This window comes from Haemorhous mexicanus, chromosome 21, assembly GCF_027477595.1.
Source record: "Haemorhous mexicanus isolate bHaeMex1 chromosome 21, bHaeMex1.pri, whole genome shotgun sequence".
In the NCBI taxonomy this organism is placed as follows: Eukaryota; Metazoa; Chordata; class Aves; order Passeriformes; family Fringillidae; genus Haemorhous; species Haemorhous mexicanus.
Window position 1 is genome coordinate 5,243,765 of NC_082361.1, and position 117,257 is coordinate 5,361,021.

Consider the following 117,257-nt stretch of genomic DNA (forward strand, 5'->3'; position numbering starts at 1 on the left):
CCCTTCAGAGCTCATCTGAGCAAAGAAAGCAAACTCAGATCAAACATTTTCCCATACAGATTCTATAGATTCCACATAGATCTACAGCACACAGACCTATGGAGCACTCAGAGCCAAGGCACGGTGCTGGATGGATGAAGCTGTGCCAACAACAGGGAAGGCAGCCTGGCCTGCAATATTTAAAACATTAATGATAATAACAGTAATAATAGTAATAATAACAACAGTAATTTGTTAGTTAACCATTATTAGTGAAAAGCAAGCCTGCAAATTTATGTCACTCCACGAAAGCCCCAGGTCACCAATCTGCTTGACTTAAATCACCAAACCTTGTAACTCTTGGCCATTCCTCTGCCTTGGTTGTTCTTCCCAGAGCCCCTTGGCTTTAATCTGCTGGAGAAGCCCAGGCTCCAGCAGAGCAAAGCTGGAGCTCAGGATGCCATCCTCCTTTGCTGTGCTGTGACCGCCAGGTGTGGATTTGGGGGATTCCAGGAGTGGATTTAGGGGGTGGAGGGGCTCTCCCAGCCCAGGCTGTTGGAAGGAGAAGCTGATGACCAGGTTTCCCCCGAGCCTGCTTGGGTACCAGGGCTGGCAGCAGGAGCAGCACTTGGGGATGCAGCACAGCTCACACACGTTGGGAGTGAATGTTAATGGTGCCGAGCTCCTGGGAGAAATGATCAAATTCTTTGAATAAAGCGGGTAGGAGAGGAAGGGGAGGGGGAGGAAGGGAAAATAACTCCACAGATTAATCCTGCTGATGAAAATTAAAATTGGGCATTGGTGAACCAATCCCAAAATGAGCAGCTTTGGAGCCACAGCTCAACCTCAGCCTGGGTCAGGACTGCCTGAGCCCCTGCCTGTGCCCCCAGACCCCCCAGTGGGTTCAGCCAGGGGCTCCCTGAGTGGCCTTGGGACAGGATCAGGTCCCAAGGCTGTGAAGGGATGTGCTAACCTTGCTGTGAGCATCCCCCCTCCAACAGTGTTCATCTTCATCCCTGGCGCCTTCACTTCACCCAGCTTTACTTGTCCAGAGGGCAAGTGAGCACCCAGAATTGTGAGGTTCATTTAAATAGCAAATTTTTTTAAAAAAATAAAATTATGTGAGCTTTTAATTAATTTGCATTAACCACCTTGAGCCTTTAAAGACTTGGTTTTGTCCACTGTAGTCTCTGGTGAGGGTGGCTCCAAAGGTTCTCCTGCCCAAAAAAAAGGCAGAGACTCAGCAGTGATCACAGGACTTGGGGAGCTGCTGCTTTAAAAGAAAATAAGGTAAAAGTTTGGGAGTGGACCGTGCCATGAGCTGCAGGATACAACTCTCCCAGCCAGCAGCTTCCTCCTGCTCTGCTCCTCTTGGAGCTGGAAAACCTCCTGTGGAGCCCGGGAAGTCCTGTGGGAGGGAAGTGGCTCCAGCATTCCCAGGGTGGCTCCCGGGGACAGAGGGACTTTCCTTGGCTTGAATCACCATAGGCACATTGGCTGGAGCTGCAGAGGGCACAGGGCTCTGAGCTGGGGGGCACAGGGAAGCTTCAAAGTTCTGTGCTGGGGTTGGGGCTGCAGCAATCCCGGGGGGACACCCATGGGTGGGACTCCCCTGCAAGTCCTGCTCAGCTGCTCCCCACCTTCCCTTCTGCCTCTGCTGTGCTGCCAGCCAGCCCCTCTCCCTGGCTGTGATTTCATTTTGATCTCGGGCTGCTTCCCTCCCTCCCTCCATCCCTCCTCCCTTGCTGGCTGCTGCCAAGTCCGCAGGTTCCCGCTGTGACCTTGAGCTGCTTTCTGGAGCCGGTTGTGGGTTTCTTAAAGGAGCCATGGGGTCTCCCACCACCTCCCTCCTGCTGTCCCAGACTCCAGCCCAGCCATGCACTGGCCCCCTGGGCTTGGGGGTAACAGGGAGTGAGAGCAGGGGCCCCCCAAGGACAAAAAAATTGGGAGAGGGGGGAAGTAGCCAATTCTGTGGCTGCAGAGTCATAGGTTGGCCACACTCGCCACCAACTCCTGTGCATTCTCTGAGGTCAAACAGCCACTGGGAAGGGGGTCCTGGCCAGCAGCCCCAGCTCTGTGCACGGGGTGGAGGGGCAAAGGCCTCAGTTGAGTGTGGTACCCAGAGAAAGTGGTGGCATGGCAGGTGTGGGTGTGCTTGGGCTGGGGGTGCACCCACCCCCCTCCAGCACCAAGGAGGGTCTGTGGCCCTCCCTGGCTGTGCCGTGGCTCTTGAAGCCCCACAGGCTCCAGCTGTAGCAGGGAGAGTTTGAAAGTGAAGGTGATGCCAGCTCCTCTCCAAAGCCAAGCCACAGGGCAGACAGCTGTGGAGAGATGCTTCTGGTTTCCTTGCTGCCCATGTGTGTCTGTGCCAGCACAGTGTGACCCATGGGGAAGCTGCTGCTGGCACCCAGCAGTGGGTGCTGCACAGAAACTCCAAATCCCACGAGCATCCCTCGGCCCCAGTGAGCAGTGAGCAGTGCCTGCAGCCTCAGCAGGGCAGAAACCCCTCAAGATGCCCTCGCTCCAACTCCTAAGGCCACGTTAAACCCACCCAGCAAAATAATTCTCCAGGTTAAACCCCATGTGGGATGTGGCCCCATGGGGAGTCAAAAAGCACCTCAAAGTGCAAACAGCTCTGGTGTGGACATGCACATGGAGACTCTCCCAGGAGCAGCTCATGCCACAGAGGTTTTAAGCTGCGCTTTAGCTAATCTGGACAGGCTGAGATTCCAGCCTTGCTTGCCCAGTCCAGGCCATACTAAAAGCTCCATCAGCCAGAGAGGACCCCAATCAATAGGAGCCTTCAAGGCAAGTCATAAAACTTTGAAATTATGCAGGCAGCTCTCAGTGCTCCACAGCAAAGGCAGTCTTTAATTCATGGGGATGTTCCCCAAGAATCTGTGAGAGGGCTCTTAAATAGGGGAAAAGAACAAGGGGCTGCCCTGCTGCCACCTTCTTTGGGGTGTACAGGGCTTGGATGGGATTGGAAGGTGCTGCAGCGACAGACTCACAGCTGAGCCTTCCTCCCTGCCCCACCCAAGCACCTCATACACAACCCATTGGAGGTGCTGAAGAAATCCAGAGGTGCCTCCAGACCCCCCCTTGGAGCATCTCTCAATCCCAGGGAGATACTGAGTGTGCAGGACCCCTCTCTCCACCTCACAGACACAGGGACTGTGGGACTCTGTGGTCCTGGGGACCTCAAAACCACACAGTACCCTGTGAGCTGGGAACCAGCAACACCTTCTGCCTTGAGACTCATGGTGGCTCATGGGAAGGAGCAGGAAGGGATGTTCTCAGCCTCCTCTGCCATAGACATAGAGGGAAACTGAGGCACTGCAGGGTTGCAGAGGCAGAAGGGATAAAGGATAGTTACAGGAGAAGCTCGGTAGGATCTTTGACCTGGAACAAACCAATCACTCAGGGAATAAAAACCCAGGGGAAAAAAGGCCATAAATGTAAGAGTCACATTTGGACCACACAAAGGCACCAACAGGCCACCAAAAGTCACAACACAGCAGCCAAAGCATCCCTGGGAGCCCCTTATCCCATAAGGAGAGGAGAAATCTCACCTCTGCCACCTTCACCCAAGCTGTTGGGGCCGGTGCTCTGCACAAGGAGCCGGGTCCAGCCCGTGGGTGACAGGGACCAAAGTGCTCCGGGCTGTTGAGGCAGCACAGGAGGCTCAGCCGTTGTCCCCAGCACCGTGGGGCCAGCTCGGGAAAGCCCAAGCTCTCATCCCACCCGGCGTGGGGACACAGCCCTCAGCTCAGGCAGCGCCACAGCAGGAGGAGGAGGGAATGGAGTGGGATAAGGAAGGAGAGAAGGGAGGAGAGGGAAGAAAAGGAGAAAAATGAGTTTTCCTGCTGCCCCAGCGGTGTGGCGATTGATCGGGTGCAGGCTGGTGTGGAGCGGTGCTGAGAGCCTCATTCCCCACCGCCGGCTCACAATTATTGGAAAAAACCCGGCGCTGCTGCTGCAGTGAAATTAGTTATTGATCTCTTGTCTGGGTGACAAGCGCGGTGCTGGGGCTGCTCTCCCACCGCCCAGCCCCGCAGCTCCTCCGCCCACCCCGCCGGGGCTGAGCCCCCGCCGCTGCCCCTGGCTGGGTCCAGGAGGGGACCGGAGCTCCCAGTGCTCACCCACGCTCCAAAGCTGCTCCCCGAAGAGGTTTTGCTCTCCCCACCTCGCGCAAGGAAGGTGTCAGTGGGAGAAAAAGGATGGGACCCCCGAGTGCTGACAGCCCCCCGCCCACGCAAAGCTTCTGCCCCCCACCCGTCACCATCTCCTGTCCCCCAGGGATTGGGGTCAGGCTGTCCTGAGCCCTTTTCCATTTCCCGATAACCTGGCTATCGCGGAGGGAGATAAGGCAGAGGGAAATCAGGCAGCCAGAGAGCTTTTGTTGTCTGGAAAGGCTCAGCGCATCTCTGGCTGCAGCTGGCCGGAGAGCAGCGCCGGCTGCCCGGCCCCGCAGGGACAGGGGCACGGAGGGACTGGGCTGGGGCAAACGCTGTCTGCTCTTCCCAGGGGAACTTTCAAAGTTTCAATAACAAAAATCGGGTATTTATTTTCTTTTTTGTAATTCCTGGCGGGAGGCAGGAACAACAGGGGACGTTTCAAACAATCCTGTTTTCTTCCAAACTTAGTCACCGGAGAAACACTTTGCCCCGGGGCTAAGAAGAGGTTTGGTTTCCAGAGGGTTTGGCTGCCGAGGGTTTGTTTGGAGTCTCACCTTTGCTTAGAGTTCATCAAGGTGTTTCTTGTCACTGGCAGGGACAGGCTTGAGGCTGGCTCTCGAGTCTCCTTGATCCCTTCAAGGTTGTTTGGCTGTTCATAAGATTTTTTCCCATCAGCATTTTGCCCCAAAAAGCAGCTCCCTGAAGTGATCCCTCCCCGAGGTGTAATTAAAGTGGCTTTTGGGATGTAAATGGAAAGCCAGGTGATGGGTTCCTGAGGGCCAGAGGTCACTGTAAAACCCACATAATTTTTGCTTGGGCTTCTGTAGGGTCCCTGTGATGGGGATGGAGCCGGTGACCCTCTGCTGGAAGGTGCCACGGGTGGTGGCTCTGAACTGGCATCTGGGGGTGTCCTCAGGAGGGCATGAGCTGGTGGCACTGCCCATGCACAGAGCCTGCAGCGTGTGCTGGTGGCAGTATGACAAGAGGGGACACTGTGGGGACAGGATGGACCAGGACCTGTACCATGAGTAGAGTCCAGGGACAGGCAGAAAGTGCCAGTGATGTGACAGGCAAGAGGGACAGCAGCTGGAGGCCACTAAGGAAAGCCAGGATGGCTCATGGGATGTCCCCAAGCCCTGTGGCAGCGGGCACAGGCAGCTCTCACCTCCTGCCTGCCTCTCAACATCCCAAGCAGGCAAGACCCTGTCTGCATGTGTGTCCCCGGGGAGGCAGAGGGATCCTGGCCCCTTTCCCAGCCCCAGACAAAAGCCTGGGAACAAAAGCCTGCGGGATGCGGGAGGCATCTCCCGGCCGGGGGGTATTTGTTTAGCCAGGGGGGAGGTGAAGAGGGGAGAGGAAACTGCATTTCAAAGTGTTTCACCCTTTGAAAACCCTTCACAGCTCCCCCAGTGCCCTCTGCATGGCCCTGGTATCCCTGCGAGAGGACACCGAGTCCCCTCTGGCCACCTCCGCCGCTCTGCTGGGAAGGGAATTAGAAAGATGTGGAAAGTAAAAAAAAAAAAAAAAAAAAAGGAAATGCAGCCAGGAGGAGGGAGCAGATCGCTGCGGGAGCATTTCTCTGGCTCAGCCCCTCTCTGGGTGGGGAAGTTGGAGCCCCAGCTCCAGGGACTGACTGCTGGGCTGAGAGTGAGCTTGAGAATTCATGTGTTTCTCCCCAGTTGTCTTCATTTTGACAATTACACTGTTGGGGTTTTGGGGTGGGGATTATCCTGGGGATGGATCAAAGCCTGCACCTGGCCCCTTCCCAATCTACCAACACCCAGAGCAGAGCCCCGGGCACACAGATATCCTGGGAGGTACTGTAGGAGGTTGGCAGAAGCCACCAGCCCAAGCCCATCCCTCGCAGCCCTGCCCAGGCTTCTCCAAGAGAGTGCCACCAACACAGGGAGGGCTCTGGCCACCTACAGTCATCCTCAGGCTGCTTTTGCAGGTCCCCTCTCCATATGCATCACCCAGAGCTGGACACATCCCTGCACACACAAACCCTCAGCACCTCCAGTCCTGGCTGTGACACCAGCCTGTGCTGCAGGGACACCGCACACATCAGGTCTCAGGTTTCCTGGGGCTGTTTTGGTGTTTCACCACCCCAAAAACACCCATTTCCTCCGGGGCCAGGAAGGGAGGTGCAGCAGAAACAGCCTCTGGCATCTTCTCCTGAGATGCAACTTCCCAGTTTGCAGCTGGCCACTGTCCCAGTGAGTTCCCCTCACCCTGTCACTGCACAGGAAGGCACCGTGCGAGCGAGACAGCGCGGCCCCAAACCTCCCAAACCCCAGTAAAGGTGGGATGTGGATCCCAGCCACTCCTGCCACCCTCCAGAGCTCAGCATTCCATAGAGATGAAGTGGGAGAGAGGTGCAGACAGCAGGGCTGACCACATCCACGGGCTGTCCGGGCTCCCCGCTTCCCTCCGGCGCGCGGGCGGACGCCGAGCCCACGCCGACAGCGGCGGCTGGGCAGATGGAAAGACCAAATGATGGCTTTGCAGGGGGCCTGGGATTTGTTTGAGCCATCTCTGTCTCAGTGAGTGACTTCGAATAACGGATACACTTGAGAAAATCGCCATCTGCTCCCGGACAATTCGCAACCAGAGGAAAAGGTGAAATAAATTCAGCCACTGTATTATCCGCCCGTCCGCAGCTCCGACAGCGGGGTCAGGCTTTGTGCAGCGTCCTGAAAGTGATTTGGGAATGAGAGGATGGTTTGGGATGAGCAAAGAGCAGACAACCAGAAAAGGATGGAAGAGTTGAGGACCCAGGATGGTGCGCCCACAGCAGGGCTCTCCTGGCATCCCAGGTTTGGTGAGTTTGGCAGGAAGACAAAATCTCACCAGATTCTTTTTTTTTTTTTTTTTTCCATCCCTGAATTTTGAGTGCCTCCTGCTTCCAGCTGGGCTGGAAATACCACAAAAACAGATGCTACAATGCAGCACATTTTGTGTTTCAAACACTGGAAGAAATCAGACATGAAAAATAAATGCAGGGGTTGCAGTGGCTGGGCTGGTGATGAGGCTGAGGGCACTTGGAAGAGCCCTTGAACCCACAGCCCAGCCCATGCCAGCTCAACCACTCCAAAAATCAAACCTTTCATCCTCAGCAAAGCAAACCCACTTACAGGAGCAGATAAAAATGCCCCCTGCATCTCTGCTCAGCCATGCCTGTGAGCCCAGAACACTCTCAATGCTTAGACTGGTGCTTTTTATGCAATTAGGAGGAGATGAATCTTTGCCCCAAAGTCACAGCACTGTGCAGCAGTCCCTGTCTGAAGGGATCCCTGGTGCTTCTAGCAGAACCTCACTGGGGGAGAAAAACACTCAGTGTTTGATCTTGCAGGGGCAGGAGGAACTGGGGAAGAACAGGGCTAGATGTGACCATTTTTGGTGCCCTTTTACTTCTGGCAAGCCCAAAGTGAGGGTGCACAAGGGAGCCTGTTGCACAGATGGTGATGGGATTTCTTCTGCCTTTTTCTCCTCACTGGACTTTACCTGGGCATGAAGGTGTGTTTGGCACCTGGGGAACACCATCCAAACTGGCACTACCAGCCATTGCCTTGGCCAATGCAACCACCTCAACCCAGCCCAGCCCTCCCCAGTGGGGACACAGCCATGGGGGTTGAATGGGACAGCCTGGCTCCCCCCAGCCAGCCCCTCTTCCCAGGGGGAGGCTCCTGCCCGGCACATCCCAGACACCACACTGGACCCATGGGGCTGCCACAAGCCAGGGGCAACGAGCTGGGGAAAAACCTTCCTGAGGGGCAGGGGCTGCCAGTGCTGCGTGGGTGTGCTGGTGTGTGGGTGCAGACTGAGCCCCCCCCGATGTGTTTGCTGCCAGCACAAGAAATAAAACTCACATTTATTTGGAGCAGGCAGGAGCTGGGTGCCTCAAAGAGAGAGAAAAAGGACCGAGACCCAGCCCCAGGGGCACAGCCCTGACTGGGGTGTCACAGGGAGCCCCTGGCTGGTTGGGTCGCTGGGGGACCCTGTGCAAGGTGGTGGGGGGCACTGCAGCCACACAGGGGTCCCACCCTCTGGCACAGCATCCCTGGGCACGGCGCTCCGGTGTGTGCTTCACCTCGGCCTGGCTGCGGCTGTCACAGCGGTCCCCTCCTCACGGTGGCGACTGGGACAGGTCCCCACCTGCATTCCAAAAGGTTTCCTACCAAGAGCCACGGGCAGCTCTTGCTCGGGACGGGGAGGGAAGGCGAGTGCAGGAGCCCAGCTGGCGCCCTGAGAAACCGGAGGATGAGGAAGGGGAGGAAGCAGAGGGTGAGGAAGGAGAGGATGAGGATGGAGAGGAAGCGGAGGATGAGGAAAGGGAGGAAGCAGAGGATGAGGATGGAGAGGAAGCGGAGGATGAGGATGGAGAGGAAGCGGAGGATGAGGAAAGGGCGGAAGCAGAGGATGAGGATGGAGAGGAAGCGGAGGATGAGGATGAAGAGGAAGCGGAGGATGAGGATGAGGATGAGGATGAGGATGGGGAGGCAGGCGGGATGGCAGGGCAGACCGTGTAGCCGAGCGGCAGCGAGCGGGAGCGGGAAGGCGAGGCAGCGCGAACGAGGGAGAGGGAGCAGAAATCTGTTGCCCAGGCTGTGCGCTCCGCTGTCAGCCGGCTCTGATTAACGGGCTGCCTTCCAGCTCCGCGCCGGCTGCGTTCCTGGCAGGAGCGGAGCCCCCCGGCTTCCTGCCGTAGGAGTGGCTCGCTGAAAGGTTACATTTGCACAATGTGCCGCTGGAAAAGCGGTGCCAGAGGTTGCAGGCGGGGGAGCCGGGCGAGCGGGCGAGCAGGCAGCTCCGCTCCGCTCCGCTCTGCCTGTGTAATGGAAAAAACCCTCTGGGGACGAGCAGGAAAATATCAACTTACGCTCCCCCAGCACAGCAAAGCTGGGCCCGGCCGGCCGTGGATGGGGGAAGGAGAGCACGGGATGGGGCGCTGGTGGTGAGCACCCCCAGAGCCTCAGCGCTGCTCCGGATCAGCCCCAAGGCGGGGCAGAGCAGGGCTCTGCCCATGGCCCTGGGTGTGGGGCAGAGAACCCTTCCTTCGGGATGCTCCCAGAAACCCTTTGCACTTGCCATCATCAGGATCTCTCGTCTCTGCTGCTTGGAGGGGAAAGCTGAGGCTGTTGAGGGGAAATGTTCGAATCTGGCAAGGAAGAATCTCCTCCGATGGAGGCTCAGGCCGCGCTGCTGTGATTTATGGGGCTTGGCACAGCCACGGCCGCATCCACACACACGCACATGTCTCATCCCCAGCTTTCCCAGCCCTTCTACCTCATAACTTTTGGTCTGGGAATATTATTTTGGTGTCTGGGAAGTCCAGCTCAGATTGCTGAGCCCACCATAGCTGCTGTCTGCTCTAGAGCATACCCTGAAAAAACTCTGCTCACCTCCTCCATCATCCCTTTTGCGCCAAAACAAATTCTCCTGAGCAGCTCAGCACCCTCCAGGGCAAAGCCTTTCATGCCTCCCTGCACAAGACCTCCTTTCACCTTCTCACTTCTTCATTGCATCTCAACTTGGTCACCTTTTTGCACCACAGCCATGGAGGAGCAGTCAGGGCAGCAGGGGCAGCACCCAGCCTCACCCCAGGGTGCTGGAGCCAGCTCACTCCACTTGCAGGAGCCGACATTTCCCTTTCTGTCTCCCTTGTTTCCTTGGTTTCAAGCTTTTTCTTCCTCATTGAGCCCCTAATTTAAAAAAAAAATCTGGAGGAATCCCAAATTCAGGGCTCTCAGAGTGGGGCTGCAGCTGCCCCTGCAGGCTCTCCCTCTTTGGGTGTGGGACCCATGGTTGTGCCCTGTCTCCTTGGGTTTTGTCCCAAAGCTTTTAAAGCCCCAGACTCCAAACCCCACCAGGTGGCCCTGCTCAGCCTGGCCCAGCTGGGTCCCCACCACGCCGGGGTGTGAGTCCTCCCCCTCTGCTGTCCCCGGCTTCCCTCTGTGTTTTCATTAGGATTTGGAGATAAGCTTCCAAATAAAGGCAGTGATTTTAACCACTCTGCCTTATCAGCCAGCATCCAACAGCATTCCCCATCCACACAGCCAGGCTTGGAAGATGCTCTAGGGGAAAAGGGACCCCAAACATGCAGACCTCTCTTTCTCCCAGCCCCACAGCCTGCACTGTCCCTCTCTGGAGGGCACCAGTGGCTTTGGGAAACTCTCTCTAGTACTGGCCCCTGCTCAGGGACAGCAGTGTTAATGCAACCACACGCATGAATACAACCCAAGGACCAATTCAGCACACCTGGATTTTATTCCTGGTTGTGCCACTGGCCCAGAGATGACCTTCACCGAGTTGTTTCCCTTCCCTGTGCCTGTGTTTCTGCTTCTCTACCTCTCTCAGCCCTTCCTAAGCCCAGCAATGCTCTTCTCCAGCCCAAGGAGTCTCCATGTGAGTTCACAACTTCCCCCACAAAAAGGTGAGCAAATGGCAGCATCCCTGAGCACCCCTGGGTCCTACATCCTCCAAGTGCTCACCAGAGACCCCCCCTCACTGAGCCTCCTCCCTGCTGAGCTATCCCACTGCTCATTTTTCAGTGTGTGTGCAAAAGCCTGGATATAGGAACCAGCTGCCAGCAGCTTCCAGCTCCCAAACACTGCTCTGGGGAAAATCAGGAGCCTTGCCCTGGGGTGTCCCCTGGGATGAGGCTGAAGATGGGTCTCACTCTCTTCCTCTTAGTATTGGGGACCGTTGTGGGGGAGAATTCCTCCAAGGAGAAGCACTGGGGAGTAACGCCAGTGACGGCAACAAACTCACTCCCTTTTAGCACCCAGCTGCTTGGAGGCAACAAACCAACCCCAACACCCCAGATAAACCCTACTGTGGTTGCCCAAAGAGCCACCACACTGTAGAGGAGCCCCATTAGAGCTCAGCCCCATTAGAGACCCATTACTGGCAGCAGGAGCACTTCCACTTGGCTGGCATGGAGGAACACAAATATTGATCATTCTACCCCTCACTGGCAGGGTCTCAGTGCACTGGAGGCAGAGGCTCCCATGGGATGTGGGCAGGGAAGGCAGGAGATGCATCAGATCCTGGACACAGCATCCTGCTCACACCAAAGCCCTGCTGGGCTCCCTCCCTGCACTGCAGAAGGTGTTGGGGGCTGGCTGGGAGAGCAGCATGGGGGGCACACACCCCTTCCATCCAGGGGGAGGAGTGGGATGGTGCAGTCTGGCAGCACCCACCTCCACAGCACATCCAGCCCTGGGAGCAGGGCAGGAACCTGGGACTGGGAATAGCAGGGGAAAATATGTCCTGTGGTGAATGCCTCCAGTGCAGAGGGATCCCAGAACCCTCCCCTGCAGCCCCGTTGCCAGAGCATGCAAAGAATCCCAAAGCCAAAGCACTGCCAAGAGACTGAGCTCTTTGGGGAATTGAGCCTGGCCACAGCACTCAGCATGGTGGCTTCTGGGGACAGACATGTCACCCTGGGAGCTGCTGAGTGCTCTCACCTCCATCCTGCACATGTTGCCTTTCATGAGTCAGAGCCCATCTCGAGGATGAGGTTGTTTCCTGCCCTTTTCCCAAACAAGGTCTCCAACCATACCAAAACCCCCTGAGTCCACAGAGCCCTCGCTTGCAGACAGCAGAGATCTGTTGGATTGCATGGGGCTGGCGTTCTTCCTCCTTTCCAGCTGTTAAATTGCATTATAGACAGTTAAAAATACATCACATACTTTCCTAATGTGACTTTTCCATGGTAAGCAGCAGCACGGCTGGAGGTGAGATGCTGGAAGTCACAGGAGAGCTGCTCACTTGTGTCCATGGATGTACAAATTTGGGTCCATCCCAAATTTGGGGATTGTGTGGCCCCGTGGCAGATTTAACCTCAGCAGACTGACCCAATTTGTTCACTGTCTCTTGCCTCAGTTTCCCCACCTATGGTCTGCTCTCTGCTATAAGATCTCACATGAACTAAAACTTGACAGGGTTTGTTGGGCTTTATAGAAAACGTGTCTTCTGCCCAGGGATCAGAGGTTAATACAAGTCCAGGGCTGAGCTGGAAATGATCTGTTAATACATTGCAGCAGAAAAGCCAAATTCCTGAGCGTGGCTGGAACTGACCTCATGGGATCCCATGGAAGTGCCAGAGGGACATGGCCCGGCCGGAGCCTGCAGAGGGCAGGGGGCAGTGCCAGGGCAGCTGAGCTCAGCCTGAGGCAGAGCATTGCTGTGAGCCATGTGTGAGCTGGGATCAATCTCCCAGCAGCACAGCAAGCTCTGCTGAGGTCTGGAGTGGGTGGGAAAAAACCCCTTTGGCTTTCTGGAGCACTTGAAGAACCACCTGTGTCCCAAGGATGGGCTCCCTTGCAGCCAGAGACACCTGTGGTGTGGGGAAGGCAAAAAGAGAGTAAAGGTGATCCCCTTGGATCCAGGTCCAGCCCCCTGTGCCCTGACCAGGCCTCATCTGACCCAGCCCAGCCCTGACAACTCCCCTCAACCTCCCCTGGGACCAATGCCTCAGCCCAGAGAGGAGCCCAGCACCCCAAAACAGCAGAGCCACCCTGGACCCCAGCAAGGGGCTGGGATGGGGAGGAGAACCTACGAGAGGGTGAGGAAAGAGTTAAACCCCGGCACTGCCAGCCCTCCCTCCTGCTTCTCTGCTAACTTTGGGAGGAAGGGAATAGCATAAAGGTAAGAGTGGAGGAAGGAGAGAGGAGACAGATGAGAGAAGGAGCGAGGGAGAGGGGGAGCGGGAGAGAGGAACAGACGGCAGAGAGGGAGAGCGTGGGGGGGAAGATGCTGACGCTTCTCCTCCATCTCGGCGAGAGGCAGATAGAGGGGAACAAGGGGGGGGAAAAAGGAAGGCAAAGACCAAGGGAACATGGGAGAGGGAGAAGGAAGGAGCCGGAGCGAGGGAGCATGTGTGAAAGTCGCAGTGAGAGAAGGGGCCTCTTTGATTCCCCGTGCCTCATACCAGACAGTGTCTAGACTGCAGCAATTATTGTCAGCTCAGAACACCCAGGCATTGCCATTTCAGCTGAAAGGGAGCTTAACAAAGAGCGAGGGAGAAAAAAAATACCCTGCCGGCGGTTAGCTGGGCTCCCTCCAGCACAAGGGGCTCTTCGGAGGCTCCTCCATCGCCCGCGCCCCCCGCCAGCCCCAGCCCCAGGTGCCCTCACAGCAGCGGCTCTGGAGGAGGCCACGGGTGCAAACAATTCCTGAGCCAGCCCTGGGTCTTTGGCTGCTTTTGGGGAGCAGCTGTTGGGTTCAACTCTCCCTGCAAGCCCAGCGTACAGGGCTGAGGGCATGGCAGGTCCCCCTGGGAGGGAGGTCGGGGTGTCCCTGTGGAGGGGCAGCTCCCCAGCTGACAGCATTTGGCCATGAGTGCCCGTGGAGCTGCTCCCCAGACCGACAGCTGATGGTCAGAGGGACACCTTGGCTCACCCCAGAGTCCAGGGGATGCACACACCTTCTCCAAGCAGCAGGGATGTGAATCCAGAGCTGGGCACCCCAGTGTACACTGCTCCTGCAGCTCCTCAGCTCCTTTGGGTCTCAGAAAATCATGGGAGGTCACTCCTGCAAATTCACAGGAATAAAAATCATCCCTCCTGTCCTCTCCTCCATCCTGCCTCCCCTCCCACTGCTAGAGGAGTTACCCTTTCCCCTCTGGAACCCTTTGCCTTCTGAGGGGGTTTTGTGCTGTCTGCAGCTCTGGGATGTGGCTGAGACTCCCAGGAGGGAATTAACACCCAGAACTGGCTGTGAGTCAGGAATTCCTGCCTCCCGCTGGAAACACCCGCCACTTGCCCCCCCAGCCCTGTGGTGCCAGCCAGCTCCAAATACCTCAGAGGGGAAGGGGTGAGAAGGAGAATTTGAGTGCCCTGTCTCAATCACTTCCATGGGTTTGGGGGCGGTGATGATCCCACTCAGCTGTCCAGGGGTCTGCCCTGCAGATGAGCCCCTTTGGAAGCATCCCCAGCTCCAGGGCTGTGCCACCCATCTCCTAAATTTGAGAGCACCAAGCAGCATGGCCAAGTGACCTTCTCCACTGCTGGATGGCACCAGGGACTGTCCCTGCAGAGGCTCTTGGCCCATCTGCTGGGAAAGGCAGCCGATCCCTCCAGATACTGGAGCACAGCTCTGGTTTAATTAGCACTTTTAATGCTTGGAAAGGAGGCTCGAGGGAATACCCAGCAGGTTGGTCATGATTTCCTCACTAGCAATCCAGCCTGGCAACAGGGAAGCTCCCCAGCTTCAGCTTGCTCAGCTGGGATGGGGTGACTTTGCCCTGGGGTCTAAACCATGGCATATATCCGTGGTGAGCTCCACTTGGGCCCCTCAGTGCAGGACACCTTTGTCAGAAGGCATTTTTGTAGCAAACCCCAGCAGTCAGCATGCTCTGCCAGCGAGGGTTGTACTGTGAGCAACGCCTGACCCCAAACCGGCTCAACTCAGCTGTTTGTCCTTGTCCCTCTCTGCCTTTGAGGAACAATATCCATTTTCTGGCCAGGTCTGGTCATGTCTGCTAAATCAAGGACTTTCTCTCCCCTGGGTACGTGGCACTGATGTTGCTGTGTGGATAAAATCAGCCTCGGTCGGGATCTGGCCGCTGTGGCAGATCAGAGGAGATGACAGCACAGGTCCCACAAAGGGCCAGGGTGGCAAAACCTGCCTGGGGAGGGACTCGTCCCCTTGTTCCCTTGGCTGGCCATGGCGTGTGTGTGGAGATGATGCCATTTCCCACTGCAGGGCTCCCAGGGTCAGAGGAGGGGAAGGCCAGCTCTGCCCATTGCTCACGTCCCATCTCAGTGGTGTCCTCAGCTCCCAGTGCCGTCGTGCTCGGCTCCCTCACGGCTTCTGCATCTCAAGACGGGGTGTCCAGCTCCAGCAAAGCCCCACAGCCAGGGCTGGTAATGCTCCAGCCATGGAGGACACTGAGCTTCCAACACATGTGGGGGCTGCAGTGAAACAAATATGTGATATGAGCAGTGGCAGGTCTTCCCCTTGTGAGCCTGGTCTTTGTTTGACCTTCACAAGGAGATTTTGGCCAGCCCACCCTGACCCAGATCTGTGACTGACTTGTGGGCTTGAGGGAATGTTTTCCCAAGGACCTGAGTAGGCACAGCCATGAAATGCACCGGGACTGCCACCGGGCTGCCACTGAGGCCTCTGTGCCTGTCTCCAATGCCAGACTTCCACTGAAGCCTAGGAAGGACATGCAAGAAAACAAGGCCTTGCCTTCTCCTCCATGACACTTCCAGCGTTCCTCCCTCGGGCAGCCTGAGCCTCCAGAGCAAGGGGAGCCCCAGCTCCCCAGAGAGCCCCTGCAAGGCTCAGCCCTGCAGAGGGATGCAGGGCCCCACAGCAGCTCATGAAGCCACCAACATGTGCCCACAGTCAGGGCCCCACAGGGTCCCCGGTGTGTCCCCAGCTCTCTGAAACAGCCACAGTTCCTGGCAGCAGGGAGAGGAGGGATCCAGGAAGCCACAACCGCCGGTGTAGGTGCACTGCTGTGCTGTGCTGGGCTGGGCTGTGCTGGGCTGTGCCATGCTGTGCTGTGCTGGGCTGTGCTGTGCTGTGCTATGCAGTGCCATGCTGTGCTGTGCTTTGCTGTGCTGTGCTGTGCTGTGCTGTGCCGTGCTGTGCTGTGCCATGCTGTGCTGTGCTGTGCTGTGCTGTGCAGTGCCATGCTGTGCTGTGCTGTGCCGTGCTGTGCTGTGCCATGCTGTGCTGGGCTGTGCTGTGCTGTGCTATGCAGTGCCATGCTGTGCCGTGCAGTGCTGTGCTGTGCAGTGCTGTGCTGTGCTGTGCTGTGCCATGCTGTGCTGTACCATGCTGTGCTGTGCAGTGCCATGCTTTGCCATGCTGTGCTGTGCAGTGCTGTGCCGTGCTGTGCCGTGCTGTGCCATGTTATGCCGTGCTGTGCCGTGCTGTGCTGTGCTGTGCTGTGCGGTGCTGTGCTGTGCCGTGCAGTGCTGTGCTGTGCCATGCTGTGCCGTGCTGTGCCGTGCTGTGCCATGCTGTGCTGTACCATGCCGTGCTGTGCTGTGCCATGCTGTGCCGTGCCGTGCCGTGCTGTGCCGTGCTGTGCTGTGTTGTGCTGTCTGCGTGTGTGTGAGCGGATGGTGGGAAGGGAGCCGGCCCCATTCTGCTCCCGGGCCGGCCGGGGCAGAGCCGTGTGCCGGCAGAGGCCGGAGGAGAAGGCACGGGGCAGCCGGAGCTCTCTGGCCGCAGCAGGGACACCATCAGCCGGACCTGGCACGGCTCTGCATCCTGTCCTGTCCTGTCCTGAGCACCGCGCCAGAGCCGGGGCCGTGCGGGAGGCACATCGGCAGCCCTGGCACCCCTGTGCCACACCACTACCCTCGCTCACCTTCCCGCTCTCCATCCCTCCCCTCTGCAAAGCTGTCTGCAAATGCCAACTGCCTGTTTTCCAGTTCCTCCAGATTTACCCCCTCCTCCTCCTCCCCCCCCCCCCCCTTCCTTCCTTTCTTCTTCCTGGGTTAAAAATAATCAAGTTTCTGGGAAGCAGCAGCCCTGCTGCGCCTGCCTCCCTGCACTCGCGCCCCGGAGAATAGCTCGGCTCGGCTCGCTCCGGCCCCTCCTCGCTGCTCTCTCCTTCCTCCTCCCCACCCCCTACAGGGATCTGACTAATATGCTTGGGCTCTGCTTGCCAGCTCAGCTGGAAAGGAATTTAACCATTGCGTGCCCTGGAGAGAAGGAGTGGAGAGCCCAGGCCTCTCCCCATCACCCGGGACCCCTGGTCTGGGTCCCTGCCCGGCCGTGTCCCTTGAGGGCTGCCCAGAGGATGATGGAGGGGAAGGGATGCACGGTGCCAGCGCCCCGTGGCGAGTGGTGGTCTCAGCCCCAAACTTACATGGCTGCAATAACCCTCCTGGGTTCCCTCGGGGGTATCCTGCCTTCCTGTAGGCAAAATGTGGCACCATGGTCCCCGTGGCAGCTCCTGATCCAGCCACAGGTGCTCCCTGGGCACCCACACCCCTGCCTGCAACCTGCCAGGGGCCTCAGAGCTGGGTGAGGGTGGCAGCTGTGATCCCAAAGGATTCTGCTCACAGGTCACAGTGGGACCAGCATCTTCAGCCCCACAGCTGTGAGGTCTGCAGGGAGTGATCCCCGGGTTCAGGGATCCATGGCTCAGCCCTGCTGCAGTGCAGCTCTGGCAGGAGCTGGCAGCCCTCCGCCGACTGCTGGGACTCAGCTTCTCCTTCAGCACAGGGAGTAGGAAGCAGGAGAAAAGGCAGGGCCACACCTGGGTAAAAACCACGCAGGGGGAAAGCTCCTCCGAGGCTAAATCCCCTTCACTCTCCCCCCTTGCCAGCCAGGCTCTGAGCACAAGCAGATTTCCCAGCATAGCTGTGGGACACAGGGCACTGCTTTACAGCAGGGCAAGCACAGCAGAAAGCCTTGACCAAGGTTATCCCATCGAGTCTGTGGCAGAGCTAAAAACTGACCCCCCCACCCCCCTCCACCTCCTCGAGGCTCCAGCTTTCTGGTGTATTGCAGCATCTCCCTGCTCGGCCAAAAACTCCCCTTGAAATCTCCTGGCCAATGCAGAAGGACTCCAAGGCCAGAAATCCTAAGCTCAGCAGCCCAGCGCCGAGCGGAGCCAAGAGGCAGCGGCTCGGCCGGCGCTCACCCCCCGCGCTGGCTGGCTCAGCCCCGCCGCTCCAGTGCCAGGGCACAAAGCGTCCCGCAGGAGGACACTGCCCTTCCCGGAGCCGCTCCGGGAGAGCTGGAAGCACAGCCCCTCCGGAGATGGGGCTGGGAAGGTGGAGAGGGCCCTGGGCACAAGGCAGGGTCCCGGCGGGTGCAGGAAAGCTGCTGCCAGAGGATCACCCCTGAGCTTCTGGGATGCTCTATAGAATGAGGTCCAGTGTTGCAAAAGGGATCTGAAAGAAGATGTCTTCTCTCCAAATCCTCCCTTAAATGGCAGTTCTGCTGTAAAATGGGGTAGGATGGAGCTCAGTGTTTGTTTTCTCTGCAGGACCCAAGCACGGCTCAGGCTGGGACTGTGAGCCAGGCTGGCTCAGCCCTGCAAGAGCACGATCTGCAGCCCCAGCTCTGCTCTCCCAAACATCCCTGCAGAGCCATAGCTCGGTGCAGGGCTCAGGGCAGGACACAGGAGGGGAATAAACCTTCAGTTCATTCCTAACTTAGCTGTCTGCCCCAGCAGCTGGGGCTGGAGGCAACCGGATGGCTGTGAGGGGGACCTGTGGGCCCTCCCTCTGCACCAGGAGCTTCATGGCCAGAGCCCCTGTGGCCCCACACAGCCAACAGTCAGGGCATGAAAGACGTGATGGCAGGACACAGCCAGGAGCCAGAGCACGGCCAGGCTCTGACCATCCCTAGGTGAGCAAAAACACTCCCATTCCAAATTCTCTGGTGCCTTGGGAGCTCCCTCCAGCACTGCCTGTCCCACAAGCCCTGCAGCAACCTCAGCAGCCAGGAAACGCTGGCAGGAGTGAAAGGGATTGAGAAATTGCAGGCAGCAGGATGAGACATGAGCCAGCACAAGCAGGATGTGACTCGGGGGTGACTGGGATTGCCGGGGGGGTGTCACCAGGAATCAGTACCTGGGGCCCATCCTGTACCCTCCCATGCTCCTCACAGCTGAGCCCAAGCCCAGCCTCTGTTCCCCACACAAGTCACCAGGTCCCTTTTGTGTTTCACCACCTAAATCCTCTGTTAACAGCACGGTAATATCTTCTCCCTCTCTCCACCCCAGGCTTTTGCACTCCCAACCTGCCCAAGGCTGTTGCCCATGGCTGTCCCAGTCCCTGCAGTGCCCCAGACCCCTCACCCCATCTGCAGGGCACACCTGATATTTCCCGAGGTTTTTCAGCACAGCCTGGATGGCAGCAGTGGGAGGTTTGGGGCGAAGGGGAGCTCAGACACTGGCTAGACTTTCCCCTTGTCCTGCCTCAAACCAGCTGTCGTAGCCCTGCAGAAAAGGATAGAGGAGACGATGAACGAGGAGAAGCAGAGAAGAAAAAAACAACACAGGAAAAATATTTTTCCCCCTCTAAACACCCAAAGCTTTGTTTATCCACCAGCCCCTCAGGCTGAGGCTGGCTGATCCCAAGGTGGCCCCTTCCATGGGTGCTGTCTTCCCTGTGGCTCCCACCTCCTACTCCCTCACCTGCCTGTGTGTGCCAGGATCCCTGATGGGGTGTCCAGCTCATCCTCACATCTCACAGCTCCAGCATGGCTAAGGGAAGCCAACCTAGCTGGCATTCCTGCAAAATTACCTGTTCTTCCAGCCAAGGAGTTCAGCTCAATTCCCAACCCCAACCTGCATCCAGGCTCACCAGCATTCCCTTCACGTGGGAAATTATTTACCTTGGGTGAGGAAAAACAGAGCAAAAGAGGATAGATCCAGCTGTTAAATCCAGCAAAGCCCAAAGCTTCTTCTGCTTCAGCTGCTTGCTCGCTATGGGGGAGGACAGCAGGGAGATGTAGCCTGCCATGGGCAGAGCCCAGGACACCCAGGACATCCAAGGACACCCAGGACATCCAAGGACACCCAGGACACCCAGGCCCCTGGTAGATAAGGTCAACCCACATTCTTACAGAAAAACACCATGGAAAAGACCCTATTGCACCAACACCTCCAATACTGGACAACAAAATCTCAAGGGGTCCAAGATGTTGCAGCTCTTCTTTTCCATCTCTCCCACAGGCAGGGTACAAGGACAAGTTGCCAGGGGAGAGAAAATTCCAAAGCCTGGGATGGAGAAATGGAACTGCAGGAGTGAAGTCTGGAGGCCAGGATATCCTCCTGGGACACACCTCTGGACTCAGGAGGATGCAGGAACAAACCAACACATCACAGCAATGCCCTGAAACTCAGTTGTTCTCTGGGTAACACTGTCTCCAAGGTGGGGCAAAACCTTTATCCTCAATCCATGATCCAGGAGTGTCCCCATTGTCCTTCCATGGGCAGCTCCAACCCTGGCAGGGAGGCACCAGCTGGGAGGCTGTGATGGGGACTTGCACTGTGCTCTGCTTTCTTGGTCACTCATCTTTCTAGGAGCTGAGGGGGATTTTCTCTGTTTTGTTTTGAGGGAATAGTTAAATCACAAACAATTGGAAGATTCAAAAAGGCTGAATCATCCTGAAACTCAGGGTGAAATTGAAAAATTCTTTGGAATGAAAAAAAATACCAGTGCCAGGCAGAGGAGATGGCTTTAAAGATGTAAACCACTTTCTCCCATCAGTCACCTGATGATCTGTTGTATTCAGGCATTGGGAGGGGGGTGTTAGGCAGAGTGCAGGGCTGCATTTCCACCCTCACACCTGGCTGCAGAGGCAAGCGGCAGCAGGGCTGTACATTCCAACCCCAGGCAGAGAGGTGAAACCCCAAGAAAGTAGCAAACAAGTCGAGGCGTAAATACAGCACGAATCCACGGCACTTCAGCGTGGTTCGTTATCTCCGCTTAGACTGGAGTCGGTGGAGCCGGGTTTGAGAAGAGCAGAAATATCAGCAATTAAAGATATGTCGTGTCAAAAAAACTCTAAACTGATTAAAGTTGAAGGCTCCGTTTTCTTCTTTTCATCAGAGAACGGAATCAAAACCTGCCTGGAAAGACGCGCTCCCCCCGTTCCCAGCGCTCCGAAGGCAGCGCCTGCATCCGTCCTGCTGTGTCCCTGCATTTTAATTACCACCTTATTAATATTCATGAGGCTAGGCACTCAAGGGGGATTGCAGTCTGTCATTCTCTCTCTCTTTCTCTCTCTCTTCCCCCCCCACCTCTCTCGGCTGAGTCGGTGGGGTTTTTTTCCCTTCCCCTTCCCAACAGTTGGCGTGCTGCGGATCCGGGTGCGCGCAGCCCCGAAGGCGCCGGGCGTGCGAGGGGCCGCGGCGTGGGGAGGCCGCCTGTGCCGGCCGGTGGCAGGGCTGGGAATGCGGGTGGCTGCCGGATTGCCCCTGCCACAGCCCCGACAGCCGGAGGTAAAACTGCCCCCGCTGGGGGCGTGATGCTGGCACACGAGGGAGCTGGCTGACGGAGGAAATGTCTCACACACACATACACACACACAAAACTCCTGGTAGCAGCATCACTTCTAGTGCTGGGGTGATGTTCTAGGACCTCCAAGAGAAGAATGGGGCTGTGCAGAATGGCATCAGGTGAACACAGCTGCCCTCAGTCCCCACAGCACCACCTCTCCTTGGGGACTGAGCACCCTGCAGCCCAGTTCACCCTGCAGCCCAGTTCACCCTGCAGCCCAGCTCTCCACGCTCCAGCAAAAGCACCCACTGCTGAAGCAGGTGAGAGCACCATGGCACAGCCACGGTGTCACTGTGTCCTTGACGGAGCCACTGCTTTGGCCATCAAGGTGAAGTGGGACCTCAGGAGTCTTGCATGCATCCAGCAGGGGCCTGACCCCCAGCTGTGCCCCAGCTGCTGGTGCAGGTTTCTGGCTGGGCAAATTGGACCCCATTTGTTTTCTCAGGTCCAAGCAGTGGAGGAGAGGGGCAGGAAGCCTGGGTTAAGGGCACACAGAGGGAATGGAGCTGGAGGTAAATCGATTTCTCATTCCTAAATTGAGCAATGTGGGGTTTGCACTCTCCTTGCTGCCATGCAGCGTTTAACCCTTTCTACCTCCAGTACTGAAAACAGAGGCCACGTGGGCAGCAGAAAACTGTCCTGGCTTTGCAAACCCTGCTCCTCCCTATCCCCTCTCAGGTCACTGTCCCAGTCCCTCCCCAGGAGATGATGCAGAGCTCAGCCACAGGTGACGGCCAGGTGCCCCTGTCACTTTACACTGTTCAAAGCCATCAGCAAAGGGACACATGGGGCTGCTCCATCCCAACAGCCACCAGTTGCAGGCTGGAGCCCACCTCCCTTTTTCAGTCCCACCTTCCCCCAGTATCTTCCTCTTCCATCTAACCCTAACCTTAACACCCTTCAAGAACCTGAAGCCTCTTTGGGGATGCATCCTGTATCCCACAGTGCTGCCTCCCCATCACCAACCACCTGCAAGCAACCTGTCGAGAGACACTCCAACTCGGCGGCTCCCCAACGCCCCACTTGCTCAGCTCCACAAATATTTGAATTAAGGTCCCCTGGGGAGCCACAGTCACAGAGTAACTGATTTCTCCTCCTTCATTATATCTCTGTGTAATTTACCGAGGGACGGCGGCGTGTGCCTCCGTTCTAGCGAATTCCCAGCAGGACTCCCAAGAGCTCACAAATCAGGAAAAGGCAAGGCATTAGAATATGAAAGGTGAGGATGGTCTCCCCATCAAGACTCATCTTGCTCTTCCCCAGCTCCTCCAGCACCACCAGCCCTGAACTGTGTTTTATTTCTGCCTGTGGCCCCTTGTACAAGAAGGGAGGTCATGGGTCCACTGTGCCATGTTGTCAGCTCTATCCCTGACTTTTGATCCTCTCTGGGCAAGAAGAAGGGAGAAAAGGTCTCCTCCCTCATGGAAACATCTCAAGAAATTCCAGGAAAGCTGATGAAGCAAAGGTTTCCAACTGAAATTTTGTCCCTTGGCCCTAAAATCTGATTTCTTTTCACCTGGACAAGTAACCTATACCTCAGTTTCCACGTACAAGAATAAGTAGTCACTCCCTCCACTAACTGGTTTAAGACTCCCAGCACTCAGATGTTGAAGGTCTATAAAAGGCATGCATCCATCTGTGTTGCATCTCTAGCAGGGAGGAGCAGGGGGACAATTTTGCCAGCATAGTTCTGAAGTTACCAGGAGGAGCTTGAAGAGTCACCAAGGAAAAAGAGAAGGGAAAAATAAGGAATTTGGACCAAGGATGCACAACTGAGCTGCTTTGCATTGTTTTCTTGTGAAACACCACGTGTGAGGAGGTTGGTCTTGGCTGGACCCCTCAGTGTGAAGACAACCCAGCTGAACCCATGGTCAACCCCACGTCTCAGTCCCGTGCCAAGGTGCCAGGGCAGGAGCAGCTCACCCTAAGAGTGGGAGGCCATCACTCCTGGCGGCTCAGGAAGGATTATGGGACCTTTTGGAGGTCTTTGCAGCATCTGTGGGCTGGGTGGGAGTTGTCTCTCTCCAAATCCCCTGACCAAGTGCCATGGATGTGAAATGAGTAAAGCACTGGACTGGCTCGGACGCAGCGAGTTCTCTGTTCCAGCAACACTGCAAACAGCGGAGGGCAACATTTTGCTTCCTGGAAACCCAGAGAAAGAAGTATTTTTTGTCAAGAGCTGCAGCTCAGAGGCAACCTGTAATGGAGATTTCAGAAAACTGGGTGTTCCCCCTTCCACCTCCTCTGCAAAGACAAAGACTTGGCAGATGGTGGTGGTGCTCACAGGGCTTGTGCTGGGCTTTTTTTGGGAGCTGGGTATTCAAACCCTCACTCTCATTCTTCAGTTTAGAGGTGTGAGTGATATAAAATCTGCCCATCCCAAAATCAGCCCGTCCCTGGGCTATCTCAACTTCTCAGAGCTCTTCCCACAAGCTGAGTTAAAGACCTGGGGCTGTTCAGCCTGTAACAAAGAGCTCTTTTCTCCCCAGCCTTCACCAGTTGTTGGAGTTAAATAGGCTGCGCTGAAACCAAACCAAACAAAGCCCCTGCAAAGCAGCTCCAAATCCCCGTCCCCTGGCCAGCAGTCAGGATTTCCCCCGGAGCGCAGGCACGGCACTCCTTGGTGTGCCACGGCTCTCTCCCCACTCAAAAGGTGGGCTAAGCAGCAAGGCTGTGCCCCCTTCTGTGCCTCTTGCTGCTGGACACCCCCGGGAGGTGAAGAGGGGGTCTCACAGTGGAAAACACGCCATGGAGCTGCTGCAGCCTCTGCTGCCATCCCCCTGCTCCAGCGAATTTGCTCCAGACTCGGGCTACGCTGCTGCCAGCGCCGTGACCCCCTCGAAGTAGCACAGGAGGAGCCCTCATGGGCACCACATGGCTGTCCCAGCTGTGGGCACCCTGACGGGACCGTTCCAAACACGCTGCCTAACCCACCCCCTCACAGCCCCTACGTGAGGGGCAAGTTCGCCCCCTCCCATTCTGTGGGGCCAGGTCCCTGTCCTTGGGCACCGAGCCCTCTCCCCCAGCATTGCAGGGACCAATTCCACGAAGCAGCTGCCTTCCCTGAGCAGGGATGTGATGGCAGACGGGGGTCTCCATCAAGGCAGGGGGGAGTCTTTGGCCATGCCAGCCGCTGGAAGGGCTGCTGGCGCCTGCGTCCCGGGGGTGCAGGGTGCGGGGGTTCGGGGCTCTCTGCGCAGGCAGCTCAGTGATCAAAGCGCCGAGCACAGGCCGGGGCCGGGGGGAGGCAGGCGGCGAGAGATGAAACGGAGCAAAGTTCCCCGGGTTCGGACGCGGGAGTTGGAAGGGATTCGACGGCAGCTTGGAATAGGAGGAGAAAAGGGCCGGGAGCAGCAGCGTTCAGCAGAAAGGAATGTCCTGATGGGACGGCAGCCTGAACGCCGGCCAGGAACCCCCCCTTCCCAAGGCTGTTTAAAAGCCCCGGACCTCTCCGAGCCCTTTAATTGGCGCTTTAAAAAACTTCCTTGTTCCTTGACGCGGCGAGGTTTGCGTTTCATGCCCAAAATGACTCAATTCCCCCTCTCCCCTCCACGCAAAAAAAAAAAAAAAAAAAAAAGAAAAAAAAAGAAAAAAAAAAAAAAAGAAAAAAAATCTCCTTTGAAACGTTTGCTCGAAGCCAGCTCCGTCCCCTCCCCAAAAGCCTCGGTAGCCCCCAGCCCTCACCCCACCAGCCTCTTGTGTGTATTCTTGTTCTCCCCTAATAATCCACATCCCAGCTGCCTCCCTCTGCCTTCGCCCTCCTCCTCCCTGCCTCTCTCGCTCCCTCTTTCTCTCTCCTCCCCCCTTCCTCCCCCTTTCCATAACTCAAAAGCTTGTCAGGCTGGTTCCAGACTGCTGGCGCCAGGCTTCACTCCAGGAAAAAAATAAAGCAAAAGAGAAAGGCATGCAAGGCAAAACAGCCCCGCCACATGAACACACATCAAACCAGCCCTTTATCTCCCCGGAATGCTCTCCCCGCTGCAGAGCTCCCTACCCCGGCCCAACAGCCGCGCTCCCCATCCCCGTAACCCTCATGCAGCAGCGCCAGGCTGCGAGCGCACACACCCTGCCAGAGACAGAGAAGGAGCAAATACAAGATCTATTATTTATCAGTGTTATCAATTATTTAGAGCCTCGGTGCAGGGAAGGGGTGGGGAGAGGAAGCCATGGAAGAGGTAGTTCTTACCCTGGTAATTCAGGTGAGGGGTTTCTGCATGGTCCCACCTCCCCACTGGTGCTGGGACATCCCCAAAACCATCCCTTGCATCCCACCCCACTGACATGGGGTTGTTTCTATCCCTGACCCATCCTGCCTTCAGCAGAGCAAGCCTCACAGCAAGCCAAGATATCCAGTTCCAGGAGCATCCCAGTTCCAGAGCCACTGGTGCCTGAGTGGAGGGCTGCACTACCCCACAGGCAGAGTGGCCAGCCAGAGGATAAGGGTTCACACATGGGGACCTTGGACCTGACTCCTTATCCAAGGAACCAAAAATGCAAATTTTAGCACCAATGTACATTTTCTCAGGCACTTCCAACAGCACTCTCCTGGTTTGCCAGTGCATGTTTCCTCTTCTGCAGTCTGGAGGATTCACCATGGCTCATCACCACTCCCAGACTGCAGAGGTGGCTGGTGCAGGGCTCTGGAGCCTCAAGTCATCCTCATCCAGCCAACCCTGCTGGAGCTGGTTTCACTCAAGGCAGGAAGAGGAATGTGTCCAGGGCTCTCCTCCTCATGGAGGTCTCAGGTCAGTCTTGACCCCAAAAGGTCAAAACCAACATTCCAAACCCCAAACCCAGCCCTTGCTGCAGATGGAAAATTACACCAGTCTGCGCAGCCCCTTCCAGCTCTGTTTTCTCTCGGCTTTTGGAGCAAGCTCCAGCCCACCATCTTTGTGACGATGATTGTGAAGGGTCCCAGTCACCAGGCAGGTGACACCCGTGGCACTGTGCCGATGGGCACGGGTTCATCCACGGGCCACTGCCGCGAGGCAGATGGCTACCGCAGCCTCCCCGCGAGGTAGCCGCCTTTCCGCGGCAGATCGCACCAAAGTAGCTACAGTGGGAACGTGTGATGAGGTGGGTGTGCTAAGAAGATTTTTTTTGGCAGACTTCAGGATGACTTTATTGCTCACAAGTTCTCGAGTCATGGCTGAGTAACACGCTCATCGCATGTCTGAAATGAAAAAAACCCCTTACCCCAGCACAAAATAAATAGCCTGGACAAAGCGCGTTTGCTTTGCTGCCCTTCCCTGCTCCAGGGGTTCCGAGGCTCCCTCATGGGCTGCAGCAGCTGCTGTCTGTGGGCCCAGTATTTCCCCCTCAGTTTGAGAAAAGAGGCTCCCATGCACACAAACACCAGTCCAGCCCGGAGAGCTCCTCGTCAGGTCCCACTCCAAGTGATGGGCTGTGTATTCAAGGCAGAGGAGCAGCACCCACTTTGACAGGATCTCTGTGACATGACTTTAATTTGGGTGGCTGAATTAGGCTTGCTGAGCCCAGACTTTTGCATTGGAAGGTGTGACCTCAGCCTGTTGTGGTCTCAAGAGTTTTCTTCTAAAGCCCAAGAGTTGTGCCCTGTGTCCCCAAGCTTGTGAAGGCTCCTGTGTTGGGTCAGGAGAGACCCTCAGATCACCAGGGAGGATAAATTTCTGCAATGCGGATGCTGGTTTGGATGTTCCTGGGTGCCAAGAGGGTGCAGAGAGCTGTGTTGTCTAAGGATAGAAGCATCCCCACCTCCAGTGCCTTCAGCTCTGAGAAACCAGTAGCTCCTTTTGAAAAGCAGCCAATGTACTTCCAGCCTGGAAGGAAAACTACTGTCCTCTGCTTCAACTGAGTCAATGGGGGCTGATCAAATTCCTGTGGCAACTCAGTGATCAAAAGGTATCAGATGCCTGCCTAAGCCCACAGGTGCAAAGAAAGTGCTCTCCTCTAGGGCAGGGAAATGAATGTGAAGAGTGACAAAGTGACTTCCCCAAGGTCACCTGGGAAATGCTGCTGGAGAGCCCAGAACAGAACCTGGATTTCTGCTGTCCAGCTCTCAAGTCCTCACATCCACCCTGACCATCCCTGGGACAATCCCAGACCTCCCACAGCCCCATGGACCCCCAAAGCCTTCTGTACATCCCTTCACTGGAGGGAAAAGAAGGTCAGAAGCATGAACCTCTCCAGATGTTGGCTTTTGGGTGCCCTCCAGCCCCAAAGGAAGAGTTCAACTGGGATGGAAAAATCTTCCCCTTGAGTAAAGAAAGAGTAGGATATGCTTTCTGCCATTTATTATCCCAATTCTCCCACCCTACAGACTAAGAACAGATGAGAACTAGTTGGAAGAAGGGGGAAAAAAACAAAATTAATTTCATTCCATTGTAACAGGTTCAAAAGGGATGTTTTAATAAATTTTCTACTATTTTGGAAAAAAAATCCAGAAAAAAACAGAACAGTCTTTATAATTGCTGTGCCTCCTCCTGAAAGAGCATATCCTGAGGAGAAAAATGGGGGCTTAGGGAAAGGAGAAATTTCACTGAAGATTGAGGGGGGAAGAGCAGAAGGACAGAAGGAACCCTTCATTTAGAAATGTCACAGTTTCATGAAGAAGAAAAAAAAAGAAAAAAATCCCATTATGTTGAGTATTTTTCACAAAAAAACTTTGTGTTTGTTTTTTAAAGGCTGGGGGGTTTTTTTTCCAGCTAAAAATAAAACTCCACATGTTTAAAAAAAAAGAAGAAAAAAAAAAAGTCATCCGTCCCTGGGCAAAACCGAGAGCGCTGGAAGGGACAGCAGCTACCCTGGGATGGCTTGTGCCACTTCTCGACAGGCGGCCCTGATGGCGGTGACACCTCCGGCTGCCGCTCCGAGCCGGGGAAGGTTGGGAGGACGAGATCGGCCCCGTGCGGCCCCTGAGCGCATCCTGGGAGCCGGGGCGGGTCCGCAGCGAGCCGGAGCTGACGGTCACCAGAGCAGGGCTGCTTCCTGGCTGCCAGCTCCTGGCACATGGGGATGCGGATGCCCAAGAGCACCCCTGGTTGCCGGTGGCCGCGTTCCGGAGCTGCCCCGGTGGGTGCATTTGGGGCAATTGCCGGTGGAAGCTTCCCGGAGCCCCGGTGTGCTGGGAGCCAGCCCTGGCCCGGCCCACGGCCCCAGCCCATCCTGGGGGAAAGGCGGGAAGCGGGACACTGCTGGGGCAGAGCACACGGGTGTCGCGGCGGGTCCCAGCTGTATCCTTTTCCCATTTCCCTTCCATGCGTGCGGCCGGGCTCCCCTCCCTGCTGAGGTCAGCTCCGGCTATTCTCTCCTCTGTTTCCCCTGCTCTTGCCATGCACTTCCCGTCTCCCTTTGAAATTTCACCTTCGCTGCGTCATTCCCCGCGGGCCGTTTTGGGGCTCGGGTTCACGTGGACGTGCTGTCCCCGCTGTTGTTAAAGAGCCAAGGTGGGGCTGAGCCTCGCTCTTTGGGACCCCTTGTGCTGGGGAGCACTCAAAAGAGCCCAGCTCGCACAGATCCGTGTTCAGCTGAACAAGCACGAGCCCAAATGCTGAGCTTGCACCAACAGCCTCGAGCAGCACAAGAGTCAGGAGGGAAAACGCCATGAAAAATAACGAGGAGCTGGGAGGAAACAAAGGCTGGGCAAAACAGGGAGTGTTTCCAGCAGATGGAGATGGCCAAATCCGGCGGTCTGCTAGCTGTGCTCAGCTTAAAGCTGAGCAGGACCTGGCCCTGACCCAGGACAGGCAGAGGAGCTGTCTCATGTCACAGCCACCCACTGCCCCGATGCCACTGAATCGAGGGAAGATCCAGGCAGTTCTCTCCTGGGCGTTACAGATGGGACACCCGAGCACCCACTCAGCTGACACGGGGAGCAGCACTCTGCCACAGCATGAGAGAAATCTCCGGCGGGGTTTGGGAGTGAGCAGCTTCCTCGTGCTCCCACAAAGCCCCAGGGAATTCAATGCCGAAGAGAGAGCAGCTGGGCTCCTCCCCAGGCGGAGCGGCTGCCGCGCTCGCACGCGCCCCATTTTGGCCAACCGTCCTTTCCATGGAGGAGCCACAATGTTGAACAAAAGCTGTCCCTGCTGGCCCCCAGCACTGCCTGCCGCGCTCCCCGCGTGGCACCGGGCCAAACCCCTTAACAAAGGAGGGCTGGAAGCAGAGCACACATTAACTCCGTGGTGGATTTCCCTTGACAGACCCCAGCGAGGAGCATCGCCCACCCCGCCGTGGCAGAGCCTGGGCTGGCAGCGCTGGCAGCACGTGGCACTCACCCATCAGGGCAGCTGCAGTGACGGGGTCACTTCGAGCTGCCTGCACCCCTGGCATCCCCAGGACGCCACTCCAGCTATTTTCCAGCGACAGCCGACGTCTGCCAGCGACCTCCTGGACACGGGCTACAGCCAAGCCGTGTCAGCGAGATGAGACACAGCGCAGAGGGGCTGCTCCCTGCAGTTTGAGGGAGGAGGTGGAGAGAATCTCATGACATGAGAGCCTGGAAGAAAGGCCTGACCCCAGGTTATAGATTTTTGCCTCCTTCCGTGGCAATCACTGACAAATGCTCGTGAGTACATTTCTTTGGAGGAGCACACACTCACTGAGACGAGAGAGCAGAGGGAAGGGCTGCACGCCTTCTCCTGTGTGCTGCCCTTCCCAGCTGCTCCTGCCAGGAGAGGCTCAGCCAGCCCAGGTCACATCCCACCCCACTTCAGGGATTCTCTGCAGGCAGGGAACACATCCTGCTCTGCAGGTGGTTCCCAATGAAGAGCGGTGCTGCAGGGCTATGGGTGAAACTGCAAACACTTTGCCAAATGGCTTTAAAGCTTCCCCATCCCCTTGGATTGCATCACCTCTGTCACTAGAATGTTCCCCAGCTCTCCCCTCTTATGTCCTTTCTGTGCAGGAAGCTCTCATACAGTCATGGATGTGCTCCAAATTATCGTAGACAGTGCTGATTACATGAAGCCTTAATTGGATATCATCCATAAAGGGAAAAACCCTCAGTGCTTCCTCCATTCTTCTTCCAGCTCATGGATGCTCAGGATAAGGTTGATGCTTTCAAAGGGTGACACAAACATCTCTTGAGGGTCCTTCAGGAGAGAGGAGGAGTTTGAGAGACAGAATCTGTAGAAGAAAATGTGAACCTGGCAGCCTTGTAACCCAAACCATGTTCTGGATGGTTATGATCTCCTGGGCCATTGCAAGGAGCAGCAAGAAACAGGCACCATTTTGTGGTTTCAAGTTCAGAAATAGTGTTTGAGTTAGTCACAGGGAGTTTTGGGCCTCTCCTGGAGGCTTCAGATTCATTCACTCTTCCTTTCTTTTGTTTTTTTCAATAATCTGAAATATTTGTGACTTGGGCTGAATCTGCAGGGTTTACTCACCACCTCCAAAGGACTGAAACACAGCAAAACAGCATGGAAAACCCCAAACATTTAGAGCTCCTGAAGATTTCCAGACACTACAAAAATCAGGGAAGAGCCTTTAAAATAATGAGATTTGCAAGGGAAAAAAAAAAAAAAAAAAAAAGAGAAGAAAAAAAGGAAAAAGAAAGAGGGCCAATTGCCTTGCTTTTATTTCCCTGTTGGCTTTCGAGCCTGTAGGCCACTCTGACATCACTCTGCTAAGCTCCTCTCTGCAAGCATGAGGTAAGAAGCCCTGAAACCAGCACCCCTCTGCCAGTGCTCTGCAAACACACAGCTCCACAAAAATGGAGGAATGAAGGAAACGCTGGTATCTCAAGAGGTTTGGAGGACCATTGATAGGACCAAGAGGAGCATCAGTGGGCGAGGCAGCCTGAGAGGTGCCCTTGAAAGCCCCTCTGCACCCACAGGGTGATGGAGAGCTGGGGACAGGGGTTTGAGGCAGGGCAGTGAACGTCGCCGAGCGCCGGCGTGGCCGTGCCGCGTGGCTGGCTCGCTCCTGGCAATCAGGACAGTCCCAGGAAAGGGAAAAGACTTCCAGCACATCTCAGCAATTTCTCTCCACTCCCAAAGGAAGCGTGTTTATTGGAAGCCATTTTCTGCATAAATAGCCCTTTCCTGCTGTTTCCCACAAAGTCAGACTAAAATAATTTCCTAGGCTTGAGGACGCCAGCCCACAGCTTTCTAGATGGATGCACAGAGCTCAACCTTGAGCAAGAGACCAAAGACATTCCCAAAATCCTGCCCAGAGTCCAAAGCAGAGGTTTTATATCCCCTCCCCAGCAGCACTTGCACCAAATTCCAGCTGCCCCCATCACCCCATCCCAGCACTTTCCTTTGGGTGTCTCAAAGCCCCCTGCAACCTCCAGCCCATTCACACTCCACACACATCCCAGATGGAAGCAAGACCCCAAATCACTGCTCAACACACAAAGAGCAAGGAGCAGCTTACTCAAATACCCAGGCAGTGCACACTGGGAAATAAACTGGTCTTCAGCCCCTGAAGGACTGGTGTGCAGAGGGAACAGCAGGGATGGAAAGAGTCCAGTGTCAAGGCTCTCTCACCCCACACAATTTAGAGCTGATATTTTCTCCAGAGCAGGGAGCTGGTGACTGGGACAGATTCACACGGGGTCCCTGAAGGGCCCATGGAGCAGCACTTTGGAGGCTGTGGGGGAGAACAGAGGTGCTGCAGTGCCCAGGGCAGGGACTGGGGTGGGGTCCCCCCTCCATCCTCCCTGGTCCTGCAGCACAGCCCAGGATCCCACAGACAGCTGGAGGGGTCTGTGCCTGTGCTGCCACTGGCTCTGCCATCGACCCTCCTCGGCCCCACTGCCCAGGCTGGGGCAGGCTGAGCCAGCACTGCAGGGCCCCCAGCAGCCTTGGCAAAACACCACTGGAAGATCCTGATCACAGTGATGGAAACCACCCTGCATGTGGCCCGAGTGTTCCCAAAAGAGCCCTTGCTCTGCACTCCAAGGCCAAGCAGCCCATGGATGCTGCGTGCCAGGCTGCTGTCCTCAAGTTTAGGGTAGGGAGAAAAGGGAGATTTGGAAAAGCCTCTGTCTGAAGCTGCTTGGGGACTGAAGGCAGAGGGACTGCAGCACTCTGGAACTGGAATTGGGCAGGACACAGTTAACGCCTGGTTCCTCGTGAAGGATCAGGAGGAACTTGGCTTCATATTTCATGTGTGGGATGTTGCAAGAGGACAAGGAGCCCTGAACCCCAGCGGCATGCATTCCCTGGGAGGAACCCACGACGTGCCCCTCTCCATGGCCGCTCCTCCGAGGGCAGGACCCTCCCTCCCGGCCAGGGACGGTGCCACCACGCCAAGAGACACCAGAAAAACACCAAGGCCGTACCGACCCCGCGGTGGCATCGAGATGCCGGCAAACGAACGTGCGACGGCCGAGCTTGGTCGGGGCTGCCGCTGGAAGGGCCCCACGCGTGGCGTGGAGCGGGGGCTCGCAGCGCCCCGGCTCCCGGGCACATACAAAGGCTGGGCTCCCCCAGCCCGGCTGATGCTCGACCTCTCCGTTGTCCTCGCTGCACGCCTGTCCCAGTTCCAGCAGCCGGTTGCTACAGCAACTGAGCTCTGACTAATCATTTGCGCAATGACCTTTTTTCCCCCCAGAGAGAGGGAGGGAGGGAGATGGAGAGGAGGGAGGGAGGGGAGGAGAGGCAAAGCGAGCGGAGGTTAGCAAGAAAAAGCAGCCAGAGAGAATGTGGGGTTTTTTTAGATGATGCAAGATTTTTTTTCTGGGGGGGAATTAGGGGGATGAGGGCGGCAGGAAGGGGAGAGGAAAGCAGGTGTTGAATGGATCCCCCACTCCCGGCTCTGTGCTTCAGAAAGGGTGGATGGATGGGGCAAAGTCGGCTGCCAGCGGGCAAAGAACCTCACTGGCATCTCTTCCCTGGGCGCGGGGGTGGGGGGACTCCAACTGGGGCTGACATTGCAGCCCTTCTCCTCCTCCTCCTCCCCACCCCACACCGACCCTGGCCACTGCTGAAGGGCCAGAAGTCAAAAATTTGGCTCTGCCTCACCACCAAGTGCCTGCAAAGGGCTGGTTGGCCTCAGGTCAGCTGGGATGGAGCACCCCAAGCACAAAGCCTGACTGGTGGGTGGTGGTTGGGGAAGCCACACCAGGGCTGAATGGAGCTAAAAACTCCCATGTCAGCGTTACACCAGGAGGGAACAGGGCTGGACTCTGCTGAGCCAGGAGAACCAGCCAGGGAAGAAACCTGAGCCCAGCTCCAGTGGCTCTGATGGTGTTACTGGGAGGGCTTCACTCCCACCTCTATTGCCTTGAGCTGAACAAGCCCAGAGTCAGGTCTGGCTCCAGCTCCAAAACAGAGTAAATAATGCAAAAGCCTCTTTCTGCAGAGCTCCAAGAAGAACATGTGAGGTCACATCTTCCTGAGTTGGTAGGAGAAAACAGTTTAGAGGTTGTGCATTGTTCCTCACACCAGAGGAGAAGAGAATAGAAGTTGGTGAAACCAAAAAAGCAGTGGCAAGGTCCTCCTCACCAAGGGGTGGATGGTTGTGCCCCAACTTTTCACAGCAAAAGGATTTGGTCTTTATTCCAATGGGATCAGAAAACACTCACATCTGACTTTGACCAGCTGCAAAGTGCTAAGCCAGATGAGATGAACAACAACAGTGACCAAGAGCAGTGTCACAGGAAGATGGGTTGGCAATTGGAAAGAATGGGAAGTTTGAAGAAAAATTAGTTTTGTGGACAGAAATTCCACAACACATCCTGACAAACTGCAGTTCTGTTGTGTGAACTGGAGAAGGAGGACGTGGTATGAATAATGAGCAAACCAAAGAATGAGTTATATCCTGAATGGTGCTGGGAACACACTCTGCACACACAACTCCTGCTGGCACAGGACAGGGAGCGCTCATTAGGCAAGACGAAATCTCAAAGTGGTTTTATGGAGGGGCTTCTACATCTGTGCCCTGTAAAGTTGGACCCTCTCCATAAAGCAGATCCGACAAAATCCTAGCTCCAAACACTTCCAAAAGGTCCTGAAGCCAATCCTCCTCTTTCAGCTTATGCTTCCCTCTGCCTATCAAAACAATGCAATGGACAAGACAGGTGTTCCCAGCTCGTTTGTACACCTAAAAATGTAAAGCAAGATTCGCAAAATCACCTGTGGCTTAAGGCCAGGTTGTGAGGAACACTCTACACTCAGTGAGCACCCAACATATTTCCCTTATCAGCATGACTTGGCACCTACAGAAATTCCCACTGTAGCATCTGATCCCAAACTTGGAGAAACCAACAGGAGGGTTGATACTGAGCCCATTGCAGTGCTTGCACAACATGGGGCATTGCAGGCAGCTTGGGGCTAAGAAGACCAAAGCCATGTCAAGCTCTGTGTAAAAAGTGCTCCTGAATAGCAAGAGATATTAACTCAGGCTTGGCCACGATCACAGGGCTTGCAGATGCAGCCTGAGCCCACGCCTGCCTCCGATCCCCCTTGCAGGTAAACCTGGGGCTGCAATGAGCCTCAAACAACATGTGTAGAAATAAAACTCCTCTCCACCTCTTTTCAGTTAAATCGCTCTGCAGTTTGCAGAGCTCCACCAAGGACAATTATTTCCAGCATGTGCCGTGCATGAATGCTGTGAGCAAGGCAGAGCTGGAGTTTCATCATAGCCCAGCTTTGTGTGCAGAGCAAAGAAGGAGAAAAAAAAATAGAGGGGAAAAAACCCAACATCAACAAAAAAGGAACTTGGAACTGGAGGCCCCCCCGGCCTCACCCTGATCCTGAGGAGGCTCCGCTCTGCTCTTGCTCAACCCAACTCCGAGAATGAGGAAGCGGAGTAGACGGGCGGGGGAGGCGGTCAAGCTGCAGACAAACAGCCTCTGAGCCGGGCAGCTTGGAAAGCTCCGGGAGCAAGAGGGCACTGGAGCCAAGAGCAGGCTGTGCTCTGAGCCCTCTGCCCCTCCAGGCTGGGGCCTTTGTGGCCCTCTCTCCAGGGGATGCTCTAGATTTTTCTGAGTCCAGGTCTTAAAGGAGATGTTGTCCAGCATGGAGCTGTGCCAAGCCCTGCTGTGCTGCCAGCCCTGATCTTGCACACCCCAGCTGTGGCCGGTGACAGCCGAGCTCCCACCGGCCACACCGCCCTGCCCAGGTGTCTCTGCGGTGCCTGGGGATGGCAGAGCCGGGCCGTGCTGTGCCATGCTGTGCCATGCTGGTCACAGCCAGCCAGCTCTCCCCCTGCCCAGCCAGAGGCAGCTCTCAGCAGAGCCGGCAGCTCAGCATTCGCCTCCGCACTCCGTGCTACCGGGAACTGCAACACCGCGCTCGCTGCAAAGAGGATTCTGCATCAAAAACTAAACCCCAGCCAAATGTGAGATGAGATGAGATGTTCCAGACTGCTCCACATGCCTGGGGCTGGTTCACAACATCCCAGTACCGTGCACCTCACTGCTCCAGGAACTTAGCTCCTCTCACCCTCTCTGCCAATGGCTGCTCTCACCAGCCCTGTGCTGGTCTCGCCTTCTCCTCGTGCCCTGGGCTAGGAAGAAACCCAGCTGAAGGGAGCCCAGTGTCTGCACAGCCCCACTGGTGGCAGACCAAGACCCCAACATGATATTGTCCTGCTGATCTGCCCTTCTCCCTCAGGAGGCTGGAAAGGAGCTCCTTGATCTCACCCATCTTAGATCAAAGGACCTTGTGGCAGAGACACAAAGGGATGTGTCCAAGGCCAAGGAGGATGGAGCAACAGGCAGAGGAGTTGGTGGGGTCCACCAGTTTAAATTTTTTTTATGACAAGCAATATCAGCTATACCCCAGAAGTGCTGTGACTGACCCCACTCTTCCCAAATCTCTCTGGGTCCACCAGCAAATGAAAACCAAGACACCAACACTCACCAACTCGTTTGCCCAGTTCCTGGTTGCCCACAGGGATGAAGCTATTTTGGGGTCACCACAGCCCCCTGAGCATGTATTATTCCAGATGTCCACATTCCCAGCATCCTGAAGTGAGGGGAGGCTATGGCAGGAGGGAAATGAGGTACCTTTCTCAGGATCAGAAGGACTGCTTCTGGGGTACATGAAACCCATCCCAAAGGAAAGGATTTGTCATTTCCCAAGAGAAGTGTCAAATTCTACTGGATCTCAGATGGAACAGCCCTTCAGGAATGTCAGAGAAGTACCAAAACCTAGAGATGGACATACAGGGGAGGGAAAATCAGCAAACTCTGGGGAAAACTGAGGTGTTTTTTCCCTTCCACAAGACTATTACAAGCTGGGAGCTGGGGTGAGGAAATCTTTACCCCATTCCCATGTCAGGCAGCACTGGAGCCTGCCAGAGAAGATGTTGTGAGAAGGACAAGGGCCAGGCCCCACACAATAGTGAGTGAAAATTCTGTAAGTTTACTTCCAGTTTGCATTAGGTCACCCACCACCGAGTCACCTGTGGGGCCCAGCTGGGAGTGAGCCCCTCGGAGCAGCAGCACTGGGTTTAAATAAATAAATACAATTCTGCTGAAAGGGGAGAAGAAAAAAGAAAACAAGAGGAATAAAGGATGTGCCTCTCCAGCGCCTCCTCCCCTCCCATAAACCTGTGTGCTATGCAAATACATGCAAATGAGACATGGAAGCAGGGATGAAATTGGCTCTCTAAACCAGCGTGGTTTTAGACTGGGGAGTGTTGGAGGAAGCTTCCTGGGAAGTTGAGGCAGAAATAGCTACACCACGAGAGGGACAAGTAATGACAACTGGAGGGGATGTGTCCCCAGATGCCTTTGGCCATGGGATCAGCTCCCACAGAACCAGCAAAATGCAGCACCAAACCTCCCTCAGGACACCCCACTTCAACAGCTGGGCTGGGGAGGGAAATGAGAACTTGCATTTCCCCTGTTTGTGATTCCACTCATGATTCCTGGGAAGGGATGGCAAAAAGCACTGCAGTGCATGGAAGCCCAAGCTGCTCGGTCCAGATCAGGGACAGCCAGCACAGGCAGCCCAGGGTGATGCTCCCTGGGGTGGGCACTTTCTCCAGGGACTGCTTAAGGAGTGACATCTTTCTTACATGAAGAATGGGATCGTACAAATTCCAGCTCGTTTGTTCCAGGCAATTTATCCACCCAAGTATTGCCTTGTTCAGTAACATTTTCTCAAGGGGTTTCTGCAGAGAAGCAGGTAAAATCCAGAAAGTCTGAAGGCTTCGGGGTGTAAACAGCATTTGCCTGAGCAATGCTGCTCACGTTGATAGTCAATGCCTGAGTGTTTTTTTGCTAAGAAACAGGAGGGATTTTTGTGTTAAACATTCTCTGCTTAAGAACAGACCTGGCTGCAGCAGAAGCCCCTTTCCTGCCTCCTGACCCAGCACAGGATTTTTACAGAAATAGCCCAGATGCTCTGAGCTCAATGGAAAGTTTAGGATGGACTGCCAACCTCCCAGACAGCCCTGGACCACAGCAGCCTTGCTGCAGGGAGCCAGCAATCTCCATCAGCATCACTGGGACATGGTTGAAAAGTTTTCCTGCAACTGCAGAGCTTCCCAAACCCACTCCAGGCATTGGAGATGGGGGAAGGACAGGGGAGCTGAGACACCATTATTTGTGCACTTTGAGATCAAAGGTGCAACACGAGGGTCTGTTTCATATCTCACAGTGGGTTCTGGAGAAGTAGGGTACCTGCAAAAGGCACTGGGAAGGATTCAAGGGCTCTCTGCTTTGAGCCCATCCAAGATGACCATCCCCTGCAATTGCCTCTCCAGTGCCTCCACCATCATTTGCAACCCCTGCTTCCCCCCAGGAAAGTCACAGTGCTGCATTTAAGACATCTCCCACAGCCCTGCATCTTAATTTGCTTTTCATTTTGCTTTATCTGTCTCATTAAAGGCAATTCCAGCAACTCCGACGCCAGGCTCTGGCATGGCGGGCGCTTCTGTTCCCACTGCTGGGTTGAGCAACTGTCAGCAGTGACAGCCCACGGGTGCCACACTGTCATTTAGTGGCACTGAGCATGGAGCAGAGGCACCTTCCATACCATCACTGCTTTGCACTCACTGTGGGGTATTGAGGGGTGTTCCTGCTCCCCAAAACCACCCCCTGACAGATATTATGGCTTCAGCATCACACATTCTCTGGGCGTGGCTCATTACCTGTGTGCCTGGGGACCTGGCATCACACACCAGCCACTTATGGACACTGTCCATAAACCTGGGCCCTTCCTATGCCACAAAAACCCAGTTGCTTTACTTGACCTGGTCTTTGACACAGGGACAAACTTGAGCATCTTTCTTGTTGGTGAGGAAATAACAATGCACCTCAGCTCTTCCTTGTGTTTTTCTATCCTTTCATCTGCCCTTTTTACCAGATTTCCCTGAGTTGCCCTGGCACTGGGGCTCCAGAACTGGAGCTGTGGCTGTCAGTGCACACAGTCTCTCCAACCACAGTGGTCTTACACAAACACTCAGAGTACACAAGAGCCCCAAGTGTGATGTTCTGTGACTCTATCAAAAATACAGCCTTAACTCACCTCCCTGAAGAGAGTTTCCATGAAAGCACCATGAGGTGGCAAGTCCTGGATATACCTGGCAAAGGGAAAAAGCTGCTGCTCACCCACCTCTTCCCAGTCCCTTCCCCAACTCCTGCTTCCATCTAAGGGCTGCATATTTCTCCCCCTGCTCACCCTGCAAAACACTGTGAACCTGAAGAATAAAAGGTGCAGACTAGCTGGGATTTCAAATTCTGTGATTAAGGATGGAGGCAATTTCTCCCTCCCTGGGCTGATAGAGCAGGCAGCAGATGAAGACAGCTTTTTAGCGTGCTGCCAGCAGCTGTGATAGGCGCCTGTGCCGTCACCAAGCAGAGAGATTATTCTCTGGATCTCCGGGGCTGTTTATCAGGAACACTCACTGCTGCAGCCGCTAAACCAGCTTAAATACCAAAATTAAATAATAATTAAAAATAAACCCAAAATCTTTTCTGTAACCTCAGAAGGAGAGGGATTGGGGAAGGGGAAGTAAAAGCCAGGGTCTTGATAAAATAGCCATAGGCATAGGCAAAACAGGCTCTGTAGCTGGCACAGCAGGGATGGCCAGCCCTGGCTGGAGGGATAGAGCAGCAAAACCCACTGTCAGGAGACCTAAGAACCTGCCTAGAGCAGGCAGCTGCCAGCCTCAGCCAGAGGACACATCACTGGGAAGCCAGGGTGAAGCTGTCAGTGCCAATGCCAGCACATTTCCCTGGCTCTGCCTTGAGTTTCATGGGATGGGGAGCACACATGGAGCAGTAGCTTCACACCAAGGCCAGGGCAGCAGCTCTGGTACCCGAGGAAGGGTATGCTCCCCCCATGCACAGCCAGGGAGGGAGTGGCACGTGTCAGGGATAATAAATTGCATGAGAGTCTGGATCTGGGAACTGCATGGAAAGAAAAGGCATGAGGTCTGATTTCCTTGGGCATTCAGAGCCTTTGAAGATCAGAAAGCAGCTAAGTGCAAGGCAGGCTTTCAAGCTGCCAGTGTGGGTTAGTGGTGGGCCTGGGACTCCCCAGGGAGCAAGAGCTGTAGAATCCCAGCTGCCAGGTCAGATCCTGCCTCCCAGCCACAGGAAGGTAAATGGCAACAGCTCTATCGACACCACATGAACATTCTCCTCACTGGCACGTGGGTGTGAGCTGCAGAGCACCAAGCTGCTTGCTCAGGGCTGGCTGGGTGCTCACTGGATTTGGATCATCCCAGCACATCCACCTGATACAATCCCTTTCCTTGACTCCTGTTTAGACAACCCACTGTTCTGGGGATGGTCCCATCCCTGGTATCAGAGGTATGATGCCCAGGAGAGTCCTCCATGGGCAGAGGGGTCCTTACCCCACTTTGGAGGCAGAGTTGGATCCTCCAAACCTACCACTTCCCTGGAATTCAGGACAAGCAAGACCTTTCATGGAATTTCTGGCAGTCAGGGAGTGTCCCAGCCACTTGCATGAAAGGTTAAGACCACTTTCCAATTAGAGAGGCAGGAGCCATCGCAATAAAGCTCTTCTGAGGGGATATTAATCAGGGCATCTTCCTCTTGTGGAAATGCAAATCAGCAGAATGGAAACAGGAGTGATTAGAGCCAGAGAAGAACACAGACACATCGATCCCAGCTCCTTGAGCAGCAAGGGCCATGAGGGCACAGGAGAGCTGCCCCAGGCTCCCATATCAGAACTCAGATGGAGGAAGGGGGGACCCACAGGCTCCACCTGGGAATATTCAGCATCAGGGAATATTCAGCATCAGGTTTTCAGGTCATCACTGGTGCCAAGGCCACAGGAATGGCACCAGTCATAATAAAGCATCTCCCAGGCTGTCTGCAGGGATTTGGTCCATCCTCATGCACCCCCCCAAGAGTGAGGATGGAGTGGGCACACGGGCTGAGGACCCGGCAGGAGAAATGGAGAAGACACCAGCGAGGGCAGCAGCACAGCTAAAGGATATAGGAAGGAAAGAGAGGGGATGAAGAGCAAAAGGTGATGCAGAAAGGGGCCAAGGCATGGGCCAAGGTGGTGGGGGGCACAGAGGAGCTCCCAGCCCTTGCCCAGGGACGCTGTGCTCCGAGTCCGGAGATGGCTCCGCTCCTCGCGGCAGGAGGCATTAGATCCAGCTGAGCTGCTCCAACGCTGCGTGCATGCAAATCAGCTGGACAGGCAGAGAGGAGAAAAACAAGGGGATGAGATAAGAGGATAGAGAGAGAAGCAAGGGGAGGAGGAGGAAGGAGAAAAGGGGAGGAAAGAGAGGAGCAGGTGTGGAGAGAAAGAGAAGCAAAGAGAGGGGAAAGGGAGAAAGGGACAGCGAGGAGGAGGGGTGGGGAAGCAGAGAGCAGGAGGAGGGCAGGGAACTGGGTGGGGGTCTGTTGGTAACTGGTCACACATTCAGGCCAGGGGCAGCCATGGGCAGGGGAGCAGAGGATGAACAGGGTGGAGGTGCCACAACATGATCCAGTCTGGGCCAGGGCAGCCCCAGACTTGGGCACCCTTCTCCTGCCTCTTGGCTTCCAAACCCTGCAGCAAGCCTGGGACCCTTCTGGGGTGTGGGATAAAGCAGCACCACACTGTTATTTTCCAGCCATGAGGGAGATGCCTATACAAGTGGCCAATCTAGCATCCTCTAATCTCTCACCTGCAAGCACAATGCCTTCGAATCACCTGTACATTTATGATTGAAGAGTTGGTGGGTATCAATCCACAGGTGACTGCATCTGGGGGATGAAATGACATCGACATGTCACTCCTTTAAGTCAGGAATGTCTTGCAAAGCACAGTGAGTGATCCCTGATAAGTAATACCTGGCCCTGCCTCCTTCAGACAGGGAACTCAAAGGCTAAATATTATTAGAAAAGTCTCAGGCTTTGGATCAGCAGCCTCTGAGAACTACTCATGACTGGGCAGGACACAAGGATCCCCTGACATCAACATGCACTAAGCAACCAAAGCTGATGCAAATACCATCTGCTACAATCATGACATCACCTTAATTACACAACGGATGAGGATGTCGCCACATACGGACTCCTGACATCACCAGCAGAGCTGGAAAAAGATCTGGAGCAGGATGATTGAAAAAAAAAAAAAGAAAAAATTAGTCCAAAGGAGGAAGATCTCAGCCTGGAAAAGCAGCAGCCAGAGAGGCACACTTGTGGCCTCAAGAGGGTGAACCAAGATTGATTGCTTGCTGCGTCTCCCAATAAAAGAATTAGGAGATATCCAATAACATTAAGAGGCAGCAGGTTCAAAAGAAACGAGAGGAGACGGTTCCCTACACGGTGCATGGTTAAGCAGTGAAGTCCTTGCCACAGCTCTCTGGGGATGATTAAAACTTACGTGTTTACAAAAATCAACTAGACAAATTCATGGGAAATCCATTGAGGGGTATTAAAGATGAAATGCCACTTCAGCCTGGGGAGTCCCTGAGCTGCCACGTGCTCAGGGCTGGAGATGCTCAAGAGATTCATAGGTCCCGGTCATTGTGGGGACAGGCAGGGGACAGCTGGAGCGGGGACAGCCCTGCACAGCTCCTTACGCTGCAGATGGCAGGTGACATCTCCAAACCAGCACGCTGATGTCCAGGCTCTGTGTCATACTCTGGGTGATGTCCAGGTCCCATCGGCCGGGTGTATTTACAGCCCAGTCTTGGGGTTTCTGAACTGCTCCAAGGTACAAAGTCTGCAAGAGTGGGACCACACAGTGCCACTATTGCTGTCACTGGTTTAACACCACTTGGAGCCCCCCCTTACCCTCCCCCACCCAGCACTGGGCTGCACTCACATCTCTTCACTAAACATCATTTCCCAGGATCCCCCCGGGAGCCCGGCTGGAGGCAGGGGCCATCCCTGGGGAGCCTGGCCACGCACTTCCCTGCGCACAGCATCCCTTCCACGCACGCCAAATCCGGGCACGTAGCAATCCCAATTAAACCAAACTGCCTCGCACAGGGGCCTGGCAGCGCTGCATTTATCAGCCTGCCTGGAAGGGGCTTGTGCAAGCTGTCCCCCCGGCTGACGGATTAGACAGCAGACAATTAGGTTTCAGACACACACACACACACACACACACACACGCACGCAAGCAAAGCACACGCAGGCACACAAATCCTTTCTCCCCATCCATCTGCAAGGCCGAGGTGGCCGAGCCCAGCTGCGCGGCCGTCCGGTGCTTCTGGAGCTGCGTGCAGCTGAATAAGAACGAGCCCCCGTGCCTCGGCTTTCAGCGCCCGCTCGCGAAATGAGCGAGAGGTCCCCGAAGAGATGACACAATTGCAATGGAAATTATTAACCCTTGGCGGAGCGGTTTCGCCGCCTCCTCCCTGCTCCTCACAGCCGCAGCCAGCCTGGCGGCAAACTCCCACTCTCTGGGTTTCAAGGACAAAGCCGGAGCCAGTTAGTGGTCAGCTGACATCGCGGGGGACGAGCAGCCTCCTGCGTTTGTACTCCGAGGTGAGCTGGGCTTTTCTGGAGTGCAGATTATTTCAGATGCATCCCTTTGCTGCTGGGAAGATCCCAGCTCCTGGAAGTGGGGATGGTGTCTCAACACGAGCACCACTTCTGCAACCATCCCACCAAAAGCATCCCCTCTTGACCAGGAGCTATGACTGCTCTGTGCAGATTCAAGGTGCAGCACAAGGCAGTGGTGTTCCTCAGATTGTTCTTTCCAAGGGCTACTGAGAGCAATAATTCAATGTTTCAAAATTAATTGAAACGTGAAATGGCTAAGATAGAAATGGAACAAGCCCGTCTGGCTTCTAAAGGCAAAGCCTGCACGTCCTCTCTGGGAGAGGATTTCTGATGGAATCAACAAAACTATGGATAAAGGGAAATCACTAGATAAAATTTATTGGGTTTGTCCTAAAGCCTTTGAAAAATCCCACATGAGATGCTATTAAGGAAACCAAGCATTACTGGGGAAGATGTAAAATATTGCTGGGGAGCAGGAAGCAGTAAAGTGGCACAAAGCAGTGCAGGAGGAGATGTTCATGCCATGCCAGGATGGAGGAAGATGGAGCATGGCCGTGCTCTGAGCTAGCTCCTTCCAGCATCAGGAGCCAGGAACCAACAGCTCCAGGAAGGCAACACTGTGGATGCTCAGGGGACACCAAAACCCTCACAGAGCAGCCCCCAAAGCCCCTCAGTCCTCACAGGCTGTTTTCCCTCCTGTGGGGCAGGGGTATGGGAACATGAGCAGCCTCACCCTCCATTCTCCCTCACACCTACTTGAGGGACAATACGTGGAACAGGACACCAAAAAGGAACAGCCCCTGGCCTCACTCCTCACACTCACAGCCCTTGATCTCCCAAGGTCCTTTCAGGACACCTTTCAACCATCCCTGTGGAGAGGAAAAAGTGCCAGAAGAGCAAACTCCCATCCTTGCTAGGAGTCAGACATGCTGGGAGAGGGAGGATCCTCTGGAAACACCACACTCAGCTGTACTAAGGGCTTTCCAGAAACAGCACCATGTTTTAATTTTTCCTGTAGTTACTTTTTGAAGAAAGGGAGATTGAATGAGAAGAGCCCTTTCTGGTCCTTGGTACCCATCTCACCCTGGTAGAGGATGCAGCCATCTCCAAGACAACTGATGCTGAGGTAGAAACATTACAAAGGTAACTCAGCACATCCCTCAAACCAATTCCAGCAATTTTTTTAGGTATGTTTTCACAAGATACAGACATAAACCCTTAGTGTTACAAGATGCATCATCCACTAAAGTTAGAAGAAGCTCTCCAGATGCACTGGGGAATGTCTAGATGTTTGCCAAGGAAGATTGCTGCTCTCCCTGAGCTCTGATTATTATTGGCAGCATAACAGTGGTGGCAGGATGGGCCTGGCCTCACAGAGCACATCACACAGGAATTTAGGACAGCCTGGAGGCTGCCACGTTTGTCACCTGTGAGCAGCTGGGTCACAAAACAAACTCTGCCCCACACATGAGCTGCTCCATCTCCAGACCCATCAGCTTTTTCACCTGCTCCAGCAGGGCTAGCCCAGAGTCTCATCCCCTCCTTCACCAGAAATCAGTTCCTCACTTTCAGTCTTAACTTACTTGTGGACATTTTCTAGTCATTTGGTCATCAGCCAACAATATCTGTCAGTGGAACAGCTCCTCTCCTGCCCTGGTGCTCCGTGGCCTCTCATCTGCTAGATTTGCAAAGCTGAGTTTGCAGAGTCTCAGGAGATGGGCCATTCACCACTTCTCCTTGGGGATTTTGCCATCATTTCATGTTTCAATCCATAAATCATCCCTCCAGGTTTATCAAGGACCTACATGTTTCCCTCTGCAGCATAAGCAGGGACCTGAGGAGAATTTTCTGACAACTGCACTGCATTTTCCTTTCCTCCATTCATCCCATTACCCATAGTTATATCCCTTAGACCACTCTAAATAATTACTCAGTTGTGTGTTTATGACCTTCAGATATTTGTCCATCTCTGGTTTAGGTGAACTTTTAGTCAAGCTATGCTTAATATTTAGACTGCAGAGAGGAATGCTCATGTTCAAAATACATCCAGGCTGTGGCAGGGAAGTCAACAGAAAGGGTTGATTATGCACCATGTGCCACAGTTCAGAGGCCATTTTCCAGTTCCAGGCAGCTTTCTGCTTCCTCAGTGTGATGTATTCCCACTAAAAACCCCAACACCTGGAAACCTCTCCATGCATGCTTCCTGCCCCTGTCCTTAGGGAAAAGGGAGTGCAGGGACAGTTTATAGGGAGTGGCTCACACAGAGGTGTGAGATCTCCAGATAAAGCTGCTCACAACACCTCCTCTGGGAGGAAGAGCTGGGGTGTCTGCAGAGCACCCCTGGGAATTACAGGGAAGGGAGGAACAAACCTTGCAAGAGGAGCCAGCCTCCAAAATAACAGCTGATGAGGTCAGGGGGATCCAACACTTCCCTTTGTGCCAGGAACATCACTGACAGCAGGAGGAATTCCTGTTCCCCTCTGGCCTCCCAGGGATGAGAGCCTGGGTGAGGTGAGGGTCAGGACCACAGAGAGGGATAGCAAAACTGGCCCCAGTAATGGAGATTTACTGTCCAGCCCCATTAGCTGGGCCATCTGCATCCCAAGCCTCAGCACAAGTTATTAGAGAGCACAGAGTGACGTGGTACAGGCACAAAAGCAGGGAGAGGTGGGAGAAACTGCAATGGCTTCTCCCCATGTGGGAAGAAGGTGGGAGCTCCAGGAAGGTTTCTGCTGGAGCAGAACCCCAGCAAGGGGAAGGAGAAAGGGAAAGGCACACTGAGCTCAGGGATAGCAACACAAACATGCCAGTGGTGCATCTGCACTCACAGGGTGCTCACACCCAGGCACAGCCCTGCAACTGCTGCAGGGGCAAGAAAAGAGAGAGGTGGAGGAAGGAGGAGGAAGAAGAAGCAGGATGAGTTCCTCATCTGCAGCACTGCCAGCTTCAGACATCCATCTGTCATTGCCAAGCCCCAAACAAAATAATGAGGAGGGTCTATAGGAGTTTGAGTCCAAAGAGTGCTCAGTTGGCTGGTTATGTGTATCTTCTGCCTTTTGATGCTTTATGAGGTCACATTTACCTTTATTGCTTTTTGCTGTGGCCCCAGGAGGTGGAAACACTACCTTTATTTTTTTTACTGAAAAGTAAGCTCTCCTCATGGCCACCAGAATCTGTAACCTTAACTTTAAAGTCAGTATTTGTGATAAAGCAAAGAGCCTGGGTTGGTGTGTCCCTTTTGTGGGGCAAATCCCCCAGGGCTTGGCACAACACTTTCTTTTTTTCTACTCAGTCTGGGTTTCTGTTCCTTTCCAGTGAGCTAGGGTTCAATGGTTAGACCTAACATACACCATGCAAGAGGCCCCAGTCTGACTCAGAGAGGGGAAATGACTCGCTGTGGTTATGAGGCATCACTTTCCCAGAGAGGAAAACAATCCAGCACATGACACAAAACTTCTGTCCATCCTTAAAACTGGGCATCACCTGTCAGGACAAAACAGACAACCTAACCTGACCCACACACAAGCTGAGAAACAAAACTTGGCTGCACGGGTGAAGTGTACTTCCCCCAGACCTGTGCTGTCCCTGGGCTCTCCAGGTACCATCCCAGATCCTCCACCAGCAGCATGGCCCTAACCCTGCACCCATTTTGGTGCTCTGTGTGTGACCTGGTCGCCTCCAAACCTTCTGTCCCGAAGGGAATAGACCTGACCACATCCAGCCCTACAGAAGAGGACCCTTCACACTTTCCCTCCAGCCCCCCACCCCAGCACTGCAGAGAAAGAACCCCCCAGTCACCCCCTGAGGGCTCCTCGGAGAGGGGCTGGAGCAGATCAAACACTGTGAGGGGAGGAAAGCAAAAAGAGAAAGGAAGGAGGACAGAAATAGGGCCGGGGACGGAGGAGACTGCCGGGCCAGGCTCCCGCAGGTCTCAGCCCGGCATCGGGCTATTTTCTGCCTTTTCCTTTTCCTCACCGCCGCGTCGCCATGGCAACCCCATCAGCTGAGCGGCTCCGCTCCCGACTCTGCTTCCCGCTCCGTGGGGATTTTTGGTTTGGTTTTTTTTTTTTCCCACCCCTTCTTTTCATCTTGATTTCTGCTCGAGCCCCATCCCAGGGGGACTCTCAGCCAGTGCCGACCAGAGACTTCCAAGGGGTGCTGATAAGGTGTCCCTTGTACTGGCAGGACCCCGCTGTGCAGCCCCCCCAGCCCCAGGGAGGGTCGAGTGCCCACCCAGTGAGGCACAGGACAGGCTTTGGGAGCAGAGCCCTGTGCCAAGGGGGTCCCCCACACCCCTCACTTTTGCTATCCTTCCCTGGGAAACATTTTCCCCTTTAGCAGCTCCAGCCCCCAGTGCCCCCAAACATCTCCCATTGGAAGGAGTGGGCGCTGATGATTTTGGCAGCCATCCCATAGGAATGGGATGTCCCAGTGCTGCCCTGGGACATGGACATCATCCAGGAAAACCTGGAAGAAGCCCTGTCATCTAGGAAAACCTGGAAGAAGCCCTGTCATCCAGGAAAACCTGGAAGAAGCCCTGTGCAGGGTGGTGGACTCACTGCTGGGGAAAAGTTAAACCCTGTCTGGGTCTAACTCCTGCCACCAGGATCCATCAGTCTCCAGAGGTCACTTCCAGCCCTGTTTTCTAGGCCTCAAAATGGCCAAATGTCTCATTAAAAGAACAGCTGAGCCAGAACCTTGGGTAAATCCTCGGGTTTAGAATTAAACAGAGGAAGAGAAATGCAGCAAAGCCAAAATTGGTGACAGAGGATGCAGAGAGGTCGGAAGAGGAGGGAATAGGAGGAAGGAATAAAAAGGCTTTCCTGCCCTCCATTCAGACAGCGTGTCCAGGTGTGACAGGAGCCCTTGACAAGGAAGAGGGGTTTTCAGAACATCCTCTGACATCAGATACCTTCTTGTAGTTACCAGCACTGCTCCCCTTTTGTCTTTGAAATCCCCAACCTTAAATACAAAGGAAAATCTCTGCCTCCCTGAAAGCCTGAGTTTGAGGAGACCAGATTCATCTCCAAAGCATGCTCTCCTCTTTCTTGCCTAGCACTGGGCTGGCACATCCCCAGAGCACCATGAGCTCATCCTGCCTGGCCAGCTCCTCTTCAGCACAGAGGAGTCCCTTTGGGGTGTTTTGCATTGGTTTTGGTGCCTTCAGAATAGCTGTGGTTGGAAATCAGAGGCTCAGTTAATCTGACCCTGTCATACATATCAGATGTGCAGCAGAAACAGCCCTCTAGTGAGCATTATCATGACATTTGGGGAGGGTGGGGTTTTTTTCCCCCTTCTTCTCTTTTTTATAGCAGACATCTGCAGCAGGAGAAGAGGGATAGAGGAGAGAGGAATAAGAAGAAACAGCAATTCTTCTAACAGCCAAATCCCCATGACTCAAAGCCCCCCATCACCCCCAAATCCCAACTTGCTCAGAGTGAGACCAAAACCCCTCTGAAGACGAGCAGCCCAGTGGGGCTCTGGATAGCTCAGCACAGCCCCTGGCACCAATATCCCTGCACACATCCCTGCCAGACTCTGGGTCTCTTTAAATGCAGAATCATACTGACTTCATTGAAGGTGCAATTTTGCAGCCACTTGCTGGGGAAGCAGAGTTTCTTTCCATGTGGTTTAAGTCAATTAGGAGCAGGTTGAAGCTGAAGTGAATTAAGGCATTCAGCTCCAAACAGGAGCATGTGCCTGGAGGAAAAGGGAGGGGAAGGCAGCTCTGCACCACTTTTAGCTAATCCAGTGCAACTCAACCAGTATAAATCCAAGGACAAGGCAGCATCCTTCACTCCTCCTCCTCCTCCCTGTTCTCACTTTTTCTCCCCCCTCCTTGCTTTCCTCATCCTTCCCCCATCCCCTCACTTAAGAATTCTTCTCCTGCTGTTCATCTCTTCCCCACTTTCTCAGCTCCTCCCGGTGCCCACATGCACGGGGGGGGCTGGGAAGCAGTTGGAGATCAAACTCCTGGCAGCACCGAGGCATCGGCCATGCCGAGAGCCCGAGACAGCTCCAGAGCAGGGAGGAGTGGGATGAGGAAAAAGTGGGTGGTTTTGGGGATAAGCAGAGGAACTGCTTGCAGCCTGGGAAGCTCAGGATATCAGGCAGCAGGGAAGAGTCTGGTTTATAGCACCATGAGCACCTGGAGTCACCCAGAGCCCCCACACAGAGCTGCCTATATCCAGCCCCTTCCAGGACACAGGGCAGGGAGAGCTGGTGTGCCCAAGGGACTGGTCTGATAGCCAGGGAACAGCTCAGCTGGCTCAAGGGGAAAGTGCCCCACGGCAGCCATCATCCTTTGAGTCTTTGTTGTCCTCCACAAGGACATCAGCCAACAGTTTAGAGACCAATTCTTCGGGTGTTTGGAATTGTGTAAGGACACTATTAATGCAAGAACATGCATTAACATGGGTGCCACAGGATGTTTTTAAGTTTAAAAACTCCTCAAGTACTAACTTCCTCTATCCCCTTCCCCACTCCCCCCTCCTTAATCTCCCAGCTTAACATCCGGAAATAAAACCAGCAATGTTTAAATTCCTTTAGACCTCATCCAGCTACTCAGGTGTCACAGCCCCTGGATGAAGGAAGAGAGGAAGGCATTCCTGGCCCCACACTGCAATGACAGAGGACCCTGTGCACAACAGGAAACAGCTCCAGCTGCTGTTAGCAGCTTCTCTCGGCAAGAGGAAGAGCCCAGAGAGGGTGAAGCAGCTCCAGACCTGAGCTGCTGTGCTGGGTTTTCAGCGATGTCGAGTACCTGCATCTGTCCCCTGCAGCCATCAGTGGGGTTTCCCCAGGAGGCTGGGGGAGAGAAGGAGAAGCTGACAACCCAGCCTCACAGAGCTGCTCAGGGGCTGTTTTGGAGATGCCAAAGCTCTGGCTGCTCCCAAGGACACACACAGCACAAACAACATGCACAAAGAAAATGCCACTGGAGCAAAGCCCCACGCACCCTGCTCTGCACCACAGAGCTGCAAAATCCTCATCCCTGGGTGCTCCCTGCAAAGGGCAAAGGCACCAGATATTTCCAGCAGTCCCTGCTGCAGGTCGAGCTGGCAGCACTGTGCAGTTTGTCTCTGTGGCTCACAGTATTGCCTGCTGCCAGCAAGAGAGGGAGGAACTGGGGGAGAACAGAGGAATCACAGTGGAAGGACAGTTAATTAGAAAAGCTGCCCAATTCATGGACTTGCCACCCAAACTTTGGGATATCCCTTCACACCTTATCAATGCAAATGAAGCAGGCAGACCCAGGGAGATATCCGAGGCTCCCCATTGGATTTGTCCCCAGATAACCAGATGACAAGGCTGGCCCCCAGTGCTCCTGGAACCTTCTGGCCCCTCACTGCAGCCTTGCAGTCTCCACCAGCACCAGCTGGGACAAAGATGTGGGAGCAGCTGAATGTTGAACCTGCTGCACTTGCAAACAACATGACTACAGGAGCAAATGTGGTGTGGGCAGACTCGTGTGAAGGAGCTGTGACCCATCACAAACATCTCTCCCCTCTCTGCTTCCCTCCAGCCCCCTCAGCACCCATGCACACCAAGCTCCTGGGGACACACAGCCCTGGGCCTCCTGGGGACCACTGGAGTGCTGCTGTGATCTCCTCAGGCATTAAAAGCCTTAAAAATACCAAATCACTATTTACTACCTAAATACAGATTTTCCTCAACAATCTCTGGTTAAGCACCCTAAAGAAGCCCTTCCCAAGAAGGAAAAGCAGGAGGAATCCCTGCATAGGTCCATTCTCTCTTCCAAGAGTTGGCATGAACATCCCAAGTCCTGGGTACAGGAAGCTCCAGCCAGGAAGATGTGAGGCAGGCATGTGCTAAGGGTTAGAGAGAAAGGCCATGTGGGACAGGAAGGCAGATCCCATTCCCATTCTATCCACAGCTTCTCCCATGACCTTGGACAAATTCCAGGGGCACCAGATTTTCAGACAACTTCTGTTCCCTTTAAACCCACACTTATGTGGGCAGAGCCTGGCATGGCAGGTCACTGAGAGGGCTGGAAAGCCAAAACCCATTCAGCACTTTGGTTCCTTGCCCTTCCAAAGAGCATCATCAATGCTGCCTTTTCTACCACCCCACTTCCAGCGGATTTTTTGTATGTACTGGGGTGGCAAAAAGATACTTCAAATTTCTGCAGCTCTGCAGAAGTTAGAAAATGTCCTGGGGGCAGGGGGAAAGTTGTCCAGGAACAGAAGAAGCAATAAGGAAAACTCTCCTTAAAGAAACTAAACCAAGGTGTTAAGTGCTTGTATGGAGCCAGGATGAGGGGTGAATTCATGGGTCTTGTTCTCTTGAGGGAGATCAGACACACTGTTTAAGCACAGTAAAAACCTTCTGTGTTGAAGCAAGTCCCTCACAAGGGGCTTTAATTTCTCCACAATGCTCCGGGGTGCCAGAAGCCCAAAGCAGCCCCAACAGGGGCAACATTTGTGCTGTTTGGAAAAGGGAAACTGGAAAAAGCAGCAGCAGACAGAGCACTAGATCTGCCAAAACCCAGCATGCTGGACAGGGCTGGCCTTTGCTCTCTGCTTTGCTGTCCCCAGTAGTCATGTAGCTGTCACCCAGCACAGCTTTTTGGGGACCCTTTGGGGCAGGGTAGCAGGGGCAAGGCAGCACCTAAGCCTGCAGGATCAGCTCTGACCACTCCAGCTCTGACAGCAGCAGCAAGGAGGAATGGAAAAATACAGAAAGGAGCTGAATAGAGCTGCCTTGTAAAGGGGCTCAAACCACGCTTTGGACCCTATTCCCCACCCTTGGTCCCTTGTCCTGACAGCTGCACAGTGTCTCCGTGGGGAGAGAGCAGATTCAAGCTCCAAACTTTAAAAAAAAAAAAGGAAAAAGAAGAAAAGAGAGAGAGAGGGAGAGAGCAAGCGAGAGAGTGTCTGACTACAGCCCTAAGGGCTGTCACAACAGATAAAACCTCAGCCAGGATTCGCAGTTTGAGCTCCTGCACGCTAATGCACAGCAGAGCTAAAAATACCGACGTGTGGAAAAGCAGAGGCTGCTGTTGCTGCCTCCCGAGCTGATGGCAGGCTCCAGCTTCCCAGGCAGCCCAGAGCAGCCAGATGCATGGCCTCAGAGGGGGAACTGCAGCCCCAGAGAGGGGCAGGGGCACCCGGGGGTCCCCCCCAGCACCCGGCTGCAGGGCAGGCTCTGCCCATGCAGTGCCCGGCTGAGCCATCTCGGAGAAAGATCTGGGTTAGGTTTGTGCTGATGTGAAGTAAAATATCTGGGCCACGAGCTTTGTGCTCTGCAGGCAGAGGGATGGCAGTGCAGGGATGGAGCAGCCTTGGGGAGAGCGGCTGACGCCAGAGAGAGGGAAGGATGGAGCCTGTGATGAGGAGGAGGATGCAGAGAGGCTTCAGGAGATGACAAAGAGGCGGGCCAGTTCCAGAGCCCCAGCTCTGGGGCTGCAAAATAAGCAGCCCAGTGCTAATCCCCAGAGTCGGCCTCGTGTGAGATGGGAACGAGCTCGTGGCTGTGTTGTCACACTATGTCCCAATTTTTGCAGCCATCTTCGCCCTGTCTGAGGCCCAGGAACAGGAACATGCTTTACCATGCACTTAAATTCCAGCATGCACCAAAAGTCTCTTTCATTCAGTGGAGCTGAAGGACGAGCTCAAGGGTTCTCACCTCATTAGCTGCCTTCATCAAGGTCAGTTCTCTGAACTGGGGCTGGCTCAAGGCCCCCACCCAAACCTGGGGAAGACACCTGGCTGTCCCCAAGCTGTCACATCTCCTCCTGTAAATGCAAAGCCCACTGCTCCTGGGGACAGCCATCCTCCAAAGTGCTGATTAACACCAGGTATGGAGCAGACACCACTCTCCCTGCGTCAGGTTTGTGTGGTCCCCATCCAGTGGAGCAGCTGCCTGCCCAAAGGCCCCAGCACTGCTGCCCAGGAAGGGCTTGGTCTAATTTTGGAAACCATCAGGACAGTGGGGACTCTGATAGTCTCCCTCAGCTCAAGGCCAGAATTCTTCTCTCATGTTCTGCATGCTCTGCTCAGTCCTGTGAGTGGGACAGACATGACCATCTCAGGGGCACTTCACCCCAGGACATGGAGCCCAAACTTGACCTCAGAGCACCAGAAAGAGTCTCCAGAACTCTGCTGCCCTGGTTAACACAGCCTGCACTGACTTCCTTGTAGGAATCAAATCCTCTCCAAAATCAGGGGGGACCATCAATCAGCACCCCTGCTCCAGCCCAGTATTGCACTTCCTGCACTGCTGACACACTTGCAGAGTTCAGAGCCCAATTACCCTACACATCCCCCAATTCCTTTTCCACTCACAGTCACATTCAGGACACCAGTGCAAAGTCTCTGTGGATCTGTCTCAAGTTGCATTATCAGCACATTTAGTATTTTCATCATGCTTAGGACATGGTCCCCTACAAAAGGCCAATTTATTTTGAAAGTAAACCATGCCTTAGGGGCTGCCCTTTCCAGCAGGCAGCACCTTTGGCAGGCAGAGAGTCCTGTTATACCCAATAGCACCAACCCTGCCCTGTCCTGGGGCACACACCCAGAGAAGGAACTGCCCCAGCTCCAAGAATCCAAATTTCTCATTGTCTGGATGGGCTATTTTCACCACACCAGTGCAAGCCATGATAGCAAATTGGTTCTTGAATAATAACTACTATTTAGATTAATTAATTGATGTTTCCATAGTGTGTTGAGGAATTAAAAAGAGGGGGAGGTAAAGGAGGGAGCAAATCAACAAGAAAAAAGCGTTACCTAAGGCCAGGGAATGAATGCCATGCAGGAAGAGAGCAGCAGGTTGTTATAGTAATTATAATGTCAGTATTTATGGATGAGGCCAAGAGGGTTCCCCCAAGCACTGACTGCAGCTGGGTCTGTCTGTAACCAGCCCCACTCACACAGAATGGGGCAGGAACACTCCCTTCCTGCTCCCAGCACAACCCATCCAAGCTGAGCATCAGCCACTCCTCTGTAAGTCGTTTTGCAGCATGACAAACTCCTAAAACAAAAAAATCTGGCTTTCCCCCCACCCCCCATCCAGCTTCCAAATCAAGTAGACACTTGCCAACCAGCCAGCCCAGCCCCACACTTCTAGTATTTCAAGGGTGCTTCCAGCCCTCTTTTTTTGCTGCACACAAGCACATTCTTATTATCTCTACAGTAGATATATAAACCTTACACATCACCATCCAGCTATAGCCCAGTGTTGGCAAATATCACAGCACCATCACAAGGTGTTGCACAACCTTTTGACTTCCAGAAAGCCCCTGCTCCCAGAGCCATGAAGTTATAGAAGAAAAATTTAAAAAAGAAAAAACCAAACCTCTTCTTTCATTAAACAGGAAAATCCTCAGCCCTCATGGTTAGAGGCAAAGACTTGAAAATATGAGTTCTGAAAATACAGCTCCTAACCACACAGGAAAGGGAAAACACATAGAAATCAGAATTTTTCACACAAGTTTTATAGCAGATTTCTGATCTGGGGGCAACAACTGGCATTACAATCACGCTCCTTATGTGCTTACATTTGAGCACACAAAGAGGAGAGCTCCCAACAGAGCAGCACTGACAACCAGGAGCGTTTTTCCAAACAGAGTCAGCTCCAGCAAAAATCCAGATGTCCATGGAGATATCCATGACCCAGACACGATCCCTCTAACAAGGAGCCCCATGGCCCAGGGATGTCAGACATGCAGACCCCCTAACAAAGACTGCAGCCCCACCTATGACTCTCAAAAATCCCCAGTTTCTCATCCCTTTGGCCCAGAAGGTCACTGGTACCCACCAACTTTCCTGCTGACCAATTAGGCAGCTTCATCATCAAGATGTTAACTGAAAACCCTCCAGAGGCAGCTGCACCAGCTGTGACCACTTGAGATGGTCTCACAATTTCAGCCCTTCTGAGGAAACAGGCATTCCCACAATTCAGAAACCCCAAACCCTGCCTCAGCCCAAACTCCTAAAGATGCTCCCCTTGAACACTCCTGTCCCGAATTCATCAGGCCTCTTTGCCAGCTCTGGCCTCTTGAAATTCTGCACACTAATAAAATCCTAACTAATTTACATCCAAGATGGGGAGTGAGTGGCAGCTGTTGCTATAGAAACCCTCTCCTGAGCCCTGGCTCCTGGTTGCTGCTCCAAGCTGAGAGACTGGAAGCCAGCTTAGAGCCCAGTCCTGATGCCACTGGTACCTCCCATGGTTTCCAGCCAGTCCCACATGGGCTGAACCCACTGCTGCTGCCCCAGGTCCCACTGCAGCAGGGAGGACATGGTGGCCACCACAACCACCAGCCAGCCCCTGGTGTCCTGTCATCCCCCGGGCTCTGCATTTCCCACCCTCCATCACTGAAGGGTCTTCTTTGCCTTTAACCACCAGCTCTTGGAACCAATGGCTGCATGACAAACCCCTCTCTCACTTGGAGAAAGGAAGATAAAGATGAAAACAAAGCAGAATTGCTCCCTGAGCTGCCAGACTTTGGGAAAATACTGGAAAACCCAAGTTGAGGATCCCACCAAGAGAAGGAAAACTTGTAATGTGTTTAACACTTAATGAAGATCTGCTTTTTCTTAAGTTGGACTGATAATTATTCAGTGCATGGCCTCTGGAGGGGTTAATGCTTTGGGCAGATAACAGCACCTTACACAAAACCCTCCTCAGCTCTGAGCAGGCTGTGCCTCAGGTCTTTGCTTTACAGAAGGAGCTCAGCTTACAGCATGAAACCTGCGCTGATCACCAGGGCTGCACCAACAGCTTTGCTGGGAATGGAGACACCACATCTCCATGGTGAAGCATCCAGGAGTGAGCTTCTTCAGCAGAAAAACAGAGGACATCACCTCCCTGAGGAAGGGAAGGAAGGAGTTCCCCTTTCAGAACAGCAACAGAGGATCCAGAGTGACTGTTCCACCTCCCTCACACCAGAGCCAGGCAGTGACACCACCATGGGTGCTGCACACTGAGCTCTGCTCACAGCCCCTGGATGCAGACTGGGGGACAGTCACTGTGTGCTCCATGGGGCTGGATCCTGCTCTCAGTCACCCCCTGCACAGCTGCAGAGAATCCTGCACTGACACACCAGGGAGGGTGGAGGAGTGGTGAACACACACATCATGGACACGTGCTGTGGGGTGAATGAGCTTCCTCCCCATGGATGGGTTCCTCAGGTCTTCCTGGGGGCAGGATCCAGCTCACAGCGCAGATGCTCCTGGGCCAACTCCTTTTTTCCCTTGGTTGAGATGTCAAGGATGTATGAAGGTTGCTCAGAGGAGACGTCTCCCTTGTCCCCTCCGTATGTGCTGTGACACATGGACACCGTGACCAGGATTGGGGTGGCGGAAGCTCCTGGCCCAGCACCCTGTCCCCAGGGACAGACGTCCCTGGCATACCTCAGGAGTTATTTATTCCTGCCTCCAGCCCTCAGCTGCCTGCTCTGTCACACAGGGAAAAACTGACTCAGACCTTCCCAAGATAAGGCGACCACATCTGCAGCCCAGCTCCCCAGGAATGCAATCAAAATAGCGACCGGCAGCCCCGGCGGGGGAACGAGGGGGGGCAGCATTTTTTGCTGTCGACTCCGACCCCCTGATGGACTGTTGCCATGGAAAGCCGGCAGCCAGCAGCCCCAGCTGGGGTCTGCTGAAGGATTTTTCCTGCTTGGCCTGAGGCTAGGGCAAGGGGAAGAGGGGAAGAGCTTGCATCTGGCTGCGACAGCCCTGCCCTGCTAGCAGGTGTGGAGCTCACTTCCCTCTTGGCTAGAGCATCCCGAGATGGTTTGTGATCCAGCATGGCTCAGATGCTGCTGGGCTGTGTTTGAATCCTGGTGCAGGAGCATGGATAATAAACCCAATAAATTCAGCTCAGCATTAATGACAGAGGGACCAGGGAAGGGAAGAGAGATGGTAACCTCAGACAGGGCTGCCATCCTCTGAGTTGGTGAGGTCACTGGGGCACTCATCCAGCTCCTCTCCCCTTCAGCCCATTTCCAATCCCTCATTTTTGCATGAAGAATTAGGACAGTAATTTCTCTCCTGCAGAGAAAAACAATACAGGAGCTGAAGCCGACCCCTTGCAGGCTGCCTGAGCAGGCTGACGTTTGGGGAAGATTTGTACAACTTTCTTACTGTGAAAAAACCCCCATGGCTTGAGGTTGCATGGAGCTGGGCACTGCATGGTGGTTGCTTGCCCCGGAGCACTGAGATGAGGTGGAAAAGGCCACAGCCTGAAGCTGCTTATTTACACCAGAGCCTGGATCAGGCACTGCAAAATCTGCTGCCAGCAGCAAGCACCCAGAGGAGCTGCCACCCCTCCCGTTGCCTCGCCGGGAGCTGGCAGGAGGGGACGGACAGCTGCTTCTCCATAATCATCTCTCCACTACTGACAACATGCTGGAGCTCATTTTCAGAAGACACCTTGGGAAGAAGAATGCATTTACAACAGCAGAAGCACCAGGAAGAGCATCTCCTTCCAGAAAGCCAAAGATGCAGCAAAATAAAATGTCGCTTCTTGTTAACCCTCGCCTATACCTGAGCAAGCAGGACAAAAGTTGCTGGTCAAATCCTACCCACATTCACAGTCCTGAGTGGATTGGCTCAGTGGATTGGCTCAGTGGCTCTTTGGATACCTTAGTAACTGAAAATCCTCCCTGAAGGAGGGACCATGCCCCGGTTTGAAGCCAAGATTTGCTTTCCCAGATACCTGCTGAGATCATGGTCCCAGCAATCACCATTCCTGGCACCTCGCAGCTGTCCAGCACATGTGTGGCATGCACGGCATCCAGGATGGGGGATGAGGTGCAAAAACCAACAGCTAGCAATCCCAGCCCAGCTCTAGTTTTAAAAAGCTTCCCTGGCCCAGCAGGAGAAAGGAGAGCTGGAGAAGGTGAACGGAAAGGGAGGTGGAACACCACCTGCGTATTGATCTGACGATATGAAATGGGTTTTTCTTCTGGTTCCTGAGCTGGAGACAGGAACCTATTGAATGCAAACCTCAGCTCTCCCGCTGCCCTGGTTTTAGCCACTCCAGGCTGCTGTTTAATTAGATGAGCATTAGCAGGAAGGCAGCTGGGCAGCGGGGAGGGGCCAGCTTTCCACACCCCACGGTCACCCACCCGATGTGAGCATGCTGCTGTCAAAGGCACCACTCAGTTCTACCTGCCCAGGCATCCTCCCAGCTTCCCCAGCAGCCAGGCTGAGCCAGCCAGGAGACTGCCCCAGACACACCAGGGAGCAGACCTGGCTGATCCTCGAGCCATTGGGACCCCAGCAGCCCCAAACAATGCAGTCATTAACCCTTTCCCCTTAAATTTCCAGCAGTCCCACACAAAGCCCAGCAATGGGACAGGGTTTCCTCTTGCATCAGCCTCAGGTTCAGCTCAGTAATGACCTGGGAGCCAAGGAGGCTGGAGTGTGGAGCAGGCTGTATCCTATCTGGGAGAAATTACAACAAAGTTGTGAAGGATTTGCAGCTATTTTCACACTCCTTTTCCCAGATTAACACATGGATCCACTTTCTGTTCAGCAGTCTGAGAGCGTATTGTTTTGTCTCTGTCGCAACCTCGCACTCCCACATCCCAGAGCTTTCCAGCGCCCCACTGATGGCTATGGGATATCAACAGGAATGGAGGAGCTCACTTTAATTAGCGTGCACTTCTTAATTGGGCTGCAAGCTCCTCAGCAAGTCAGATTGTATTTTATCTTCATTTTACAGACCTGGGAGCAAGGAGACAGCAGGAAGACCAAGGAATATGACCAAGGGTAGTCAGCAGGATGGGCAGCAGAGCAATGGAGAGATGCTGAGCTCCCCTACCCCCATTATCTGCACTGAACCCAGCACTGACAGTACCTGGTGACAGCTCACCAAAGCCCTCTGTTTGCAAGGAATAACAGGAAGATCCCATACCCACCTGCATTAATCAGCGTCTCTCCCTTGCTATCAGTGGAGCAATGCCGATTCAAGAAAACTGGGTTAGATCCACATTTATATTAGGATTCAACACTCACAGGTTAAGAGAAGTTCCCCCAACTATCTGACTGATGCCAAATCCCACCAGACAAAACACCCTGATCAGATGGGGTTTTATGTCAAGGTTTTACCAGTGACGTGGGACAAGCTCTTATTGCCTGTTGTAAAATAAACTGTGCCACAACACCAGGATGCAGCTGTTTCTGCTGCTTTCAGCAGAAGACATTATCTGTGGTACAGATAAACCCAGTTCTGCCTTACCTGCAGCCCCTCCACAGCAGTGTCAGCACTCAGCTCACTGCTATCAGCACATCTGCAACACATCCATGCTGGAGCAGCCTCATGCCTGCTGGTTTGGAGAGAGAAAGCCAAAGTTATGCATTGTCCTTCTCCAGTGGAGCTCTGGTCTGGCTGGTCAGAACTGGCTGTGGTGGGAGCAGGAGCTCTCAGCTTTGGTTTCTCATCCTCCTTTTCTGTCCCCATCTCTTTCCGTGCATACTCGTTCCCAGAGCAGCATGGAAACACAAGGAGAATTAAATGGCTCAGAGCTCCTAGGTCAAAAGTGGCACAACATGGAGCAACAACCCCATGGTTAATGCATGTCCCCCTTGCTCTCTTACTGTTCCTCATCACCCTTGAGACAATGATTTCATGCTGCATCTGCCCAGTGAGAGATGTTAGACAGAGATGCACAACCCACCACAGGAAGATGCTGTGTCCCAGCTCTAGCCCAGCAAGCTCCAACCAGCCATGTGTTGTTCACCCCTAGGTCTGAAACCCCTTCATCTAGATCAGGAAATGCATTGACCAAAACCTATGGAAAATAAGGGGAAATTGGGAGTAAGGAGCCTAAAGGTCAGTGGAGACTGGCAATGCTGAACCTATCAGTTCTGGGATGTGCTAGAATGTCTGGTGTTGGCTCTGGGATTGATATGCTTCCATGCTGATGGGAATGCAAGCTCAGAAGGTCTTCCCTTAGGACAAACCCAAAGGATACATTTTCCCTGCTGTATCACAAGACTCAAGGCAACAGCCCCCACGCATGACATGCTTCGACTGCTAATCCCCACCAGGGCACATATGAGCCTTGGGAACCTCTCACAAGAAAAGCAGTGAGCACATCCCACTGAGCAGAGATGGAGCTCCAGCAAGAGCTGCAGGAAGCTCTGCCAACACCTCCATGCAACCAGGCAACAGTCCACAAGCAGAGAGAAGGAGAGCTACAGGCTCCGACGTCCCCCTCCAGCTCCCAGCATGACTCACACCGGTTGCCATCAAGAAGTCAACATTTGCATGCAGCCACCCCACGGTGGAATGAGAAGCTCCCTCAGCTATTTGCTGGCTCTCTGGGGGAGGGCAGCAAGCAGTGGGACCTCAGGGGCCAGTGTGGTACCAGATGGCAAACTCTGGCATTTCCACAGGCATCTCCAGGCTGCTACCAACGCGGTCCTTATGTGCAGCATACCCCAGACGATGCTCCGTGCAAATGAGATGTTCAAAACAGAGAAGCGAGTGGGGCACCCGGTTCCTATCAGATTTAGTTCTCCTTCAGCTTCTCTAAACTCGCAGCCTCAGAGCTCCACACCCTCACTAAGCTCTGCATAGAATTAGCCCGACACAGAGCGGTCGATTCCGGCTTGCGAGCAGTTCACACCCACTCGACACACCCTGCTCGGCACAGAGCGAGTGTGAGCGCACAGAGCCGGCTCAGCCCTGAGCTCTGGCAGCCCCAAAACCCAACACATCCACAGGCACTTTCTCCCAGCATGGATGCACCCACGGATGTGCTCTCCAGAGCGGGGTGGCTGCTCCTGCAGGCGTGTGAAAAGGCCCAGCTTGGAAGACAGGGGGTAATTATATGCCAGAGGAGCAGCTGATTCAAACCCTTCCTGACCCCAGGCTGAAGAGTTCTCCTGATCGATCAAGAAGATGCTCTTTCATTTTCCTCAAGCGTTTCGCTGATGGATGGAAAAATCAATGCCCCATAGAGGAGTCTGGAGGGGGGTGGAGCAAGGGGAAGAAAGGGAGAGAAAGGGAATGAGGAATGGAAAGGAAGAGAGGGGAGAGAGGAGAGCGCTGTGGGAAGCAGGGGCTGCTGGGAGGGGTGGTGGGAAGGCAGGTGGGCTGGCAGCACCTATGGCTATCACCTGCACCTGAGGTTTGGGATCTCCTCCCCACATGGAGGACCATGGGCAATGCAAAGCTTCTCCCAGCTGCACATCATGGAGCCAGGGCACTGCCAAGAGCCTCCATCAGACTGGTGCCTTTCCATGCCAAACACTGCTCCTCCAGCACTGATGAAGGGCCCAAATCTGTGCCATGGGGTCCCCCCTGCAGCAACATTGCTGGTTTCCATGGAAACACCTTCCAGTTACCCATATGGAGACAGCCCTGGTACCCACAGTCAGGAGATCCTCAAAGTCCACAAGCCTTTTTCCTAAAATTCCCCATTACTTTGTTTTTCCTTAAAATTTCCTGCTGAGATCCTCTAGCTCTGACTCACTATGTGGGTGCAGTTCAAGCACCATCTTTGGGTCCCATCCTGCCCACACAGCTCTGCAGGGTGCCCCGGGCTGGGACAGGATCCCTAGTGTCTCTGTGCCACCAGATCCTGCAATTCCAGCATATTGCTGGGCAGAGATACTGCCAAAAAGGATTTTATTCCTTGGGGGCAAATCTTTGCTAAAGAACAAGCTAAAATCTATTCAGCTCCTCAGTTTAGGAGTGCTGTGGTTTTCAGAGAGGGGGTCAAGCCCCTTCATTCATACTTGCCAACACCAGCCACTGGAAAGGACACCCATAAATCTCCCCTTGGATCAGGGGAAAGCCAGGCCCACACCACTGGACACAGATGAGGTAGCAGCTTGCCTTAAACAGTTGGGGTTTTCCAGTGTTTTCTTCCCTATATCCTATTAATAATTAACACAACTGCAATGAGACCAGCTTTTAAGAGGCTTCACTGCCATGGGCTGTGTTACAGTCCCTCTTTCAGGAGCAAAGGTTTGTCTGTTACCACTGGAAACAAGGAAGGCTCCAGTCTCAGCCAGGGATGTTGTCCTCATGGGAACCTGACTCTGTGTCCCCAGTGGGCTGAGCTGATCCATCATGCTGCCAGAGCCCAGGTGAAGGAGTCCTGCCAAGGCAGCCCATCCTCTGCTCCTTCCCAAAATTCCACCCTGTGTCAGAGACACCTCACTGGGCCATTTTGAGCTTTCCACATTCTTTTCAAGGCTGACCTGGTGTGTGCTCAGGAGGACAAGCTAATACTCTCCCTCAAGATGGGATTTGGAGGTCAAAGGACAGAGTCTGGGGGTCGTGGGTGGTCTCTGCCTGCTGATGAAGAACCCCATCCCCTGGCACCTCCAAAACAGCGAGTGAGCAAAGCCAGAGCAGCACATTTTAGGCAACTCTGGGGTAGTATTGCAGGATCTCCCTTTCTGAAGAGCTCCTCATAGATCACCCAGCTCCCAGCTGCCCGGATCTCCCTTTCTGAAGAGCTCCTCATAGATCACCCAGCTCCCAGCTGCCCAGATGACCACGCTGTGACAGGCTGGGAACAAAACTCCGGGCTATCCAGGAAGAAAGGACAAGGTTTCAAGCTGTCCCCAAAATCTAGGATTTGGTTCCAGTGATCTGCATGCCTCCAACACCCTGCTTGGGAGAGAAACAAACAGAAAAGAAGGGATGTGATAAAAGCAACCCCCTCGGCCCAGCCAGCCCTGTCTCCCAGCAGTGGCCCACCCCCAGCCCAGGCTGGGGCCCCACTGGCCCCACGCAGAGCGGCCACACCAGCCCAGCTGGTTGGGGGAGGCAGAGCAGGGCCTGCAGCAGCCCTGGCAATAAACAGCTTCCACATGCTCGTGCCGTGCTGAGCCCTCAGCCCCGACATACCAGCACACTTATTCATTCCTGTGCGAGGGGCTGAGGCAGCACCATGGGCTGCAGCCCCTCCTGGGACAGGGTCCTGTGAGCCCCGGTGGTCCCTGGGCTGTGGGTAGCCAGAGGTGCCCATGCCACAGCTGTGCCACAGTACCAGTGGTGCTGCAGAAGCCCCAGACCAGCAAACACCCAGTGTAACTGTGGGCTCCAGGGCTGGCAAACCTCCTCGAATCTCACTTTAATTCGACCCCCAGTTTTTCTCATCCCTCACTGTCTGCATCCCTCCAGGCCATCATGCCAATCTTCTCCTTCACTGAGGACCAGTTCAAACCCATACCAGCCTCTCCCCCCACAGCAACACAGTCCTGACCCTCCCTTGTTCTCTGTCCTCTCAAATTAGGGTTGGGAAAGTGTTTCACCCCCAGCCCTGAGGCAGAGGGGGATCAGTGCCCTGCAGAGCCTGCAGCTGTGAGGATGTCTGGGACACAGCACCCAACAAGATCCCGGTGCTGTTCCATCCCGGTTGGGACTGTCCCATCCCACGGCCTCTGGGGATGATAAACCCCCTTTAGAGGCAGAGAGCAGGCAGGGCTCCAGCTCGCTGGCACCCTGGTGGGTTTATGAGGAGATTTTTTAGCAGCACCAGGAACAGTCCCCGGATTAGAGCTCCAGCTTCAAAAGGAGCTGCCGAGCGCGAGAGCCGAGGGCTGGAGTCGCTGCGGCTGAAAAGGGAATGCTGCACATTATAAATAGCTGCTCACTGGCAGCACATCTGTTTCAGACAGCGGCTCGGGAAGGCTGTGCGTGTTCTGGTTTGGCTATTTTGGGGGAAAGAGATTTGAAACTCACTCATTATTATTGTTCACCCAAGAGATGCCTGTTTCTCCTTTGCCTTTTCAAAGTGGAAAGCAAAACGAGGTGAGTTTCAAAGCACACAGTGGCATAAGGTTCTCTGGGAACTGCAGCTCTCGCTGTGAGAGGGTACAAGCACCCCAGTGACACTCAATGGGTAGTGCCACAAAATAAGGCTGGCCATGGGACAAGGAGAGCACAGCTCTTGTCACTGCTCAGCCATAAGCCACCTTTCAGCCTTGGGAGCTGTAGGGTAGGAGGGAGACAGGCAGCTGCAGGCAGCAATGGGGCCAAGGGCAGGTGTCGAGGTGAGGCAGTGAGTGACACTCCCCATAATAGCGTGGGCTCACCTGCACCCACCAGATGGGACTGCCTTGTGGCCCTGTTGATGCCACCATGTACCCCCACAGCTCTGGTCCATCTCTGCACCACAAGAGTTGCCAGACCTGCTCTAGGATCAACAACAGTGCAGAGGAGCAAGGACCCGTGTCAGACTGAAGGCCACAGCCCCAAGAAGGGTCTGGAGCCATCAGGGCAGAGGACAAAGGGATGTCCCAAGCCTGGCTGCCCCATCCCTCAGAGGGCTGACATCCCACAAGAGCCCACACCAAGGAGATGTGGGGTGCTGCTGAAGCCAGCACGCCCGGGGGCAAGCAGAGGAGGATGAGAAGCGTCCAAAGTCGGGTGGCGTTGGAGCAGCCCCGCGGTGCCCAGCCCGGCCCAGGCGCTCCCGTAGAGCCCAGCAACGGCTCATTAATCACTCGGCACCACGGCGGGATGGAGGCCCTCGCCTACCGCCGCCAATCCCCGCGCCGTTACCACAGAAACAACCCTCACCCTGCACAGGCTTCAAAGGGTTTTGTGCGTGTGCCTGTGTGTGCTGCTCCGTCTCCCCCCTCCCCTTGTTGTTTTTTGTGTGCGTGTACGCAAGAAAGAGTTGGGTTTTTTCCTCTTTCTCGGGAAGCGTTTGGCACCAAGGCTCAGATCATGTGAAAAGCAAGGGCAGGATAGACAGACAGACAGATGAAGCAGGAGAACCAGCCACGATAGCCCAAAGGCTGGGGGGGTCTTCTGAAAGGAGAAGGAGAAAGGTTGGGGGGCATGGAGGCAGCTGTGGTGCTAACGAGTCAAAAATAAATATTTATATGGGTAGAGTTTTAAAACCCTATTTTGCATTGTTATAATAAATTATTCATCTGCTTGTTTCTCCCTGCCCGCCTCTCATGGTAGGGATCTGTGAAAGGGGATGATGCTGCAGGGAGAGTGAAGGGGGTCATGGCTGACCAGGACCCTGGACCCCTCCAGCACCTCAGGGAGAGGAGGCAGGGAAGTTTGGGGAGGGAAGCAGGGACAGCACAGATGTGGCTGGACCCCAACACAATCATGGCAGTGCCAGATGGGGAAGGGTAAGGAGAGGTGGGTGTCAGGAGCAAGCAGTTGAAGGTGCCCAGGGGACTGCAAAACCTTCCAGCCAGCAGTGTCAGGAACAATGTGGCTGCTCATGTGCTTGCTTTGGATGGAGCCCTCTGTGAGTTTTGGGCTTCCTAATTTTTGTTTTGGCAAAGACAGCAGTTTGGCTGATGCCCTGCAGTGTCCTGCTGAGGAGGTGGGGATCGGGAGCTCTGCAAGGAGTCCTGCTTCCCTGATTCCCCCAAATCCCCAGCTTCCTGCATGTCCTGGTGTACCACTGAGGGTGGGCACACACCTGCTGGCAGTGGTACAGCTCCCATCCCTCGTGCCCACACTCTCACAGTCAGACCAAGAGCTGAGCCAAAGGGAGCCCCACACCACCAGCTGAGACAGAGCTTCCAGGAGCCATCAGTACCCTCCCGTCTCCACCTGTGCACTGACAGTGCCAGACACATCCCTCGGCAAAGCTGGCAGCAGCTTCCCATGGAGGGCCTTGACCAGCACTTCTGAGCCTGCCCCCCTGACCCTTCTGGCTGTACCAAATTGTTTGTTTTGTTCACTTTTGCATGTCCTAGTGCTCTGATAGCAGCTGTCATTGCCTCCACCAGTGTATGGGGTTGAAAGAACCACCAAGCACCAAGGAAAGGTTTGGGGAGGAGAGCCTTGCCCTGACTATTTCCAGGCTTGCTGCAATTGCATTTGCCAGAACTGCTGCAACAGAGACAAAAAGCAAGAACAGAGAAAGTGGCTTGCTTGGTTGAGCAAGCCACAAAAAGCCTCTTGCCTAGCTGGAGGCTTCCATCACATGGAAGGGAAGGTAAGAGGGCTGAAGAGGATGAAAAATTATCTTCTGGATCACCCCACTATCCCTTGACCCCAGCCTCTCCTGACACCTACTCATCTCACCTGCCCTTCCCAGCAGCCTCCTCTGGTGCTACACCCCCAGGATATCTGAACATGAAACCTAAATCTCTCTTGTACTATAGTTTAAGCCCATAATTTCTTGTCCTACCCACCATAGGACATGGAGAATCGTTTATTCCTGTCCTGTTTGCAGCAGCCACTGACATATTTTTGAAGGCTGTTATCACATTTCACCTTCAGTCTTAGACCTTTTCATGAAAGATGGAACAGAAACACGAGTTTGTGACGGGGAGGAAGGACAGAATAACAAAGAGGTTTTTCTGGATCACACGTAGAAAACAGTAAAGGCAGGGAGCCAAGGAATGAGCAAGGAGAAGCCTGCAACACCCTGAAGGATCTTCAGTGCCACCAGCCAAGCCCAGAACACAAAGGGAGATGCTGGAGACAGCAAGGAGGAAAAGTGAGGACACACCTGGACAAAATGGGCCTGGGATTCCCATGCAGGGTGATGTGGCAGTGCCCAAAAAGGGTGTTTTAGGACTTGGCTGCAAGCAGGAAAGGAGCCAGCTCGACTTACATCTGATGGTACCAGTATGAAAGGCAGGTAATGTGCCAGCTTGGCCCTAAGATGCAAGGAGGACAAGAGACATGAACAACAGACACACAACAGTGTGTTCCAATATGCTTATCATGCCTTTGCACGGCTGCACGTGTCAAAAGTACTTTCCAGAAGGAGATAATCTAATTTGATAAGGGAGAGGGTAGAGGAATGACACTGTGGGCACAGATATCAGGAGCAGAAAACAAAGGAGAGACTTCGGCAGGCAGCTGCTACAGACCCCCAGGACTGGAGGAGAGAAAGAAAGAACAAAAAGATTCCTGAACCAAGTATCAAAGAGCTCACAAACACAGGATATTTGTACTCAGGGGGCACTTTAACCACCCAGACATCTGTTGGGCGACACACACATCAAAACATAGTCAGAATGGTTCCTTCGTTATGTAGAGGACAATTTACAGATGAAGGAAGTAGAAAGGCTCCACGAATCTACTCGCCAATAAAAAGGCACTGTTCAAAAAGCTACAGTAATAGGGGAAGTTTGGAGCCTGTGATCACAAGCACAAACCCACCAGAGCGAGGACACGGCAGCACAAGACACTTCACAGCAACTACGGTGGAAGAGGAACTGAGGGACAGGCAGGAGCAGGGGCAGGAGCTGCACTTGTGCCCTACCAGAGCATGATTGCTGATAAGGGACAGGATAAACTTCCCAAATGTGATGGAAAGAAAAGAAGCAGAAAGAGCAGCCCTTTGTGTCAGAGACAGCCCTGAATGCGGGCTGTGGACCCAGTGAGCAGGGGAGGCTGTGATCCCACCTGGGCTGGCAGCTACGGCATGTCTCAACATTCCCAAAGCAAGCTTCTCCCAGATTCTTGGGGAGGTAAAGGCAGGAGCAGGCAGCTTGTGGAGCTCATCTCTAAACAGCAAGAATTGCCATGCCTGTTGCATAAAGAAAACACACTCCTGCACACCACCACAGGAGCTGAGCACCTCCAAACACCAGGATGCCTCTTAAATATTGCCCTTGGTCCCTCTAACTCTGTGCCAAAAGCAAAGACAAGATCTGAGTTCCACGAGCCACAGCTCCAGCACAAGGTCAGTGTGCTGCCGTGGTTCCCCACAGAGGGACTTTTCCGTGCTACTGCAGGGAAAGGAGTTTCACAACATTGAGCACAAGAGACACAGAACACTCTTACACAACTTGGAGATGCAAAAGTCCACAGATCTGACAAGTCCTATGGCAGCAGAGGGGGTTTCCCAGCATGCAAGGCCCTTTGGCTTCTAGAAACAAAAGTAACTTTGTCCATTAACTCCTGGAAGAAGTTGAGAAAGATCTGGCTTCCACCTAATTATCCATGCTCCATGGACAGAGCCAGGCTTGTGGAGGGCACAGGCAGCAGGAGACGGCCCACAGCTCCCCCTGCCCTGGGATACATGGCCCCCAGCTCTGGGCAGCCTTTCCTGTCCACCCCTAACCAGACATGGCAGCTTTGTAAGACTTTGGCACTCCATAATGGGCTTCAAAACGAACCAGGTTTTAAAGGTGCTTTGAGTTTAAAGATTAAAACAGTGAACGACTTGAAGTGCCTAAAATACACCTGAAAATCTGGCTCTTTGACCCAATTTAAAGTTTCACCGCAGGAGGTGGGAAGCTGCATGAACCTCCATTTCCCCTCCAGAGTCATCTGGGAAATGAAGGGATGTGTCATCCCCTGCTTCCCACACCAAGAGCAAGGACCTCCTCAGCCTTCACAGTTACCTCCAAGCAGATGCAAAACTGGGGATCTGCAACTTCAAATGCCCTAATTAAAAAAAACAAACTATTATCACTGGGGACAGGAAAAGTTCCCCACTTCTTTCCACATTTCCAAAGTTGCTTCCCACATTTTGGGCTTAGATGGAGTGCAGTTTCCCATTTCACTTATAAAATGTATCTCCTGATATACAAGTGTCCAGGGTTCACAGGTGCTGGTTTTGAAGTGCTTTGGAAAAATACAGCTATTAAAATAGGAACGAAAACAAAGTAGCAGCAGCCATATACTACCACCCTTGTAGGGAACTACCCTGGACATCTTGCTTCTTATTTATTAAAATTAAAAAAATAAGCAACCCAGCATTGCTTTCCAGGCCTGAAACACTGATTCAGTTATGACATATGTCTATTTATCAGGAGAAAAGCTGAATATTTCCACTATCACAAGATTATTGCCAGTGCTTAGATTTTTTTTTCCCTAACCTCCAGCTAAAATCCTTTGAAAATGGAATGGCATACAAAATATGCTGCCTGACTCTCAGAGTTGGAGCCCACCCCCCCTTTCTCCCAATAAACAATTTTGCATATATTTAAACCTCCTTTCTCTGGTTTCCCAACTCCTCCACCCTCCCCAGCAAAGAAATTACAAAAATCCGTCATTTCTCTCTTTTCCCCTTGCACCTCCATCTATCAGCGTTTCAAAGGCAGTCTCCTCGAATGCCGAGCAGAGCAGGAGATGGGCAGCAGTAATGGGAATGTGCTCCTGACTGTGCAAACCCACACAGAGAGTGAGGACAGGAGAGACTGCATTTGCATACATATTAAACGAGAGCAGTAAAAAATGCAGACGTGCAAACCATTTGGACATGGCTCGGCTCGGCGATGCGCCCTGCAAGGGAATCAATCTTGTGCCTTCTTAAAGGGAAAAACCTGTTACGGGGAGAAAAGCAAAGCCCAGAGACGTCCGCCCGCAAACACTCGTCAAGGTTTCAGGACAACCCGACCTTCACAGCCATGCAAAGGCTGTTGTGAAGGAGGGTGAGGTCCCAGAGATGTCCAGCTGCTGCCCCTGCCATGGTTCCAACCAGGCAGACTGGTGCCTTTGGTCCTCTTCCCATTATCACCAATGGGAGGAGAGCTGGTGAGACCCTCAACGCCAGCCATGCTTGCACTTGAGCTGAAGCAAGATGTTCTGACAGTAATCAAGCTCTCAGGCGAGGGCAGCACAGAAACATCCCTGAAACAGCCTGAGCTGGGCTCCATGGAAGAAGTAAGTGATGCCTGAATGTGCTGAAAAAGTCCAACCTCTGCATCCCAGTACCTTTCTTGACTGAACAGTGACATCTCTCTTTAGATCTGGATGATCCCAGATATGGAGAGCTCCAGAAATCAAGGCCAAGCTCCATGTCAAGGCCAACATGGAGGGCATGACTCCCCAAAATGGCTCCGGTAAAAAGTTTTTGAGTATCTCTTTGCTGGATCCATGGATTTTCACACTGCTTGACTGCTGCTTGACTGACCCACAGGAGCTGCAACAACAGCATTGCACACACAGGCTTCTCCCATGGTCAGGTTCTACCTTGCCGTGGAATGACCCAACCCAACCTCACCTTCACTTGTCCCAATGCCCTGGTTAAGGATGTTCCCAAGATAGGATGTTACACCCAAGACAACAAGTAAGTACAGTGGAGCTTACGTAGTAGATCATTCCAAAGTGTCTGCAAGGATACGGATCTAACGAGGCAAATCATGCAGGCAAACCTACTGATTTCAAAGTCTGCAGGTTCAGATGCATAAAAAGTGCAAAATCAGTAACTTTTATATTGCCACTCAAGGAACCACAAAGATAAAAGCAATATTCTGGGAGTGAAGATGCCATGAATATTTCTCATCTGCACTTATAAGGGATATTTGGGACCAACGGCTTGATTCTGCGTTAGCCCTGTTCAAATGAGATAATTTACATTCCCTGCTGGCTGAAAACAGGCTGTCAAGGTATTTACTTGTGTCAGGTTTCACTTCCCAGCCACAGCACTAAAACCCACTAGGTGCACCTGAAGGGCAGAGGTCCGGGATCAGGAATGGCAAGGGGGGTCCAGTGAGGACACCCTGACATGGTGTAAGCTCACAAAGTGTAAATGTTCTGCAGGCAATCATGCTATGGTGTATCAGCAGCTGCTGCTTTGCATCACATTCTCTCAGCTTCTCCCTGAAACAGTCCCTTCTGGAAAACCAGGAACTTGCAAAGTTCAGCTGCCCATCCCTGAAGATCCCAAGGCTGCAGACAGACAACTGGACATACCTGCCCACCGAGCCTCACTGTCCTGCAGGGTTTGGCCCCTCTGTCCTGTGGAAAAGGCTGTCTAGAGCCTGCCTTCTCCTCCCTTGTCCAGCTATCCCCTGCTATGGCCAGATCTAATCTAACCACCTGCTTCTTCGTGGCTGACTCACCCTCATCTGCCTTTGCACCTACAGCCCAAAGGACACGCAGGGGAACACGCTGCCAGATCTTCCCCATCAACCTCCAGAAACATCCCTTTTGCCAGGTCCAGCAAGCCCAGGATAGCAAAGCAGTGCTCAGCTATCTTCTGCTCCCTACCACCCTCCAGCTCCTCTAAACCAGGCACTTTTGGGGTGGGAAGGCAAACAAAACAGGCTTCCCAGTAGCCTTTCCAGTGTGGATTCTCTGGTGTCTCACAAGGGTTGAGTTCCCATGCAGCTATCGAGCGCTCGACTCTCTCTTTACCCACCCACCCATTTTCACAAGGCTTGTGGGAGCCACACAAGAGCTCTTTCCTTCAGCCAAATGTAATTGGAACTCGTCGCTGGGTAAGAAACAGGGGGAGGCGGGAACAAATGGAGAGAGAGAGAGAAAAGGAGAGACACGTATGCACACATGCACAGGCTGGATCACAGAGGGCCTGTTCCTTTAAAGAAAGGGGAAAAAAAGAAAGAAAAAAAAAGAAGAAAACAAAACAAAGTAAGACTACAGTGGCAATGTGCACCAGCTGAGCTGTTGACTTGCTTGTGTGCTGCACAGTCCCACCCCTCCACCTCAGCTGCTGGGGATTTACAGGCACAAACAATCTGGGAAGGGCTGGTTCATCTGTACATGGGGGTTTCTACAGCTCCCTGCACAACACCAGCTCCCCTCCCAACAGCAAGGCACAATTTGGAAACATTTTGGGCTGTTAACTATATTCGGATTGAATTTTTTTTTTTTTCAATAAAAATGCCCCTGTGAAAGAGCAGTGGGTGAGAATCTCACAGAGGGAACTCGGGGATTTCCACCCAGAAACTGTCCCCCTGCCTTGCCAGAGAAACATGAAGGCAAAAGAAAGTGGTGTTTGACAAAACAACAGAAAAACAGCTTATTGAATAGCTGTCACTAGACAAGTATAAATATATTAGTGATTGTGTCAATATTAAGCTGATATCAAAGGTGATTAATTTGATAATTGCCTGTGCAGAGGAAAAAAAAAACACAATCAAGTATATTGCCACTGGCATCTGAAACGCCTCCTTTGGTTAAATCAATTTCCTTTTTAACTTAATTTGAGTTAATAGGAAAGTTATGGTGTAACCATAACCCAGAATCACACTCCTCCTTTTATTCCTTTTTTGACTGACCTAATTTTTGCATTGGCCCGCGAGCCTGGAGGAACCAAGGGCTTTATTTTTCAGTTTGGAAAAGTTAAGAGATAGTAGAGAAATGAAAATTGTTTTGCTGAAAAACTTGTCCACAAACCTCCCCAGTGACACTGAGTGCCACCTCCCACGTGTGCCAGGTCCTCCCGCAGGACATGCATCCCAGCAGTAGTCAGTGATGTCAAACTCACCCCGCAAATGGCCCCAAATGACATTTTTAGAGAGGCTCTGTTATCTGAGACTACAAAATTAGCACCATATAACAGCCTTGGTCTGCAGGACTGTTCCTGCCAATGTCAATGGCGGTGCTGTAGAAGATCAAAGGCACAGCACAGTCCTCCAGCAACAGAAAGCACAGCACAGCACAGCACAGTCCACCAGTTTTGGCTGGTGGGAGAACATGGGGGGAGCATGGCAAAGCCAGCAGCAATCCCTTCCCTGGGCAGAAGAAGCCCCAGTGAACCCCAGAAAGCTCCAGAGCAAAAAATCGTTCCTGCCATTTGCTTAAATCAGGCAACTCATGCACAATTCTTTAGGAATAGTCAAGAGATTTATCTAGAAAATCAGCACTAAAAGCATTGACCTTCTGCCAAAGAGTTAACAGCCCTGAGAGCAAAGCGGAGGCCTCGCTCTTGCTGCGAGATTTCTCCCAGTGACACCACGTTCCCACTTGGAGACAAGTTTCTTTGTTTGCTTTTCCCCAGTTATATAAGGGACATAAATTTTTCTTGCAGAGAGAACTTCGGGCAATCTGCATCTCCCTCAAAGTCTGCATCTCCCTCCAAGGCTTCTCACAATGTTTCGGCTTGAACACTACTGCTGTTGCTGCAGTTTTCCAGCTCCTGCCTATGTCTGCATTAAACCCTCTCCCCTGCCCCAGGAAGCAAGAGCCTGCTCTAAACTCAGCTCCCCATCAGGTGTAATCTCACAGCACCAGCCAAAGCACCTTGCCACCCTCCCATTCCCTGCCTGTGGCAACGTGAAGGTGAAGACATGAGCACAGGCAAGCTACGGAGCCTTGGGCCAGCACAAAGCTGTGTCCAGGAACTCTCCCCTGTACAAGAGTCTCAGTGGAGCCCAGACTGCTGCCTTGCAGCTCGACTCTTTTCCAACTGGAATCCTCCAGCCCCGGCTTTGCTCTCCCAGCAGGTCCCTGATCCCCAGCCCCATCACTCAGCACTGCCGGAGCGAGCCAGGGGAGGCTGTGCCGGGAATTTCGCAGCGCTGGGGCGAGGGCTGGGTGCTCTTGGCCGGCCAGCGCCGCATTGCACACATACCAGCAAACCTCAGCCCGGCAGCCCCGGAAGGGCAACAGGCAGCCAGCAGCAGCTCCCAGGCCAGCGAGGAAGCCTTAACCCCTTCCCTGCTGTGACCAAAAAGCTTCTCAAGAGTCCAGAGGCAGTGGGAAAGAGGAATCCACTCTAAGATCAAGCATCTAAATGCAGCACCACTCCCTCCCTAAAAAAAAGCCCAGCAAAACCCTAAAAAATCCCTGGGAATGCAGCCCTCCTCTTCCCCTTCCCATGGCCTGATGGAGAGGCAGGGGACCATCCTCAGCCCTGGCCAAAAGCCATCAGAGCTCCCAGCAGCCAGCACAGCCCCAGGCACTGCACAGCCAGATGTCCCCTGCTATTCACAGCCCCATGTCCTGGATGATGGAGGGTCCTGTGGGGGACCCGGGGACAGCCACAGCCTGGCAAGGCTTACTGTGCACCCCAAGAAGGGAAATGCTGAGTCCTTCCATTCACACCATTTAAAATCAAGGTGCTGAGGAGAGTTTCTCATCAACACCACTGGAGGAGAAATCTCTCGGGGTGAGGTTTGGCTCTGAGGTCTGTCAGTGTGAATTCCCCATCACTCAGAGGCAGGATTTGGCACATGGGTGCTCACACCCATCAAGAGCCAGCAACAACCTTGAGTGCCCAGAGGAAGCCCAGCAGTCGTGCCTCTCCCCAGCCCCTTCCTCAGCCTGGTTCCTCTTGATTTCCTGATCTCTTGCTCCCCCAGAGAGATCTGGTCTCTGCCCTCCCACACAAGTGGATCCCTGAGAGCCAGGGCAGGAGAAGGTGGCACAGCACCTCCAGAGCTGGTACCAGCACACCTCACCTCTGAAAAAACAGCAACCAGGTATTACATCAACCCATGTGAATGCACTAAAAAATGACTGTGCCACCCTACTTGGAAATCAGCTTGGTCTGAGCAGTCTCCATAGAGCTGCAACAGCTTAAAAGTCCCATTTATGGATCCAACACAACAGCAAACACTTTCCCTTTTTTTTTTTTTTTTTTTTTATTTCCTTTTTGGACTGAGTGAAAAAACCAGACAAAGCCCTTTCCAGCACAGGTAGGATCACTGAAACCTGGGGCTGAGCCCGTGGCTTTGGCAGGCAGAGAGAACAGAGGCTCAGGGGCAGGGGGTGTCAGCCAGCCCCAGTTCAGGCTGCCTTCCCAGTGGAGATCGGATCTCCCACACCGATACTCAGCCCTGCTCGGCTCCCTCCAGCACCAGTCCCATCAGATCAGGCCCAACAGGATTAACCACATATCACAGAGCCAACAAAAGGCAGATTTACCTTTTAAAAAGAAACACACACACACACCAAAGTCCATGTTAAAGGAATTGCCTTGGTTCAAAAGCTGCTTCCAAATTTAGGTCTGCTAAAATTAAAATTTCATATTTTTAATAGAATAGAATTAGACTCTTCACGATAGATTAATAATCAAAGGCCCACAGAAATGTTTCCATAAACGAAGTTTTCTAATTCCAAAGGAAACCATTTGTTTAAAAGAAGCAAGTATTCCCCTGCAGAGCTGGAACTTCAGTAATTGCAGCATGATGATAGAAAATGGGGCTGGATAGCAAAAATAACTTAAAACTATTCTAAACAACCATGACGCTGAGTCATCTGTTTCAAAGTCCAAATGAAGCTATCCCAGTGACAGGGCCCACAGAAAATGCTAAGGTGCATAGTTAAAAGGGGAGGGGAGAAACAAAAACAAACAATAAAAATAGTACAAATTCCTTCAGATACTACTTGTGACAAAAGATGAAAGCTGGGATTTTCACCCTCTTTTCAGCATCTCAACTGCACTGAAGCTCAGGGTTCATCACACCAGGCATCCCCAACACAACAGTACCATGGATGTACAAGCAACACCAAATACTGGAGCTTAGTGTCCCTCAATTTAAAGAAAAATAAAAGCACTCTCTCCTCAGCTGGTATCAGCCAGTGTAACCCCACGAAGAACAGGGGAAGGAAAGACCAAACCCTGATCTCTCAATCTTTTGTACTCCAGCCTCACTTGTATACACTGCTATCACATTACACAGTGTGTAAGTTGCTGTATGAATGGCAAGGTGCCACCAGCATAAATACATTCATATCTGGAGAAAGGATCAGTCTGCATGTCAGGATCTTCATTAAAAACGAGTTTGTAAGCACTTCCCCTCATTCTTTTGATTCATTTCCACAAAAACAAAAATGGATTGTTGCGTCAAAGCTAGAAGGATGCCTAACACGAGACTGGACCAAGCACTTGGTGCTTCAGACCAAGTCAGCTGTGCTTCCACAGCACTCCAGGTTTCCCAGGCTCATCAAGGTGTGGGTTTACAGCACTGGTATTTGATCCTGGTAACTAGCTTGAGCTAATGATGGGTAGAGCATGTGCTCACTCCAAGAGAGACAGAGCTTGGCAGATCTGGTCTTATCCAACCCACCAAGTCCTTTATGCCCTGCTACCAAGACTAATTTAAAGCCAGTTTCAGGTAGATATGGGCACACCATACCACAGGGCTTGCCCACACCAAGTTTACAATATGGCATTCAGCTGGAATTCACCTCAAAGCAGCACGCTGTGGAAGGTGGTGCTTCCAGGGCTGCATCATGAGCAGTGCATCCCTCTGTGTGTGAGCAGCCACAGGCAGAGCAGAGCAGAGCAGGAGCCTCCTCCACTGTCCCCCCATGCCCTGGGGCACTGTCTCGTGTCTGGGACTCCAAGGACAATTCAATCCCCTCAGGATTTCACAAACAATCGACAAAAGCAGGAACCCAGAAGGAGGTGACAAAATGATGGTAAACCCAGTGGGAACAAGCAGCCTGTTACTACAGAGGGACAAGTGACAGGGACAAAACTTTCCCCATGCACACTCACAAAGGCCTGCTGGAAAGCTGGTGGTCATCCCCACTGTCAGCACCTCCCTCTCCAACTATTTCAGACTTCCCTTCTCCTCCTGCAAAAGATCCAACTGCCTTAAATTCTGCCTTGCACTGCTGTAACAAGGGAGGGCTCTTGCTTGCTGCTTACTGATGAGGAACCAACATCCAAAAAAAAAAAAAAAAGCATGGATCGAAAGCAGCCTGAGAGAGGGAGAAGGGAGAGGCTGTAGCTTTTTTCAGGCCAGCTGACAGAGCCAGAAAAACAACAGCCTGGATTTTGGGCACAACTGGCTTTCTTTAGGGTCTATCTATGTTGTAGGCAGGAGAAGCCTGTAGTTTAAACAGGGTGTTCCAGGTATTTTTCCTAGGCTGCACCCTGAGTTAAAAACACCACTGGCTGAAGGACTGGAAGAAAGCAATGAGTTCAAACAGAAAGGCATCCAGGAGGGGGATTTCCGAAAAGGTGGGGAAGAAACGATCAAAGCAAGATTTCCAAGGAGGTTGGCATTCTTTGGGAAGGGAAAGTTTTCCAAGATCTGACTCCAGGACCACTTCAAGACAATGATATCCTCTATGAGTGAAGCTGCCTCGGTCTCCACTCCTCAAACACGGATCAAGGGAGGCAGGAGACAGATGGATTACAGAACTAAGCACAATGGAAGATCTGATCCTCATGTCCCTTTTGTGAAGGGGATGCACTCTCATTGTGAAGACATCATAAAGCAAATCATCCCCTGAGCTAATATATGACTATTTTAACTCTTATATTTTCTCAGCAAGAAAGGGACTCAACACATGGAGAGCCAAACTTTGCACCTTAATCCTCCACCTCCCAACAGCTAGGAAGACTGTGGGCTTCATCCCAGGTCATTGATGGAGCATGGAAGTACCTTCCACATCTGATGTTACAGCATCCTCCAGGCTTTGTGCAGTCTCCAGGAGTGCTGCCTTTGGGGGTCAGATACCTGCGGGGTCTAATGCCTGGCTGGGGAGATGAAGATCCCTTCTTTTGATGAAAGAGCAAAAGAGGATAAGTTGTTCCCTAATGATAAGCAGGGTGTAGATTTGCCTAGACTCTGTTCCCTCTCATGCCTAAAGTACATCCTAGGATGTCTCCAATTCTCAGGTTGTGCAGTCTCCAAGGTGCTTGTCCTCTGGCTGCCCCAAGAAATGAGGCAGCACTTATCTGTCTTTTGCAGATGGGTCACTGGAGGCAGGGAGACAAAGCCCCAGCTTCCCTCTACATTAACTCCTCAAGGCACAAGGTTTGAGGATTTCATGGTGTTCAGGCACCTGAACCTGGGCCCAGTATCACAGAGAGCAAAGAACCAACTTCAAAATCCCAAAATCAGGGTCAGAAGCCCTGACCACTGTCCACCTTTGCCACATCCTGGCCAGCTGCAATTGCTCTCCTAGGTTTCATCCCAGCCTTCATGCTCTGGACTGCCTCAGAGAAGCCTCTGTGCTGCTGACAGAACAAAATTCAGCCTTTGATGCCATTGGCACTTCCTCCATTAGTTGCTTTGAAGATTAGGGCCAGAGCCTCAAACTGGATTCTGAAGTTGATGGGGAGCCAGTGGAGCAGCTTGAGCTCCCGGTGGCCCAGCCCTTTGGGGAGGTGAGTGGTGGTGCTCTGCACCACCTGGTCCCACCACACTCTTTCTACATTCAGCTTCTGCTGCACTGCACAGAAGCACAGCCAGCTTGAGCCAAGCCATGGCTTCAACACAGCAGACAAGAATGTCCCCATGCTGGAGGGAAGAAGGCAGTGATTTTGAAAACAAGCATTGCCTGGCCAACATGGCTAGCAAAGAGGCTGGAAAAATTGGGATTCTCCAAACCACACCCACAGTTCAAGGCAGCATAGCGACAACAGAAAGCAAAATGTCACTGCAGACTTCAAAGCCTCATGTTTTCCAGCCTGCTTGCCCTCCATCCTCAGCTGAACTAAGCCGCTCATACCTGCATCCCACAGTAGCAGCTCTAGTGATTGTGCCAGTTGGGAATGAGAAATGTGCCCATGGCATCTCCATCTCCCCTCCTGGTGGGGAGTCCCTCTCTTCCCATCACACAGTGCTGCCTGACCAGTGGATGATGGGCAAAGCAAGAGGGGGAAGCAGGCAACATGTAAGCCAAGAGCATCAGGAACATCAACAGGAGCCCAGAGTGGGAGCACACAGTTTTGCTTTGGCATGATTTTGCTCCTCTGTGTTTTTCACTGGAGTGGTTCTTATGCACAAAGGAAGCATCTTTGCTGTAATCTGTTCAATTTCAGCACTAAATAGTGCCTGCAGAGTTCTGCACACAGAGCTCAAGCTCTAGACACTCAGCAAAACATCCATCTCCCAACCACATCCCCTCCTTGGCCCTCCTTGGAGCAGCACACCTGGATTTCGCCCACACCCACCACCCAACAGCACAGCATCCCCCAGGATGGGGAGGTCCCTTTGCCCAAATTCCTTCAATGTCTTTGGAGACTGGCAACTCAAATGGTGCAAAGAAAGAAGGAATAAGGATGACAAAAAGCCACAGCTCCTCTCCCCAGTCAAGTTGAATCCCCAAGCAAGGAAGGAGATCCACGCAGGCTGAACTTGCTTCCAAAGCATGTCCCTCCTCCAGGAGCCAGGGCACAGGGGCAGCAAGACACTCTGTGCCGTGAAGTGACACACATCGAAAGAACATGTGGCTCAGTCACAGCGACTCTATTAATTTAAGTTAATTTCCTGCAGTTCTGTCTTAGTTTTCCAGCAGATTCAGGACTTAAAGGTTAAAGCATAACCTTGTCTCAGTAGCTTGCTATTCGCTCCATGCAAATGTCTACCTACAGCCTGGTAATTACATGCATTTCCACAGAGCCAATCCGCCGTCAGCCTGACAGATACTGATCTTCCCGTTTTATTTTTAGCTCTGTGCTTCCCCCTCTAGATGCAAAAAAAAATTCTGTTTGTTCCATCTTTTGCTGCAGCCTCTTTTTTCCCTGGCTCACCAGCCAGCTCCCGACTGAGCCAGGCTAGAGCAGGGAGCAGCACGGGACTGCAGGCTGGGCAGGCAGTGGGCTCCTGCTGGGTGTCCTGGATGGGTCCCCACCACGGTGACAGTGGGAAGCCATCTCCTTTGGGATCACCCAGGGAATTTGTCACCTCCAGCAACAAGGGGTGTTTGAATAGAAAACTGAAGTGAGACATAAACAGCCCTTTGTAGGGGAGCTGGACACTTTTTCCTGGGGATATCTCCAGGCCTCACTCATCCAACCAAGAGAAAAGGGGTCAAATCTGGCAAAATTCAGCCCATGTGGCTGAGGCTTTGCGAGTACAGGATTTATCATCTTGCAGAGGTGGGTGGCTTCCCTCATTAGCCACCCCATTGGGGCTACCCAGAAATAGGAGGCAATGCCAGGAGAGCAGACACTTGAGGCAGGTCACCCACACAAAGACAAAGCTCAGTTGACATTTCCAACCCCTAAAACGGGCACATATAAGATTAAATGTATCTGGTGCCACTGAGGCTAGTGTGCTGCTCTCCTTCATGAGTGGCTCCTGTGACTCTGGGGAGGAGGCAAGGTGTGCAAACCACTAGAAATGTGTCCTCTGGAATTTTAACTCTATGGGGCAGCCCCCCACCAAAGGCTGATTGTAGATCATGAGACTTGGAAGAAAAGGGGATACGTGGTTCCTTTTTGCCTTTCCTTCTGGAAGGAGTCTGGGAATGGGGATGGATTGGGCTTTCAGGGTGAGGTCTGCATGCCTCTCTCCCACCTTCTCTCTCTCTCTCAAATACATAATATAGATTTAAACCAGAACAGATTTGTACAAACTTTAGTCATGTGAAGGGGGGGGGGAAAGGCACTGAGCCTCAGAAGTGACAGAGGGACAAGCCCTGGCAGTTGGTACTCCAGCACAGCCAACCTCAACTGTGGGCCACAGGGTGCAGCTCAGGGACTTTAGAGGGTGAAAAGTGTCTGCACAGAGAAGAGAAAGAAAACCTGCATGCAAGGAAGCCACATTAAAAATGTATTAGGAATTTTTCTAGATTAAATAGCTGAAGTAAAGGAGGAAAGAGGAGCAGGAATGGGATTAAGTAGAAGCAAGGGCCAACCTGTATGAGACTCCAGTAAAAGGCAGCAGAGCTGAAGCTGATGCATCCCCCCAACACTATGGACACTTGTCCAGTGCTCATCCTTGCACTGGCTACCTCAGCCATATGGGAATCAGAATTCTGACTCCTACCTGCAGAGAAAGGATTGCTTGTCTTGTTATTCTTCCAAGGATCCTCCTTGTCCCAATGTCATTAAAAAATAATAATCTAGAAATTACCCCTGCATGGTTTTACATTTCCAAGGGAATCTCTTCAAACCCCATCAGCAGTTCCCCTCTTTCGAATTTTGTAACAAATAAAGAACACAACACTGGGAAGCTGCTTATCCAACATTCTTCAAACATTTTCAACAGGTGTTTTGGGGCAGTTAGAGGGAACAGGGCTTTTATAGAGATCTGGGCAACACTGTCCCAGTTTTCCCCTCCTACAGCTCCAAACATGAAGGTCAATCTAACACACAACCAGGGGATCAGGAGCCATCCCTGCAAGTGACAGGGATGACAAAGCAGGGAGTGGGGAGGGAAAGGTCCTTCACCCATTATGGAACGATAGCCAAGGAACAGAGATTTTGTTATTCGTTGAACAAGCTAGGAATCAAACTCAGATTCCAAAATCCTATCTTTCTGCACCAAAATAAACAAATAAACCAACCAGCCAACCTACCTCCCATCGAGGAGGAGTTGGGGAACTCCAAGGGAGCTTTCCCACCCTCTTCACAGCTGCAAGTCCTGGCTGAGCTCCGCAAGAACCAATTCCTCTAAAAACAACAAGTTTAGCCAAAGGAATTCAGGGCAAGCAAAGAGAAAAAGGCTGAAGCAAACCTACCCCTGTCCAAATTCCTGCAAAACACCTTTAAATCTGTGGTATTTTCATAATTGTGTTTAAAACAACTCAAACCTGTTACTGCCAGCCTGTCGTTGGAGAGTCACTCTTGCTGCTGGCTCATTCACTCAGTCTCCATTTTCCTTTGTGTGATTCAGTCCTACTGCTCCCACCTTCACATGAAATTTGAAAGGCTGGGTACCTCCAAATTTCTTTCTCTGCATTTACACCCAGCTTTTCTAGACAACAGTGACAGCCTCTGCCACACATCATTTCACCAAGGACTGCACCCAGGGCTGCAGTTCGTCTCTGGCGTCTTGGACATCCCTGCAAAGTAAGCAGCAGAATCCAAGGCTTTAGCTCCTATAACCTTTCCTCCTGCACTTACCCATCAGGCTCCATGTCATTGCAGTACTTTACTCCAAATCCCTTCCCCCTGGGTTTACACTCAACTGTCATTGCAGTGCCCAGACTTGAGCACTGGAAAAGGGCTGTGAGCACAAGCAAGCGAGAAGGAACCAGGGTAGTGTCTCCAGGGCTGTCTGACACGTGGCCTCAGCATCTGTTGCCCCAAAAATATCAAATGGCAAATCTTGCCCTTGCACAAGATGCACACAACAGAAGGTTTTAGCCTTTCTGTGACCACAGCTGGCTTAAGAGATGGGTCTCCAGCAACACCATTTACACCAGTGCTCTCCATTCCTGTGGTGACATTTATTCCAAGTCTTCCGGTTCTTCAGCTGCTCTGCAAGAAGCTCTTTTCCTCTGGATCTCTGTTGCAATTACATCCACTTGGCATTTTCCTTGTGGCATGGCTATTTCTGCCCTCTTTCAGCAAATCTTCCCAGTCTCTCTCTCTGTAGTTCTTTCTTCTTTGACTTCACTGACTTTGTGCATCTAATGAAAACATTCACGATGATGTGGGAGAGGGATGTAAACATTGACCACCCTGAGAAAAAGCCCACAATGGAGAATGGGAGCCTTGGATGGGTGCTGGGTGCTCCCACCATTCAGCCTACCCCTGTTCACCCACATTTTATTTACAGGAACTCATGGCAGCTTTCATTCCATGGCCATTCCAGTGAGATGCCCAGAGGCACTGGGCAGAACTGGAATATTGTGTCCATTAAGTTCCCTTGGGCTGCTCTGACCCTCAATAAGCACTTACATGTGCCATGCCATGCTTCCCACAATCCTGCCACCTCCAACAGCTCAGACAACACAGGAGCAAATTTTTGACTTCAGGAGCATTTCTGGGAGTATGAGACAGCACTTTTGCCCCCATGCTAGCCCTGCTCTTCTTACCATGTGCACAGATGGAAATTGCCCAGCCTATTTTCCTACCTCAACCCCCCTTGCCCCAGGCTGTCCCATCCCACCCCATCCCACATTTCTCCTGTGTCCCAGGTGAGACAAAAGTACCCATCCCACAGCGAGGACATCTCTGATCTGCTGGCACAACATCCCAGTGACAGCTACCTGGACTCAACATGAGCCTTTCCTCTGACTTCAACAGCTGCTGGCTTCATTCCCCTATTCCTCGTGGCCTCTCGATTTCCTCATGGGCTGCTCTTCTATTTGGGAGCCCATGATTGTATCTGACAAGGTCTCCTAATTGTCTCCACTGATTTTACCAGAGACTGATTTTAAAAGCAGCTCAGTAACTTAGTCACTTCAATATCGTGGCTGGATTCAGCTCCCTCATTTATTAATGGCCCTACTTTTGCTCTTTTTCCCCTGATATGGTTGCAAAATCCCTTTTTATTTCTCTTAACCCCTTTGGCTAACATTAACAAGCAACAACTCAGTAATATTTGATATTATATGTGTATAAATAAAAGCAGGAAAAGATCTTATTCACTCCTGTTATAGCTACTAAAGCAGGCCTAGGGCTCTGGAATAGCAACTTCACTGCATTCGTTAAATATCTCCATTACTCTATTAATGCACAGTGTTGGAATTTTATTGGATGGTTTGGGTTATTTACCTTATAAAGTAACATGGGCATCACAAACCATGAGAAGAGGGTACTTAGTACCTTCTTCTTAAGTCTGCATCTCCACAAGCCAAGTGAACACAAGACCAAAAAAACCAAAACCCCATGTGCTACATGTTCTTCCTTCCATGAGAGGGGGAGAGGGGACACCAGCAGTTATCCAGGCACCAACTCCATTGCACGTTGCTCCTCAGGAGGAAGCTGGATGGGAGATTGGCAAACAGCAATCCCATTCTGCTTTTCTGGCCATGGTGACACAGTCAGCAAGTATGAAGCACTCTTCATCCAGATCGAAAGAGGTTTTGGGATACCCCATCCTCACAGCCCAAATGCACAGGTGACAAGAAAAAAAAAGGAATAAAAAACCAAACAACTAATACCAAAAAGAAAAAACAATTGCCAAGGGGGAATTTTAATATTTTGTATTTTCACTGACTTCTCAAACACAATTCAAATAATGCCTTAAACTGTCTGTAAAATTGTAATAACCAGAACCACTTAGGAAAGTGCCCAAAAACCCCACTTCCTAAAGTCTTTGAAAGAATTAAAATAATCTAGGTAAGTCAACTCAGCCCTGATGAGAGGCCACCTTCCCTTTGCAGGCTGCACTTTTATTTCCCTGCCTTTAAATTGCTGCTTCGAATTCTCCACAACTTGAATGCTCAGAGACTGGCTCCAGTTCCCTGCAGAGAGATGATCACTGAAACACAAGAGATAACAAAAAAAGCTGCCCCAGGGTCCAGTCTCCAAATCTCAGTGTTGAAGTGAGGGAGGAAATGTCAAGAGCCAAAACCAGGCACATGTAGTTTAACATCTGCCTCAGTTTCCCTTTACTCCAGCCAGCTCATCCCCAGGGAGAGAAAGGGATGAGCAGGTGGCTGGTGTGAAATGTCTTTCCCCAGACAAAACCCTTCCTGGGGGCTGGGTATGTGGCAATGTGAGGGGAAAGGATGCTCAGATCCCACCTCTGCCAGGCAGGGAAGGATCCAGGTGACGCAGCTACAAGATGAAATCCTGCCCTGCTCCACAGCATTGGGTGACTGGAGGTAAGCTGAGGTCACTCCCAGCAGGGCTGAGGTGATGGGTGACAATGACATCCCTGCAAATCCTTCCCACCCACTTTTTGCACAAAACGGGGAGTCCAGAGTTTTCCCATCATCCTCTGCCTCTCCTCTTTAATTTAAAAATTCCCACCGCCACCTCTATTTAAACCCAGCCCAGTCCAAGCAGGAGCGGAGATGCCCTGGGTGGGTTTTCTGTCGGGGGGCTGTGATTTTGGGCAGCAGCAGGGAGGCAGCAGCACCTGCTGCCAGCCAGCCCCGAGCCTGCCCGCAGACCGCAGGCAGCGGAGGAGAGGGAGGGAGGGCGGGCGAGCAGGCTCCCCTTGCAAAGTCTGTCCTGTGCTGTCTAATAACACAAGGTGTCATTGTATACCCAAATCAGTGCCTGGAGCTTTATTTATAACAACTGAAACACAAAACCCAGCAGGCCAGAAACGGCAAAGGGAGCGAGAGACCAGGGAGGGCAGGGACGCAGCCGGGCGAAATCTCCCTATTTAGCAGGATTTGCCTTGAGATTTTCAAGTCGGATTGAGGCTGGGGGGGACTCGGGAGGAGGAAAAAAAGATGAAAGGGAGGCAAGAGGGAGCTGGCAGAGCAGCGATGCCTCCCTGGCTGCGGCAAGGCGGCGGGGCGGTCTCCCTGCACGGAGCGATGGGAATGCTTTGCTCGCAGCCCCCCGCCAGCCAGCAAAGGGAGGTGGGGGGAGGCTCCAGCTCCCCTGGGACTCTCTGGCTTCCACAGCAACTCTTTTTAAAGGTTATTTGTGGCTCTTCAGCCACTTCCCATCCCAGGAAGAGCTTTGCAGCTCAACAGCTGGCTCCGGTGGAGTCCCTCTTGCACTGGAATAGGCTATACCTGGGGACTTGGCGGGAGCCATCCCAAAGGGACTCGCCCAGCCCGGCAGGCAGCAGTCCCAGCGCGCTTCCTCGGGTGTGGCTCCTGTCAAACCCAATGCCAGCGGCTTGCACGACCCCGCACCTGCGAGAGGCTGAGCACCCCGAACTCTTGCTGAACTCAGTGGGAGCCGGGGCAGCTCAGCAGCGAAAGGTCCCAGCCCTGCACTTACAGCATCGGGAGATGTGCTCTCCTCGGGTGGGTCCAGATGTTATCACCACCGCTGCCACCCCCGGCAGCTTGTTCATCTGCTCCCTTGTGCCGGAGGCTCCCGCTGCCGGCGCAGCGCCGGTGGAACAGCTCTCGCACTCTCCTCCGAGGCTCCTGGGCAAAGGCTGGCAGCTCTGCCTAAAACCCCTTTCCCCAGCAGCTGGAAGGAAGCCGCTGCCAGACTTTGTGCTGAAGCGGCTGAGGTGGGAGCATTCATGTCCCATTCTTCTGACACACCGTGGAGGTGGTAAGCAGCAGCAGAAGGGAAATAATAAACAGCTGGAGGGCATGAAGGGGGAGTTAACGTCTTAAGGAGCTGCAGCTAGGGATGCCGTTTGGTGTTCACCTCCCCTGCAGACAGATATTTAAATCTCCAGGTGCAAAAGCCACTGAAAGTTCAGCTGAGTCAGAGCTCCAAAATTTGACCCACTAACAAGCAACAGAATGGGCCCCTTAAAGCCAAATTCTGAGTCTGCCTTGCACTGAGGCCACTTCGGTCCAGCTTTGTTGAAGACAGTGGGAGCCAAACCATGTTCCCTGCAAACAAACTAGAGCCAAGCTATGAAAGCAAATTCATAATCCGTAAAGGAAACTGCTCCCATTATCTTGACCAGGACTTTAAAATCTCCCCTTCCTCCCCCTCTATCCCAGTATTGGTCTCAGATGTTTTCCAACTCTTCATTTGAAGAGGGAAAACAAAACAACACCAAACCCACAAGGCACAGGGGGAAGAGGGTTTCATGTTCCTTTGCTAGCGAGCACTCGCCCAGCTGCACCCGCCGCCCTCAGCCCCCAAAGCCTACCTGCAGAATTACATTTGCAAAACTGTTGCCCAGGAAATGTGCAACTAAAATCTGTGAAATAAGCATGCCTGGAATCAGACGTTCCCAGTGTAGTTAAACGACCGTGCCTTGAAATCTGCCTCTGCGTTTAGCCACGCTGCCATGTACAGAGCTACAAAACAAAACGCTTGGCTTGTTTCACATCCCAGCCTCACCACCGGGACTCTTGTTCCCTGCAAATAGGGAGCCCAAACTCCTTCCCCCATGGGTTTTAGGAGAGTGGCAGCAGGACAAACTGTGAGATTGGGGCCCTACCCTCATGTACAAAATCAGTGCAAAGGCTCAAGCGCAGGGCATTGCCTGTGCAATGAACTGTAGCTGCTCAGGAAATAAAAGCCCAGCAGAGGAAATAGAGAACCAAGGCACTGGGGTTCCCCGTCTCTTCCACCACACGTGTCCCTTCACAGGGCAGAGCTGGTGGGAACACAACCCCAGATGCCTTGTTACAGCACAATGAAAACAAGAGCTTTTGTGGGGAACAGCAAGGGAATGTCCAGCCAGGTCTGTCCTGGGGAGAATGGAGCCTTCAGGGCAAACAAACCATGTCAGTCCCCCATGGAGCATCAAGGAAGAGAAACCCAGGTCCCCCCAGCCCACACAAGGCCTACAGATGCTGTCACTCGTAACTCCAGAGGATGGCTCAGAAAGTCTGAGCCCTGCTGGAAATTTCTGACAGGTTATTTCACAAGGGTTTGTCCTATGCAGTAGGAGGGCAAGATTTTATTTTTTCAAGATTTTTGTAGATGGGAAAAACATTTCTCCTTCCCCTCTCTGGGCTTACCATTCCAGTCCCACATCCCAACAGACAACACAAACTTCCTGCTTGCCTCTTTTCCCAGAAGCAAACAAATTTTCTAACCATTTTTCTTTCCTAGGGAGACTGAGCTGCATAGGCAGGTGGGCAGCAGAAAGGCAGGTCTTCACACAAAACCATGGCTCTACTGCAGTTCCCAACCCCTCACTTGGAGTCCCCAGCACTGGGGGGAGAACTCAGGGTCAGGAGACCCCTCTGAGCTCAGCTGCTTCCCTGGTTTCACACAGTACCTACACCTGAGAGGAGACACCACGTGATCCAGAGGGTGTTGCCTCCCCAAGACAATTAGGTTATGTTCGAACCACGACCTCGAGGAATCGGATTAATTACAGTGATGTCGAGCATGACTCTGTCTACAGGGACAAGTCATGTTTGACATTGCTGCCAGCTGGTTACAGGTCTGGAGGATGAGCAAAACTGGAACAGTCCCTCCCTGGGCTGGTTCCTTGGCACACATTCAGTGACAGGGCAGCTTTTGGGGAGAACAGCCTGTGTGAAAGCCTCAGCAAGCAAAACCTCTCACCAGAGCGTTCCCACACTGGGCTGAGAGGTCACATAGCACTGTAACACTGACACACACAATGGGAAAGGTAGGCCTGGTAGAAACCTGGCATCTTCCAGCAAGCAATGGCCACCAATGGCCAAAATCCATGGGTTTATGGAGCATCTAAACAGCAAATTACTTAAAAGGTTGTTTTAACACACAGAACAGTTCTCCTGGTGGAAAGGCAACTGGCCTTGCCCACAAAACAGCACATTCTTCAGCCTGATCCATGGCTTACTTGCATGCAAAGAGCTGATGTTATTTCTCACCTGATGATGTGTCCTGGCCAGGGGAGCATTTCACAGTCAGGCCAGAGTCACAGATGGGCCTACAGACTGGAATAAGGTCTGCACAAAGGGTCAGCATCTCCCCAGCCATCCTGCCTGTACCACCCTCACTCTGGGCTGTTCACAGGCAAGGCTCTGCCTCAAGAAGTCTAAAACAGTACAAAAAAACCCCAAACCCAGGCTGATCTTTAAGGCTAAAAAAGGCTAAAGCAAAGGGGAACAGGGGGGAGGTGGGGAAGGAATCTGAGGTTGCATCATCTGGAAATACCCGAGTGCTTTGGAGATGTATGTACATGTTCAGCTTCCTACCATTTCTCTAGGAACCTGCTTGGGAACAGCAAAGTGACACCAAAAGGATCACAATGACATTTGCCTGAAGCAGATAAAAACAGCCTTGAATTTAACCCAAATGAGCCCATGTGCAAAATACTGTCTTGGAGCTGGGCACTTTGAGGTTTGGAACTCCGGGCAGACAAGAGGGGAGAGAGAGATTTGAAATATAAATCAATCAAGAACTTTTGCCCTTTGCCTGAGCTGAAAACCAATACAGAGACATTCTCCATTGTATTTCAAACATTTCTCAGAACATGGAACCAAAACTGGGTTTCATTTCCTTCAGCAGAATTCACCATGGCTCCTTTATGACAAGGAAAGTAGATTGGAGGGAAAGTCTTACTTTCAGTAAAGCTTTTGTTCTTTCAGAAAACCAGGCTACTTTCTAAGCAGCTTTCCTGAAGATGGATACCTGCACCCAGTCCCAAGAGATTGCTCCCACTGCCACTCAGGCAGGTGCACTGAAACCCGAGGAAAGCACATGGACAGCGCTGAAGGTGTGATCCCATTCAGAGAGCATGATGCCCTCCAGGGAGTCCAGTTTCGGTGTCAAGCCAGGACACACCTCTAACAGGGCCCAGTCTGGGTCCAGCCCAGCTGAGGAGACATGAGCCATCCAACATTCTGGGCTAGCAGTGAACCTCACCCATCTCCAGTGGTGCAAAACACCCTGCTCACTGCCCAGCTCTGCCATCCATCCCCGGCTCCCACATGGACCTGGTTCTCCAGGAGCTCCCTTCTGCAGGGAGCAAGGCAGGAGGAGGGAAAATATGAAAACTATGGGCCTGATGTTCCATTTCCAGAGGCCACCGTGAGCCACCGATCCAGACTGGGAGTGGCCCGACTCGATGCCTGCAGCCACAGGAAGAGGATCCTCACCGGGGCTGTTCCCTCTCCCGGAGCATCCCCCGGCCCCTGCTCCCACGCATTCCCTGGCGAGCTGCCCGGCCCCACTGCAGAGCTGCTCCTGCCTGCCTGCACAAAATGGTTAACACAGCAGGAGGGCCAGGTGGCTCAGGTGTGCGTGCCAAGCAGCTCCCGGCTCACCTGCAGAGACTTGTCGAGGGGGAGACGCATCTGCCCTTTCTTGTCTGGCTTCAGTCTGCCTGGGGAAAAGGGAGAAAAGGGACTGGGGAAGGGTAAACACGGCTTAAGCAGCTGCAAGTCCCAGCAACCAAAGGGCTCAGCAGGTGATTCAGAGAGCTGGGGGCCTGCAGACACCCTGTTCTCTGCCTCCCACCAATGTCTCTGGTGGTGGCAGCCGCCTGGGAATTGCTGGCAGGAATGTGCTGGCAGCCAGGGCTGCAGAGTCCATCAAGCAAAGTCAGGACAGGGAGGCTGAGCTACAGGGTCTGGGGTAAGTTGCTGCTTCTTGCTCTGCTCCACCACCTCCCAAAGGACCCAAGAGAAGCAAGAGTGCATTGGTAGGTCCTATAGCAGAGTATCCACTGTGATGTCTCCTCGGGAACACCCATGGTGTTGTCCCTGTGGAAACACCCAAGTCGGAGCTGACCCCTTCTGCATCCAGCCCAGGCTTTGCACAGCCTCAGACAGAAAGGCTCAGGATATTGGGTATTGGTCCTCATCCAGCTGAGAGACAGAGAGGAAGGAGCCTTTCCAACTGTAACCATCTCACTGAAGAAGCATCCCCAAACTTGCCTTGGACCTAGGAATCTGCCCAATCAGTCCAGAATATTCTGACTGGGTGAATCAGCTGTCAGCCCAGCAAGGAGCCCCAGTGTAGGTGAGGAATGTGAGTGGTGATGTGAGTGTGTGGAGGAGGTGAGGGGAAAGGGCTGGACAGTTTTAAGGGCAGTGGCTCCTTTGAAACTAGGCCATAGCTCAGAGAAGTCATGTAACGTCTCCCCAGGCACTGCTGCCTCTCCCCTCTGCAAGGAGCTGGGCTGGCCCTGTATGAGGAGGAGACTTGCCACCCCCGTGGTCTGAAGAGCCACTGGCCCCACTCACAAGGTGGGCAGGGCCAAACAGTATGTTCTGGGAACAGCAGAAGTCCCCAGTGCAAATCCAGAAGAGCCACTCAACTCATATTCCATCCTTTCTCCACCCACAAGACATCCTGGTGCACAAGGCAGGGTGCAGTTGCCTGGCATTACAGGGATCTTTTTTCAGCTTGCCAGACTTGGAAACAGCCAGAACTCTGCAAATCCTTCCCCTGCCTGCCTACCCTCTCCTCTCTGACTCAGGGACAGCCATAACCCATTGCAACCCCTTCCCTGACAGAGCAGCAGTGCTCAGAGCTGCCTCGGGGAGATGGGAGAGCCAGTCTGACTGGCTCAGGGCTCATCGAGAGCTCCCTGGGTGAGCAGCCTTCCTCATCTGGGAAACACAGGGAGACCTGTGCTCCCAGTTACCTCCCAAGCAGGTCAGGGCGAGAGCCCTTCATTGTCCAAGCCTTTGGCTTAATTATTTTCATTCCCATCCCCACACCCTGCCCATAAGAGCAGGGATGGAGATGCCTATTAGAGCACGCATGTTTCGGAGGCACTGCCCTGTCTGAGGAGGCGAAGTGGCCAAGCCAGAAAGAAAGGGTTTTGCAAGTGCAGCCTGTGAGGTTGAACCCAACTTGGTGGGCACAATGAGTATTTGGGGCAGGGTAGATGAAATGATGGGGCAAAGGGAAAACCTGATCACTGATGTAAACACACAACCGGGTTTGCAACCTTGCACACCAGTGCTCACATCCATCAGCAGGACACTAGGGTGGCCACAGCAGCAAGGCTGCCAAAAAACTCCCAATTATTCCCAAGTGCCATCAACACCACATGTGGTGAAGGCTAAACATGCCTTGAACTTTTAGCCTAACCAACAGAAGAGGAATATATAGACACAGGGAGGAAATTTGTGTGTGTAGGAAGGAAAATATCAAGATAAAAAACCCTTAAAGAATTAAATGAGAGGAAAGAAGGGCTGGGAGAAAACAAATATGGGTAGAATAGTCAGGCTCTGGCAGCAGTTAAAACTTCCATGTGTTTAGAGTCCCGAATCGATGGTTAGAGATGCTACAACAAATGTCACCTTCATGTGAGCACCAGAACTGCAATTTTCTCATCATCCTTTTTATTTTTTCCCTCCCCCTCTCTGTGTTGGAGCCTGTTTGGAGGACAGCCTGTTGGGGGCAACCCCTGTACCCAGCAGGCACAGGGTTTTTTCCTGGGTTCCATCTCTCCTCCTCTTTGTCGCTCCTGCACACTCCCTGTCAAGTTTCTGGCTGATCCAGAGGGAGACGTCGGTCCTGCCAGCTCCAGCATCCAACTGCTCTTCCCGGGCCCGGGAGCTGCAGTAACCATAGAAACTGCATCCAACGCGCAGGCTCCGCTGGGGGGGCCGATAGGATGCTCAGACACATGCACAGACAGGTAGGGACCAGCCAAGGCTTCACCAAACCACCTCCAAATGATGCCCAGGTCAGGGAGAGGGGCGAGGCGGAGGGAGGATGAGGCTTTTCTCCCTGAAGCCCCGCGGAGTGGCTCGGAGCAGGGTCGGGAGGTGTTTGGTCCCCGGGCTGAGCGCCGGCTGCAGAGCTGACGGTGCATTTTACGGCGCACGGGGAGATCGGTGAGGTAATTGGGAGGATTCTGTTGCAAAGCTTTGTCTTGGTCTGCCCTGCATTTTATCTGCAGACTGGATGGGTACCCAGGGCTCCCGCTGGCCCGAGAAGTAATCAGTCATTAATCCTTCGGTCCTTTTTGCACCGTGAATATAAACAGGCCAAATCCTATCCCCGGCTGTGCTGCAGAGAGGCTTTATGTTGATGGCTCTGGCAGCAACACACATGCCTCCAAGGGCAAGATTTGGACCAGCACAGTTAGTTAATGAGCTGATCCAAACATTGCATTAATTTTACACCCTTCCCAACGCAGATATAACCCCTGCTTTTAGTAGCACAACTCAAAGTGGGCTTGAGCCACAACCACCCCTTCAGACACCTCACGTGGAGTCCTTAAATCCATGCACGGCTCCAAAGAGGCGCGATTTTCAGAGTCACTGGGCACAGCAGATGCTCAGTGTCTATCAGAGCCAGACAGAATCCATTTCAGTCTCACAAAAGCAGATCCGAGGGGGTCTGGTGAAGGAGGATGGGGAAGCAATGTCTGCAAACACCCATGGTGGGCCTCATGGGACAGGAGGTGGCCGTGGCAGCCACACAGGAACGTGTGGACTAGCGATCAGGATGGGAGATGGAGATGGCAAACACATAAAATGGGGACAGGGCAGTGGCTTCACCAGATGTTGACATCTCATCCCTCTCACTGACCACAGTCAATGGCTTTTGGGAGCACCACAACCTCACCATGGGGCTTTTTTCTCTCTGCCCCTTGGCTCCACAGCCCAGCCATCACGGCAGTGATGACCATCTTGCTCTTGCACCAGGACAAAAGTGCCTGCCTTGCAAGAAGGCATAAGCACCTACGGGAAGATGTGGGGTGGGGACAAAAATACCATCAGTCCTGCCTTTTTAACTCCAAAAAACAAATAAAAATAAGGTCACACAACTGCCAGGCTCCCTCCTTCCTTCCCCCTCTCCCAGCCATAAATACTCCACAAAATCCCCACATGCAAACAAGCCGTGGCCTCCAGACAAAGAGGCCCAGCCTCTGAATGGCCACCAGGTGCCTATTTTGGGCTGTAACTCGGCTGGAGTGGAACAAGCGGGCTCAGCTGTCCTCCCTGTCCGCAGCCCACAGCCGGGCCAGCCAGGCCTCACCCCCAGCTCCAGCCCCTCAATGGCCCCATTGTTCAGGGCTGGGAGCTCAGCTGCAATGGCCAGGGCAGCCCGTCTGGCTCCCTGACATCTGGCAGGGGACAGGGCCAATGGTGGGCTAGGGGCCTCCAACACGGCCAGAGGGGATGCCAGCCCCTGGCTGAGGAGCCCCACAGCCCCCCAAAAAGGAGAGGGAAAAGGGTTTGTGTCCTGGCAAGGTACAGATGAGTTGGGGTCCCTTCCTTCACAAGGGCTGTCAGGGTGAGAAATGTCTCCCACTTTCATGCGCAGCTTTTGGGGGCTTTTTTGGGAGTTGAAGAGGGAAATGTGATATAATGAGACACATAGAAGTCGAGCTTTCCTCTCGCACCCCAGAGGCATGGCTTGAAATCTCCCTGCTTCTCTGGCCAGTTCCCCTCGTCTTACTGCCCCGTGCCAAACTGGGGGTGAAAACAATCCCACAGGCAGCTCCCATCTCCAGAATAGACCAGGGGATCACAGGCAGGCACACACACACAAACACTTGGAGCAGGGGCTGGCGTCAGGGCAGACACACTTGAGCAGATCCCAGATCTGCAGGAGATACCAGCGCTCACGGAGCCTCCCTGCAGCTCGGCACCCTGCCAGCCTGGCTCTGCCCAAAATCAGAGCCCTCAGGCTACAGCGTGGAGTGGCTCCAGCACCCTCCGCCCAACCCTTCGAGGACTCTGCTTGACAAACAGACACCTCCACCAGGAGCTGAAATTTTCCAAAAGGAAGGATTGTGTCGACATTTCTGTTAAAACTCCCAGCAGTTTCCTCCCGAAAGATGCAAGCAAAGGGCTGAAATAAAACCTTCCTTGTGCAGCGTGAAGGCAGCATCCTCAGCAAGCTTCAAACACCACACAAGGAAAAATGTTAGAGACAACAGAAGCCCAATAAGCAGCCCAAGGCATTTCTACTCCCATGTTCTTTCTGGGCCAGACGGGATGAAAATGCCTTGGGAGCAGCAGTGGGACATCACTTTTAACACCCACATGACACACAAGGGACTGTGTCCTTCACTGTGTCACATCATAATGTGTCAGTCTGTCCCTGTTGCAAGGAATCCCTGTAGAATCCCACCCAGGGCCAGCCATACCAACCTAACCACAGCAGCCAGGAGGATCCTTTATCGATACCTGCACAGCCCAAACGGTCGCCCACATCCAACACATCCCCGTGAAGCTCCTGAGGCAGCTCCATGGAGCAGCACCATCACGTACTGGTTGAACTGGCAGGCGATGCCTATCGATACAAGACGTGCCTTCTCTTTGCACAGCTCATTTCTCTCTCCTGAATGAGAATAGCTTTCCTGGCAGCACCGGTAGCCCACGCTCAAGAACAGCTTGCTGTCTGTACTCGGAGCAGTGAAGTCGCAGAGCAGCCCAGCACAGGCCAGCCCAGCGTTGCTGACTGCACTCCTGGTGTTTAAAGAGCACTGTCCTGGTGCAAGGCTGGGCAGATCTGAGCAGGGACTAGTAAAGCAAAGGGTGGTTGGGATTCTCCCTCAAAAACATGCCCCTGTGGGGGCAGGGAGACCCAGCCTGTGCTGATTTATTGCAGAGATACAATTTAAACCCAATCCCTCTCACAGTAATTCTACAGCTTTTCAAATGGAGTATCTGCAGCTCTCATGCTGTCCACATGGACTGTCTCAAAGGATCCCAGATGAAGAATGTAGGCAAGCAATCCCCAAGATCAGCTACAGCTGACACCTGGCTCCCCAAAACAAGGGAGAAAGGCAGTTGGTAACTCTTCTTCACAGCATGTCCCCAGACCAGACATGGAGAAGACTATCCATCTCCATGGCACCATGAAGGCTGCACAGTCCTCTCCCTCCCACCATGTTCTTCGTGCAACATAAGACAGTCTTTTCACATCCAAACTCCCCTTTTTAAGAGTCACAGTGAGGGATTAAGAGAAAAAGCAAAGCAAAAAATCTAACTGGCCCATGTCCTTCACAGGTTTTCCTTGTACAATTTCTCTCATGTTGGCCTGATACCTCCTTGTGCCACAAAAGCCCTTCAGCATCTTTCATGAAGGTCATTTAGCAACTGTTTTGTTCCCCTGTATTGATGTCTCTGCCAGTAACCCACCTCTCAGCTCCCAGAAGAAGATCTAGCAAAACAGCCAGAAGCTGGAAGAGCACTTCAATGGGTCTTGCAAATCTCTGAGATGCTTCTGTTAAAGAAGTTTTGTAGGCTGTACTTCCCCAAGCCCTGCTGGAGACAAAGGCAGCAGAGCACGCTCCTGCCAAAACTCCTCTGGTTGCCCCTTTCCCTGTAAATGCCCTCTCAGGCCATCCCAGAAGGGTTTCATTTGCTGTTGCTGTATCCAAGCATTCAGGAAACATAGCTTTAGTGGCAGAGAGCAGGATGATGCTATTTATATGTCATCTTCAAGTAGGATTGCCCAAATAGCCTGGAAGCAACGTCACCTCCAGCAGCCAGTCGGACCCAGCGATAACCCCATGCCAGATCTCTGCTCCGACAGCTCCAGAAGATGATTCACCAAAGAGATATTCAACCCGGGATCTCCCCATCCGGAGGGAATACCCAGTGATCTGATCTCTCAGACACCATATTTTACTCAGCATTTAACATTGGCAAAACACTTGATAGGACCCAGAGGGATTTCTGCATCTGCTGATCCGCTGCCTCTTCTCTCCGTTCCTCTCCAAGTTTTCATTGTTGCCTTGAATTTGACTTCAAGCCTGTTTCTTTTATGGTGTGACACTGATACAATCACAACATATCTTCCCAGAACTTTTAAACCTACTGACCCACTTCCAGCCAAGTCTATCAGGGCAGGTGCAGACCTCAAAGATAACATTCCTGCAGCCTCAGAGAGCAATTGTGGGATGGGCTGGGGCTCAAACTCGGCTTAGACCTCACATAACACACACAGAGTGGGACACTACAGGTTTTTTTCCCCAAACACAGGGAAACAAAACAGGCTTGAGAATTAGACCTTGTGATTTTCAGGCTTCAGAATCAGACCTTGTGATTTAAAACCTAACTGCTAGGCAAAGCCAGAGGGAGTGGGCTTTGCAGACTCCAGCATCTACAAAGCAGCACATCCAAAACCTTTCATCTACAAGACCAGAAGTGAGGTGAAACCCAAGGTTTCAGGTGGAGGGGCTGTTTCTGAGCTGGCCACATCGCAGTAGCCACCCCTCTCCCAGCAGAGCAGCTGTGCACTGGTAGCAGAGATTATGCTGCAATCACTGTAGACACACCCCACACCCAGAGTACCTCTCCCCTGTCCTGTTCCCCACCACACACCTCCCCAGGACCTACCAAATGAAAAACAACCAAGAACCCCAGTGCAGGTGCAGCACTGCAGAGATCAGGGATGTTTCAAACATCTCATGTTGCAAATATCTCATGCCCTGCAAGAGCAGGGCACAATTCCCTGAGCATCCTGGGAAAGGATCATAGTCCATGCTACAGAACAGGTTTCCTGCCAGCATAGGCAGATTCAGCACAAAAAAGCTCAAGTCTCAGGACAACCACCCCACAAATTGGCATCCTGGAGATTTATCATCCCTGAGGAGCACTGTATTGGGTTGGTATGGTGAGGGGTGGCTTCTCTGAGAAGCTGCTGAAATCTTCACCTTCCTCCAGCAAAGCCCATTCCAGACAGCTCCAAGACAGGCCCACAAAGCAGCACCTCTGGGATAACATACCAGAAATGGGGGGAAAAATCCAACAAAACACCCAGTGCAACTGCTGCCGAAGAGAAGAATGAGAATATGTGAGAGAAACAGCTTTGCAGACCCCAAGGTCAGTGAAGAAGCAGGAGGAGATTCTCCAGACACCAAAGCTGAGATTCTGAATCCTGTGGTACAGACCACGGTGAGGCAGCCGTGCCCCTGCAACTCATGAAGGTCCACAGGGGTTCAGAGATCCACTGCAGCCCATAGAGAGCCCCATGCCAGAGCAGGGGAATGCCTGAAGGAGGCTGTGACCCCATGGGAAGTCTATGCTGGAGCAGGCTTCTGGCAGGACTTTGCAGATCCATGGAGAGAAGAGCCCATGTGGGAACAGATATGATGGCAGGACTTGTGACCCCAAGAAAGGGACCCACAGTGCAGGGGGAGGACTTGCCCCAGGAGGAGTTCATGGAGAGCTGTCTCCTGTGGGAGGACCCCACACCTGAACAGGGGAAGAGTGTAAGGAGTTCTCCCTCTGAGGAGGAAACAGGCAGAGACAGCTGGTGATGCACTAACTGCAGTCCCCTTTCCCTGTCCCCCTACACTGCTGGGGGGGAAGAGGTAAATAATTTGGGAGTGAAGTTAAGCCCAGAGAAAAGGGAGGGGTGGGGGCAAAGTGTTTAAAGATTTAGTTTTTATTTCTCATTATCCTACTCTGATTTGATTGTTGATAAATTAAGCTAATTTCCCCAAGTTAAGTCTGTTTTACCCATGACAGTAAATGGTGAGTGATCTCTCCCTGCTCTTATCTCACCCCATGAGTCTTAAGTTTTTTCTCCACCCTGTCCAGCTGAGGATGGGAGTGACAGAGTGGCTTTGGTGAACACCTGGCAGCCAGTCAGGGTCATCCCACCACTATCAGTATCCCATTACATCCTGCCTCTTCCTGTGCCCAGTCTCACCACTTACAGCAGACATGATTCCACATGCATGCTTGGTACACCAAGGACTGCAAAAAATAAATCCTTTCTTGCAGGAAGCATGCAGAAGCCTGGAAATGTGGGCTTAACAATGCAAGATCACCCCAAATTTCTCTCCCTCTTCAGCTTCTGTAGCCATTATCCTGCATGCCAGCCCTACATTAACTCTCACACAGGAGTAAGGTGGGAGAGGGGCACAGCCCCGTGCTGGATCTCTGGAGGGACGATGCCTGACTCACATCCCATCCCAGGTACCAGACCATCTTTACCACCAGTCCCTTACTGGACATCCTGTTCATTAGGGATGGGCTATCAGCCCACAGCTCACAGCCTTGTCCAGCTGGCTGCCCAATTTATTCTGCCTGCCCCAACTCAGGGACAGGAATCTATGTCAGACGATCTGAAGTTATTATCTGATTAGCCTATTTGATATTGCAGTGCCTGATTCAATACCCATTGAAATCAAAGGCCCCTTGATCTCAACAGGCACTAAATCAAGCCCTGGCTCCCTCCAGCTGAGCACAACCATCCTGTCTTCCTCTGGTTACTCCAGAAGCCCAGGCCACTGCTGCATAATTAGAGGGCACAATGCAGGGTTTAACCCAGTGCACCAACATGGCTTTTCTTATCAGCTGTGAATTTCCCCTTGCTTTGGACTTCGTTCCAGAGGAGTTAAGTGCTATTAAAAGCTTCTGTAACCATAGAATCATAGAATCGTTGAGGTTGGAAAAGACCTGTAAGATCATCAAGTCCAACCATTAACCACTCACATCTGAGGATCTCCAAACACTGCAGAGATACCAGTGAGTTATGTTAGCAGCTCTCCTAGGAGAGTTTGAGCAGCTTTTAATACAAGGCAGAAATGGAAGCACTGGGAGATTAAATTGGTTCTATCCCAAAATGTCCCTGGGCTCAGTTACCATCTTACTTTCAGAGCAGAAGCAAGTCAGAAGTAACTACCCCAAGTCACAGGGCTGCAAAGAGAGCAGGAACCTGGCCCATTGCACACAAGCTGCAATTTGAGATGCTATTTATTTTTCTTTTGCTCATTCAGTAGCAGAGCTGCCCCTGTTAGCAGCCACGTCAGTTCTTGGCTCCACAGGGCCCAGGCTAAAAGACAAAGCAGCAAAGGGAAGAGGAAAGTGGAAAGTGGTCCATACTGTAAACAAGTCAGGGATCATTTCTGGGAAGCTGGCACCTGTCCCTGATGTATTCTGGAGCAAAAGGGGACACAAGGTCCCAGCCTTGCCACCCTCTGGAGACACGTTCCTCAGTTCAACCTTTTGCAAAACAAATTTGAGGCAGAAGGAAGACATCCACCTGTATCTGGCTACATGTCAATGAGCCTTGGAGTCTGTCTGATCCCAAAAACCCCAAAAGGTGGTAAAATAATAGGAAAGGGAGACTCGGAGCTCCCCTCCAACAACATTATCCTGTCCCCACTTCTAAAATGTCCTAGAACAGGGGCTGGGAAAGAGCTCAGGAAGGAATGCTCCTGCCTCCAGCACAAGAGATTCACCATGTGCTGCTCCAGCAACAGCCAAGACAGTAAAAATTGTTGCACGAACAAGGAGAGAGGGATGGGGCTGGGCAGCAAGCAGGATATACCCTCCCTCACTAGAACAATCACTTCCTGTTCCAGTCTGCCAAGAGCAGGAAAATCCCTTCCATAAATAAAACAAACAAATAAAATAAAATCCTGAGTTTGGGGGAAAGGAGAAAAATCCAGTGCTAAACCAAAACAGCACATTTCTGGGCCCTGCCAGTTGGCAGCAGGGCTAAGCAGCAGGAGCAGCAAGCAGTGGAGTTCACAGCAATGAGCACTGGGAGCTGTGGGGAGGGTGGTTTATAGGCCAAAAAGTGGCTTTATAAAAATGGATCTTTAAATATTTGCTCTGACGTTTCTTGAGTCCCATCTGCTGTGGTGGTTAAATGCTCACAGCCCTTGCATGTGTCCAGGTTCTGCAGCAATTTGGGGAGAGGGACAGCACCAATTCCCAGCCCAGATCTCCAAGCACAATGCTGACATTTCCATGCAAACCCAGCCCCTTCCTACCTGAGCTGTAGAAGAAACAGATGTGGAAAACAGAAACTCCTTTCCCACCTCTCAAAGAGAAATGACAACACTAAGTTGGCCAAAATCCTCAGATCTGCTCATTTTGGTGATGATGGAAACATCACTTTCTCAACCAGCTAGTCCAGAATAAAGAGTCAGGGGGTGGCAAATTGAGCAAGCATCATCATAAGAGGCAGCCCTGTTGTCTGTCCTAGGGGTCTGCAGCCTGGACACAAAGACAGTCCAGGTGACCTCTGGCCACTCCTGGCCCTGGATCAGCCTGAACACCAAAGGGCAGCAGGGAAAAGTGGTTCTTACATAGCAGATCTGGCACAACCAGCTTCTCAACCAACTTTCTATATGGTTAAAAGAAACATGACTCCTTAGCAAAGGCTTTTGGTTGGGTTTTCCACCCCCAGACTTCATCCCTTTTTGTGTTCATGGACTCTGCACTTCCCAGTAACAGAGACCCTCCCAGTGCTTTCTGATGCAGCTGCCAGCATCAGAGAGTCCCAGGATGTCCTTTCTCTCTCCTGCATGGGATTTTGGGGTGACCAAAGGCAGTCTTTCACAGTGCCCCACAGCTTTCCTGTCCAAGGACAGCATTCAAGGCTGGGAGCAGGTGCCTGATCAAGCCCTTGAGGGGTTTTAGCCTGGACAGAAATATTGCTTCGATGCCTGTAGCAGGCAGGCAGTGCAGGCAGGACATCACAGTGACCTCCCAGGAACAGCTCAGCACCACTCAGGGAGCAAAGGAACATGATTCAGGCAAAATTTCTTGCTCAGATTTGGCCTGAGCCTGCCTATGTCCAGCCTCTTTTGTAAGCTGAAATCACAGGGTTTCTGGAGCTCCTTCATTCTAGGAGAGCAAACAGCTGCAGCAAGCTGAATTCCTGACCACGCTGCTGTAGGGCCTTCATTTCCCAACAACTGCCTGTCTCAGGCTGAGAAATGCTGGATGACCTTCCCTGCACAGCACCCAGCCCCACCTGCACTGACCCACCTTCCCCCAGCACCCTTCTGCAATGCCTACCCCTCCTCCAGCCCCCCAGCTCCAAACACCCTCCTTCACTTATGAAGAGCCTGAAGGTGCATCTACAGCTCAGGGAAGCAGCATTCAGGCTGCTTCATTTTCTGTTCTACTCCTCCTCTGGCTCTTTGCTGAGGCACAAGAGCCTTTTCTGCACCCCGTGCTGGCTGAGCAGCCTCCACCTCCCCAGCTCCACAAGTCTTTCCTCTCCCTGCCTTTGCACTGGATCTGCTGAGCAGCTCAGAAGCAGCCTGCATGAAAGGTACTGACAAAATAAAGTTGGATTGTACTGCATTATTGAAAAAGTGACCTCCAGTGGTCAATAAAGCCTTTGCCCACCGTTTCCAGGCAGCGGTGCCTGTTGTCAAGCTCTGCCGCGGTTCAGCAGGACGGCAGCTCGTCTCTCCCAGTCCCAGCTCCCACGGGTGGCTCGTTAAGACTCAGACTCTGCACTTTGGTAACGAGGAGCTCAAAGCACTTTAATGCACGGATGCAATCATGAATGCAAACAGGCTGCAGGCAAGAGAGCAGTGTAAGAGCAGGCTGTTCCCCAGCCCCAGCCCTACAGCGACTGGCTCTAGGCGAACGCACAGGGTCTGATAAGAGAAGTTGGCAGAAGACACAGTTCTAGGATGAGGCATTTTTCAGTTTTGCTGCAAACCCTCAGCCACACTGTGTGGGGAGAGGGAGAGGGTTTCAAGGGACACAATTCCCTGTGTCTCAGCAGTGCTGAGCTCAGCATTTGAACCAGGAGGAGGCTGATGGACCTCATGCAGGTGGCATACAGGTTCCCCTCCAAGATGCCCTCTGCTGTGCTGCAGCATTCCCACTCCTTTCACATTTGATTTTTGTGAAAAACTGCACAAACAGCTTCCTCCTTCCCTCCCCTACTCCAGCAACAGAAGGCAGCAGGATCCTGGCACATTTTGGTGGAATGGCTACCTCCCTCCCTCATTGTGTGGTTCACAGACCCAGAATCGAGAGAGGGGAATTGCTGTTCCCCTTAGTAGGCACCCCAGCTCTCTCCTCTGGCTCTGCTCACATGGCTCTTGCAGCCAGCAACTGGTACATGGCATCCCTTCCATGAGGGTAGGAGCAAGCAGTTGAAATAGTGATTTCAGTGCTGCTCTCCAGATTTCGGCATCTGCCATGGCTGTGGCACCAAGGGCAGGGCACCTTCAGGCAGAGCCAGGCAGTTGTTCTGTTGTGCAGCACGTTGCAAGTCCCCTGAGGAGAAGTGGACCATGACATTTGGTGGTGGACTAAAACCATAAGGCTAAACTCCACAGTCTGCAACAAGAGGGGATGGGCCAGGAAAAACGGAAGAAGATGGGACCCAAGCTTTTGGGATGACAGTACAGCCAAGCCCCAGCTGCCTCAAGACTACAAAGCCTGCCATGGATGGGTGGGCTCACCTCATCAAGAAGAGACCTCCTACAAAGTTTGGCATGGTCCAGACACCATTGTCACAGGCAATGCCCCAGCTATTTGTCCTCCTGAGACATAGAATACATCAGCAGCTCCTTGCAGGAGCTGGAAGTATTTCCCATGAAATGTCTCTGAGTTTAACCTTATGGGGCAGTCACAGAAAGGGTGGCTGTTCTGAGCTGCTGCGAGCTCCCACTGGGACATGTCACACCATCTGGTCATAAACCCCCTCTTCCACTTGCTGTTGGCATGGAGTCACTCCTGGTGAAAGCAGCTCTGGCAAAAGCACCTTCCCCTCCCACCCAGGAAGAGGTAAAGGATGGTGTTGGGGACTGGAATTTCACTTGTCTCTTTACACTGTGCTGAAGTACAAGCTGGACCGAGTGTCACTTTACACAGGGGCAGGCATTGCTCAGTTCTCCAGTGAGGTCCAGCAGATCCTCCAGGACCCATCTGGTCACACTCAGGCTCACAAAACATCCATTTCTCTCCAGAGAGATGAGCATACACCATGTGAGTCAAGCCTGGGTTTGGGGATGCCAAAGGCAGCCACATTCAACCTCCTAAAGCTTTGACTTCAAACCAAAAGCTGAGGCATACAGCTGGGTGGAGATGAGGGACGGGGTGGGATCCTGAGGCTGCTTTTGCAGGTCTCATTTGGAACTGCACCAGCACAACCTTCCATAAATGGCATCATACCCAACCTTTGTCCATAACTCCATCCCTGGCAGATCAAGTCTATCAGGTGAATCTCTGCCCAAGTCACAGCTTTGCAGCTTCAGGCTTTAGAAGTTTTAAATAATAATAAGTCGTAGCCTTGCATCTCAGATCAAGCTCCCTTTTGGATCATCCAAGCCCCAGCTGGGAGTGTTAAACCAGACAGGCAGGACCAGAAAACATTCCCAACCTACCTCTGCAAAGAGGAGCCTCCACTCCACACCCTTCCAGTCTGCCCCTGGGGTATCTGTCTGACAGGTGGAGCAAGGCCTTTGTTGTTTAAGGCAGCCTAATCCTGCAACCCTTACATCAGTGGGGCCAGATCCCAGCTCTCTTGATTCTCCCAAAGTTGGATGGACCCTTCTTGATTCCTCCAGCCCTGGGATGCAGCTGGGAGGGGAGGGTGGCTGCAAGGGCCAAGAGAGGGGACACAGTTCAGGGCCATCACACACTGCCAAGATGCAATAGCTCTACCCTTTCTTCTGCTTCCCTCCTGCCTCTGCAAACCCCTCTCGGCATCGCAGGGCAAGAGAGGCTCAACCCAAAACAGGGCTGCAGCAGGGCTGTACCTGCACGTGTTGGTGAGTCAGAGCTGGCCAGATAGACATGCACCAAGCCCTCCCCCACAGCCCCTTCAGCTCCAGCCTCCTTGACTTGCCCTCACCAGCAGTTTAAAGAGGGTTTCCCCCTTCCACCCCCTTTTTCTTTTCTGCTCTTTTTTGTCTTCAGTCCTCCTGGTGGGTGGGGAAAATCCCGGGTGTCAAACTTCAAAAGGGAAGCCTGAGTTCACAAGCCTGAGTTCACATTGCATTCAGGTCCAATGTGCTGCCTAACCACAGGCTGCTGCCCACACCCACACCCGGGGCTGGCAGGAGGGCTCCGGCACTGGCAGAGGATGGACCACGCTGCTGCCTCCCCTCCCGAGCCCGGTGCAGCAGGGGACGTCTGTTTGGCTGTCCATGGCTTGTGCACCAGCTAAGGCAGAGAGGAGAGAAGGGCTTGGACATGGAGCACTGCTTGGGGGGGGTCGCAGGGCTGGGATTCAGCTCCCTGCCAGCAAGCCCACCCTAAAGGCAGCGTTCTTGGAATTCATCTCTGTAGGAAGGACACCTTACCTTCTCCCTGCTCAGCACCACACCCCTGACAGTAGCTTTGTGGCTCTGCCACACATCCCATGAGATATCTTGGTGGCACAGAATGGCCCTAGGATTCCTCACAGCAAATATTTTGCTTTGTGCATTTGAATTTCACTCTTGGTCTAGCTGATTTTTGTCAAAGGTTGTGCCCACCAACAGACTAGCCAGACCAAGGAAGAAACAGACCACAGACCAGCAGCACAGGGGCAGAAGATGCACTCCGTGTTTTACAGCCAAAAAGCAGGAGGCACAAGGAGGCAGCTCGTGCTCTGCAAGGGCTTGGGCAGGGATGAAGGCTGGACAAAGCCTACCACTTCAAACCTGCTGTGCTGTGCAGAGCTCAGGTGATCTTTGCACCCTGCAGAGCCAGCTTGGGGCAACAGAGCCACCAGCCTCAGCCTTGTGTTAGACCCACCCACAGCAGCCCTGGTCCACACAAGCCAGCACCTCCACATCTCCTGCTTTCCAGATTGCCAGAGCAGGACAGTTTGGACCTGGTGCTTTCATAACAAACATATTTTCTTTCCTTCAGTCACCTGCAACAAAGGAAACCAGGCACACAGACAGTCAAAGGAGATGTAGCATCGCTTTGATTTTCTATTGTATTCCTGAATAGTAAGTTAAAGCCTATTCACAGTTGATTTGGTTCTGTTTCTGGTAGCATGAGACCCTCAGCTCATGGAGAGATGAGCTCTCCCACAGAAGAGCTGGCAGGAGCCAGTCTTGCAGAGTTAGGAGCCATGCTCTCAGGTCCTGAGAAGTGAGTCAGAAACCCAACACAGAGCAGAAAAGGAGGATGCTCAGTGCACAAGAGCCCAGACCTGTCTGCTTACACTACGAGCCCCAGTAAGGGACTGGAAACAGCTTCACTCCCTGCCAGGAGCAGAGAGAAATGTCAGAGCAGCATTTTATTGGAAGGGGATGAGCAGGAGCGTGGGAGGATGTGTGGATGCTCCCTCCCCAGAGAAAAGGACACAGTTTTCAGTGAGGAAAAGCTGTGCCATTGAGGATGGGAAGCACTGGACAGGGTGTGCGGCAGCCTCTGCTGGTGCCCGGGATACATCAGGGCAGCTCTGACACTCAGGCTGACCTGCAGAATCCCTGGCAGTCCACCTCTGCCAGCCACCACCTTGCAAGTATATGCACCATGATTTCAGTCCCCCTCTCTTCAGCATCATTTGGATGCAGTGTCCTTAGCCATGGCAGCCAGCACTGCCTGGGGAGGGCCTCTTACCCCACCTCTTCTCTGGGCACACAGACTCTCAAGCACCTATATGGAGCACAGGACCAAATCCTGGAATAAACAGGACAATAGCCTACTAAAAGCCTTGAATAATGATTTCTGTACACAGTGCCAGCAATGCAGTTGGGGACACACATCCACTGTGGATACCTGCTCTCAAAATACCTCCTGCAAGCTCAGTTCCACCAAGTTGTTCACCTCCAGCAAGGTGCTCAGCTCCACCAGGCTACAGAGACAGCTGGGCACAGAGAAACAAGCAGCCTCACTTTCCCACACAGCCCAGGGTGCCCAGAAAATATTCAACATATGTCTAACATGTGAAGAACATTTATTTGATTGCATTTTTCCTCCGTCCCCCTCCAGGTAAGCAGGGACCTCCAAAAATCCCCCCGTGCAGATGTGGAGAGGATGCTTTGAGCAGTACCCTGTTGCAGTGGAACAAAGAATTGCTGGGACAAACCCTGTCCCAGAATTGCTGGGACAAACCTTGATTTTAAGTGCTGAAGTTGGACGGAGCACAAGAGAAGGAACAGCCTTTCAAGTGTGGCCTTCCCAAGGAGACACAGGGCAGGAGGTCCCCAGCATCTCCCCAGGGCTGTCCCCAGAAAACCCTTCAGCCCCCAAAAATGCCCTTCTGAAGGGGCTTTCACTGCAGGACACTGGCAGGAGGCCAGGAGCTGAGGGAAGGGGGATGCTGTTCCTCCAGCCTGTGAGCCAAGAGGGATGCACGTGACGAGGTGTTGGCTTGGATTTCCAAGCCCTGAGAGAGCACCAGCTGCTCCTGCCCATCCCTTTCCTCCCAAAGAGGCCCACAGATCAGGTTTCCTGGGCTGCCACATCCAGGTGAGTCCCCATAGACCTGGCCAATGTCCCCTTCTCTCAGCCATTCCACAGAGATGCCAGATGAGCCCTTCAGCAGGGGACTACTGGAGCATCCCTGCCAGCTCCAGCTGACATGTGGGCAAGGGAAGATTGCTCCTCACCTCCCACAAGCCTGGAGGATGCAAGAGGTGTGCTGGGCAGGGACTCACCCCAGCAGAAACCAGATCTGGGCCACTCCAGAACCAAAAATAACCTGCCAGCTGCCCAGGAAGAGAGGAGAGCCAAGTGCACACAGATCATGCACATGTCAGGAGGGGAGTCATCTGCATCCATCTTCAGGGATAACAGAGAGGAGCATGGGGTTTGGTGCAATTCAATGCAGAACAGCAGCACTGAACAGCCTTCAGGCTTTTCTGGGGCAGCAAAGCAGCAGACGGTCAATACCCCCAGGGTCCTGTCCTCCATCTGGGGAAGAGCTGCCATGCCTGGTTCCTGGGAGCTGCAGAGAGCCCCAGTGCAGCTGTGCCAAGGAGAAGAGACCCCCTGCTCAGCCCCTCCTGTCCTCCCCCAAGAGGAGGCAGCAGCAGCCAGAGCAGCTGGGAGCCCAGAGAACTTGCAAACTCATCCTGGGTAGAAGGGTGTTCTCCCACCTGCAATCACTCCAGCAGCAACCACCCAGAAAGGCTCTCCCAGCCTGAGCAGGGGTGAGCAGTGCTTGGAGAGGGCTGGAGAAGCAGGAAAGAAAATCTGAATGTGCAAAACAGAACAAGGAGGAGCATCCCATGCCAGTCTCCTGCCAGAGGCTCTTGGTGCAGACACACCTTCTGTTTTTGAGGAGCAGCCAGAGCCCTGATCCTCACAGCTATTAGGGAAGAGGGGAAGATAGAGCCTTTTGTCCTTTGGCTTAGCTGTCATGGGGCAGAGAACCCAGAGGTGCCTTTGAGATGAAGGAAGGCAGTCAGACTTCACAAACTACAGCCCTTTGAGCAGACCCAGTCCACATCAGAAATACATGTTTTTCCTACTCCCATTATTACACACCAGAGAGGAGCATGGGGTTGGACACCAATCACTACCAGAACTGAGGAACAGGGTTAGGCTGAAGTAGAAAGGCAGCAGATAACATTTCTCCATCAGTCCATACTTCAAGGAGTATTTTTTTCCCCTGGTCATTTCCAAATCTTCTACTTTTCTCACTTCTTCCTGCCACCAAGGCACTCACAACTTGATGTTTCTGAACCTGTCACCTCAGAGTGGTTCAACACCTACCTCCAAACCCCAGAAAGGAGCAGAAAGGAACAGAAATTCCAGGTGCAAATCACCAAGCACCTCAACTTCCTCAGCCTCCTGAAGGCACCAGCGCTGCTCATCTCCAAGCACTGTTACCACAGCCCAGGGGAGGGCATTCCCAGGGCACACCTCATGGGAAAGCTCTATAAAAGGGGCCAAGCCCTCAGCAGGTACAAGCTGACCTCAGCGAGCAGAGCTGACCTCATGGGGAATGCAGGAATGTTTCCAACCAGATTTGGGAGGGAAGCTGGCATGAACAACACAAAGGTGCAGTGCTGCAGGATGCCAGTGTTTGCATTCATGCCACCTCCCAGGGCTGTGCACGGGATCAAGGCTGCTCCCACTTTTTCTGAACCAGCCCCTCTGGGCAGGTGACAAACATGATCTCCATGCTCCTGGAGCTGCAGTCTTCCCTGCTCTAGTGGTGGGAGAAGAGAACAACATCAAACAAGTTTTGGGCTGTCACCTCCTGGCACCTTGGCAGTGCTGCCCGTGCCAGCACAGCACTCTCCCACCTCCTTCCCATTGCTGTGGCTGGAGAGAGAGAACAAGTGGCTCTGATTCCCACCCTGGGGGTAACAGTGGCTGGGGAAGGATAAAGCCAGTTCCTCTCCATTTCCCAGCTCTGGGGCACTGCACCAGCCAGCAAGGAATATTTCCTTCCTGCTGTCCCAGCTCCTTGTGCAACAAGGACCAGGTGAAATCCCTGCACAGGGGTGCCACTTCCACAGGAAAAGCTCATCTGAGCAGGGTGGAAGAGGAAGGCCTAGCACCTCACAGTTTCATTGTCATCTCCCTGGAATTGTTTGTGCAGAGCTGCTCTGTCCAGATCTTCCTGCCTCTTGCTCGAAGGAGGAAGGAACCAGCCCATCTCCCACACCCAGACTTTGTTGGCTCTGCTTCATCAAGAGAACTTTAAATCTTTCAGGTTGCCATCACTAAGTCTTCTGGGCCAGAGGGTTTAGCACCCAGCACTGTCCACTCTGTCCTACCAATCTTCCTTCTGTGCAGAAAACTCTTTACTTTCCAGGCTGGGTGCCCAAAAAACTGAGCAAGGATTAAGACCTCCCTGTCCTGACCCTCAGCATCCTGAAGTGCTAACGCAGACACACAAAGAAAGCAGAAGCTCCACACTGATGATCTGCACCATCTAAAAGCCTTTTATTTCATTTTGCTTGCTCTCTCATTTTAAGCTAGCAGCCAATACCTTGGGAAACACAGGCTAGAGAGACTTAGGATTTATTTTTGAGAGCTTAACATCCATTATGCTCTTAAAAAATTTATGCCCTTAAGCATCTCCACGGTGGCTGCTGAACACCCATTAAAAAAATTTCATCCATTGCTTAAGCCTGACAAGTCTCACCTTCAAGAGATACCCGTAAAGACCTGACAAGACAACTCAGCTTGAGCCCTGGGCTCTTAAGACCTGACCATACCACAAACAGCCCTGGGAAAGACATTATCCCCCAAGAGAGCAAGACACCAGAGGTGAGGTTTATATCCCAGAGCAACCACGATGCGCTGACTTTGCCGCAGACGACCGTGGCAGGACAGCTTGATGTGTCAGTTGGAAATGCAATTAACTTCGATGTGCAAAGGGATAAGGGAAGAACTGAGGTTCCTATGGATGCAGTTGCTTGGTTCTTAATTCCTCTAGCAACGCTAGCCTAGCGATGTTATCCACATTTCATTCCTACCCTTGCCAGAGTCAAAGTTCCCTTCAGCCTTGGGGATGCCTGTGCATATGGGAAAGTCACACAGTGTAAAAAGGGCCACTGCACCCAGGAGCTGTTTGCAAACAGCTTCACCTCCAAGACCCCCAATCCACCGTTCTTGCTGCCTCCTCCAGCAGCTGCATTTCACCCTTTGGGGCTTCTGGTCCAACAACAGACAGGAAGGAGAGTCCAGGCTCAGCCTTAGTCTGAGCATGACTGTGTCAGAAGCAATCAGGTCAGGGGGTGTGGAGGGGTGCACACCTCAGCAGCCTCAGTGCAGGGCTCCTTAGAGGCACCTGCTGCAACACAACCATCACAATGTGTTAGGCAGCTATAAGGCTGCTGGTACGAGGCTCCCAAATGGCAGGCAAGGGATGAAAAGCAGAAAGGAATAAGCAACAAAGATAAGACAGGCCTGTATGAGAGGTTTCCTGTGCCCTTCTCCAACAGAGACCTTCACCAGGTCTCTGTGAAGCCCAAAATTTCCCCCCAAATGCTGTATCAGGGTTCATGCAGCCCTGTAGGCAGGTTCCCTGCTGAGTCAGGCGCAGCACACACATGTACAGGAGCTGTTTGCAAGACAGCAACTTGCCAGCACTGCAGCACCAAGGCGGACAGGGAGTGAGTGACTGGACCAGGTTCAGCCCAGTATACAGCACCCACCACCTCACCTAGCCCCTGAGCAAACTCTGGAGAGCAGCCAGGCACAGGACAAGGTGTTAGACTGAGCCCCTACCATTTTCCCTGCATTCCATAGGATCCTCATTGTTCACAGTTCACTATAAAGCTTGTTCTGGTGCTTCCATACACTGCTGTGAACTGGCACCACCAGCAAGGGCAGGACCCTTCACCGTTCCTTGTCTCAGCATCCCTGAGGCAACAGGCTGGCTGCATCCACAGCACACTAGCATCAAGGGGTCCCTGCAGCCCAGGCTCCTTGAGGGATACAGCAGCCAGCAGCTCACCACAGGCAGCCTCTCCCACTCCACTGCTTCCTTTTGCATAGAAAAGGATGTGATACAGACTGCTGTAGCACAGAAGGGTCTTTCTGCTGCTCTCATTGTGTCCAAGAGGTCACAGCTGCATGGGTTGTGCTCCAGCACCTAACCACATGAGTCCCTGCACACAGGGCAGCCGGGGCCAGGCACAGCAGAGCTCTCCAGATACGAGCTCTGATGAGCTTCAGCCCTTCTGCTCCTACCATGGCATTCATGCACCAGGAGCTATCTGCACCCCAGGGAAGAGTTCCTCTGCTCTGGGTATTAATTTCACCCAGACAACTCCAAAACCAAACAAGACCAGCAGCTTTGCCCACTGCCAGCCATGCCAGACTAGGCGCCAGACTGGAAGCATTTTGGACACTATTCTCAACTCATAGCACAGACCAGTTAGAGCCCAGTTCCAGGCAGGAGCATGTGTTCCCAATGCTCTTTCCAACACCCACACTCATGAAGGAAGGATCAAGTACAGCCCCTCAGCAGGCAAACATCCAGGCTGTGAGGAAGCTGAGCTGCACCCAGAAGCCCGGGAGCAAAAGGCTCAGCCGAGAACACTGGGCTCATCTCTGCCACCCAAGCCCTCCCCTTGCCTTCGTGCTGGTGACAACCCACGTGTGACCCACAGTGTGTGACCCTGGGAAGCAAAGGCAGGCCTGGACCACCTGCCCCAGAGCATCACCCAGCACCAACCACCTCAGCTACCAGCTCCCTGCAGCACCACAGCCCCCCCACACCAGTTGTGTTTGGGTGGTTATTCCTGCTTTTCCAGTCAGCAAGGTTCCCGTGCTGTGCTCCACCAGCCTCTCTCCAGCACATTCACCTGCCAGAGAGATTTCATCCCCCTCTGCCGAGGCTCAGAGGGGCATGGAGGCAATGACCACTGGCACAGGGAAGCAGGGACAAAGCAGTTGAAAGCAGCCAGTGCCAGACTGCAGCTGCCCAGCTTCACTGGGACAGATGTTTCACAGGCACCCCCACCACGATCCCAGGAGGGGGTCGCCCACCCAGCTGTGGCTCCCACCACACACCCCAGGCAGCCCCGGCTGCCCCACAGCAGGCAGGAGCTGCTGAGGGCTGGATGCTCCGCAGTCATCTCCCTCCAGGTTTGCACAAGCTGTCTAGAGGTAGCTGCTGGCGAGGGGCCAGGCAAGCCGCGGTGGCTTTGATGTGGGTGTCTGCTGGGCACATGCCAGGGCCGGGCCAGGGTGTTTAGCTGGAGGCACCGGGTGCTAGACTGAGTTATGCCGGAGGGAGGAAGAAATCTCCAGGTCACGGCTGTGCCACAGCGGCATGAGAAATCTGCCGCGCTGCCCACGTCGTCGCTACTCCACACTTCTCTCCAGAGCTCTTTATCTGCGGCGACCATGAGCGGGGATGGCTCCCCTGCAAGGAAATAGATTTTCCGTGGCATGAAGAGCGCTGGGGGTTTCGGCACTCGCACCCCGGCAGCTCCGGACTCCCAGACGGAGAGCACCGGGAGGAGGATGCTCTGGCGGGGATGCAGGACCAGAGCGGTCCAGCGCAGCGCAGCAGCCCCACGGCGGGCGGGCCCAGCGCCGCGCCGGCTGGCGATGCCCAGGCGCCGAAGGAGTTACTGGGAGCGGGAGATGTCGTTAATAAGGGAGGCCACGCGAGTGATTTTTATCTTTAAAAAGCCCACAGCCCGGGTTGCGCGGCTCCGCTAGGGAGCTCACTCGGGCACAGCCACTGCTCCTTTAAGGTATATAACAACAAAGTGGGTGAACACGCTGGCTCCTCCCCGAGCCGGCACATTCCCTCCGGGTCCCCCCGCCCCAGCCACGAGTAGCAGCAGGGACCCCCACGCCAGGCCCCGGACTACCAGTCCCGGCACACCCCGGGGGTTTGCTCCCTGCCGGGGATTGTAGTTCTGCCGCCGTCTGTCCGTCCATCCGCGGGGCACCGTAAGGCCACGCTGCTCTCGGCCGGAGGGGCTCTGCTCGGGAGAGGCTGGAGGTTCCATGACAGACGAGCAGCCATTAACCCTTTCGGAGCCCCGCGCCCGATGCACTCCTGGAGTCACTTTCAGCGGGGAAGGGGATCCCCACTGGAACCCCACCACGCTCGTGGCCAAAGTGCCAGTCAGCACCCCAACCTTCATTCCCCAGGTGAGCCACAGCTCAAACTTTACTACAGGTTTTACCCCATTTGCCTTCCCTACTGATTTGGCAGGAACAGAGAGTTCGGTTTGGTTGCCCTCAATGCCGAGCATCACGTGGCACCCCGAGCCCTGGGCAAGTCGTGTCACTGGAGATGAGCAATGCCCATCACAGGAGTCACCCAAGGGTCCCCTGCACCAGACACTGCCTGTGCGGTAAGACAGACCCTGCCCTACTCTGATGAATATCTAGAAACCACGGGACAGGGGAGATGGGAGGGGAAACAGGCAGGATTAGCCCTAGATCACAGGTGCCTGGTCTCCACCCCTCCCAGAACCCTACAGCAGGTGATGCCCAGCCTCCTCCGAGCTGCTGCTCCCACCGCCAGCAGGGAGCACGATTACAAATCCCACTCAGTCCCCAGCAAGTCCAGTCCTGCTCCACCCAGGACAGACGAGAACAGGATTTGCAGGTAACATCCCTCATTCATGCTGGTGTTGGAGACAGACTTCCCAGTTGGGTAAGGACTGTGCTCCAGCACAGCCTCATTTACAGCTGCAGCTTGGGGTCAGACCAAGTCCAGGGATCAACTCTTGGCTACACAGCAATAAAGGCTGCAGGATATCTGACCTAGCAATTAAAATAAGGTCTCTACCAGATATCACAGCCCAGCAAACAGCACTGGTTGCCCAGGGCACCTCATGGCTCCAAGAAGTGATGCTTTGGGGCAGCAGCAGCAAGACCCCACAGCAGCTCCAGAGGGAGTCCCCTGGCACAGACTTGCTTTCTCTCCCACGGTGTCAGAGGATCTCCCAGGATACCACATGACCCCAGGAGAAGAGTGAGCACCACATCTGTCAGGGAGGTTTAATGAGCTCCTCGGCTGGCAGAGCCCAGGGAAGCACACAGTCCAAGGTCTGAAATGCTCACAGGAAGGAGTAGACCCCAACTTCATCCCCTCTTCCCAAAAGGGCAGCTCCCGAGCTTGCCACACAATGTTATCTTGCAGCTTTAGCATCCTGCAATGGTTTTGCAGGAAATCAATGGCTTCTAAATGCCAGAAACAAGGAGACAAGGCACCAACAGCAACCAGCACAGCTGGACAGGTTTGTTAGAGACATGGGGAAGTGCCTGTGCCAGGAGCTTTACAATGCTGCCCCTGGAGAGCATCATGCAAGCAGCTCTGGGCATGAGATGAGCCACACAAATCACACCAAGACCAACCAGGACACCGCAGCCTCTCCATGAACACCCACAGCTCTGCTTACACCATCAGTAGCTCATTACCCTCCTCAGCTCTAGCCAGGAACAGATCTACTACTGCAGTTTGACCTGTGGGCACAGCAAGCCATCAATGGGCTAAAATACATCAGCACAGACAGAAACCCCCTTCTCCTTTGGGTCACATCACCAGCTGGCCAACACAACCAGCATTTTCCCCCCTGCAGCAGGGTAAGCAGAGGCCATTCAGAAGAGGATCAGCAGTAGGATCCTGGCAGCAACAACCTCCTCAATTCCACCCTTCCAGCATAAGTCAAAAGAAGAATTATACAATTCTCTTCCAAGGGACCTCCCAACACTCCAGTAGGCACCAGGAGAGTTTGTAAGCACCACGTGGAGCACAGGTGCTTGGTCACAGAGCAGCAAGAGGCCATGAAGCAATGGCAGGGAAGCTTACAGAAGCACCCATACCCTGCACAGTGGTTCCCAGGAACACAAGAAATGAGCTGGTGAATTTAGATAGGAGCAGACCAAATCAAAATACTGAGCATGTCATCATGCCCAGTGCCACGACAGTGCTTGGGAGGCATTATACAGCTCCCCACCTAAAAGCATGGAGAAAAGATAATTAAATGGATGCTTTTTCAGTATGTTTCAACCCCTTTTTCTCCAGGATTTTATACTAAGTATTCGACTGTGATACCAAAGCTGAGAGAGAGCTAACAGCTACAACAGTGAGGTGACAGCCCTACCCACAGCCTGCTCAATCAATACAGGTGGATACACCTCTCCAAGGGCTGCTGGCTTTGGGAACTGACATGCCCCAGTCCCCACAAGCTGCAGCAGAACCTGTGGGTCTGCCCTACAAGTCCTCCCAAGATGGGGAGTAGCCCGGGGAGCCAGGCAACCTTAAGCTTGCCCAGCACAGAGGAGAAGGTGGCAGAAGCCAGCCCTGCTCCAAGAGCTCAGCCTGAAAACCTTGTTCTGGCTTGTTTTCCCACTAGCTTTGGGTGCCTGACTTGTAATAAGTAAGCCTGAAAAGCAGGCTCCTTTTCAGACATGCCAGGCACTTGCAGCTCCAGCTCATAGACGCATCTCCAGGGAGTCAAGTTCCAGGTGCACCCAAAAAAATTCATGTTTCAGCCAATACCCAAAGGCCTCCGTTTCCTTGTCTGAGAAAAGCTGGGCAGTGCCCAGGCCCAGGACTCCGAGGCTCAAGGGGAAATTGCTTTATAGCAGCCAGTCTAATTGCACTGAAATTATGAGATCAAGCAGTAAATTCACGTCTGTGTTCGTTGCTCTGGGTGGCAAAGCTGCACTGGCAAGTGCCTGATCTCCAATCGCTGCAAATTCACGTTTCATTGGAAAGGGAAGGAGGGGGTTAATGAAGGAGAGCATTGCCAGTTGGAAGTGCTACCTAAAAAGGGTTTCTCCTACTAGCTGAAGCAAAATGGTTTCTCTTGCCAGCTTGTTTACTCTGCAGCTGAGAGCAGAGGACCGCCAGGTTTTGCTGCTGGATCCTGCTGCAGGATCGACGGCTGCAAAACCAGCCCTGGCACCAGGACATCAGCAAGGCTGGACCAGGTGTGGTACAGCTGCACCATCCCCAGCCCAGGAGCAGCCCCACAGAGCCCACATCACAGGCAGTCCCAGGACCAGCATCATCTATGCCAGAAAATGTGTAGCTCAGTGCTTCAGAGAGCAAAATCCTAGGCCCATCCTCTTGAATTTTGGGGAAATAATGGTCCTCACCATATAAAGGCCAGGTAAAAGCTGGAATTATATTTAACCAAGATGGTTTTACATGAACTGTCCACTGCAGCAGTAGGATCCTTAGGGGCCTTGCCCATGGAAAGGGCACCCAAACCCCAACACCAGGGAATAGGGATGCTGGACAGGACACACAGGTTTTCCCGAGAAAGGCAAGCACCAAACACATCCTGCCCCACCTTGCTGCTTCAGAGCCAGAAAATGGACAGGACTCGTTATCCTCTTTAGAAAAGCAGAGCTTGCAATCATGTGCCAAGACAGGTATCAGCCAGATTCCTGTCTCTGGGAGATTTTGGAGTCCACAGGCCAACTTGAAGCAGCGTGGCTCTTGCAGTGCACAGCCCGTCCCAGCTCCAGGATTAAAGCCACCGTGTCTGCAAACAAAACATTGGCACCTGCCAGGAGAGCCAGCTGGGGAGGAGAGCCAGCCTGCAGCTGCTGCTGCCCTGCCAGCCACAGCACGGTGCCCAGCAGCCAGCGCCAGGATCAGGCCCACGTTTTACAGCCTTTATATTAATTACCCAGAGTCTAAATAAGATTAAAGTTTTAATTCCGTCTTCATCTCCTAGAGGCTCCTGTTGTGCTCTCGGGTTTTCCTAGTACCACGAAGCTTCTCAGGCAGTTACAGCAGAGGGCACTTCTCTGACAGCCAGAGACAGCAGCAGCTCCTGCATCCAGGGCTGCCCCGTGGTACCCGGCCGGCCCGGAGGATGCACAACCCTCTGCACCTCCATAAACCCAGCACTGCTACAAGCAGAGCTCTGCAAAACCTGACCCTTCACTAAAATCCACAACTCGAGGCTAGCTGGGCCAATTGATGATAAAAAAGCAGAGGGCCAGCACTGGGCAGTGTCCCGAGGCCACGCTCAAGTCATAGGTGGGAAGGTGAGCAGGAGCTCGAGACAGAGGGTGTCTGCCAGGGCAATGCTTTCTGCCTGCCCCCATCTGCACTGCCCAAGCCACCCCAACACAGTTGGTCAATGGGCAATTCAAGCTCTTAGCCTGGACCACCTAGGCTGGAGTTTTACAGCTGGAGATGGGCCAAAGAGCAGCAAATGCCAGCTGAGCAGAAGAAATCACTGCCTGCGCTGGCTGGGTGGAAGATATGGCACAGGTTGGCAGCAGCAGTGCTTGCTGCCCTGGTTCCCCAGTGCCCATGAGGACAGAGAAAATGCTGCAGAGCTGCAGCTGCGGCTCAGTCTACAAGCACCAACCCCAACAGCCCATGATGGCAGAGCCTTTGATCTCACTGAGCAGCAGCAAGACCAGGCTCAAGCCACCGAAGCACCGAAAGCTCAGCACTGACCTATGCAATGTGTCCAAACCTAATCCTGCTGCACTCTGTAGTTTCTGCACAGACCAGCTCCAGTTATCACCTCCTGAACATCCAGCTGCTGTGCAGCCACAGCTCTGGAAAAGCCAACTTGCAGCCAGGGAGAATAGCAAAGGAGAGAGCCTGGTGGAGAAAAAGATGGACACAGCATAACCCCCCATCTCCAACACTGTCTGTACCCACTGCCTTAAACTACAGCCACCCCCTTGGACAGGTTATGATCACTTTTTATGTTATGAACAAGGAACAAGAGCATCTTACGACCTTGGGAATGCACAGAGAATCATTCACCCCAGTTTGCCTGGCTGAAGGCAGATTGTGAAGAAGGTTCCATGAGCATGCAGGACTTAGCCAGCTGGTCCTGGGGGAGCAGTGAGCTGCTCTAGCTCAGATGCTGCCCCAACCACAGGAACAAAAACCTCTGTGGTGCTGGGTCTGCTCCCATTTCCTTCAGTGGAGGACATGGTCAAGCTGAGCCAGCAGAATACAGCCAGGCCAGGAAACAAGAAAAGCCCTCCAAGCATTCCTCTCAAAGCCCCCATGGAGCCCAGGTTTTGCACAGTGAGCTGATGACCCCGGTGATCACCTTGTGTCACTGCCCCTGTGGTTTGGAGTTTGGGCTGTGCAGCAGGAACAAGGGCTTCAGAGATTTTCTTTCCAATGAGCTCCCCACACACACAGACACGAGGCTGCCCGTAGCCACTGCTAAGGTATATATGTCAGGGTGACCCCAAGGCAGGCACCCAGCCTGGAGGACCTCTGCAGTCAGTGGGGAATCCCCCCTTTTTCCACTGCCTTCTGCTCTCTACAGAAGATGCCGTTTCAGAAGCAGCTCCCGTTGCCCCGGCACGGCAGTCCCTTCCTGGTTATCCCATCTCGGAGCCCTTCCTCCCCTACCCAGGCACTGCAGCCTCCTGCCTTGAGCCCCCCAGCTCTTACCTGGAGGACAAGGGCTGCTGCTCTACGGTGTCACCAGCTTCAGTGGGTGCTACTGCTCCCTGGGCACGGTGGTTGGG

At 53.2% G+C, this 117,257-nt stretch overlaps 1 long non-coding RNA gene across 3 annotated transcripts; it reads right to left on the bottom strand.

The window, feature by feature from the left end:
• Positions 1-4,520: 4,520 nt before the first annotated feature.
• LOC132337066 (uncharacterized) lies at positions 4,521-85,501 on the bottom strand. Of its 3 annotated transcripts, XR_009489056.1 has the most exons (5): positions 85,129-85,501; positions 59,226-59,313; positions 18,958-19,080; positions 13,588-13,694; positions 4,521-12,498 (listed from the first exon to the last, which is right to left on the bottom strand). It is a non-coding gene; the product is annotated as an uncharacterized LOC132337066 (long non-coding RNA). The 3 variants fall into 3 exon arrangements; XR_009489057.1 differs by lacking the exon at positions 59,226-59,313; XR_009489058.1 differs by lacking the exons at positions 18,958-19,080; positions 59,226-59,313.
• Positions 85,502-117,257: the final 31,756 nt, after the last annotated feature.